We start from the raw sequence: 144,179 nt of genomic DNA, 5'->3' as shown, positions 1-144,179 counted from the left end.
AAAACACGAAAAAATATCATTCTCATTTTTTCTCATAGCCTTCTCAAAGGTTGGGGAAAGAAATCTGCGAACTCAGAATTTTCGGCCAGACCTGCACGATGGCGCAATATTAATATTAGCATTTCTCAAAAACACGAAAAAATACCATTCTCATATTTTCACATAGCCTTCTCAAAGGTTGGGGAAAAAAGTCTGCGTCCTCAGAATTATCGGCTAGACCTGCACGATGGCGCAATATTAATATTAGCATTTTTCAAAAAACACGAAAAAATACCACTCTCATACTTTCACATAGCCTTCTCAAAGGTTGGGGAAAAAATATCTGCGTACTCAGAATTTTCGGCTAGACCTGCACGATGGCGCAATATTAATATTAGCATTTTTCAAAAACACGAAAAAATACCATTCTCATATTTTCACATAGCCTTCTCAAAGGTTGGGGAAAAAAGTCTGCGTCCTCAGAATTATCGGCTAGACCTGCACGATGGCGCAATATTAATATAAGCATTTTTCAAAAACACGAAAAAATACCATTCTCATATTTTCACATAGCCTTCTCATAGGTTGGGGAAAGAAATTTGCGTACTCAGAATTTTCGGCTAGACCTGCACGATGGCGCAATATTAATATTACATTTTTCAAAAACACGAAAAAATACCATTCTCATATTTTCACATAGCCTTCTCATAGGTTGGGGAAAGAAATTTGCGTACTCAGAATTTTCGGCTAGACCTGCACGATGGCGCAATATTAATATTAGCATTTTTCAAAAACACGAAAAAATACCATTCTCATATTTTCACATAACTTTCTCAAAGGTTGGGGAAAGAAATCTGCGTACTCAGAATTTTCGGCTAGACCTGCACGATGGCGCAATATTAATATTAGTATTTTTCAAAAACACGAAAAAATGCCATTCTCATATTTTCACATAGCCTTCTCAAAGGTTGGGGAAAAAAATCTGCGTCCTCAGAATTTTCGGCTAGACCTGCACGATGGCGCAATATTAATATAAGCATTTTTCAAAAACACGAAAAAATACCATTCTCATATTTTCACATAGCCTTCTCATAGGTTGGGGAAAGAAATTTGCGTACTCAGAATTTTCGGCTAGACCTGCACGATGGCGCAATATTAATATTACATTTTTCAAAAACACGAAAAAATACCATTCTCATATTTTCACATAGCCTTCTCATAGGTTGGGGAAAGAAATTTGCGTACTCAGAATTTTCGGCTAGACCTGCACGATGGCGCAATATTAATATTAGCATTTTTCAAAAACACGAAAAAATACCATTCTCATATTTTCACAAAGCCTTCTCAAAGGTTGGGGAAAGAAATCTGCGTACTCAGAATTTTCGGCTAGACCTGCACGATGGCGCAATATTAATATTAGTATTTTTCAAAAACACGCAAAAATACCATTCTCATATTTTCACATAGCCTTCTCAAAGTTTGGGGAAAGAAATCTGCGTACTCAGAATTTTCGGCTAGACCTGCACGATGGCGCAATATTAATATTTGTATTTTTCAAAAACACGCATAAATGCCATTCTCATATTATCACATAGCCTTCTCAAAGGTTGGGGAAAGAAATCTGCGTACTCAGAATTTTCGGCTAGACCTGCACGATGGCGCAATATTAATATTAGTATTTTTCAAAAATACGCAAAAATACCATTCTCATATTTTCACATAGCCTTCTGAAAGGTTGGAAGAAGAAATCTGCGTACTCAAAATTTTCGGCTAGACCTGCACGATGGCGCAATATTAATATTAGCATTTTTCAAAAACACTAAAAAATACCATTCTCATATTTTCACTAGCCTTCTCAAAGGTTGTGGATAGAAATCTGCGTACTCAGAATTTTCGGCTAGACCTGCACGATGGCGCAATATTAAAATTAGCAGTTTTCAAAAACACGCAAAAATACCATTCTCATATTTTCACTAGCCTTCTCAAAGGTTGTGGATAGAAATCTGCGTACTCAGAATTTTCGGCTAGACCTGCAAGATGGCGGAATATTAATATTAGTATTTTTCAAAAACACGCAAAAATACCATTCTCATATTTTCACATAGCCTTCTCAAAGGTTGGGGAAAGAAATCTGCGTACTCAGAATTTTCGGCTAGACCTGCACGATGGCGCAATATTAATATTAGTATTTTTCAAAAACACGCAAAAATACCATTCTCATATTTTCACATAGCCTTCTCAAAGTTTGGGGAAAGAAATCTGCGTACTCAGAATTTTCGGCTAGACCTGCACGATGGCGGAATATTAATATTAGTATTTTTCAAAAACACGCAAAAATACCATTTCCATATTTTCACATAGCCTTCTCAAAGGTTGGGGAAAGAAATCTGCGTACTCAGAATTTTCGGCTAGACCTGCACGATGGCGCAATATTAATATTAGCATTTTTCAAAAACACGAAAAAATACCATTCTCAAATTTTCACATAGCCTTTCTCAAAGGTTGGGGAAAGAAATCTGCGTACTCAGAATTTTCGGCTAGAAATGCACGATGGCGCAATATTAATATTAGCATTTTTCAAAAACACGAAAAAATACCATTCTCAAATTTTCACATAGCCTTTCTCAAAGGTTGGGGAAAGAAATCTGCGTACTCAGAATTTTCGGCTAGACCTGCACGATGGCGCAATATTAATATTAGTATTTTTCAAAAACACGCAAAAATACCATTCTCATATTTTCACATAGCCTTCTCAAAGTTTGGGGAAAGAAATCTGCGTACTCAGAATTTTCGGCTAGACCTGCACGATGGCGCAATATTAATATTAGTATTTTTCAAAAACACGCAAAAATACCATTCTCATATTTTCACATAGCCTTCTCAAAGTTTGGGGAAAGAAATCTGCGTACTCAGAATTTTCGGCTAGACCTGCACGATGGCGCAATATTAATATTAGTATTTTTCAAAAACACGCAAAAATACCATTCTCATATTTTCACATAGCCTTCTCAAAGTTTGGGGAAAGAAATCTGCGTACTCAGAATTTTCGGCTAGACCTGCACGATGGCGCAATATTAATATTAGTATTTTTCAAAAACACGCAAAAATACCATTCTCATATTTTCACATAGCCTTCTCAAAGTTTGGGGAAAGAAATCTGCGTACTCAGAATTTTCGGCTAGACCTGCACGATGGCGCAATATTAATATTAGTATTTTTCAAAAACACGCAAAAATACCATTCTCATATTTTCACAAAGCCTTCTCAAAAGTTGGGGAAAGAAATCTGCGTACTCAGAATTTTCGGCTAGACCTGCACGATGGCGCAATATTAATATTAGTATTTTTCAAAAACACGCAAAAATACCATTCTCATATTTTCACATAGCCTTCTCAAAGTTTGGGGAAAGATGGCGCAATATTAATATAAGTATTTTTCAAAAACACGCAGAAATACTATTTTCATATTTTCACATAGCCTTCTCAAAGGTTGGGGAAAGAAATCTGCGTACTCAGAATTTTCGGCTAGACCTGCACGATGGCGCAATATTAATATTAGCATTTCTCAAAAACACGAAAAAATACCATTCTCATATTTTCACATAGCCTTCTCAAAGGTTGGGGAAAAAAAATCTGCGTCCTCAGAATTATCGGCTAGACCTGCACGATGGCGCAATATTAATATTAGCATTTTTCAAAAAACACGAAAAAATACCATTCTCATACTTTCACATAGCCTTCTCAAAGGTTGGGGAAAAAATATCTGCGTACTCAGAATTTTCGGCTAGACCTGCACGATGGCGCAATATTAATATAAGCATTTTTCAAAAACACGAAAAAATACCATTCTCATATTTTCACATAGCCTTCTCATAGGTTGGGGAAAGAAATCTGCGTACTCAGAATTTTCGGCTAGACCTGCACGATGGCGCAATATTAATATTAGCATTTTTCAAAAACACGAAAAAATTCCATTCTCATATTTTCACATAGCCTTCTGAAAGGTTGGAAGAAGAAATCTGCGTACTCAGAATTTTCGGCTAGACCTGCACGATGGCGCAATATTAATATTAGCATTTCTCAAAAACACGAAAAAATACCATTCTCATATTTTCACATAGCCTTCTCAAAGGTTGGGGAAAAAAAATCTGCGTCCTCAGAATTATCGGCTAGACCTGCACGATGGCGCAATATTAATATTAGCATTTTTCAAAAAACACGAAAAAATACCACTCTCATACTTTCACATAGCCTTCTCAAAGGTTGGGGAAAAAATATCTGCGTACTCAGAATTTTCGGCTAGACCTGCACGATGGCGCAATATTAATATTAGTATTTTTCAAAAACACGAAAAAATACCATTTCCATATTTTTACATAGGATTCTCAAAGGTTGGGGAAAGAAATCTGCGTACTTAGAAATTTCGGCTAGACCTGCACGATGGCGCAATATTAATATTAGCATTTTTCAAAAACACGAAAAAATATCATTCTCATTTTTTCTCATAGCCTTCTCAAAGGTTGGGGAAAGAAATCTGCGAACTCAGAATTTTCGGCCAGACCTGCACGATGGCGCAATATTAATATTAGCATTTCTCAAAAACACGAAAAAATACCATTCTCATATTTTCACATAGCCTTCTCAAAGGTTGGGGAAAAAAGTCTGCGTCCTCAGAATTATCGGCTAGACCTGCACGATGGCGCAATATTAATATTAGCATTTTTCAAAAAACACGAAAAAATACCACTCTCATACTTTCACATAGCCTTCTCATAGGTTGGGGAAAGAAATCTGCGTACTCAGAATTTTCGGCTAGACCTGCACGATGGCGCAATATTATTATTAGTATTTTTCAAAAACACGAAAAAATACCATTTCCATATTTTTACATAGGATTCTCAAAGGTTGGGGAAAGAAATCTGCGTACTTAGAAATTTCGGCTAGACCTGCACGATGGCGCAATATTAATATTAGCATTTTTCAAAAACACGAAAAAATATCATTCTCATTTTTTCTCATAGCCTTCTCAAAGGTTGGGGAAAGAAATCTGCGAACTCAGAATTTTCGGCCAGACCTGCACGATGGCGCAATATTAATATTAGCATTTCTCAAAAACACGAAAAAATACCATTCTCATATTTTCACATAGCCTTCTCAAAGGTTGGGGAAAAAAGTCTGCGTCCTCAGAATTATCGGCTAGACCTGCACGATGGCGCAATAATAATATTAGCATTTTTCAAAAAACACGAAAAAATACCACTCTCATACTTTCACATAGCCTTCTCAAAGGTTGGGGAAAAAATATCTGCGTACTCAGAATTTTCGGCTAGACCTGCACGATGGCGCAATATTAATATAAGCATTTTTCAAAAACACGAAAAAATACCATTCTCATATTTTCACATAGCCTTCTCATAGGTTGGGGAAAGAAATTTGCGTACTCAGAATTTTCGGCTAGACCTGCACGATGGCGCAATATTAATATTACATTTTTCAAAAACACGAAAAAATACCATTCTCATATTTTCACATAGCCTTCTCATAGGTTGGGGAAAGAAATTTGCGTACTCAGAATTTTCGGCTAGACCTGCACGATGGCGCAATATTAATATTAGCATTTTTCAAAAACACGAAAAAATACCATTCTCATATTTTCACATAACTTTCTCAAAGGTTGGGGAAAGAAATCTGCGTACTCAGAATTTTCGGCTAGACCTGCACGATGGCGCAATATTAATATTAGCATTTTTCAAAAACACGAAAAAATGCCATTCTCATATTTTCACATAGCCTTCTCAAAGGTTGGGGAAAAAAATCTGCGTCCTCAGAATTATCGGCTAGACCTGCACGATGGCGCAATATTAATATTAGCATTTTTCAAAAAACACGATAAAATACCACTCTCATACTTTCACATAGCCTTCTGAAAGGTTGGAAGAAGAAATCTGCGTACTCAGAATCATCGGCTAGACCTGCACGATGGCGCAATATTAATATTAGTATTTTTCAAAAACACGAAAAAATACCATTTCCATATTTTTACATAGGATTCTCAAAGGTTGGGGAAAGAAATCTGCGTACTCAGAATTTTCGGCTAGACCTGCACGATGGCGCAATATTAATATTAGCATTTTTCAAAAACACGAAAAAATATCATTCTCATTTTTTCTCATAGCCTTCTCAAAGGTTGGGGAAAAAAATCTGCGTCCTCAGAATTATCGGCTAGACCTGCACGATGGCGCAATATTAATATTAGCATTTTTCAAAAAAACACGAAAAAATACCACTCTCATACTTTCACATAGCCTTCTCAAAGGTTGGGGAAAAAATATCTGCGTACTCAGAATTTTCGGCTAGACCTGCACGATGGCGCAATATTAATATAAGCATTTTTCAAAAACACGAAAAAATACCATTCTCATATTTTCACATAGCCTTCTCATAGGTTGGGGAAAGAAATCTGCGTACTCAGAATTTTCGGCTAGACCTGCACGATGGCGCAATATTAATATAAGCATTTTTCAAAAACACGAAAAAATACCATTCTCATATTTTCACATAGCCTTCTCAAAGGTTGGGGAAAAATATCTGCGTACTCAGAATTTTCGGCTAGACCTGCACGATGGCGCAATATTAATATAAGCATTTTTCAAAAACACGAAAAAATACCATTCTCATATTTTCACATAGCCTTCTCATAGGTTGGGGAAAGAAATCTGCGTACTCAGAATTTTCGGCTAGACCTGCACGATGGCGCAATATTAATATTAGCATTTTTCAAAAACACGAAAAAATACCATTCTCATATTTTCACATAACTTTCTCAAAGGTTGGGGAAAGAAATCTGCGTACTCAGAATTTTCGGCTAGACCTGCACGATGGCGCAATATTAATATAAGCATTTTTCAAAAACACGAAAAAATACCATTCTCATATTTTCACATAGCCTTCTCATAGGTTGGGGAAAGAAATCTGCGTACTCAGAATTTTCGGCTAGACCTGCACGATGGCGCAATATTAATATAAGCATTTTTCAAAAACACGAAAAAATACCATTCTCATATTTTCACATAGCCTTCTCAAAGGTTGTGGAAAAATATCTGCGTACTCAGAATTTTCGGCTAGACCTGCACGATGGCGCAATATTAATATAAGCATTTTTCAAAAACACGAAAAAATACCATTCTCATATTTTCACATAGCCTTCTCATAGGTTGGGGAAAGAAATCTGCGTACTCAGAATTTTCGGCTAGACCTGCACGATGGCGCAATATTAATATAAGCATTTTTCAAAAACACGAAAAAATACCATTCTCATATTTTCACATAGCCTTCTCAAAGGTTGGGGAAAAATATCTGCGTACTCAGAATTTTCGGCTAGACCTGCACGATGGCGCAATATTAATATAAGCATTTTTCAAAAACACGAAAAAATACCATTCTCATATTTTCACATAGCCTTCTCATAGGTTGGGGAAAGAAATCTGCGTACTCAGAATTTTCGGCTAGACCTGCACGATGGCGCAATATTAATATTAGCATTTTTCAAAAACACGAAAAAATACCATTCTCATATTTTCACATAACTTTCTCAAAGGTTGGGGAAAGAAATCTGCGTACTCAGAATTTTCGGCTAGACCTGCACGATGGCGCAATATTAATATTAGCATTTTTCAAAAAACACGAAAAAATACCACTCTCATACTTTCACATAGCCTTCTCAAAGGTTGGGGAAAAAATATCTGCGTACTCAGAATTTTCGGCTAGACCTGCACGATGGCGCAATATTAATATTAGCATTTTTCAAAAAACACGAAAAAATACCACTCTCATACTTTCACATAGCCTTCTCAAAGGTTGGGGAAAAAAAATCTGCGTACTCAGAATTTTCGGCTAGACCTGCACGATGGCGCAATATTAATATTAGCATTTCTCAAAAACACGAAAAAATACCATTCTCATATATTCACATAACTTTCTCTAAGGTTGGGGAAAGAAATCTGCGTACTCAGAATTTTCGGCTAGACCTGCACGATGGCGCAATATTAATATTAGCATTTTTCAAAAACACGAAAAAATACCATTCTCATATTTTCACATAGCCTTCTCAAAGGTTGGGGAAAAAAAATCTGCGTACTCAGAATTTTCGGCTAGACCTGCACGATGGCGCAATATTAATATTAGCATTTTTCAAAAAAACACGAAAAAATACCACTCTCATACTTTCACATAGCCTTCTCAAAGGTTGGGGAAAAAATATCTGCGTACTCAGAATTTTCGGCTAGACCTGCACGATGGCGCAATATTAATATTAGCATTTTTCAAAAAACACGAAAAAATACCACTCTCATACTTTCACATAGCCTTCTCAAAGGTTGGGGAAAAAAAATCTGCGTACTCAGAATTTTCGGCTAGACCTGCACGATGGCGCAATATTAATATTAGCATTTCTCAAAAACACGAAAAAATACCACTCTCATACTTTCACATAGCCTTCTCAAAGGTTGGGGAAAAAATATCTGCGTACTCAGAATTTTCGGCTAGACCTGCACGATGGCGCAATAATAATATTAGCATTTTTCAAAAAACACGAAAAAATACCACTCTCATACTTTCACATAGCCTTCTCAAAGGTTGGGGAAAAAAAATCTGCGTACTCAGAATTTTCGGCTAGACCTGCACGATGGCGCAATATTAATATTAGCATTTCTCAAAAACACGAAAAAATACCACTCTCATACTTTCACATAGCCTTCTCAAAGGTTGGGGAAAAAAAATCTGCGTACTCAGAATTATCGGCTAGACCTGCACGATGGCGCAATATTAATATTAGCATTTTTCAAAAAACACGAAAAAATACCACTCTCATACTTTCACATAGCCTTCTCAAAGGTTGGGGAAAAAAAATCTGCGTACTCAGAATTTTCGGCTAGACCTGCACGATGGCGCAATATTAATATTAGCATTTCTCAAAAACACGAAAAAATACCATTCTCATATATTCACATAACTTTCTCTAAGGTTGGGGAAAGAAATCTGCGTACTCAGAATTTTCGGCTAGACCTGCACGATGGCGCAATAATAATATTAGCATTTTTCAAAAACACGCAAAAATACCATTCTCATATTTTCACATAGCCTTCTCAAAGGTTGGGGAAAAAAATCTGCGTCCTCAGAATTATCGGCTAGACCTGCACGATGGCGCAATATTAATATTAGCATTTTTCAAAAAACACGAAAAAATACCACTCTCATACTTTCACATAGCCTTCTCATAGGTTGGGGAAAGAAATCTGCGTACTCAGAATTTTCGGCTAGACCTGCACGATGGCGCAATATTAATATAAGCATTTTTCAAAAACACGAAAAAATACCATTCTCATATTTTCACATAGCCTTCTCAAAGGTTGGGGAAAAATATCTGCGTACTCAGAATTTTCGGCTAGACCTGCACGATGGCGCAATATTAATATTAGCATTTCTCAAAAACACGAAAAAATACCATTCTCATATATTCACATAACTTTCTCTAAGGTTGGGGAAAGAAATCTGCGTACTCAGAATTTTCGGCTAGACCTGCACGATGGCGCAATAATAATATTAGCATTTTTCAAAAACACGCAAAAATACCATTCTCATATTTTCACATAGCCTTCTCAAAGGTTGGGGAAAAAAATCTGCGTCCTCAGAATTATCGGCTAGACCTGCACGATGGCGCAATATTAATATTAGCATTTTTCAAAAAACACGAAAAAATACCACTCTCATACTTTCACATAGCCTTCTCATAGGTTGGGAAAGAAATCTGCGTACTCAGAATTTTCGGCTAGACCTGCACGATGGCGCAATATTAATATAAGCATTTTTCAAAAACACGAAAAAATACCATTCTCAAATATTCACATAACTTTCTCTAAGGTTGGGGAAAGAAATCTGCGTACTCAGAATTTTCGGCTAGACCTGCACGATGGCGCAATAATAATATTAGCATTTTTCAAAAACACGCAAAAATACCATTCTCATATTTTCACATAGCCTTCTCAAAGGTTGGGGAAAAAAATCTGCGTCCTCAGAATTATCGGCTAGACCTGCACGATGGCGCAATATTAATATTAGCATTTTTCAAAAAACACGAAAAAATACCACTCTCATACTTTCACATAGCCTTCTCATAGGTTGGGGAAAGAAATCTGCGTACTCAGAATTTTCGGCTAGACCTGCACGATGGCGCAATATTAATATAAGCATTTTTCAAAAACACGAAAAAATACCATTCTCATATTTTCACATAGCCTTCTCATAGGTTGGGGAAAGAAATCTGCGTACTCAGAATTTTCGGCTAGACCTGCACGATGGCGCAATATTAATATAAGCATTTTTCAAAAACACGAAAAAATACCATTCTCATATTTTCACATAGCCTTCTCAAAGGTTGGGGAAAAATATCTGCGTACTCAGAATTTTCGGCTAGACCTGCACGATGGCGCAATATTAATATAAGCATTTTTCAAAAACACGAAAAAATACCATTCTCATATTTTCACATAGCCTTCTCATAGGTTGGGGAAAGAAATCTGCGTACTCAGAATTTTCGGCTAGACCTGCACGATGGCGCAATATTAATATAAGCATTTTTCAAAAACACGAAAAAATACCATTCTCATATTTTCACATAGCCTTCTCAAAGGTTGGGGAAAAATATCTGCGTACTCAGAATTTTCGGCTAGACCTGCACGATGGCGCAATATTAATATAAGCATTTTTCAAAAACACGAAAAAATACCATTCTCATATTTTCACATAGCCTTCTCATAGGTTGGGGAAAGAAATCTGCGTACTCAGAATTTTCGGCTAGACCTGCACGATGGCGCAATATTAATATTAGCATTTTTCAAAAACACGAAAAAATACCATTCTCATATTTTCACATAACTTTCTCAAAGGTTGGGGAAAGAAATCTGCGTACTCAGAATTTTCGGCTAGACCTGCACGATGGCGCAATATTAATATTAGCATTTTTCAAAAAACACGAAAAAATACCACTCTCATACTTTCACATAGCCTTCTCAAAGGTTGGGGAAAAAATATCTGCGTACTCAGAATTTTCGGCTAGACCTGCACGATGGCGCAATATTAATATTAGCATTTTTCAAAAAACACGAAAAAATACCACTCTTATACTTTCACATAGCCTTCTCAAAGGTTGGGGAAAAAAAATCTGCGTACTCAGAATTTTCGGCTAGACCTGCACGATGGCGCAATATTAATATTAGCATTTCTCAAAAACACGAAAAAATACCATTCTCATATATTCACATAACTTTCTCTAAGGTTGGGGAAAGAAATCTGCGTACTCAGAATTTTCGGCTAGACCTGCACGATGGCGCAATATTAATATTAGCATTTTTCAAAAACACGAAAAAATACCATTCTCATATTTTCACATAGCCTTCTCAAAGGTTGGGGAAAAAAAATCTGCGTACTCAGAATTTTCGGCTAGACCTGCACGATGGCGCAATATTAATATTAGCATTTTTCAAAAAAACACGAAAAAATACCACTCTCATACTTTCACATAGCCTTCTCAAAGGTTGGGGAAAAAATATCTGCGTACTCAGAATTTTCGGCTAGACCTGCACGATGGCGCAATATTAATATTAGCATTTTTCAAAAAACACGAAAAAATACCACTCTCATACTTTCACATAGCCTTCTCAAAGGTTGGGGAAAAAAAATCTGCGTACTCAGAATTTTCGGCTAGACCTGCACGATGGCGCAATATTAATATTAGCATTTCTCAAAAACACGAAAAAATACCACTCTCATACTTTCACATAGCCTTCTCAAAGGTTGGGGAAAAAATATCTGCGTACTCAGAATTTTCGGCTAGACCTGCACGATGGCGCAATAATAATATTAGCATTTTTCAAAAAACACGAAAAAATACCACTCTCATACTTTCACATAGCCTTCTCAAAGGTTGGGGAAAAAAAATCTGCGTACTCAGAATTTTCGGCTAGACCTGCACGATGGCGCAATATTAATATTAGCATTTCTCAAAAACACGAAAAAATACCACTCTCATACTTTCACATAGCCTTCTCAAAGGTTGGGGAAAAAAAATCTGCGTACTCAGAATTATCGGCTAGACCTGCACGATGGCGCAATATTAATATTAGCATTTTTCAAAAAACACGAAAAAATACCACTCTCATACTTTCACATAGCCTTCTCAAAGGTTGGGGAAAAAAAATCTGCGTACTCAGAATTTTCGGCTAGACCTGCACGATGGCGCAATATTAATATTAGCATTTCTCAAAAACACGAAAAAATACCATTCTCATATATTCACATAACTTTCTCTAAGGTTGGGGAAAGAAATCTGCGTACTCAGAATTTTCGGCTAGACCTGCACGATGGCGCAATAATAATATTAGCATTTTTCAAAAACACGCAAAAATACCATTCTCATATTTTCACATAGCCTTCTCAAAGGTTGGGGAAAAAAAATCTGCGTACTCAGAATTATCGGCTAGACCTGCACGATGGCGCAATATTAATATTAGCATTTTTCAAAAAACACGAAAAAATACCACTCTCATACTTTCACATAGCCTTCTCAAAGGTTGGGGAAAAAAAATCTGCGTACTCAGAATTTTCGGCTAGACCTGCACGATGGCGCAATATTAATATTAGCATTTCTCAAAAACACGAAAAAATACCATTCTCATATATTCACATAACTTTCTCTAAGGTTGGGGAAAGAAATCTGCGTACTCAGAATTTTCGGCTAGACCTGCACGATGGCGCAATAATAATATTAGCATTTTTCAAAAACACGAAAAAATACAATTCTCATATTTTCACATAGCCTTCTCAAAGGTTGGGGAAAAAAATCTGCGTCCTCAGAATTATCGGCTAGACCTGCTTGATGGCGCAATATTAATATTAGCATTTTTTAAAAAACACGAAAAAATACCACTCTCATACTTTCACATAGCCTTCTCAAAGGTTGGGGAAAAAATATCTGCGTACTCAGAATTTTCGGCTAGACCTGCACGATGGCGCAATATTAATATTAGCATTTTTCAAAAACACGAAAAAATACCATTCTCATATTTTCACATAGCCTTCTCAAAGGTTGGGGAAAAAAACTCTGCGTCCTCAGAATTATCGGCTAGACCTGCACGATGGCGCAATATTAATATTAGCATTTTTCAAAAAACACGAAAAAATACCACTCTCATACTTTCACATAGCCTTCTCAAAGGTTGGGGAAAAAATATCTGCGTACTCAGAATTTTCGGCTAGACCTGCACGATGGCGCAATATTAATATTAGCATTTTTCAAAAAACACGAAAAAATACCACTCTCATACTTTCACATAGCCTTCTCAAAGGTTGGGGAAAAAAAATCTGCGTACTCAGAATTTTCGGCTAGACCTGCACGATGGCGCAATATTAATATTAGCATTTCTCAAAAACACGAAAAAATACCATTCTCATATATTCACATAACTTTCTCTAAGGTTGGGGAAAGAAATCTGCGTACTCAGAATTTTCGGCTAGACCTGCACGATGGCGCAATAATAATATTAGCATTTTTCAAAAACACGCAAAAATACCATTCTCATATTTTCACATAGCCTTCTCAAAGGTTGGGGAAAAAAATCTGCGTCCTCAGAATTATCGGCTAGACCTGCACGATGGCGCAATATTAATATTAGCATTTTTCAAAAAACACGAAAAAATACCACTCTCATACTTTCACATAGCCTTCTCAAAGGTTGGGGAAAAAATATCTGCGTACTCAGAATTTTCGGCTAGACCTGCACGATGGCGCAATATTAATATTAGCATTTTTCAAAAACACGAAAAAATACCATTCTCATATTTTCACATAGCCTTCTCAAAGGTTGGGGAAAAAAAATCTGCGTCCTCAGAATTATCGGCTAGACCTGCACGATGGCGCAATATTAATATTAGCATTTTTCAAAAAACACGAAAAAATACCACTCTCATACTTTCACATAGCCTTCTCAAAGGTTGGGGAAAAAATATCTGCGTACTCAGAATTTTCGGCTAGACCTGCACGATGGCGCAATAATAATATTAGCATTTTTCAAAAAACACGAAAAAATACCACTCTCATACTTTCACATAGCCTTCTCAAAGGTTGGGGAAAAAAAATCTGCGTACTCAGAATTTTCGGCTAGACCTGCACGATGGCGCAATATTAATATTAGCATTTCTCAAAAACACGAAAAAATACCACTCTCATACTTTCACATAGCCTTCTCAAAGGTTGGGGAAAAAAAATCTGCGTCCTCAGAATTATCGGCTAGACCTGCACGATGGCGCAATATTAATATTAGCATTTTTCAAAAAACACGAAAAAATACCACTCTCATACTTTCACATAGCCTTCTCAAAGGTTGGGGAAAAAATATCTGCGTACTCAGAATTTTCGGCTAGACCTGCACGATGGCGCAATATTAATATTAGCATTTTTCAAAAACACGAAAAAATACCATTCTCATATTTTCACATAACTTTCTCAAAGGTTGGGGAAAGAAATCTGCGTACTCAGAATTTTCGGCTAGACCTGCACGATGGCGCAATATTAATATTAGCATTTTTCAAAAACACGAAAAAATACCATTCTCATATTTTCACATAGCCTTCTCAAAGTTTGGGGAAAGAAATCTGCGTACTCAGAATTTTCGGCTAGACCTGCACGATGGCGCAATATTAATATAAGCATTTTTCAGAAACACGAAAAAATACCATTCTCATATTTTCACATAGCCTTCTCAAAGGTTGGGGAAAAAAAATCTGCGTCCTCAGAATTATCGGCTAGACCTGCACGATGGCGCAATATTAATATTAGCATTTTTCAAAAAACACGAAAAAATACCACTCTCATACTTTCACATAGCCTTCTCAAAGGTTGGGGAAAGAAATCTGCGTACTCAGAATTTTCGGCTAGACCTGCACGATGGCGCAATATTAATATAAGCATTTTTCAAAAACACGAAAAAATACCATTCTCATATTTTCACATAGCCTTCTCAAAGGTTGGGGAAAAAAAATCTGCGTCCTCAGAATTATCGGCTAGACCTGCACGATGGCGCAATATTAATATTAGCATTTTTCAAAAAACACGAAAAAATACCACTCTCATACTTTCACATAGCCTTCTCAAAGGTTGGGGAAAAAATATCTGCGTACTCAGAATTTTCGGCTAGACCTGCACGATGGCGCAATATTAATATTAGCATTTTTCAAAAACACGAAAAAATACCATTCTCATATTTTCACATAGCCTTCTCAAAGGTTGGGGAAACAAAATCTGCGTCCTCAGAATTATCGGCTAGACCTGCACGATGGCGCAATATTAATATTAGCATTTTTCAAAAAACACGAAAAAATACCATTCTCATATTTTCACATAACTTTCTCAAAGGTTGGGGAAAGAAATCTGCGTACTCAGAATTTTCGGCTAGACCTGCACGATGGCGCAATATTAATATAAGCATTTTTCAAAAACACGAAAAAATACCATTCTCATATTTTCACATAGCCTTCTCAAAGGTTGGGAAAAAAAAATCTGCGTCCTCAGAATTATCGGCTAGACCTGCACGATGGCGCAATATTAATATTAGCATTTTTCAAAAACCACGAAAAAATACCACTCTCATACTTTCACATAGCCTTCTCAAAGGTTGGGGAAAGAAATCTGCGTACTCAGAATTTTCGGCTAGACCTGCACGATGGCGCAATATTAATATTAGCATTTTTCAAAAACACGAAAAAATACCATTCTCATATTTTCACATAGCCTTCTCAAAGGTTGGGGAAACAAAATCTGCGTCCTCAGAATTATCGGCTAGACCTGCACGATGGCGCAATATTAATATTAGCATTTTTCAAAAAACACGAAAAAATACCACTCTCATACTTTCACATAGCCTTCTCAAAGGTTGGGGAAAAAATATCTGCGTACTCAGAATTTTCGGCTAGACCTGCACGATGGCGCAATATTAATATTAGCATTTTTCAAAAAACACGAAAAAATACCACTCTCATACTTTCACATAGCCTTCTCAAAGGTTGGGGAAAAAATATCTGCGTACTCAGAATTTTCGGCTAGACCTGCACGATGGCGCAATATTAATATAAGCATTTCTCAAAAACACGAAAAAATACCATTCTCATATTTTCACATAACTTTCTCTAAGGTTGGGGAAAGAAATCTGCGTACTCAGAATTTTCGGCTAGACCTGCACGATGGCGCAATATTAATATTAGCATTTTTCAAAAACACGAAAAAATACCATTCTCATATTTTCACATAGCCTTCTCAAAGGTTGGGGAAAAAAATCTGCGTACTCAGAATTTTCGGCTAGACCTGCACGATGGCGCAATATTAATATTAGCATTTTTCAAAAACACGAAAAAATACCATTCTCATATTTTCACATAGCCTTCTCAAAGGTTGGGGAAAAAAAATCTGCGTCCTCAGAATTTTCGGCTAGACCTGCACGATGGCGCAATATTAATATAAGCATTTTCCAAAAACACGAAAAAATACCATTCTCATATTTTTACATTGCCTTCTCAAAGGTTGGGGAAAGAAATCTGAGACTCAGAATTTTCGGCTAGACCTGCACGATGGCGCAATATTAATATTAGCATTTTTCAAAAACACGAAAAATTATCATTCTCATATTTTCACATAGCCTTCTCAAAGGTTGAGGAAAGAAATCTGCGTGTTCAGAATTTTCGGCTAGACCTGCACGATGGCGCAATATTAATATTAGCATTTTTCAAAAAACACGAAAAAATACCACTCTCATACTTTCACATAGCCTTCTCAAAGGTTGGGGAAAAAATATCTGCGTACTCAGAATTTTCGGCTAGACCTGCACGATGGCGCAATATTAATATAAGCATTTCTCAAAAACACGAAAAAATACCATTCTCATATTTTCACATAACTTTCTCTAAGGTTGGGGAAAGAAATCTGCGTACTCAGAATTTTCGGCTAGACCTGCACGATGGCGCAATATTAATATTAGCATTTTTCAAAAACACGAAAAAATACCATTCTCATATTTTCACATAGCCTTCTCAAAGGTTGGGGAAAAAAAATCTGCGTCCTCAGAATTTTCGGCTAGACCTGCACGATGGCGCAATATTAATATAAGCATTTTCCAAAAACACGAAAAAATACCATTCTCATATTTTTACATTGCCTTCTCAAAGGTTGGGGAAAGAAATCTGAGACTCAGAATTTTCGGCTAGACCTGCACGATGGCGCAATATTAATATTAGCATTTTTCAAAAACACGAAAAATTATCATTCTCATATTTTCACATAGCCTTCTCAAAGGTTGGTGAAAGAAATCTGTGACTCAGAATTTTCGGCTAGACCTGCACGATGGCGCAATATTAATATAAGCATTTTCCAAAAACACGAAAAATACCATTCTCATATTTTCACATAGCCTTCTCAAAGGTTGGGGAAAGAAATCTGTGACTCAGAATTTTCGGCTAGACCTGCACGATGGCGCAACATTAATATTAGCATTTTTCAAAAACACGAAAAAATACCATTCTCATATTTTCACATTGCCTTCTCAAAGGTTGGGGAAAGAAATATGAGACTCAGAATTTTCGGCAAGACCTGCACGATGGAGCAATATTAATATTAGCATTTTCCAAAAACACGAAAAAATACCATTCTCATATTTTCACATAGCCTTTTAAAAGGTTGGGGAAAGAAATCTGCGTACTCAAAATTTTCGGCTAGACCTGCACGATGGCGCAATATTAATATTAGCATTTTTCCAAAACACGAAAAAATACCATTCTCATATTTTCACATAGCCTTCTCAAAGGTTGGGGAAAGAAATCTGCGTACTGAGAATTTTCGGCTAGACCTGCACGATGGCGCAATATTAATATTAGCATTTTCCAAAAACACGAAAAAATACCATTCTCATATTTTCACATAGCCTTCTCAAAGGTTGGGGAAAGAAATCTGCGTACTCAAAATTTTCGGCTAGACCTGCACGATGGCGCAATATTAATATTAGCATTTTTCCAAAACACGAAAAAATACCATTCTCATATTTTCACATAGCCTTCTTAAATTTGCCGGAAATATGTGAAAAGCCAAAAAATTATTTTGTATGGACAATGGAATTTTGCGTTGAAAAAGTCACCAATGCTTGCTAGATCTACGATTGATATTTGGCGCGCAACGAGTTGCATAAGTGTTTGACCGTCGAAGAGAAGAATACTAGATCGTTGAAAAAATCGTTTGGCGCGCTACGAGTTATTCGTCATTTCGAGCCCACGTGCTTAATTGGGTGTCAAAATTATTGTTTATCATATGACTCAATGACGGAATGACTGTTCTAGAAGGTGTATCAACATAATTGAACAAATGACATAATTGCGTAATACTAACCAAATAAATGTTGTATTGTAATACCCATTGTCGGTAGGAGAAAAAAATCTAATATCGTATACCAGTCAACAAATCAGCAAATTGTGAAACGAATTGATTAATGGACTGCTGTACTGTGCAAGGTTTAACGTAAAAATAAACAATTTATCTTTCACGTGAATTAATTTATTAAGGCGCGTATTATGAGTGCTAATTAGATACTACTGTCAAATACGATTCCTGTAATGGAATAAGATTTGGTTGGTGTTTGTGAAGAACATCGAAAACTTGACAGATCAGGAGGAAACTGATATCAATGCGGGCCTCCAGTTTCATTGCCATGAGTGCAGAGATGCAGAGTCTCATAACCATACCATAAGTGTATGCACACATCGTAAATATATTCCTCTTAAACATTGTCTTAATGTTCCAATAAGAAACTCGTGCTTATATTTTCAATAGCCGGAGGAGCAGGTAGTGAATATCAGTAACAGCTACCAATTCCACGTCAATTCGGTCACATGCAATGTGTTAAAAAAAATTGGATTTTTTAACGCAATTACTGAACACATTCAAAAGAAGACAGTCAGAATTGTTTTTTAATTTTAACTTAAGATTCGTTCTATGACTTAAACTTTTTTCCGCATTGCTACGAATCTATCGAGAAGAGTCTGTATACTGATACCTTAAATACCCATTGTTTATGAGATCTGCTATTCCTGTTCACAATACATTGGCACAAATAATAATACGAGTACTACAGTACACACTGACTGCTTATTTTCGCTTCACTGTAACAGAAGTATTGCACTCTTTGCACATTGATTCTCTGGTCTCTGGATCGTTTGGATTCCTTTGGATGTAGGGTGAGTATTCGGTCCAAATGATGTTGTTGCTTGACTAATTTTGATGCGAATGCCTTACACACTTCGAAAAAAACCTTGTGATTTTACATCTTATAAGATGTACATAATAAATGGAGCGTCGCATTTCACGTAAATATACGTTCGTTCAAGAACATGTATATGGAATTCAATGAAATAAAAGAAAACTACTAAATGGTGAGAGCGGCGACTTGATCCGAGAATCATTGGATCGCATTGGTACGTCCATTAATCGACTGAGCCATGACTGAGCACGCATCAGCTTTTCTTACACATAAATTTTTACACATAAAGGCTCATCCAGCATTAAGTCATTACTAATGGAATTTTCCGTCATTTGACAAAATAAGTCTTAATGAATTACATCATATGTGGGATTGTTCATTGTCAAGGTAATGAACAGTATATTGTATGCCACTGTCATTTGAACCTTTTAACGTCCAGCAATTTATCATTCTATTGCTATATTTTTTAAAATATAACATTGATCCGACACGCTGCGTAACATCGATTCACTACGACTACGAGTGTTATGGTATTAAACTAGCGGTGAGTCCTATTGCGTCTGCAAATGCAATGACGACCCAGTCACGAGGGCAGTCATTGATAATTCGCGAAATCAATTTGAATAAGAGAAACCATTATTTCGATCCTGTAAACTTATGAATGGCTTCGTATTCAACAGAAGAGAAGATAAACAAAGTTACGACCATTTGAAAAGTTCACAGAGAATTCAAGAAAACTATTTTGGTCGAGACGAAGTTCGACGGGTCAGCTAGTTTGATTATAAAATAGTAAAATAATTCTATTATCTACATCTCGGAAGTCGAAATCCATTAGTATTTAATTCGTTTGTGGGAATTATATATAAATCAAGTAATCTAAATGATTAAAATTTAGCCCATTCACACAGCAATAGAAACCTAAAAACTGTTCTAAAAAGCGTTGAAAAAATTGTTCCAATACCGCCCTAAAATCTACTCTACAAACTTCTCCAAAAATTGCTCTAAGATCTGCTCAAATCCGCTCTTTAAATTTGCCCTAAAAACTACTCCAGAAAACTACACTGCGTTACCTGAAATTACCCTGAAATTTCTCGAAATCTGCTCTAAAAATTGTTTGAAACTGCTAAAAACTGCTCAAATCCGCTCTTTAAATTTGCCCTAAAAACTACTCCAGAAAACTACACTGCGTTACCTGAAATTACCCTGAAATTTCTCGAAATCTGCTCTAAAAATTGTTTGAAACTGCTAAAAACCGTTCCAAAAACTACTCGAGGAAAAAATTTAAAAAATATTTTACCAACTTAAATATTGACAGTTGGTGTCATTTGAACCTTTTAACGTCCAGCAATTTATCATTCTATTGCTATATTTTTAATATAACATTGATCTGACACTACCACTCTATGCGGGCCTATTGGAACCGTGCCATCGGCGCCAGGTGGTAGAAGCACTAGGGATGCGACGCATCAGTGAACGACGATCTTACGGCAAGCTTGCGTATTAATCATCTACAATCAAGTAGCAACTTTTCCTATATATATAGTTCGTATGTGACGTTTTGGTTCTATCGATGGATAATGTGTATTATAATTTTCACCAGATGGCAGTTCAGCTCTTTAATGAAAGCTATTTCAGTAATAGATGGCAGCAGTCGCGGTCTACAAATCAATCTGCCAAAAATTCACCACCAGATAGCCGTGGTGAGTGTTATCCAACTGAGGGCAGCTATTCGCAAATAGATGGCTCTTATCGAGCTTCACGCAGATCTTTTGATTAGTTTACAATCTTCACAAAACCAATCATTTTTATCGATTAAGTGCGAATAATTTAATCAATTTCTGGTGATAAGTGATTATTAAGTCCAAAAGACGCCCCTATCATGGTTACTTTCAATCTACTAAGTGAAATTAAATGATCTAATAGGAAGCAAAATTTCTGTACATAGAAGAATCGGACTATAGCGGCCTCTATAGTAACATAACAAAATTATTGTAAAGTATATTATATACTGTGATATAATATATGCACTACTTCACAAACTATAACTGATTTTGTTAGTAAACATCTTTTTCTTTTAGCCAGTTGTGAATTCATAATGCAGGGAAATGCAGGCACCTGAGTTAAATGCGCTAGCAAATACAAGCAAAAATAACTTGTATGCAAGTTACTCGCGCAAGGAAACGCGACAAAAATAAGATTGTTAATGCTTTTCAACAGAACAAAGTAATGAAATAAAATAAATACTTTTATAAGAAATATTCGTGGTAACAATATTTAGCAATATGACAACTATTTCACAAAAGGGGAAGAAATCTGCGAACTTAAAATTTTCGGCTAGACCTGCACGATGGCGCAATAGCCGGCGAACGACCAAAATTATGTTAAAGCCGGGTATAAATAAACGATATATGGCGCAATATTAAAATTAGCATTTTTCAAAAACAAAACTCGGTTAAGTAATTTCCGCGAAGAGTGAGTGCCCGAAAATGTTACATACATACACACACCTACCAACACATACATACACTCACACATACCGACAGGTTGAGTTTGTTACGAACTGATACGAATAATGTATGACACTCCGTCCTCCAGGTCTCGTTTTAAAAACTAAAACTATTACACCAACTATTGTGATTAACAACAGCAAAATGACACGTTTTCTCGTGCTTCAATCAACAATGAACTATTCAGCAGTTTATACGTTGACACATTCGTAATATAATATCTACACTATGATAAGATTCTTTTCTAAAAATTTTGTTTCGATCGTTCACTCCTGCATATGTTGGGTCTTTACACTGTGTTCGATGTGACTTCAGAACAAGAAAGTCGATGCAGTTTGTGGGTGTTGCTAAATAAACTAACCAGCATTGTATTTTAAGGTACTCTAGTGGTAGTAGTTATAATACTTTTATTGTAGAGCTAATAAACAGAGATGCTGCTTATCCGTATCAGTGGAGATTTACATTTTGGTGAGAGCAGATGCTTCATCGTGATCAGTATACACAAAGAGTCAATTTAAAATGCTATAATTTTTTTCTTTATCGTATTATCCGTTGGAAGAATAACCATAGAAGACAAAGTGTTCAGCTGATATGAATAAAGCAGGCCAAAGTCGTAGATTAGTGTATAGTTATAATGATCATTCCGAATATCACACTTCTGGCATTCAAAAATTTTCTTTTGCATCGCCAGAAGATAATAATATTGAATATTCGAGGAAAGGAGGATGTTTTGTATCTATCTGTCGTGGCATCAGTATAGCAGTGGTGATTTTTATATTTATTTTTTTCATATCTTTCACTAATTTTTTAGTACCAAGTATGCATACGAGGTAAGTGATTGAAACTCATATTTAAAAAGTCATTCGAATATATTGTTATTCTAGCATAAACCAAATATAACGTTGGAAGATTTTCTTAATCATCGTGCCTATCTGATAGACAAACGATCGCGAATCCCAAAGCATGTTATTCCGAAACATTATAGGCTTTTTATTCAACCTATTTTTAATGAAACAAGTAAACCCTTCTCGTATAATGGAATTGTTTGGATTACAGTAACATCAAAAAAGCATAATAATAAAAGAATAGAGCTTAACGTTAAAAATTTGTACATTAAATTAGATGATGTAACCGTTTTAAAAAGTATACGATTAACAAACTTAGATTTTGACGAGGATCTAGATTGGGATCTAAGCGAAGAGGATATATTACCGCGTATCAGGAACAAACGAGACACGATCAACAATGACAAAATTGAAAGAATGAACAATTCAATGGATTTTTCAACCATGTCTAGCGATGGGAATAACGGTGATAAAAATGTAAATACTTTCACTAATGATGGTGCAGGAAGGAGAAAATATTTTCATCCAATTTTCCCCTCGGATGACTTTGTCACAATAAAGATACTAGATTTAGAATTCGACGAATCAAATGAAAAAATGATTATCTATCTTGGGACCGAAATGAAAAAAGATATTTATTACATAGTAAAAGTGAATTTTACAGGCAATATGACTAACGAAAAAGGTTTATATTATACTCATTACAAAGATGGAAATGGGATTCATAAGTATGTGCATTGATGTAATAAATACGGTATAGTTCTATTGATTTTGTTATCATTTTAGATATTTAGCGGCCACCATATTGGAACCTAACAGTGCAAGAAAGTTATACCCATGCATGGATGATCATAATTTTCGGTATGTTAGCCAAATCCCGATTTCTTCCAAACGATGAATAATGAATGATAATATGACAAACTATAACTATAGGTCGCCATTTGAAATTAATATAGCAAGGAAAGTTCATATGAATACTGCATCTGGCATGAATTTAGAAATGTCGGAGCTAATGTATGAGTATCTATGTGTATAAAATTGACGGTTGATAATTGAAACATTATTTTATTTCAGGGAAAGAGATGAGTTTGTGGTTGATACGTATAATACTACAGGAATGATTCGAGCATCCGAGATAGGTTTCATTATAACCGATATGTCACCAGAACGGTACGAACTAACACCAGAAGTTCACCTCATTGCATACACAAGGAATATATATGACAACTATATGAAAGGCATAGTTTCCAAATTCGCAGAAGTTATAAACATATACGAAGGATATATGGGCATGAAATTTCCCTATCGAATTATTAAATATGTTACAATTCCTAATACAGACAACATCGTCAGTGAAATAAAAGAAGGAATGATTTTGTCTAGGTACGTAGAAAATAATCAATCAAAAAATCATGTCAATCAACCCCATACTGAATCCCATACAAACTTTAATTCTTAGACGCGAAAATAAACATTTAGATTTTTTTTGGTTTGTTCAATAAGTACAATATTTAGTTTCAATTTCTTAGCCATATCCGCTTAACAGTTTAATTTAAACCGCTTACACTTTACACTATATATGTACTACTCTATGGATATTGCACTTCGGTTTAAACCACTAAGCACGCGCAAAGTTTACTATATTTATTTAATAGCCGGTCATCACTCGCTTAAGCTCGATCCGTCAGAAATGTGTTTGATTTGTGTTACTTTGTTGTTTTGACTATAAGTAGGCTGCTACTTTTATTTCGGGAACCCATACAATTGACATGATATGTTGAATGTGATGCCGTGCGATGGCGTTGTTGAACTGAAGATTGATTTCGCTCCAAGCTGACATGGTCTGCCTACAATCAATAGAACTCGACACACATTCGTTCGCTAACCATTCTGGTTTGTTTTGATAAACTTAACACACTGTTGAAAAGCTTCTCTGCCAGAGTTGTGTTCATTCGGTAGAGTAGGATAAATTTCCGATTTGTATTTTGTCCAAGTAACCAAAAGTTCGTGAAAAATAGATTTGGCTTAAGTAGCATACAAAGCATTTTGAACAGTAAGGAATTATCCATGCTTGAATGTTCGCCTGACACAACAAAACAAACTTTGGAGCAGTTGATTTCTCAGCTTTAAAGCAGAGAAAAAGTTTTCTCAGAACTTGTTCTGTACGTACAAGTTGCCAAAAAGTGCCACACGTACTTCAGAGCTCTAATGAAGTGGATATTTTTCTGATATAGTGGAAGCGGTTTCTTGAAGAGACGACGCTTAAATTTCAATTTGTTGTTTATCTTACCAATTTGAACTTTATTTGCAGAATATGAACTATGGCAGTTTAAATCCATTATGGTAATCATCTTGAAGATTGATATCTTATTGCCACTTATTATTTGCGCTTAGTATAATCTAAATTATTCAAAAGCAAAATGCAAGGAAAATCTGTTTGGTTCGTTAGTGCTTCTACAGCATAATCTTTTCATTGATTCATTAAAACATGTTCTGATAAGTTAAACTCACACCCAAGATGGCTAATATTATTCATCTAACTCCATCACACATAACTTATTATCAACTGGTAAACGATATCAAAACTTTTCCTTCTATCAACAGCGGTAATTCTAGAACAGTCATATGCATTCCGTCATTGAGTCATTTGGCAAACAATGATTTTGATACACCATTATCCATACAAAACAACTTTATGGATTTTTCCCCCTTTTGCGGCCAGTTTTCCTCATTTTTTTATGTACGAACCCGGTGGGAGTAAAAACAATGCGATTACAAAGAATGAGCTCTGCATTTTTATATAAATATAGATATATAGATTTCATTTCCTTTTTAGCGAAAAAGATTAATTACTGATTTAAATTACTTTCCCACAACGGATGGAATATTATTACGAGTTGTTTCTAATGAATTGGCAAAACTATGGATTCATACCCTTGCAGACTACAAGAACAAAGAGTTGTACTGGTTACACGAATCGATTCCATTATATTGAGAGACAATCGCCCTAAAATATGTAAGATTCAAGCTTTATAAGTTACACATTCCATATAGATTATTTTTCCCGCAGATAAACAATACTACTTACTCCGTAGATGATTTTTTATTAGAAGGCAAACTGCGAGCTATGCAAGAAGAAATAAATACAAGAACCACTGCGTTAAATGTTATTACAACTCATTGGCAAGATGAGGCACATTTTGAACTAAATAGATTTAAAGGTCTCAGTCTTTTGCGTATGATGAATTATACATTGGGTGAAACAACTTTTGATGCATTTATAAGAAATTATATCATTCAACGAATGAATAATGAAACTGTCGATATTAAAGGTATTCTAAATATTATCAAACGTCATACGGATGCAACGTTCAACAATTTCCTACTCAGTTGGACTACAATGGAGAAATACCCAATTATTGAAATAAAACGAAATAATAATAGTGGTTTTAATTTGCATCAAAAAATGATTCCGTTCGAAGAGGATATAGGAGAACAAATTTGGACAATTCCAGTAACATTCACCAACGACATTAACCAACAGACATTTTTTGAGAAGATACTATGGTTGAAGGATTCAAGTGCCTCACTTACCATCGAAGTAAGTTGTGAATTGAATACAAACAGCACATGGGTGATAGTGAATCCAAGTGGAATTGGTAAGCTGTATAAAGATAACAATTTTGAACTAATTGTATTTTAAATGTTTGTTCTAGGGTATTATAGAGTAAACTACGAACGAGTTCATTGGGTGAAATTGGCTAGAATTCTAAATGATAATTTCAAATCATTTCATTACGGCACCTTAACCGTTATAGTTGACGACGCTCTAAATTTAGCTAGACTTGGTTTATTAGACTATTCTATTGCATTCAACGTAATTTCTTTTCTCCGAAAAAATAATGATCACTATCAACCTTGGAAGAGTGCATTAGACAATCTTAAATTTTTATATAACGCCTTGGAAGATCATCAAAACTACGGTCATCTCGAGGTGAGTAAATAACTTACCACTATTTTAAATTATTAATCTTTTATTTATTTCAGAAATTCTTAGAATACCTGATAGTTGAAACGTATAAAAATATTTCGATATCTCCTGAACAATCCCATAATCCTATGATTACGTCTCTTTTGATAGAGTGGGCGTGTCGATTAGGGGTGTCAACGTGCATTGAAGATCAGACGTATTTTCAACGCTATATTTGTAGAGAAAAAACATCACCCTTTGATGTTCCGGAAAATAAGCTTTCTTTCTCAATATGTACTGTTATCAGATACAGTGGGATTGAGGAGTGGCAGCTGACTAGGCAAACGTATTTGACATCTGAGGATATAAATCTTCGAATAATTCTTGTCAGAGCTTTAGGTTGTACTCGTGAAATCAGTTTGATTAAAAAAAATCTTGAATTACTTGACAATCATCAATTTAAAATGTACAAGCATCACATTCTTTCCTTCTGTATCGTTGCGACCGATCTACAAATTTGGCCATATCCGTTATACAAATACAAGCACAAACAGCACGCTGTCAAAGTCGAAGAGAAAAGAACGTGCCTGATGGGCTTCCCCGGCCGAGTGCGGAAAGGTCTTAAGGTGCAATTAATGCGAGAGTCGCGTTTTGTTTGAGAAATACACGGAGGGTTCATTCTCATGTATAGGGACCCGTAATGTTGCAATTCCTCTGGGGCCGAATTTTCGCCCTGCACACAATCATAGTATGTATAGGGTATAGTAAAGTGCATACAACCAGAGTGACATGTCATCCGTAATGTTGGCAGTCGCGTTAGTTTCGCATTATATTTGACAGGTCGTTTGCTCGTTTGGAACAAATCTGTCATTCCAAACAAACAGCTGTCGTCACTCTGGTTATAGGCACTCTAGGGTATAGTACACTCATCCGTCAATATAGCACTGATTATGTCATCGCTGCTAACAACAAATAAAAGGGAGTAGGTAGACGTCCCGGGTTGGCGGTTAATGTATAGGGCACTGGTCTTACAAACCAGTTGTCGTATGTTCGAGCCCCGACCTGGAAGGATTCGCAGTGTCAGTAGAATCGTAGCACCAACCATGCATGGGTTCTGTACACTCTGAATCGGCTACGAAGTCTGTTGAAACAGAAGGTCAAATTCCGCTACAGGAATGTAATACCAAGGCTTTGCTTTTAGGTAGACAAGTGAAACCTGGTAATTTAAACACATGACGAAAGAAAAATCATTTCTGTTTTTGAGAACTGACTCTCAGCGAGTGCAGTCATCCGGAATTCGTGTTTATAGTGAATGTTGGAAAATTAAAAAACGAAATATAAGGTTCTCACATTTACTACAGTTTAGTTTAGCTTCTCGCTTTTTCTGTAAGCGGCCGTTGTGTATTCTGTACGTATATGTTGATTTATGGAAAACTTGATTTATATTGTTTCGTAAATACAAGCTTAAAGATGATCCCGATCAACCTAAAAATCGATTTTTATGTTCATTGTAGTATTTTTCGGTAAACTTGCAATCGAAGGATATTTTCAATTTTTCTTGTATCGCATACTGAATAATGGCCTTAAATGAGAATGAAGCTGAACATAGAATTAGTATACAAACTGACTTAGACTTTCTGAAAGTTTATTTACAACTGCAAATGTTACGTCGCCATTCTGAAATATACTTATTTTCATCACGAAACATCTATCCAGGGTTGCCACAACAAGTATAAATAATCGATACATCAGCTGAATAATGTAATATATTATGATGTTCGTTTTCACCACAAAATAGTCACTAGGGTTTTGAGTTCTAGGCTTTAATTATTTGCCACAGTTGTCGTTGCCAAGTTGTCAGATTTATCTGGCAAATGCCAGATTTTTCTTGCTTCGCCAGACACTCTAACGAACCAGATCTTTTGCCAGATTTTACAAATTTTCCCAGATTTTACAAATTTTCCAAGATTTTGTCAGATCTTACCAGTTCTTAACGGTTTTGTCCTCTATACGATAGTTGGTGAGACCTTTTTTTTTGCTCACTGAAAATGAAGCCCGGTCAAAATTTCCTTGTATATAGTTGGACCCAGACAAATAAAGATAAATTTTTGAGACAGAAACAGATTTTTTTAAAATGACTTGGCATCCCTGGCCACAGTTCTATATAGGTTCAATGATTTGCCACAAGGGTATTGTTGTTGAGTTTTCTTGATTTTGGCTTGAGGCAGAGATGCCAGATATTTTCATAAAAAATCTTTATTAGCCCGTATTCAAAATCTGTATTGATAATCAAGGCGAACTTTTCACAATGTACTAATGTTATTGCCACACATTATGGTTTTAGAATGAGAAATTCAATGAACCGTCACTCTGAATATCCTCATATCTCGCTGCAGAAAATGCAGCGATGAGTTCTGGTATTTGTAATTTTTATCAACGATCGAAAATCAATAAAATTGAATTGAATTTTATAATATACAATTATAATTTTATCTTTATAAGTTGACATGAGATGTCAGCGCTTAATATGAACCTCAAATTAGGTCATACAACTATTAATCTCAAAAAGTTTCATAACGCAATGAGTAATGAATATCGGTTCAAATTTCGCTATGTTCCAAATATTTATATAAGTATAACTCAGTTCTAATCTTCAAATTTCTGTACAATCATAAAAAGATATTTATGAGTTGTCATTGATTAGAAGACTTTTATCTCGTCTCGTCCACAATTCTTCTGCTATGCTCAGGTGACAAAACTTGAATTGTTCGTTTTTATTTTTTGTGGAAACTGCTGAAATCTGCATAAAAGTTAAAAAATCTGTATTACGGATTAAATTTGTATGGGCATTGAAATGATCGGGTAAGAATTTATATAACCCGAACCTTTTACCCGTACCCGACTCGAACCCGAGATTTTTTTTTCTGTACCCGAACCCGACAAATATTCAACGGGCTCGGGTTCGGGTATAAATACCCTAAACCCAATCATCTCTAATGGGCATGTTGAAATCTGTATGACACAGATAAATCTGTATAAATGGCATCTTTGTTCCAAGGCTGTAATATTGAATATCGATATATTTTGTCAACGCTGTAAATTATCGATGTCAACGATTTCAATTTCATATCGATATTATCGATAAATATCGATAAGTTTCCCATCCCTAATAGCAACATAAACCATAAACAAACAGCGAGAATAGTGTTTTCTGATGTTTACGGTTCAGATCATATGTCGTTTTCGTTTTTAAATTGCACTACACCGGTGTAGCGAAAGGTGCACTGAATCCGTTCGTTTTTGCCAATTGCACTACACCAGTGCTACACTTTTTCTGCACCGATACCACTGGTGTAGCACTCATCAAAAGTTTGGTGTAGCTCTGTGCAATGGAATCGTTTATTGTAGTCAATGGTTACTGTTTATGTTTTCGTCAGTTTTGTTCGTTTATTCATGCCTCAGTGTAGCACTGCACCGGTGTAGTGCAAATTAAAAACGAAAACGCCAATAGTTTCCACTTTTTTAAAGTTTGTTAAGATCTACAGTTTGGATTTAGTGCTTAGAAATGGATGAAAACGATTATAAAAGTGTAATATTATATTACGGCCGAGCGAAATTGTTTCGAATAATGCATCGTGTAGTAATAGAAGCGATAACAAAGTACCCAAATGATACTAGTTTTAGATTCTTCAACGGTGTCGCGTTGATTATTGAGGGCATTAAGCTACAAGAGGGTATCCGTGAATTGAATCCATTGCTGGCCGATAAAGATTTTTGTTTGGCTGTCGTCCTAAGTCTACTGTATGCACACAAACGATGCGGTGTGGTTGATAAAGAAGAACTTATTAATTTAGACAATACTTTAAAACATGAAAGAAAGCGTTTAACACCATTATCAGCTTATTACGCGTCCATATTCTTATTCCTAACGGGAAAAATTGATAAAGCACGGGAATATCTAGAGAAGGCTCAACGTATCAACACAAATATTCCTGAAATATCTGCTTTAATAGGATGGTGTGAATTGTACTTGAACAAAAATAGAGCGTCAGTCATCCTTGTTTTGTTCAATGAAGCAGTCGAACATGGAATGTATATTGATGCAAGTATTGGCCAGGTCCGGTGTCATCAGCGAAACAATGATTTCGAAAAAGCTATCTCTGTTTTGAACTGTCTTTCAGTACGTTACCCTAATTTGAACATACCACTCGTTGAAAAAATGAAATGTCATCTTTCTAGTTGGAATTATTATGATACGATGGAAACAGCGACAATGGTTCTCACTTTTGAACCAAGTAATTTAGAAGCACTTCAAGTGAAAATATTGATGTTAATAGTCAAGGATGGAAACTATGCAGGTAGTGTTACTGCTTTGCAGTACCTATTTAAGACAATAGAAAAAGTAGAGCCCGCTAATGGTTTAATTTTTATGCGCATGGGTCAACTGTTTTCGAGGATTTGTGGAAGAAAGCAATCAATTTTATCTGAAACTTACCATTTTGTAGAAAAAGCACACAAAATTGCCCCAACTAACCCTGATTATATAACGGAGCTAGGATATCAATGCATTTTGATGCAGAAATACAAAGAAGCCACAAAATGGTTTAAAACTACATCTAAAATAGACAATACCTCTTTATATGCTTTATGCGGATTGACTTTATGTCAAGTAATGGATACTGGAGTATCAGAACAAGTCTTACAACAAATCGAATTTCTCTCTGAAATTCAAGGAGAAAACAAAATGCCTTTACTTTTATCAATATCATCTAAAATTCATCAAGACGATCCAGAAAAAGCGATGCAGTTCCTGATAGAAGCAAGTGAATATCATTTTAGAAATTTGAGTACACTGCCTTACGGACTAGATTATCTTAGGGAACTGAACCCCGATTTTTTACTTGAACTAGTGAAGGAATGGTTGAAATACTCTCCAGCAGATCGAGATGCTGAAATGATATCTACTGATACATTCCACCCTGCTCTTCGTCATAGTGCAAATATATTAGATGCCGTTATAAAAGCTTGTCCAGGATTTGTGGAAGGTTTATACTTACTTGCGAAGGTTCAATTTCTTACGGGAGACTTGCTAGCAGCCATGGAAACGCTTCATAGAATCGTCAATGAGCTGGATGCAACATATACTGATGCCCATTTACTTATTGCTCAAATACATATAGAGCAGAAACACTACACCAAGGCAGCACAATGTTTGGAAATTTGCCTAAGTATAGATTTCAAAGTTCGTGACCATGCGATATTTCATTCACTACAGGGTATTATTTTGAAGAATCAACAACTATATGAAGACAGCTTGAAAAGCTTCCTTACAGCAATGAGTATATGCGGTAGGGTAAAGTGTTATAATATGCCCCCCTTAAGAAAACATTGAGATATTTCCAAGTGTATTGATATATTTTCCTCGAGAATGTAAGTATTTCATCGCAATACGGATAAGGATCATAATTATCAATGACTCCAATAGAAAAGATGAGAATTGATTGATATAAACACATTTTCCAAAACGGCCACATTCTTAGTTTTTTTCGCTCGCCTCAGACATAATGCCCCAGCAGCCGTAAAATATGTCTCACAACAAATCAGTGGCATGACACACAACAAAAGACATTTTATCCCACAACAATGATGCATTATGCTTCTTGAAATGTCCATAAAGTTACTGTTTTGAGATAATCAGTATGTCAACGAAATGGCGGATAAAACATCTATTTAGTCGAAGCAAAACCTTACATCGAAAAGCAGCCAAATGAAATTTTTAGTTTTTTCATACTTTCCTGTAAACGACAACCACCAAACTTGCATAGCAGAAAGATCCTACGAAAAGATAGTGTTAGTGATAAAACTTTGGTTCAGAAAAGTCTTCAATGCTTAAGAAAGGAAAGGGGGCATTTTGGCTAGCAGGGGCGCTTTATAAGACTTTCCCCTATAAATCACAATGGCAACAATCCAATGAATACCTTCAATAGTGAATCGAATAGAAATTCTCTCAACATTACGGATCTACTGACACTGTATTTAGAAGTAATTAACATGCATGTTTTATTAAATCAACAATCCGAGGCTTTGAAACTCATGCAAATAGTATCCGCCGAGTTTTCTTCAACATTCGTAAAAGGCAGGGTGGCAATAGCATTAGCTGATTTCTATATGCAGCTAGGTAATTTCAAAAAAGCTGTTGATTTACTTGAAACTGTTTCTCCAAATGAGCCGTATTATATTAGAGCAAAAACTAAAACGGCTCGCTTTTATTTGGAACACAAAAAAGATCGTTTAGCGTACGCGCAATGTTTCAAGGAGCTAGTGTCCTCTAATCCCGTTCCGTCGAGTTACTTGATGTTAGGGGACGCATATATGTACATACAGGAGCCTGATGATGCAATTGAAGCCTACAAGCAAGCTCATAAGTTTAATTCAAGAGATATTTTATTGATTAGCAAACTGGGCAGAGCTTATGTTAAGACACACCAATACAAAAAAGCGATTTCTTACTATCAGGAAGTAATCGAAACTCCTGGAAATTCTTCATTAAAACTAGATCTAGCAGAACTGTTTCTAAAACTAAAACAATATTCCAATGCTGAACAAATTCTGGTAGATGAAATTGAATTATCTAAAAGGTAATAGTGTCAAAATGGAACAAAACATTTTATCATATTTATTTTCCTTTACAGTGAAGCTGATGATATAACAAGATTACAAAATAGAACAAAGCAATTATTGCTCCTGGCTAGGATACGTGACAAAGCGGGCTATTTGCCATCTTCTCTGAACACTCTTAAAGAGGCCAGAGATAATCAATACAAGTTATTGAAACGGATGCTGATGGAATCGAACTTCGTACAGCATGAGCAAAATAAAATTTTGGTTATGTGTGTATCAATAATCGCATTCTTTAACACTAGATATTACATGATTTGTTTTATTCTTGTTAAGATGTATAGTCGCCTTGAGCTAGTTTTAAATTTGGGTAGTTTAATTGGCAAAACAAACAACCCGAAAAGTAGCCAGCTACGGATTTGTGTCCAGTCTCTGTGGTAGCTTCTTCGTGATTTTTATTGCATATCAAATTGAAAACTTGATATTAGTAATTATAGTCAAATAACGTAAAAATATGTCAAAATCAATAAAAAAATTTTTACGCATTAGTTATTCTTTCACTATGCATTATGACTCCTTTGGACCAGATAGATATACACTAAACTCTAGTCTTTTTGATGTTAATGTTAAGGAAACATTTTTGTTCTTGTAGGATTTGTGTTTTGATGGCAGAGCAGGCAATTGCACTAAGGGATAATGAGCAAGCTATTCACCACTACAAAGAAGCATTGAAGCTAACACCTACTGATACGAATTTATTAGCTGCATTAGCTCGTTCATACATGCAGACGAACAACATGGATCAATGTCAATTTATGTGCAATGAAATTTTACAGTATGACCCGAATAATGAAACAGCTTCTATAATGATGGCTGATTTATCATTTAGACGGGTAAGTAATGATACAAACATACATAGTTAAAATGACATTGAACCTAATTTTTAGATGGACTTCGAGAATGCAACCTATCATTTTTCACAACTTTTAGTAGCTCAACCAAACTATTGGACTGCGCTAGCAAGATTGATAGAAGTGATGCGACGGTCGGGAACACTTCAAGACATTCAACCATTTATCCATAGAGCACAGAATGTATGTCTACGACCAGATGGAGAAGCTGGTTTGAATTATTGCAAAGGTCTTAATGATTGGTATAGTGGAAATCCAAATAGTGCCCTAAGATATTTTAACAATTGTCGTAAAGATCCTGAATGGGGTCAACAAGCTATATATAATATGATAGAAATTTGTTTTAACCCTGACGGTGATTTGCCCACTGAAGGAGTAATCGATATAGGGCCAGATGATTTAGAAATTAAAAATTCACGTGGGATGGCATTAAAAACAGCTGAAAGATTGCTGAAAGAATTGAAACCTCGGCCAGGTGTGATCGATAATGAAGCGCTGAATCATCGTTTGTTACAAAATTTCCTTTTACTTGCCTCCCGTCAGAAGAGCAATATAGATCGGGCGTTACAAGATTTTACAGCCATCGCTTCACAGGTAGAATACAAGGAACATGTGGGAGCTGTGTATGGCATGGCATCAGCTCATGTGATGCTGAAACAATCGCAACGAGCTAAAAATCAACTGAAAAGAATAACAAAAACTTGTTGGACTTTTGAAGAAGCAGGTTACCTTGAGAAATCTTGGTTGCTATTGGCTGATTTATACTTACAAGTCAGTAAATTTGAATTATCGTCAGAACTATTAACACGTGTGTTAGAACACAATAAATCTTGTACTAAAGCGTACGAACTAAAGGGAATAATATCGGAAAAAGAACAGAATTACCGATCTGCAATTACACATTATGACAGTGCCTGGAAATGCAGTGGTGGATCAAAACCAAACATAGCATACAAACTGGAGCTCAATTACATGAAACTAAAACGGTTCGTAGATGCAATTGATGTTTGTCAACAGGTGTTGAAAATTCACACGGATTATCCATCAATGAAGAAAAATATTCTCGATAAATGCAGAAATAACTTAAAACATTGAATATTCACTCATTGTAAACCACGATTTAAAAATAAAGGAGTGATACAATTGTAGTCCTGTTTGTATTTATAATGTAACTTTATTCATATTGATATATATTATATTTATTAATGATAGTAGCTTTCTACGATTGTATTTATTGTTTCATCCGAAATAACTTTTCATTACAAATCAAGATATATAACTTGAGTGGCAGAAATTGCCCCACAGAAACTTAAAAATGCTGCCACACTACAAACGGCAGTAGTTGTCCCACTCCATGACACAATGGAACCCATACATATCGAAAGTATAAACTGAGCTAAGAATACCATGCTACTAACAATAGCTATATCAGTTCCAAGTCCTCGAACACACTTGGCCTGTTTATCATCCTCGGACGTGTTGACCGTAAACTGAATAATAAACTATGATTATTTAACTTGTTAAATGTTATTTGTCAAATCTTATAACTTACGATACCCTCCGAATGATAATGGGCTACCAACAAATAGGGCATGGTAAAGAGAGTTGAGTACATTACACCAGCAGTCCAACTAAAAATAATGACTCCAACTCGATGTTTCGTCAAAGACATCAACGTCATTCCGGCGCAGTAGAAAAGTAAGCCGCCTACATAAACTTTACGAGCTTTGAACCTTTTTATGAGTTTTTCGATGATCAAGGAGTAACACGCACACGACAGAGAGTACATGGCCATACCCCAGCATCCAAATCTCACGCCTGCTTCATAACGCAAATATTCCTCGGAACCCTCAAGTGCCTTGAACGAAATTTAAAGTGTAAGTTAAAAAAAGCGTTTCAGTTTCAGTAACCAAATACCTTTGGATTGCCAATAAAAACAGATTCTCCAACAAAATCGGTAAAGTACAGTGAGTAACAGACATGTGCCATCCAACAGAACAGATTAGTAAGACATACCATACGCAAAGAATGAGGCATGAAAACTATTGATCTTAGATATGTTTCGAGAGTTATCGTGTCGTCCTTGGCTTCTTCATTGTTTGTTCCATTATCCAATGCAGTACCAATGTTTGTGAAAGACGTTTCAGCGCAATTTTCTCCAGGTAGTGATACGTAATCTTGATTCAGGGAAATGTTTGTAGATAATTTGGTATTGTTGAGATTTAGATCATCTCGTTTTTCTCCCACTGAACCATAGTTCATTGTTTCTGTGTTATCCAGTGAATCTTCTTCGCGACTTGACTTTTTTAGGTGCAATAAATTCTGTTTTTCATTTTCTTCTTCTAATAAATCTAACGGTATCTCACTGAAACTAGTAATGGTGCAACCTACACAGACAATAAATATGATTGTAATCAACGAAAATACTGCTCTCACGTGTCCTCCAAAAGCTTTTCCCAACACTGTAGCATCCCAGTTTATTCCTCCTAATGAGTAGCCCATAAATCCACCTAACCCGGCCATTACTGTGAAGGTTGATAATCCACGAGCATGATCCTCAGGGATGGTGACATCCAGTAAATATGCTCTTGAAGGACTTTGACAAGCATCTGCATCAAAATCTAGTAATACTGTACCAAGAATCGTAAAAAATATTCCCCATGGATGGCTTGGTTGGGTATTTGTTCCAGCTGAATTAATGGTGCTTTGATAAACCGTTGCTTGAGCAGTTGACCGATGGGGTAAGACGTTTTGAATTGTCTGAAGTGTTTGATTTACAGTATGTTCCATGTCTCCAAATGCATACCCAAGATCTTCTCCATTTGGAACAAGCAGCAATCCCAACAGTACTCCTAATGATAAGAACCATATGAAAGGTCTGCGTCTTCCAAAGTTACTCTTGCATCGATCACTCAATGAGCCAAGTACTGGCGTTAGGAAGAACCCTACTAATGGTGATAAACACCATACTAAGGTCATATGGCGATGTTGTACTCCAATTTTTAACAGTGTTGGTGAAACAAATGCAGTTTCAGCAGCGTATGAAAATTCTATGCCCATAACAGCTGCTGAAACTCGAATAAGCTCCAAGCGGGTTTTTTTACTGAAATTATAAGAAAGCAATCGGTATTATTTTCCTTTTGAAGTAAACTGTGTTACTTTTGTTTGATATTTAACAACAGAAATTCGTACAATTACATCAATAGTTTTCATGCCTTAGCAGTGAATTGTAGAGCACATGCTATTAAATTTCAATTATCTTGTGCATATCATCACATTCCTTCGCAATATTATCTAACGTGAATTGAAAAATTGTCTGTTTTCTAGCATACCGTGAATATACTGAGTTTGCATCTCCGCATATGTAACGAAATCCTTTTATACGAGTTTCATATATTCAATCAAATTGAATCCTACATACCGATATATATGCGAAAAATCCACGATCCCCTCATTCCATTGGGCGTCTGGGTTTAAATTTGCCTGTTGTTGATTCGGTGGCTTAATGATGTTTCGTATATACTGAGCAAGACCAGCAGACCGCTCTTCTCTCCATTCAGCATGTTTCGCGCGTATCGTATCCTTCCATTCATGAAATCTTCCCGTCAATCCTTGATAATCGTGCAACTTTTCCATTTTTCAGTTTAAAAGTATTGCACGATAACTCCTTGGCTTTTCTATTCGTAGCTTGGATATTTATCACATACCGATAGACTTATCAAAGACTTGCTCGTTATGAAGAGTATTTCGTGAACCTCTACGATTCTAATTCTGTTGGTGTGTTTCTTATAAACTTTCATTTCTTGTGCGATTGAACCTAGTCAATTAACCATAGCAAGATTTTTATGCAATATCGCTATTGCAAGTACAATTTTAAATAATGTTATCAGGTTTAATTTTGTATTATTTTTAGCATTATCAAATTTATATTTGAATAAGACAACTTCTATGTTCACTAATTAAATTAGGGACACTATTCTTTTTTCTTGAACATTAACATTAAACGCATTAACGGTAGTTTTTCATCAATAATTTTATGTATGTTTTCGATTGCTATTAAGTGCATATGGAGTTTTTTCAGTTATGTCTCCCTACTTACTGAAATCACTGAATAACCTAAACTAAATTCTACAAACGCTCGACGACTTCACCGGGCACGAGCTGAAATTCAAATGTTTTTTCTCTGCTTTGAAACAGAACTTGTACATATAAGCACCGAAACCTGCTCTTCTCTCTATTTCAACACAATGTGCTGAGTCTCTTTTAGTACTGTTACTTATAGGGTTGTGCATTTTGTTATCACCAATAGTATTGTTATCGAAATTTTTAGTTGGTTCTATTACTTTTTTGATATACAAATGCAAAATTAATAAAAGAATCAAAGACAATTTGTTTCATAATGGGACCGATAAGTTTAGCTTGTTTATTTTTTTTTTGCGCAGCCATATTCGTAGTTTTGACTAGACTCAAAGACAATTTGTTTCATAATGGGACCGATAAGTTTAGCTTGTTTATTTTTTTTTTTGCGCAGCCATATTCGTAGTTTTGACTAGACTTTGATTCGCAATATTACATTTGTTTTTCGATCATAAATATCGATTTTCAATCGTTTTCAATTCATCTACAGAACCGCATAGGAGTTGTGCCGTAACTGTTACAATATCAAACATAGTTTGATTGATCGCCAGCTGAAATTCCATATTGAATCGCATGTACAATACTTAGGAGTAGTAGATCATACTCAATGTGCATTCTAAGCTGGCTTAAAGCATGAAATGATCTATATCATTAATGGTCACGCCCATGCAAGATAACTGTAAGAAGTGCAGAAATGTTAGAAGGGTGATTTTTAAGAGGTATAGGATTTGATATGAAAAACAAAAAAATGAAAATTGATGATTGTTTGCTTGAAAATCTTTATTGAAATCGATAAAACGAATAATATAATTTAATGTTTGAAGAAATTTTGGCCGTGACTCCGCTTTATATGGCCCATGCGCGAGATTCAATTTTGACACACTATCTCCAACATATCGATCGGTATTTCACGAATAAACGCTTCAATATTGGCTTCCAGTGCGTCAATCGTTGCTGGTTTATCCTTGTAGACATGAGCCTTGGGAATCAAACAATGCAAAACTTGAATTATTACGAAAAATATTACTCAAAACCGAATTTTTTTCCTCGCAAATGTTTTATGTTATGTTATAGGAAAAAGTGTGTTAAAAATTTCATACCGTCACTCAAAACGGCAACGTAAATCTATTTCTAGTCTGGCCTCGAAACTACTCCAATTGGTAGTTATTATCAGTAGACAACCATCCTGGTTCCAGTTTTTCGATTCCGGAAGTACCGGAAATAGTGATTATATATATTCAAAAATGGATTTTACTTATACTTTTCTCAGCGATGGTTTGACCGATTTGCTCGAACTCAGGTTAAAGTGAAAGGTCTTATAGTTCCATATTGAATTCCTGAATTTCATCAGAATCCGACTTCCGCTTCCGAAATTACAGAGTAAAGATTATTAGTTGCGGGTTCTCCGTGTAGGTGTTACTCGTATTCCAAACTATTACACTTATCAACATGTTTCACTCCATGGTCCTTGCTAAAAACCAAACATATGCAATGATATTTTAATAAGTTATAAATAATGAAGAGTGCAAAAATATAGGTCGGAAATTAGAAAGGTATAGTTTCATTGTAGTGCCGGCCAGAGCCAATTCGATACAAAATATGAAACTATTTTGTTCTTTGCTTTCAGATGATTCTTTTCCAAGAATTGATGACATCTACCAATAAATCGGACGCCAATTTTTCAAAAGCCGCCAGATTGAAAAAAATTTATCCATTTAATTTTGAATTGTTTTTGTAACGGAACTAGTTTTGTACAATGTACAGTTTCCGAGTTATCACGATTTGAAGAAAGTGCATATAAAAATATATATGCGCCTTTTTTAATAATCCATCGTGATTTGAAGCGGTCTCTCCATCCGTGCAAAACAAATCGTTTGCCTTTCTAATAATGTGTGCTAAGTTTCGATAAAATTGAAAAAACTCGATTTTGATCTTGCCACTTTTCCTACTGCTAATTTCTGGAATTGCTCTATTGTTCGCAGAAAACATTTTATTTTGACTAGCAGGAATTTTTTTATCACACCCTGTGATTTGAATCCGTAATTATTTTCTTAAACTACTTGTATAAATATTTTTATCTACTCGTTTTTGTGTGAAAAACTCTATTGCATCAAATTTAAGAAAACTGTTATATCAGTAGTAAATTAAGCTGTACAAAACAATGTCGTGCTACAAACAACGTATACAAATGTTCTATAGCTTTACAACCTAAATATACTGTTCTCTAGTGGTAAGTTATACTGATACAAAAAGATAACATGTCCGAAGCTCGACCACCAGAATCATCATTGGCAAAGTCTGACAAAATATAATTGATTTCGTTCCGCTACAGTTACGTATAGTGGGATCATTTGGTTTTTCAGGACTTTGCTCTGAGGCTAAGTGTTAACAATGTATCTTCTCAACACGGTAAAAAAGGGTGCTTACTACTGCCGCAGTAACAATGTCAATACAGGCTCAAAAATCTGTTCGTTAAAATTTAGAAGCATCGGGCTAATGGTTAGCATTTTGAAGTACGTTAAACGTAATTTGATTTTGTAAAATTGAGTGTTTAAAGTAAAATTGTGTGTGTATTACGAGTCAAGTATGACATAGTTGGTATCGGAACCTAATGTTCTTATTAAATTGTGATCCTCATATTGATTGAGATGCTACGTCGCCCACAATTTACTGTTGCTACGGTAGGGACGATATTATAGTACGTAGGTCTCAAGGGAATTAATTAACTCGCTGATTCTGCAGCATTTACGCTTAACAAGGAAAGAGCCTACACTTGTATTTGGTATATGTTTTGTAGATAATTTTGTTCATAATGCAGAAACAGTGACGTGGTACGCATTAAACGCAATTTTGTTGCCTTTAAATGATGTTTTATCAATGTTGTTATAACTAGGGTATTAATACTAGAACAAGATAAAAATTATCACTGTTGTGCCGTTGAATATTTCAAGCAAAATACCATCACTTTTACTTTACCGGATCTTTTTGACAGTACGTTAAATTCACAATAATACCTAACGTTCAATATTGATGCTCCCTTGCATTAATAATTCTATATTTAAAGTTCTAATTTGTTATGCTGGTTTGTTTTTGGTGATATGATTTCAGCAGCAGCAATGTAATGCACGCGCTATTTTCAAGTGCAAGTTTAAGGACTTTCGAAATCCGTGCGAATCGTGTGTGTAGGTATGTATCACACAAAACAATTGAAACAAACGTAATGACGATATCGTATGCACGAGATGAAGACAAAAAATCTTTGCGTTCTACACATTTTATTGGCAATGATTCTGCGGTAGTTGTTTAAGCAACTAAATAGACGTTACTTAATCTTGAACGACTACCACCAGACTCTTGTACACAACTTATAATAAATGGTATATTAGGATGGTAAACAATACACAAATTAAATCGGATACTAGGATACCTGTATAGCAACAAGCACATTCGTAGGAATAGTTTCTAATTATAAAAAAGTATTCTACTATATGCTTCAGTTTCGAAGGAGCGCTCTGTGAAGGTGGCTGCAATTGCAGATACATCATTTCGAGGCATTCAGCTAAAAGCTGCTTTCACTACAATTTAGTAATCTTAGTGAATTTTATTTATACACAACGTGAAAGTCAAGTGCGCAGTTTGCATCCGTGATTGATAATCAAACAGAGAAGTGCTAAGAGTCTAGTTATGTTTCCTTTAATATGAAAAGCATGAAATATGCTATATTATAAGTTGATATCCTAACCAATAATAGCTTATTAGCTTTATTTTGTGCTCGAACTTTTGAGTTCTTCTATCAGGTGTTAGAATTACATGTATTCCTTATATAACAATTTTACTAAGGTTGAAAAAATAGTTTGCTCAAGTTTCGTGTACTGTGCCAAAATGTTTAAGAAAAAATAAATGTTTGAAGGTAAGGTTTAGTAGTTAGCAACAAATGTTAGATCCAGAAAATGACATGATTGTGAATAGTCTCGTTTCTAATTCTTTTTTAAAATCAAATATGGTTGAATTCCCTTCAATTTTAGACATAGCGACGTCTTTGGAAGCTGCTATTATTGTGTGGTCTCCGCAGTCACTCATGATTTAAATATTATACCACTAAAAAGTCATTGGCAAATTTTTCAGATTTATGGAAAAAAGCCACTGCAAAGCGAAGGATTGACGTGAATTTCATCGATAGTCGTAGGTTCACGTCGTTATAGTACACCACATACTACAATATACATGCAAGAGAAAGAGTGAGAGCATCGAATAGATTAGAAAGATACAAAAGTTTATGTAAATACTGAATAACGACAACAATAAAACTGCTTTGTTGGTATTCTTCAAGCACGGATAACGAAATAACATTATTTTGTACTGAAAATGGGTAAGAATTTCAACTCTATCTGTGCTTCGACTATACTGTTTTTTTTTCTCTTTAGGTTTGGATTTTATAGAAGGAGGCAATGCCGATTACGAAAATGCACTTGTTCTTGCCGGTTTTGGAAAATTTCATTACTATCTGTTGACAATATGTGGATTAATTTACGCAAATACAGCGGTCGGCATAACAATTATTTCTTTCGTCCTACCGTCGGCGACGTGTGATTTTAGGATGACTTCTGAAGACAAAGGGTGGTTAACAGCAGCTCCAATGCTAGGTAAGTGGTGATACTTATCTTTTTGGCTTAATCAAATCCGCCCCAAACTATGAGAGAGAAAAAAATATATACATGTTATTTTACACTCGTGTGTCTATTGATCAATAAAGCAAAGCTATATTTTGAATCAATTTGAATTTGTTCTGAACCTCTGAAGAATAGAGATGATTCTTGTTGGGTTTCCAATTGATCTTTCACCGAATTATGATGTTAATATTTCAGGTATGGTCATCGGATCATATTTTTGGGGCTGTTTGGCTGATACCAAAGGAAGACGAGTTGTTCTGATAACTGCTTTGATACTGGATGGAATTGCAGGTCTTTTATCTTCGCTCACTCCTTTTTTTGGATTGTTTATGATATTGAGATTTATCAACGGGTTTGCGTAGGTGTTGTAGGATCTTGTTTACGCAATTATTCATTCAAGATGTCTTTTTCAAATGTTCTTTTGCAGTATTACTGGAGCAATGGGTATATGCTTTCCATATTTAGGAGAATTTCAACCCACTAAATATCGGGAAAAGGTAAATTATTAATTAACACCAAGTCGTTTTCGTATTACTTCATTTCTTTAATCGCTCAGGTTCTTTGTTGGATGGAAATGTTTTGGACGGCTGGTAATGTATAGTTTTGTTCACCGCCAAATTAATAACTATGCTTCTGAATTCTAGGAATCATATTACTCCCGCTCATTGCTTGGGCGCTTATCCCACTTACGTTTCAAATTAAATATGAATGGACAATCAACGATAAAATTTTCAAGTGGACATTTGGAAGTTGGAATTTGTTTGTTGCAGTGTGCTCCTTACCTGGGTAGATAAAGTTACAAATATTTGTACCAAACTCTTATATTCGGTTGTCCTTAGTGATTTTTTTTCTTTAAAACATTCTTTTTAGTTTAATTCTTGGTTCAAGCTTATGTATGTTTCCAGAAAGTCCCAAATTTTTAATTGAGTGTGGGGAAATCGACTTAGCATTAGAAGTTATAAAAGATATATATGAAAAAAATTCTGGTCGGGATCGACTGGAATATCCTGTAAGGATTTACGTGTTATTTACCTAAACGTAACTGATTACTGTTTTATTTTACAGATAAAAAGTTTAAAAGGAAATGAGAAAGCAAACAACGTCATGGAAATACATAACAGATCCAAACGTACATTGAGTATGAGAAAACCAAATCATCTAAAAATTTTGTTAAGCGAGATTTGGGACCAAACGAAAGCATTGTGTAAATTTCCTTACTTGAAAAACACGATTCTTACTTGTATAATTCAATTCGGTATTACTAGTAGTTACTACACGTTGATGATTTGGTTTCCCGAGTTATTTGATCGGTTCGAACAATATGAAACTCGATTTCCGGGCACATCTGCCTCTGTATGCGATGTCTCATCAATTGTACTAGGTGATGCCAATGGTATACTTGTTGATGATTTCTGTGGAGGGTCCATAGACACTAGTGTATTCTTACATACTTTAATTATTGGAATTGCGTGTATCCCGACCAGTTTCTGGCTGCCATTATGTGTTCCTCGTTTGGGTGCAAAATTTTTTCTAGGTGATGAAATCATTTATATCGCAAGTTATTTTTTCCTTGATGACATTATTTTTGTTTCAGTGTCTAGTCTTTTGCTGGCAGGGACTGTCACTATTGGACTTTACTTCGTAGTGAACTCCAGACAAAATTTGTTTCTATCATGTGCTTTTGAAGCGCTAACTTCGATGGCCATTAGTACTGTGTATTGTGTTATGGTTGATTTATTTCCAACTAACTTGAGGTACAAACATTATTATAAAACTCAATAATAACTATAACATTAATAATAATTAGAAAATAGTAATAAAACAATAAATAATAATAATAATAAGATTTTCTATTTCAGGGTTATGGCGGCTGCTTTATCATTAACTTTTGGTCGGGGAGGCGCTCTTATTGGCAATCTACTTTTCGGGTACCTCATAGATCTAAACTGTATCGTACCGATTATAATTTTTTCTGTTATGCTCTTAGGTAAGAATATTTTGATTGCTTTTATCTGGTTTTTGCAAGTTATCGATATCGTTTTATTACAGTCAGTGGTATATTATGTTTACTTTTACCAAGCACGGGTACCGAAGCGTTGGATTGATAAACACAGATAAACATAGCCGATTAGAATAGGAATTAATTCATAATAACAGAGACTTTTTTCGATGATCTATATTTAAAAAATAAGAGAATTGGAGGACATATTTCTTATAGTTCTGTAGATAAGGAATTAATATACTTTAAAGTATTCAAATATGTTTTATTGATCATTATCTATTGTGAATAAAGCCTCTAATAAATTTTATCTGTTAATTCAGCCACATTGAATTTTAAAAGAGATGTTTGAACTAATGTCGAAGACATAAAAGGAAAGTTTGTGTTGAAGCATTTTTTAGTATATAAGCTTTGTCGGTGAGCTATCTTTAATCTGGATGTTAGTTGTTTTTTCCACTTCGTCCGACGGTTTTGGAACCAAGTTTTGATCTGTACTTCGGTAAGGTTTAAGCACTTTGACAATTCAAGTCGCTTACTGACGGACAGATATTTATCCTGCTTGAATTCGTTTTCTAACCTTTTTGAAAAAAAAAATAGGGTTGGATATTTTTGACATGGAAAATGATATCAAACCTTTCTAACTGTTTGGCACTGTACGCTTGTCGAGGTTTACGATCGTTGCTTTGCTTCCGACGTTTTACACTGACCTTACAATCTAAAAATAGAAACAAAATAATACAAAGAACTCCATTTAATATAATCATTATTGTTTTTCGTTGAGTGTTTTTTTTTTCTAATGTCGAATATTGTTCACTTTATTCAAAACCACCCGCTTATCTACACAATGAATCTTTGATTATATAGGTGGAGATGGGATCAATTCGTCCGCGTTCCTGATCAACATTTTTATATGGCGATTCGTAAGCAATGCTCACATTGTGTGGTTAACTTCATTCGCTACAATTCACTTTCCCTGTTAATTTCATAGCAATACGGAAAACGTAAATATAAAATCTGTCATAATCTTAGCGTTTTTGGATCGTAGCTTTTTATCGTTTACTTCCTAAAGAATCGCGATTTTCTTGGTTTAGTAACAATTTTTAGTCCAAACGAAGTTACCATAGTTTTTTTCAAATTCCATTTATAATCGTAATTAGAAATCATAATGTTAATTTTTCTGATAGTGTTTGGGCCGTGTTCGATAATAATGCTCGTCGCGGAGCCATATTGCTTTATTTTCTTCTCCTACACGGCCAGTTAAAAAATATGTTGTTTTGTTGTTTCAAGAATCAATATTAACAGTATCGAATAAGGACGGTACAAATACCCGAAACCCAACCGAATTCGAACCCGTGGGATATTGGTCGGGCTCAGATACTGAACAAGATATATTTGTTCGCGTCGGGTTGGGTACGGTTGCCGATTTTTTTCATTTTCAACGAATACGGGTCGGGTTTGGGTTAAAAATTTTGGACGGATTTCGGGACTTTTTTCGGGTTCGGGCCGAGTACGGGTAAAGATTTTAATTTTTATTGGGTATTGGTAGGTTTTGGAAAAAAAATTATTATGTTGTTGCCATGACCTCGTGTTTTGTTTCGAGCAGCTTCAAGTGAATTTGCGAATCGGTGCCACCGGTTCCTTATACAAAAAACCCTTCTTAATCCATCTAGTGGTGTGTTCTCTTTCTTCAAAGCAGTCTCATGAAAATAATTTCTGACACTAATTTGGGCTCCTTTTAGACACTATTTTATAGTAGTTCACAAAAATATGCTTCAGCGTTTTTATCACATACTCGGTATCATTTCTCAAACCAAGCGATTGACATTTCCGTTGCCTGAAGAGTGATGGTAATCTAAAAAAAAATCCTTCCTAATCCACTTAGTAGAATTTTCATAGATCTTGAAAAATCACCATAGGGAACATGACATGAAATTTCAGAAATCGAAACAGTATTTTTTTATGCAAAAAGTTTTAAAATTTCATAAAACGTCAAAATTTAGTGTCATCTCGAAAAAAAAAACTTTTTTCGAAATAATCGATTTTCTTTTTCATAAGATTTTTTTTTCAGATGACACTTAATCTCGACGTTTCATGCAATTTCGGAAATCTCGTACTCCCTATAGTAATTTCTCAAGATCGAAAATTTTCAACCTTAACCGCCGGGCAGCACCACTTACCCTTATCCGATTTAGCTCAAATTTTGCATTAAGCTTTTATGCACTACCGCTTTACGAAATTGGAGATCATCTCAAAATATTGTCACCTTTATATATAATAGTAAAAAATAGGTAGAAAACCAACGCGTTTTTTTCGGTCACGTCCCTTATACCATCATATCTCATATATCTCAAAGGCGTAGATCTCCAAATAACTATATCCAAAATAGTTCTGATATACCATCATATCGCCGGAACCAAAGTCACAGCCATTTGATCTTCGAACTTTATCATTGACCTAATAATAGCTTTCGAACGGGCCTAAGCTTGTTAAGATCCATTCCGTCATCTCCAAGAAACTCGCGCGGCAAAAAAAAACAACGTGTTTTGTCTGTTACGTCACTTACGCCATCATATCTCCGGAACGACAAATCATAGCCGTTTCATCTTCGAACTAGATCAATAACCTAACAGTAGCTTTCAAAATGCCTAAGTTTGTTAAAATCAGTTCCACCATCACTCAAATTGAGCGGTAATAATATCTTTGAAAAGTGCACACACAGACATTTACCGATCTCGTCGAACGGGGTCGAACAGGCGCGTACCCAGAAATTTTTTTCGGGGGGTGTTTAAAAACATGTTGATCAATACGAATAGAAATATGTAATATGTATCATATGAAAAATTTTGGGGTAAAAAGTCGTTTGTTGAATATTAGTCATTTTATAATTGACTTAAATATTTAAAGAGAAAAGTATTCATAATATAATAATTTTTTGAGTTTCGGAGGGGGTTTCAACCCCTAAAACACCCGTCTGTATACGCGCCTGGGGTCGAATGATATATAACACTATGAATCTCCAAGGCTCCATTCAAAAGTCGGTTTATCCAGCAATTCTAATACCTTTATAATTTGGCCATATAAATTGAGCCGCCATCGCTTGAACTTTTGATTTTTAAGAGTAAACATTCGCATGAAAAGTAATTTTATCTAACAAGAATATGGCTCAATCGGCAACGTAAATCTTGTGCACCTGAATAAAAAATTTTATTAAAAACAATTATTTTTTGAGCAACGGTTGTCGATGCAAGACATACGAGAGCAATACCGATGACCTAACGACCTGGAATACAGCGAGCAACAGAATTATGCGAAGTCCAAAGGAACTTCATTGGGAGAACTTTTTTTAACAGCGGTTTACGTTTCCAGTGTGGTAGAACGGCGTCGACTGGGTGCTATCGCCTTCTGTGTTAGTAGCAGAATGCGAGGGTGCGAAATGGCTTGTAGGTTGAAGCCCATCCTAAAGTGCAATATTTATCATAGTATATTGCAACATGTGATTCTGATGTTGAACTGATGGTGGCTTCATACATACATACATACATACATACATACATACATAAACGAAAATTTGAGACTACCCTGCTATCTTCGAATTTTAATTTATGAAATGCTGATGAATCCACTAACATCCACCAAGTGATAATCCTAATCATAATGGACTATTAATAAAAATTACAGAGTTGTGTACAATACAAGACCAATTGCAATGATATTAAACATTGCGGAAATTATATTAATGATAGAGGTAACTATTCTAGGTTCTAGATACAAAGAATAATATTCACAGAATCTTTCTACTGATTCGTAGAACAGCTCTTGTTTTAATCCGTAAAAACTTGAAATCTTGTTTTAATGTTTATTATATTGGATAGCGCATGCGTTATTATAAAGAACTACTTATATTTTTTTCTTATACTTTCGTAGTGTGTTAGCATATTGGGTATTGAACTTATTATTATTATATACACGCAGGGAAATTAATTTTAAATTTAATCATATTGCGCTTTGAATTCAAAGATATTTTATTTTGAAACAGCACCTATTTTCATTTCCCTTTGATTCAAATACATTTGATATTTGCTTCGAAGCAAATAAATGTTGTTTCTACATGTTCAGAAATAAATAAAATAAACATTAAATTCAAATACATTGTGCTTTGAACTAAAATTATTTTTTTTTAGAATATGAATCTTACTTCGTTTCACTTGGAATTAAATACAATTGCTATTTGATTCAAAACCAATAGGTTTTGTTTTTACAATCAAGCTTTCGTGTGATTGTATGTAAATTCAATGATAGATTGTTTTAAATTCATTGAATTGTTATTTAAAACGAATTTTCAACTGATTATTGTCGATATAATGTTCGTTGTTCTGAAAAAATAAGCCTTTTGAATTCAATTTATATTTATTATTGTATGCATTTAGTGCGCTCAGCTAAGTATGGATGCTGTATTAACTCCTCTACTATATTTCGCTTACCCGGTGAACGACCGCAACTAGGTTAAAACCGGGTATAAATAAACGATATAATAATAATATTTCGCTTAAAAATTTTAAATAACTCTACGGTGAAACCGTTCCCTGAAATGACTACAAATATAAGTTCCCTGTACTTACATAATTCATAATATAATATAATATTTCAATAGTGGAGATTATTTCGAAATCGTCAACTGCTTCAAAAGTTATTTCCTCGAACGCGCTCATTCCTCCAATTGAATGATGTAGCAAAATAGCCGCTACAAACAACATCATATGTTAACAAAAGTAGTGTTAAATTTCTCAAACTAAACTAGTAGCAATGTTCGATTTAATGGGAATATTTTAGAATCAATATTCTTTGGCATTTGATTCAAGGACGGAACATTCTATTCAACATTTATTAATTTGAAGCTAAGACTCACCAATTTGATTCCGCTGATTTTAAGTGTCAAATATTTAATTCCAATATATCATATTACTGCATATTTTTTAATTTGAATCTATACCACGACAGTTTTGATTCAAATACATTAATGTACTGTAACAAGCGTTTGAATCAGATAATTTTTTAATTTGATTCTATGAAACTTTCGAATTAGAGTCCATATCTTAATATATTTCAATCTAAAACGCATTGCCACACTATGTTTAATTCAAAGAGAGTTTTATTTCATTCTAATTTTAGATCAAAACCAATTTTATTTGTTTCATACAAATGTTTAAAGTTGACCTAAAACTCAATATATTAGAATCTAATGTGTTCTATTTTTCTGTGTGTTATCTGTATTCGTCGTTTGCCGGAATTTTAATTTTTGTAATACCAATTTTAATCTATATTGCCCGGTGAACGACCGCAACTAGGTTAAAGCCGGGTATAAATAAACGATATAAAAAAAAATAATAATCTGTATTCGTCGTTTACCGGAATTGGTAACTGTTTACAATTTCTATCCATATTTGTATCATAAACTAACACAATGAACACAATATCATAATAAAACTCATTCAATGGCAAAAGAAATGCAGTAGCAAACCACTAGGCGTATTGAAAAATGGGTTTGATTTTGATTTTCATAAATCACGTAGGTCTAACAGTATCCAGGGAATAACATAAAGATTATATTCAATTATTTTCGTGACATTTGATCAATTTTTAGTCTTCTATTAGTGGGAGCGCGATTGATTCAAAGACGCTTCGTTCTTTCTAATTTCATAAATAGTTCATATGGCTCAAATACAATTGATGTGTACAATAACAACATAAACGAGGGTCCAAATTCGGGAAGAGTGCTCAATTGGATAGATTCTTGAACTTTTTGTAAACTTCTTAATACTGTATAATCAATGAGGCGTGTATTGGTAAAACACCAGTTTGAGGTTTCTAATTGCTTGCGTTCCAATGTATCGTGTATTATAAACAAATTTCGTTTCACCTAAATTTCACAGGTAGGCGCTAAATATCATTGTCTACATACTCTTTGCTTTGTTATGTGTACTGAGCATTGTATGTTTCGTTAAACGAGCAGAAAATGAAGATATTGGTGATTATATTTTGTTGACTTTAGCTGCGATACAGCTTGTGATCCCATATTTTTATTAACTCGATGGTCGATTATTTACTCGAGCGCTAACAATTGATACACCAGAAATTCTAACACATTACACATTATTTATTCATTTTAGCACCTCATTTTTCACGAAAAAAAAGTTATGAACAAAAGACTTGGTAAAGCATACAAATCAATTTTTTTACTTACATGAATCGTTTCGTACAGTAATATCGTAGAAATGATGTTCAGAGCCGCATTGTTCGTTTGCCGAGCCTGGTTGTACAAAATTTGGCACTACTTTCGATCTAATGCAACATCTTCTCATATTTGACGAACACATTGCCATGAGTTCCTTTTCAGAAGCATTAGTGTGACTTATGTTGCATATTTCACAACAACGATTTGTTTTCAAACTTAAGTCGGTCGAAATACCTAAGATATCATCTATGGAAAAGGTTTTGCGTTTAGGTAAGTGACACATGTCAGTAGTTTTTTGTGTTTCAGTTTCAATATGGGAATATATCCTTGCTTTATCGCACATCATATTAAACAATCAACTGATCAGGTATATTCAGCACTTCATTTACGGTTTCTCAAGGTGTTAGAAGTAATCCGCATAGAACGAAGCCTAAAAAATAACTGAAACCATAAACTCACCACTTTTCCCATATTTTTGCTGACTCTCATCACACCTTTCATAATAACATCTCATATGCTTATTTCTATCTCTTTCCATAATTCATCCAACCATAAGCGTCGTAACGCGATAAAAGGTTAACGCCTATTTTTCATACTCACTGCAGCTTCTCCCATTATACCGGAGCGCGAATGAGACGAGTGTAATGATTTCAATTTTCATCTGCTTCATCTGCCAAGATTATTTTCTATAAAACTGCCGAAATGTGATTTCTAAAAAACGTAATTTATATCTTGATTGTTAGGCGATTGACTGTTTTACACCTTATTCTAAAATATAGTTTTAACTGCGTTATTGATTTAATCTACGGATCTTGGGAATTAAGAATATCATTTTTAAATTGTTGCAATTATTATAAATGTACACCTATTTACAAGTAAGATTATGTTCGTATTATTAGATTTTTGGTATTAGAAGAGATTAAATTTATGATATAGTGTCAACAGTATCTAAATCCATACGCTTAGAACGAGCTGTTCATGCAAAAGAACGGATATGAAGAATCAAAGACATAATTTAACTAATGAGGTTTATACTTACGTTAGGTCAAAAACAAAACAGTAGCTAAGATAGAAATATTTTTAGAAATGTATTCTAGGAATCATTACCAAGTCATCGACATCACATACTCCGATTCGGATAAAACTTTGCATACGATTGCAGTATGCAATTCGACTCAAGACTGATTTTTAAAAAAAAAGGACAGATGTATTTTTGCATGCAGTTTCTTAAGATCGTGGTTACACGAAAACGGTAAATTCTAGAGATATTTAGATATGAAAAAAACAAAAACTCGGGTTTTTGTTGATTTGAGCCGTTTAGACTAGTCAATAGTGGTTCTAAACATTCGAAAACAGTTATTCTAAATGAATTATACAATTTCATATACCTTATTATCATTAAAAATTATTTGTTTGTATTATAAGTGGTTGCAGGATAGTACCTAGCCATATAATGGTTCTGTACGCTCAGAATCAGTCGCAGAGTCTGTTGAAACAGAAAACCAATTACTGCATCGAAATGTAACGCCATGACTTTTTTTATGGATATTTTGCAGTTTTCAGTCTTTTAAGTACTAAGTACGACGCCATTATTATATTTTAGAAAGAATTTATTAGCTTGCTATACCTATAACTTTTATATTTACACAGTTTATTTTTTTTATATCATATTTTAATATTTCTGAAGATCTTATGAGTACAAAGTGCATCGTCATTAGAAAACAGTCTGGTGTCGATTATGGTTTCTGAAATTGCAACAAAAGAATGATAAGCGTGTGTGCCTGGAATCACTTTAGTATTGTGAAAAATGCTACTCGTCTAGGTCGCTCTTGGTTCATATTCTTCATGTGACACGTAACAATAATGCACAGTCGTGAATAAATCTCGACGTCTCTGCTCATTCCATTCATATAATTGTTTGGCAGTTGTTCATGTTATATGTTATGTCATATTAATTCTCGCGCCGTTCCAAAAATGCCACTCAGCATCCATGTTATATATTAATTTAAATTTTCAAAGACTAGTGATTTTGTTCTATTTTTGTACTAAGAGGCACTTCCATTAGACTTAAATACTGCTTCATGAATTTGAATTCTGTCTTCTAAAACTGACAGTAAGTGTGAAATCAAATAGTAACGTTGATTCCTATTTCATGGTGTAACTCGTCGAACTGAGCCGAATGATATTTAACACAATGGGTCTCCGAGGCTATATTCGAAAGTCGGATTTTCAGCAAATATAATACCTTTCTATAGAGAAAGGCAAAACGTACCAGAATTAAAGTTTCTTTTAAGATTTTTTTATCTATATTTTCAGTACTTCCGGGATCCGGTAAAACTGAAGTCGCTATTTTCAACCAGCAACTAATGTAACCTTTGAATCAAAATAGTTTTGAGTTCAGTTTAGATTTTCTTTCACGTTTTTGCAGTGTCACTTATAATGACTTGAATGGTTTGAAATTTGTACCTTATCATTTTGCATTATCGGTAACAAGAATTGGATTGGAAATTTAACAATTTTCTATATTATAATGAAATAGATATAATTTTGAGAGCATCTGTTGATCAGGAAAACGTATGATTCAGTTTAGTGTTATCGGCTCTACGAAAGTCAAGCGAGTACGAAATTAACGGTCCTTTATACTACATTGGTATGGGATCCAGGCCCGTGCGCAGGAATCATTCAAGGGGTCTAAATGATGAAAAAATCATAATCTTTGCAATTTTTTTTTCAGAACTATCGTTCAACAAAATAAATTCGAATATTTTGTATAATAAAAAGCATCTTTCGAACAACATTTTATAATCTTTCCGTGGAAAAATATTGACAAATAAGTCGGCGAAGAGGCATTTTTGAGAACGCTTCTTAAAAATTATGATTTGCGGTGTCCACTGTATATCAGCGCAGACTAATCAGAAGTGAACAAATCAAAGCAGCATAGTTAGAGCAGAAGTTTTTGTAGACTCCAACGTTTCTGTTTGATTTTTTTTTTAATTTTTTGAATTTTTGGTGGTTGTTTAAGTTCAAAAGTACGATTTTCCACGAAAATATCGACCATTTTGTAGCTGTAAAACCTTTTCATAGTAACAAACAACGAAAAGGAAAACGTTGGGGTCTGGTTTTTTATATGTAGAAAGTGTGTGCAAAATTTCCACTTTATTAGAGCCCTAAAGTACGCGTGGCACATTATGGCAACTTGAATATACAGAACAAGTTCTGAGAAAACTTTCTCGCTGCTTAAAAACTGTGCAAGGAACTGCTTCAAAGTTTATTCTGTTGCGGCGGGTGAACATTCAAGTAATTTCTTAAAACGAACTGTTCAAAATGGTTTATATGCTTTGTATGTATGTTTATGTATTAAATTTATCAATACAAAATTCTGGTTAGTGAGCTTTTTTATCCATTACCGAAAGCAAGAATCACATCTGGAAGAGAAAGCGTGGCACCTTATATCCGTTATGTCGAAACCATTAGTGAGAGATTCTTTATTGACTCAAAGGATGGGATGACAATCTGTGCATTTGCTCAATTCATTCTTAACAGAAGTATTTCAATGTGTGTCGAATTCCTTTGATTGTGCGATAAGTATTCAGAAAAATAATGGAGATAAACGTTCGTTTGACAATTCTGCTGTCCGAAAACATAAATTCGAACCAATAATTTTTGAAAGAGACGAAGTTCGACGGGTCAGCTAGTTGTCTATAAAATCGAACGAAACAAACAAATCAGGGGAGCTCGTAGGGTCTAACATTCTGAAAAAAGCCATATTTTTTTATTTGTATTTTGTTATAATGAAACATTTCGAGAATATTTTGTCAAGTTTTTAAGTCAATCGAAGCAGATCTGTGGGCCTGTGTGTGCAGCTCTTATTTCTTCATAGTATGAGATCGGCAAATATAAAGGCCCATAACTTGCTGAGTTTTGTTCCGATAGGCTTCAAAATTTCTCAGAATATTCTTGAAATGTTTTACTATCAGAAAATAGAAAGAAAATAATAAATGATTTTTCAAAAGTGTTAGACCCTACCCGCCCCTTAAACCATTATGCATTATTTCAATTTCGTATATAAACTCTCATTCAACTAATTTCATAAGCGATAATTACGAGAGATTACAAACTATAAGAATGATATCAGATTACTCTCAAATACTTTTTCCATCGATAGACGCATTTTGGAAGGGTGTGAAATATGAGCGGTTATAGAAATTTTGCTGCACACCATGCTTACAAACAACGACTTACACCCAAGCTTGTTGGATCGAGTTAGCGTGAACTGTTTGTTATTTAACCCTCATCGTACAATGTAGTTTGGCTAATCTCGTGACTTTTTTTAGTGTCGTGCCGTTTCATAATGGAGCACAAAAAATGGGTGTGTGTATGTGTGTGTGTATGTGTATATATATATATATATATATATATATATATATATATATATATATATATATATATATATATATATATATATATATATATATATATATATATATATGTGTGTGTGTGTGTGTGTGTCAGATAATTGTTTTCACACGTGTTGAAACGTCAAATTGAGAATTATTCACATTACTGCTTGTGAAACCAACTTAACAACCTGGAGGGATCAAGTTCCTTATAGGTTTATTAACTGGTTATACAATAAATTCATTTCACTGCTGTGAAACATATCAAACCAAAAACTTGTTGCATATCACGTAATTTGAATCGGAAAAAATCTAAAAATGCTCGGCTTGTAATGTATCTGTGTGTAAGGATAATGTCGCGAAGATTTGTTACGACTATTCTAGTGATATAATTCCATAGTATTTAGAAACTTCAAAAATTCGTTTGGAAAGCAGGTATGATGATTTTCACTTTCCTAATAAAATATCCTACAACATTAATAAATAAAAATTCAACATTCGACACAGAAAAACAAAAGTTATATGCCAATCGTACTCAACGTGAGTTTTAGGAGGATTGTATGCTGAGGGTTAAAAATAGAGATAAGATTCTCAATGATGACGGTACCGTTAAATCAGGCAACTTTTCTCAGCTGCTAGTTGGTCTCATTGAAACGTACTTGGATCAATACCACAACCATGTACAGTCCACTGTGCCGGGACATACAAATATCAACAAAATAAGCAACGAAAAATTTCATCCCAATACGGGAAAGGTACGATGATTAATAGAATTATGTACCTGCTTAAATACGCTAAGAGCGTTGGGAATTTCATCAGCTGTGCTGACGTGTGTACAATTCAGCTTCATTTTAATGGGTGGTTTATTATGACGATCCATTACATTGACCACTTTAACACCTCCTTCATTTTTATTGCAATGACTAATGCTGTAGTAAGCACCATATGCCATATTTTTATGTTTAATTATAACCAATTCTCTTCTTAACCCGGATCCGTTTCTCAAAATTTGTAACAAAAACGAGCATCCACCTAACAGTGAAACGATACCTTTTATTATCAATCAGCATGTGTTTTTCGCGTGAATATTCTTCGTTGTGTTTAATTTTCATGAAATTATTTTAATGATTATGTTAAAAATTTTTTTGAACTGCAAGACGAATAGAAAATAGAAATTGTATGAAACCCTAAAATTATTCATTTCAAGCTAAACATGTGACAATCGACTAAGCATTCCATGAGATGTAGAAGTGAGTTTCACTTAAAAGTTGTTGTCACTATTTGTGGTACTTCCAGAAACAATTTCCAGTGACCATCACAACCATAAATAGTTCGTATGTGCATGAATTAGTATGACGAATAAATTGAAATAGTTTTGAGCTCAACTTTGAAGATTTTTTGGTGTCGTTATCTTCTATGACGGTTTGAATTTGAAAAACTCATCACCCTGTTTTCGAAATTGGAAGTCGGAGTTATTCGATTTCGACTTCCAATTTCGAAATTACAGGGTGATAATTTTTAAAATTCACCGATTTTGTATGGAACCATAAATTTATTTTAATTTAAAGTTTTGGCCTTCTTTTAGCTTCTCGATTCCCGACACTTTCGAAAACGAAATTCGGAAATCAGTGTAGCCGGGTCAGTTAAATTCGCCTAATGGATTGTTAACCATTTCTTTAGATTTGAAATTTTTGGAAATCAGTGTAGCAAGCAGTTTTTATGGGACCTTAGGACCTGTTATTTGAATGTTAAATGGACGAAATACGTTCAGCCTTCTACTAGCAAAATAAGTGACATTATTTTAATTTTATTACATATATCGTCCTGTTGTTTCGGAACCAGAAGTCGGATCCAAATGAAATTTATACTGTTCATATGAGTCTAAAATTGTAGAAATCAGTTGAACCATCTCCGAAAAAAAATAATGAAACTATTTTTCAATCACAAATTTGCTTATCTCGATGAACTTCTTCGAATGGTATAAGGGTGTAAAAAGTTGTGTTCTTCCAGCAATTATTGTTGCAAGCAGTATAAATCAATATAAATATGAAATTGTACTGAATTTGAAAATACTGCCATCATTCTAATACATTTGTCATGTTCGAACGATTATGTTGCCAAAACGAACTGTGCTAAAGTCGAAACGTCATGAAAAAGGGTGCTGTTCAAAGTATTTTAGATCTAAGTCTAAAAACAAATTCTTTTTTCAAGGTCAATTGTGACAGATATTGTCAAAAAACTGAAAATTTTAACATAAAACTTCGTATAACCCATTTAGGGGTTATTTAGAACTTCGTGTAACTCAAAAAGTAAACCTCTGATCTCAAAATCGTTTAATAGCGTTCAGGGTGACGGAGAAACCCTTTAATTTGCGATTAATTTGATCAAAATCTCTAAGACCTCTTTGTTGACAATACACATACAGATACATACAGAATCGATTGGTATATGACACTCGGCCCTTTTGGCCTCGGAAATTTTTTCTATAGTTTTCATTCTATACCTAATTTTTATATTTATAAAAAAGGTAATACAAAAATAATGTAAACTATTGATCATTTCATGTGCACGCGGAATATACAGAAAACTGTTCTAATCCACCTAGTGGTGTGATGATGCCTTTCTCTTTTTTTATTTTCATAAGTGTTACTATTAGTTGTAATTGAGGAACTGGAAGCCGGGTTTGGACAAATTTTACATCAACTTATGTGATCACATCGATTTATAATAAAACACTCAAAACTCCTTTTACTGGGATAGAGAGGAAAAGTTAATTTCACAAAAATGTCAACATCTCTTTCAAAAACAGACGGTTTTTAACAAACTGTAGCTTCTTTGAAAGGTATTACAACGAGGTTATTTGAATTTTGGAATCTGTTTTGTTTTTGTGGTCAATTGTGTTTTTGAGGTCAAAAGACATTTTGACATAAAACTTGTTATAACTCAAAAAGTAAATAACGGATCAAAGAAAGAAAACAATAACGTTCTGGCTGATAAAAAGACCTTTCATTTGCAACTATTGGGATCAAAACTGCATCTACCTGCAACTGCTTGGAATTTGCGATTTGTTTCGCAAATATTTTAGTAGTGTTTTCTCTGAAGAACATCTAACTGAGGAATATCTCTTGTGGCGAATAATGTGTCTCTCCGTTCTCCAATTGGATGTCTTCTCATTATCTCAACTGCTACTGTGTGCTCATTATCTCACCTGCTACAGCATGTGCCAACTTAAAACGTTCATCTAGTGCTGAACCGATGGAATCCCATCTGAGGTAATAAAAAACTGCTCTGACAGTCTATTGGTTCCACTATCGATTATATTCAACTGCTCCTTATGTTCATGAGCTTTCCCTGAAATATGGAAGAAATCGTATGTGTTTCCAGTTTAAAAAAAAAAGGAAACAAGTGTACAGTATCCAACTACCGCGGAATAGAAGCTTTGTGCGCCGCGTCTAAGCTGTTTGAAATTATAGCTCTGGATTTTGTAACACATAATTGGTCTAACTATATATCTGAGAATCAACATGGTTTCATGTCCAATCGTTCGACGTCTACAAATTTAGTATCCTATACTTCCTTTATCATACGTTTGTAACAATCGCGACTACAAGTAGATTCTACACCGATTTCTCCGCTGTGTTCGACAAGATTAATCATCACATAACAATCTCAAACTTAAATAGGCTAGGATTTACCGGATTATTTCTGGATTGGCTTTACTCATATCTTACTGGTCGCGAAATGGTGTCTTCCTGGACTCTAAGTTAAATTTTACGGAGCACATTGAGTTTACTATCTTCAAAGACTCCAACTACTCATTTTCCGCGTTACTAAAGAGTTTGTTGATGCTCATTGCATGAAAGTATTGTATTGTGCCTTAGTTCGTTCTACGCTCGATTACGCCCCGGTTGCCTGGTCACCGTACTACCAATACGATATCCAACGCATTGAAGCAATCCAACGAAAATTTATGTATCTGCTTAGCGACGGTTTAGAAGAAACCATTGGAACCTTCCAAGTTCACATGCCAGATGCAAGCTGGTTGATCTCGATTTGTTATCTGTCCGTCGCGATGTCAGCATGACTGCTTCGAGCTCTAACAGCTTTTATAAATAAATATCCATCGCCGTAATCTTTGAAACTATTCTTTTCTTAGGATGCCCTACGCTAGAACTAATTATGGATATAACAAGACTTTGCCAGCATGTGCCGAATATTCAACCACTGTTCCCATTCATTCGACTTTAATCTATCACCGAACGTAGTCAAGAAATTAATCCTAGAGTTACTGTCTAATTAGTTTTAGTTTTAGTTAGTTTAGAAATACTATGTTGAAGTGAAATGTATCATTTAGATGATTGTAATCTTTTGATGCAAAAGAAGAGGAGTTTTATGCTTGTTAGAGAGCAAGTTTAACAGAAACTAACTCCACCGGGTTTTTCCCTGCTACAAATCAACAAATAAACTGAATCGGTCCAGCCATCTCTGAGATCTCCGCCTATTCATTTTGTACACAAACACACACACACACATACACAAACATTTGCTCAGTTCATCGAGCTGAATCGATTGGTATATCACACTCGGCCCTCCGGCCTTCGGAAAAAAATTCCAAAGTTTGAGCGAATCCTATACCTATTTTTTTAAATCTATAAAAAAAGGTAAAAAGTGCTTATGTTTTGAATCTTTTTCTGTTCCAAAAACAGCAGGAAAATATTTATTTTTATTTTTGTCAAAATATTCATATTATGTTTTCTTATTATGTAGGATTTGATACAGGTGGATATATTGTTTCCATGATAGACTGACCGCAGAAAATGAAATTTTCTTTGCGATAAAAACATCGATAATTGCGGACTCGCCCGTTCAAAACTTCGACAATTTTTGTGTTGTAATGGTAATGGATTTTACCGGTATCAAGGATTTTTTTCTTTCTAGTAATGTTTTCACAGGTGTAACAAATCGGTTATAACGGTCACAGATTTCATTATCTACCTGAGATTCTATCTGAATGATAATCGCAACTTAAGTAAAATTGAATTTTCGACCACTACAAATTTACAACGAAAAATAAAAACCAATTTGAATTGTTAAATTCCGGGTCCCTTGAATTCCCACTTTCCCCCCTGCTTCTCTATGGCCCTGCCTGTAGGTTTCATACCAGGAATTCACTTTATAATTAAGGAAAAAAATCAGTTATTGTAAAAAATTACAAACTACATCCAGTAATAAATATTGTAAAAATAATTAAATTCCGGGCAATTCTGACGAATTGTTTTGTTGATATAGTCACAAAAACAACAGAAGTTTGATTTAATTAATGAATCGAAACATAACGCAATCTCTTCTAAGCTGCCCACATAACTATTGAAGAAAGAATCTCTTTTCATCATAATATGCTGATTTTATTTTTATTAGCTATCTACCAGAAAAAAATTTTACTAGGAGTACAGTCACTTCTATTATAATATAATCAAGATAAATCAAACAAATTTCATGAAAAAATCATGATAAACAAATTATTTTTTAAGTGTGTACAGTTACGTTAATCGTATACACTGAAAACACAATTTGGACGCTAGCGTCATATGCAAAGAATTTGAACTATCCCTACTTGTAGAACTCATGAAATTCATGAAAATATACACTTACCTCATAAAATGCGTGTAAAAATTGTTGATATTTAGTTGAAATCATGATACATTTATCTGAAATACACACCAAAGCTTAGTGAAAAATAATCTAATCTAGCATGTTAGTGAATTTGCACATGGAATCTTGAAACAAATCGCTTTGGTTATGTATTGAAATGAAAAAGCATATTAAATTGAAGTGCTATTTACATATGAATCGATCATGCAAATTTTTATCAGTGTAGTCAACTATACGTTGCTAACTTCAATTCAACCAATTGTATGACAGCAATGTAGTATCGCCAGTCTATATTGTTGTGACTTTCAGAATCTCGTGTCATTTTTCTCTCCTCGTTGTACGTACGTATTTTTTTCTCGTTGCCACCATCTTGAATCGGGTTGGCTTCTTTAAAAAAGTCTGCTCAGTTTGTTCTTACTGACGACGGTTTTTTGTTAAGTTTGAACGTTCCCGGTACGGTATTAAAAAGTGTATCGAAATAGTGTTTATTTCACGGAAAATATTTTTCGGTTCGGCACCTTTGCAGGCATATGTCCGTCATCGATTTCCGCATTTGAAATTTGCTCTTTTCCTTCATTCTGCGAGTCTTTTCACGACTACAGCAAAGAAGAAGAAGAGCGAAGAATTCCGTCAGCAGAGGAAGTACGCCGGAATATTAGGAAGTGACAACGACGGGATGACATTACCCAGCAGTGCTCGAGTTTATGCGGACGTTAATTCGCACAAGCCCCGCGAGTATTGGGATTATGAGAATTATGTTGTTGATTGGGCTAACCAAGACGACTATCAACTGGTTCGAAAGCTTGGCCGTGGCAAATATAGTGAAGTGTTTGAAGCTATTAAAATTACCAACAACGAAAAGTGTGTGGTGAAAATTTTAAAACCAGTCAAAAAGAAGAAAATCAAACGAGAAATCAAGATTCTGGAGAATCTGCGCGGTGGCACGAATATCATTACGCTATTGGCTGTAGTGAAAGATCCCGTTTCGCGCACACCTGCTTTAATTTTTGAGCATGTGAATAATACTGATTTTAAGCAGCTATATCAGACACTTACCGATTATGACATCCGGTACTATCTGTACGAGCTCTTGAAAGCGTTGGATTATTGTCACAGTATGGGAATTATGCACCGTGATGTTAAGCCGCATAATGTAATGATTGATCATGAAAATCGCAAACTGCGGTTGATCGATTGGGGTTTGGCTGAGTTCTACCATCCAGGACAGGAGTACAACGTTCGTGTTGCTAGTCGCTATTTTAAAGGACCCGAATTACTAGTCGATTATCAAATGTATGATTATTCACTGGATATGTGGTCACTTGGATGTATGCTTGCTTCGATGATCTTTCGAAAGGAACCATTTTTTCATGGTCATGATAATTACGACCAATTGGTGCGTATCGCTAAAGTCTTGGGCACCGAGGATTTGTTTACGTATCTCGACAAATACAATATTGAATTGGATCCTCGCTTCAACGACATCCTCTCGAGACACTCCCGTAAGCGATGGGAACGTTTTGTGCATTCTGAAAATCAACATCTTGTATCACCAGAAGCATTGGATTTCTTGGATAAGCTGCTTCGTTATGACCATTATGAGCGTCTTACTGCAAGGGAAGCTATGGAACATCCTTATTTTGCGATCATCGTTAACGGTCAAATGCCTCCACCGTCGTCCTCTGCAAAAGGAAGCAACCAATAAAAATTGTACTGTAATCACATCTAATACCTACAATAAACGATGAAGAAGTATAAAACTAATTACAATGGTAAATAGAATTGATTTATTTATTTTTAACTAGTTACTGAAAAAAGTTAAGCAGGTGAAAAGTAAAGAAATTCCATAGCTGGTGTTTTCAGCTTAACTCCCCAAGAAAAGTTTTATCATTAGAATGTATCAGCCGGTTCAAATAAAATAAAATGGCTCGAGCATATCGTTCAGGGTGAAGTAGAATTAGCATCGTATTGACAAATAAACATTCGGATCATAAGTTTTCTGTATTACGAAATAAATCATCCTAATATGAATAAACGTGAATTTTAGATGGCTACCGCTATTCCACTTAAATTTTATTATCTTTATGTCAAACTGCTCGGAACTCATAAAAAGGCAATAAACAAATAATGATTTTTAATTTTGTCTTACGAAACCAAATGCATAATTAGTGCAGTGCATAGCACGAAATGTGTCTATATTAAACTTTAAAATGTTCTGTAAACACACAGATTATAACATATTCACTTACTTAGAGAATATTCTAATTCATAGCTTTTTCTATCTGGAATGTTTTATTCGTCTTCTTGTTCGTGAACCTCTCAATTCATACCTATTTTATGGCGGTTTTGCACTCAAATATTAGATATTTTATGAGTTGTTCTCAACCTGCCGATTCTGTATTTCGATCGATTGTGAATGTTTTTGTTTGGAAAATTCGATCTCGACTTAGATACAGAATACACATTTCAACTGCGATAGGAATATTCCAATTCGATCGAAAACAAGAATTTGGGTGAACGACTTTCTCTTATGATATTTGCACGACTTCGTACTTTTTATGATGCTCAAGTTAATGCATAACATATTCACATTCTTTTTTTCATTCCTATTTCAGCGAAATGGGCGCACATTTCTTGTATGTAAAAGCACTGGTTTGTCACTTCAAAACGTACCATGAAGGGAATCGGATTTACATTTAACATGTATCGTGAATAAGCTTCAATCGCTATAATAACAGCAACTATAGTAAAACTACGGTTTGTCGAAATGGTCACCTTATGTTACTCTGGCATGTTGAAAGAATGCACATAGAAATGCATAATGTCTACTTGACATGTCCTTCCACGAATCTAAATAAGTGTATAGGATGTTATGATTTGTGACGAATTACCGATACACGGTTGAATGTCGCCAATAAATTATAAAAAATATGGTTGGAAATTCGTTAGTGTAAGAAAACATAGAATGTTGAACATATACATTAAGGGCGCCTTATTCTACTCGCATAGTAGTTCCAATTAATAATCACAGGACAATGTAAATGCATAGTGAAGAATTATACATTTTGAATTACATATATAAAATTAAATTCCACATGCAAAATATTCACAATATTAGTTCGCATACAGTACATATTGCATTTTGGTAAAGAAGATAGAAATGCAAGAACTTCATGTATTCCGTGCCTCATCACGTAGATTTGACGTTCCTTGTGAAAAATAAGAAACTGAATAAACATCGAACTTTTTTTTCTAAATAGGCTGATTTTTCATATTGGGCTATTATTCAAGTATGGGAAATATAACAGAGCCGCAATAATTGTGAAGTATACATATCAGTTCAATTCATTAGTTCATTATTCGATTCATCATCATCACTCCTTTTTATATTTGGCCGAAAAATTGAGAATCTCTCCATCACATGCTCCCACCATTTATTCTTCATTCATAAATAAAATACTCGGCTATTTTGAGTCTATTGACTACTGTCAAATAGATTGCATTAGTTTTTTTTCAAATCAGCAGTTTTTTTTCTCTTGTGACAGTGGCTCAGACCTATTGATCCATAAAGCACGATCAGCAAAGTTATGAAGATACTTTGTTCAATTGGTGTGTTATTTTCGTAGGTAGAATTTGAATGATGGGTCATTGTTAGTACTAAAGCCTACCGAAGAAAAATCAAAAACTGCATTGAAAGATGTTTAATTATTCTCCTAAAAAGTGGTACAATGCATTAAACTGGTAAAATATGACTAAGCTAGGGGTAGACGACGAACAACGTTCGCCCAAAATGATCGTCTACCCAGCGAACGACTCGAAGAGGTTGAAGCCGGGTTTAAATAAACGATATAAATAAAAAACTGGTCGTCTCATAGTTCAAACAGAATGATATCATTCTTATATTACTACTATGATAAAAACTAAGATCAAAATAGTATTATTTGACTTAGATGGCAAGCATCGGTTTGACAGACGGCCAATCATCCGAAGTATTTTAATGGACGAGCGAATGTTGAATTGGTAATATTGTGATGGGTTTGAACTAAACTAATGCGTGGGACAATATCTGTTGGGTGGATAACATAAGCTCATTGAATTCTTAATCACGCGAAACCACGTACTCCCCAAACATCTCACGTATTCAAACATTTTTGTGTAGAATGACAACTGCAGATGTTGGAAAAATGGTAGAGCTCCAGTATCAAACTTTATGCACAAACGGTGCGGAAATGAATGTTTAAGTAAAATGGCATTCAGTTACCCACTGGTGGGCGTGGTCTTACAGATTTACACTAAACTGATTAGTTTTACTTCGGATTTGCATATTTCAGCAGACATGAAACGGTCAATGTGTCTCCGTTCATGGAATATCATAGACTTAAGCTAACAAACGTGCAACAGGGTATATTTACATATTCGGTTGATTTTTGTGTTCGAACCTTTTCCTTCACAAATTGAACAAACGTGATGAAAAGTTGCAACATTCACACTATCACCAAATTGGAACGATTATCGGTATTCCAAACGAAACAAGTCAGTTTTATTCGTATTTACGTTCTCTAGTTATGTCTGTGACATTACCCACTCGTCTTTTTTGTTTCGTTTTTATACCCCGGTTCTTCTAATCATTATGTCTACCAATTCTGTACGGAGTTTTTATTCTAGTGACATTTATCGTCCATGCGCATGCCAATTGTGTTACTCACTCATTCATACTGTGGAGGCGGTAGTGGTGGTCACGATGATTAAAAATCATGAGATCATGAAACATATCTCAACATGAAATTTCATGAGCAATATAATTTATATCTTGAAAATTTTTATGGGACAAGACATTGTTCAAGATATTCGTTTTGTTCATGAAATCATGCATAATAAGGCATAATTGACATGTTTTATGATCATGTCACCGGCAATGTATTTTAATCCGAGTACCGATGAGCTATCAAAATTGTGACCGAAATACTAACGAGATGACGACCAAAAACCTTTTAAGATGGTGGCTGTTACACGACAAGAAATGGAACTTGTTTAAAATAACAAAACAGCAGATTTATAAATTTGTTTTTATTTAATGTCAAGCTAGAATATAATTTCTCCCTCAAATATCTACAATGTTCTGTATGATCATTGTATCCGGTTTTATTCCTTGTAAAACGAAGCAATTTTTTTGCCCGTGAATGAACATGAAAGTTCGTATGCGTTTAATATGTGAAACCTTATCTGTTAATTTTTTTCGGGGTTTTTTAGCAATCAATGCGTAAGTATTGCTAAATCATATTTTAGACTGCATAACATTACATAACACGTTTTCCGAACAAAACTATTTGATGCGAATAGGGCACCAAATCAACATTGCATGCGATAAAAAGTATACACCAGGGTTTGAATTATTAAAACATATATAATAAATAAAAATTGTTTCAAATTATTTTGAAAGAAATCATTTATTCTTAAAAACAAAAATAGGTATGAATTTAACAAACAAATCCCAAGTAACAATTCGAATGCCTTATGGTTTTGATTATAATTTATAGGAGTTTCGTAATTGATTTTTCAATCACTACCTGTTTTATGACAACTATAATAAGTGTCTCTTTTAACCAGTAATATCATAGTTTTCAAAGCTTCTATAAAACCCTTTACCTACACTAAAAATAAAATTAAAATAAATAATTTGCACTGGAATAAAACCATGCAAACACTCTTAATATTGCTTTCAAACAGTTTCTTTAAAACATGATTGTCAGTTAAATTCTTTCATAAATCTAGTTTTGTGTGTGTGTGTGTTCATTTTATGACAATTACACTCAGAGTAAATTTGAGGGTTCTAAAGTAACATTTATGACACATTAGTTGTAGGCTATTTGATTTATTGCTTCTTAGGTTAAGTGTAATTTGCATTAAAAGAAATTTCATGGCCGCCATTATGATGTTCTATACCGTAGCATTTATTGACATCAAATAAACTTCGAAATGCAAAAACGAGGAAATATGTTGGACTTTCATGATTCATTTTCAGATCGTATGCACAAGTTTTATCGCCACATAATAGTTTTATACAAAAATGACGATGAATCACAAAAAAATAATTTTCATAAATCATGGAGACTTTTGCAAAAACCGCATTTATTTCAAGGCGATTAGTTATAATACTTATTTTTATCCTTACATTCACGATAAAAATAAAAGCGCATGAAGTTTTTACGTTCGGAAAAGGTCTCAAACTCGTAATTAAAATATAATATATTCTTACTGATTGCATTCAAAGTAGACATGACACACATACTCAAGAAAAATATCATCAAAACGACAGTTTATTCATAGCGGAATTCATTCCATCCAAAGAAATTTAATGTTGATCGTAAAGCTGGTTTCAAAATTTTCTTGAATTTGGAGTTTTAAAGCAGGTTTATGCTGATTCTTCATTTTGATTTATAAACCTTATGAAGAATGGTCCACTTTGCAGGAACATGCTCTTATAGAGGTTTTCAGTAGGCTTACGTGGAGTTTAAAGTTTTATTGCAAGATTTATTATGTAGCATTGAAGACAGCTAGAAGTATTTATTAATATTAAAAATGTTACTTGGGAAGGCATAAGTTGGAATAACTACTTATTTTAAGATAATATCTTATCAATCACTGACAAGTTTATAAATTCAAAGAAATGTGAATATTACCTTTATCTAAAAATAGTTAGCATTTCAAATTCACTATACAATTTTTTATCAAGAATTTGACAGACATATTTGTTATTCATTCAGGGGTTAACCTAATTTTTTGCCTAGGTCACATAACCGTTTTATGTTTTCTTTACCTTTCGTCTTTGACTCATCAGCGCATAAAAGTTTATGTTGAACTGTTGTGCCAACTAGAACTCCAACATAAACCGCTAAGAAGATGTAAAGTTTTTGCTGTTTACAGAACACTTTTTGTTCTGCACCGAAGTCTTTACTGACGTACTGAGCGGAGGCGCGTTTTGAATTTTATTCGTTTTTGTTATTAAAATATTCACTATTCACGCAGTGTGCAAAGGAGATTAATGTCTAATCCCAAATCGTTCTGGAAGCACATTAACGAGCAAAGGAGTTATATCGTTTATTTATACCCGGCTTTAACCTTGTTACAGTCGTTCGCCGGGGGAGCAAAAGAAGGAGTCAGATATTTCTTCACCAATGTTTTACAATGAACAGACAAGTTCTAGTATGCAGGAAATCTTTCATGAACAAATTCTCTGAGATATTTTCTAGAGAAATCTTAGCATCTTACCAAATCACTCAGGCGGCACTTAACGTTCCCGATTTGGAACAGTTAAAAAAATCAATCAACATAAGCGCAAGTTCCGTAAAAACAGCAGTCGCAAAAATGAAGTCTTCACACTCTGCTGGACCCGACGGTATACCGGCAGTTATTTTAAAGCGATGCTCTAGTGGTATTATAGTACCTCTAGTTCTTCTGTTCCGACTGTCACTTATGACTGGAGTATTTCCTGATATCTGGAAATCTGCTTATATGTTTCCTGGGTACAAAACAGGAGACAAGAAAAACATCGACAACTACCGTGGTAACACTTCTCGTAGCGCCGTTTCTAAATCGCTAGATCTTCTCCTTCTTGAGCCTATTTTTAATCACTGCAAGCAGTACATCGTAAAAACTCAACACGAGTTCATGCCAAAACACTTAACTGCCACTAACCAACTAACTTTCACGGCGCTTATAACGGGTGCGATGTCTAAAGGTCATCCAACGGACATTGTTTACACGGATCTCTCTGCTGCTTTTGATAAAATTAATCATGCTATCACAATTGCCAAATTAAACAGACTGGCTTCGGTTCCTACATTCTTCAGTGGATTCAATGGTATATCTGCAATCGACGACTGGCTGTCAAGATCAATGAAAATGTTTCTAAGGAGTTTTTTTGCTTGTTCTGATATTCCACAAAACAGTCATCTCGGACCACTGATATTTAAACTGTACTTCAACGACTTGAACTTTTCACTGAAAGGTCCACGATTATCTTTTGCTTTTTGTGTCAAAGATCTTGGTGTTCTTCTCGACGAACAACTGAATTACAAACAGCATATTACGTACATCGTTCCAAAGGCTTGTCGTTGTTTAGGATTTGTCATGAGAACCGCTAAGCACTCCACAAATATATATATTCTGTTTGAAGGCTCTCTACTGCTCGCTCGAAGACTTGAATCAATACAACGCAGATTTGTTCGTTTCGCTCTTGGCGTTTCCCCTGGAATAACCCTTATCAGCTGCCTACTTACGAAAACCGTGGGATTCTTATCGGTCTCTGCAATTGCGCCAGACCTGTACCATGCAATGCCAATTGCCAATATTTCGACGAACAATATTGATTGCCCTGCACTACTTAGTCGAATCAGTATCAATGTTCTTTCTATAGTACTTCGCAACAACAACCTCCTCAGAATACCTCTACGTCGTACTATCTACGGAATCAACAGTGCCGTTATTGGATTGCATCAAACCTTCAATGGAGTATCTATGGGATTCGATTTCCATTTCGACCCTACTGTGTTAAGCAAAGTTTTTGGAATCCATCCCCTGGTGCAACTCAGTCGATATAGAAACCGCTGTTGGCCGGAACGACGGAAACAAAGAAGTATATAGTGCGTTGAACAATGAGCCGATTTCGAAATGAGGAAAACCTTTAACAAAAGGGACCGTTATTAGTTCGATAAAATGCAATCGCTGTTGAATTCAAACAGTGTGAAATTCGATGTTCAATACAGGAACTTGAAACTTATCAAACAGTATCAATACCAAAAAGGTGTATTTGCTTCAGCTCACCAAGACGAATAGCATAGTCTGTATCCAGTTCATTAATGTGTTAAATGCAATAGAACTCACTAAAACAACAAGAGTGTTAATTATGTGGTACACAATAACATAAAGTAAAATATAATAGTGTTTATGGATGAAACCACTATCGAATTGTATGTGCATGACCTAACCTCAGTTGCTTGAGAGGATATTATTTGAACAACCATGTCTCAATACGGAGAAATGCTTTCCATAGAAACGAAAGTATGGAAAAATTTATTCCTCGGTATCCTGCATGGCTTACGTTTTCTAAGCACGTGCTTAATGAGGCCCATTACTTCTTATTTGATGTTTGGTCAACAAACAGATTTGCCAGTTAAATCACTGATTACCTACAACAATCAGCTGACCATAGTCAATATTGTCAGTAAGCTGTTCATTGTGGTAAGCCCTATAAAACCCTAGACAAAATGAAATTTACACCTAAAGACAATCAAGTTACTACTACATCAAGTAATTCTTGCTTCTGTTTGCATTAGTGCAGTCGAGTTCTTATAATCAATTGTGACCTAATATTGCTAATTAAGAGGCAGTGTCTGTGGTGCAGGTTACCAGCAGCGAGTACTACTGCCCACTTGTTAGCGGCGGGCAGATTTCTCCCCTGACGACGGGCTATGTCTGCCAGAGTTTTTTGCCTGAGTTCTGGCAGCGATTTATGACTAAATTTTCAACAGTGTTAGATAAACATAAATAACTCAAAAAGTAGATTTTCTCAAAATTTCGAAAACAAATACGTTTGTAGATCACCAAATGCTTCAACTAATGGATCTACTGAATTAACCAAATCGATTTATTTTTCTTCTGATTTTATAAAATTACCACTACCTTTATTTTTAAATGTGATCGTGTATAGCAAATTGTTGGTCCTTTTGCTTACATAAGATGAGTGGTAAAAGAGAGAAACGAGGAGGAAGAAATGCATGCGGCAGCGTTTTCATAATTTTATGGATCGCTATTATGATGTTCTTTATACAATGCATAAAATGATCAATATATCGATAATGAACCCTGATAATATTTAGAGACTTGACGAATTGAACATGAATAAAATTATCTTTAAAATCATTAACCAAGGTATTTAATTGCGTTTGGTAATTTCAACAAAGTTATTTTTTTCTTCTCTCTTTTTGTTTCTTTCTCGTCTGCAAAATTACCAACCGTGGCTCACCGAGGACCGCCCTTGCTGATGACCAACATGCGGGCCAGCCGTCGGGTCTTCGTAACCCGAGGGTTTTTCTCGTGGACCCACACGAACAGTAGGATGCGGCCACCATCGATATGCGCCAGCTTCACCGAGATAAGTTCCAAACCACCAACCATTGCCTTCTGGAGGCAGTATTCCCCAGAGTAGATCACCGTTACCCCAATGCGACATCACCACAATCGCTGAAATTATAAGAGTTTTAAGTAAAAAGTTATTGAAAAAAAGATCATGAACCTTTTGTTTCAAGTTTAATTCTTCATGCAAATTAATATTCATTGTGGAGTTGATCGTTGTACTAATCAAAAGCATGAGCGCCGTCCAAATTTTTGAGAATTTTATTCTAAAGTCAATATTAAAATTTAAATTACATTAATATTAAGAAGCATCATATCAAAAGATTTTCTTGACAAAGAAGAGTAATTTATTTAAATTTCATATTTCAATATCTAAACAAATTGTATTTATAGTTTTTGTTTTATTATAATATAAAAAACACATTTGTTGTTAATACTGTAAGCAAATTACATAGAATTCGTTAAATATATCAAAAGCAGATGCACTCAACAGATGACAAAAACTTATTGTATGTTATGTTTATATTGCTGGAATCTCAGGAAATCTATATTGCATTCATAATGGAAAGCAACGGAATGATAAATTCACATTATGATGCTGTCGATGAGACAAGCTCACTCATAATTCTATTTGTGCGAGCTACTAGAGGACTCGTTGGTGGTATGCTGAGCTTGTTAAACTAAAGAAACTATGCAGAAGACCTTGGAATCGTCGAAGCAGAGATGGGTCGTTCGTATCAGCTCGATGCGTTTACTAAAAAGATCTTCGATCATCTGAGTGAAGTGGTTGGAAAAGCCTTTTCTCGACGCGTCAAGTAGATTTATTAAGTTACGACGACGGTGATGTACTTAACTATATTTTTAACAATCACTTTTCAACATGTAAGCATCCATCACCGATAGCTGTTCTTAAGATTTTTCAGGTAATTATGCAGAATAGAGACGTTTGAATCGGTTAAATGGACAGTTGAGAGTTTTGCTCCATAGTCTTCTGGAAGGGAATGAATTCTCCCCGTATTACTCCAAAAAAAGTATGAACATTAAAAATACTAAATTTTAATTTGTGTGAATGAGATTACGGTACTTCATATAAATTGATATGTAATTGTCGTTTCTCAATTCGTTTGATAAGGAGCTATATTAAAACAGATTCATAGTTCTTCCTGTAGTGAATAGATCCTTCTAGTAATGACCTCAAAAGATTTTAACAGATTGTTTGTCATTCGTTATGGAGTTCCGAATATACTTTTTTTTGTTTCAATTATAGAGGCTTTAACATCTTAGGTCATTCGCTTCTTCGGACCAGAAAATCTTTCTGACCCTATCTGCGGGGTTGGGAATCGAACCCAGGCAGGCTGCGTGAAAGGCATCGACTATCCCATCACACTATACCCGTCCCCTTCCGAATATACTTCGGCTCATAAATATTGTAAAACATCTTTCATTACTTTGGGAATGCAGAATGGTGTCGCTTATGAAATCTCTAAATCCTGTCGGGGGTTAGAGGTTCCTTTCCATGTTCCTTTTATTCTTCCCTTCCCATCAGACAAATGATGACAGACTCATGCAACACTCCATTCATCGACCACTGCCGATCGCCTGCTGAAAGCTGGATTTACAAGAACCCGAGATGACATAGTCTAAAGATACTATTCTAGTTTTAAGTTAGTCGCGTTTCCTTCGATTGATCAAAATGACAATTGAAATTGCATATTCAACCAAATACGTGATGCTTGAGAGCAGAATTGCAATTTGTCACGTCGAGTAACCTTGACAGACTGACTTAAAACATCGTCGACTGTAATCTGTACTGTGAAAGTGATTATCAAATGAGATACTCCTTAGTTCTATGACCAAGTAGAAGTATACTCGAAGACAGGCGACTCTATTGTTTTTTCTTTCATTCTTCTATTCCCTATCGAAGTGAAAAAGTAAAAGAAAGTACTAACATGAACCTAAATTGAAAAAGCTCATTATTCTTTGCAAAAAGTCATCGGACTTTAAGTTTATTGGAGTAAATGAATAAATTTCAATTTTTATGCTTTTGGATCGTAATCAAGCAGTGGAAGCAGAAATGAAGATAATGTCAATTGCTTCTGTAATCCATGAGCGTTCTGACAAGTGAAATGTCCAGAGAATTTTAGAAATCGGTAAAGGACCGATGTTAGTAGTGTGACAGAATGATCAAAATCTATCACTCATCTATAGCCGATCACAAATAAAAAAGCAATTAATTATGAAAAAAGCAATTAATTAAAAAGGAGGGGGGGAGAGATAATTGGAAAGTCTACGAATGTCTACGAGGGGGGAGGGGGGTTAAAAAATACCAGATTTTGGTCTACGTGGTTTATGAACGGTCCCCAGACGGCCGCGTGTCATATACCATTCAACTCAGTTCGCGAATGTATCTAATTAGAGTTTTCTGCATTACCCTTCTCGGAGATGGCTCAACCGATTTTCACAAACTTAGATTTAAACTAAAATTTCACAAAATTGGATTCAAAAGAATCAGCAAGTTTTTACAAACTTAGGTTCAAATGAAAGGTCTTATGATTCCATACACATCTCCTGATTTTCATCCAGATCTGATCTCTGGTTCCGGAGTTACAAAGTGATGAGTCTATCGGCACCGAGCACACATGAGCCCAAGTTTTCAACCGTTTTGAAGAAAACGTGATTCTGCGTATGCACGAATGATAGGTAGAGGCAAATCATAACCATCTTACGAGATGTGCGCACGAAAAGATTAAAAAAATCGATGGATTTAAGTTTCTTGGAAAAGATATTTGCGATATATATGAAATGTTTACAGTCGGTAGTACAGTAATATCGTGCCGGTGGTGTAGTTCTGTCAATGAAAACAGTAAATTACATTTACATACATACTGTGACCAGAATTAGTTAAAAATCCAATCACAAACCAGGTTTTTGAATTCCATATACAAAAAAATGCAGGACTTCGCTTGGTTCGTTTGTTTTCTAATAATTGGTTCAATAGAAATAGAGCATGAGAGGTACACCAAACAACTGTAATGAAAACGAAGACTTTGTCTGTATTATAAATATTCAGAATGAAAAATATTTTTTTATTGAAAAATAGGAACATTTTGCGATCTACGAACTGATTCAAATGATATATTAAACTCGGTTAAAAAGTCGATTTTAACAATGATTCCATAACCTCTCTTTAAATAAATATATAAACAAAACCGAACTACCTGTATTCAATTTTTGGGAACTTCTGAGCAGTAAGAAGTAAGTCAGTTTTTCCACATTAAATTGTGACACCATGTCAATTTACCCTATGTGCAAACCAAAAGCATAACAGAGAGTATTTATTGAGATGTAACAAAATGCTAAGATACATATTTTCTCTGTTTTGGTTTGTCGACCACGTTTTCATCCATAGCACTTGCGCAATGTGTATCATAACTTCAAAACTGCTCTGGATGCTGAATTTTAATATGACTAAAATCTGCACACGAGATGAACTTTTGTTGGGGTTGATTCACTCACTGGAGCTCATTTCTACAAAAAAAAACACTATTTGGTAAGTTAGCAATCCAGAATCAGACTCAAACATTCAGTGAGAATTTGAGTACCAATACGATAGGGCGTAAATCCTTCTTTGTGACAAACGTGCATTATTGAAATTCAAAGTTAGTTTTAGGTAAACCAGGATAGTATCCATAACTTCACGTTGAACTATTTCAAATCAGTTTTATTGAGAGATAGTAATTTTTTTATTGGTTCGAGCAATATGTGAAATTATTTTGAACATATTATTTTAGGTTAGAAAAAAAAACATCTTTCCAATAGTTATGCAATATAATTTTTTAAAGAATTCAGGAAGACTTGACAATATACTTATCTGGTGATAGCTTTATTCATTCTCCGTGCGGGGATATATGATTTATTTCCAGTTTTTCATTAACATTAGTTTGTTCGATACTAGAAAGTGAAAGTGAATCAATACTCAGTCATATTTATGTAACATATTAAAGAGCTTTATCCTACGTATATTTTTTCTCTTGTGCTCAGACCAAGCCCAAATACATACATGTATAGATAATAGCACAATAATACACGTGGACATAGAGCTATTATTATATTCATTCATAAGTTGCAGGAAGCTAAAAGTATTTAGACATTACTCTTGTATAGTGCAAAAATACAATGAATTATGCTCATTGGCAGCTAATACTAGATACAGATACCATTTTCCTGCTACGTGTATGAAATTGTGTTATATTATAAATTTTATTGCCCATTTAATTTGATTGGTTGTTCCTGTTATAATTAATGTTCGAGTGAGATAAATCAACTAGAAATTTTATTATATCCTGAAATAAATATTTGTATGTTGTGCGTGTGTGTGTTTTGTGTGTGTGTTTGTGTGTGTAATGCGATGAATTTGTTTATTTATTTATGTGGAAGCGTGTGTGCGTAACTGGGAAGAACTGTCTATTTGCAGAAATTTTCGCGTTCACTTGCACGTGAGTAAACTAATGAGTCTTTAAATGAAATGAACATAAGGAATCACGATGAATGGACATAAATGTAGTTTATTAATTAGATTTATGTATCTCAAGCCTACAACAAGAGCCAATCCTTTGCTTGTTTCAGGAGTTTTAAAAAATTACTGTTTCGCTAGTTTATATATATATAAAGCTTGCAAAAAAATTTGTGAACAAATTTCACGATTGGTGAAACTCGATTAATTTATAGAACCCAATTGTCGGATTGTAGATTTCAATATATGTTTGACAGATGAAACATAAAATATCAAATGCTGATGAAACTAAGTCATGGTTATGCAAATCCTGGTATTCTAACTTACTCCGATTTTTCAGTTCTACTCCGAAAGGCTTGAGTTATATCGATGTCTCAGAATTGGCAAGATCGATTTTTACAATGTTTAAATTCTGTTCATGTGTACCATTCAGTTGTTTTAGGTATATCTGCAGCACCGGTTGTTGAATGCGGATAGTTTCAAAATTTCTATTGTATATGGCCACCATGTTTTCATTTTACAGTTTCGAAAGCCCCGGAAATAGTAACCAAAATATTTCTAAATAGGAATCGCATGAAGTAGATTATAGTAAAAGGCATCATTATACAAAACGGTGGACTATTATACTATTTCATTCAGATTTCAAGCAAATTTAAATCACAATGCACTTACCAGAATTGGTTATTAAATATATTAGATCAAACATTGAAATCATGATACATTTCGATCTTACAATTCATAGATACTGTTTGGCTCTTTTTCCGAGAAATAACTAGTTCTTCAATAACAAATAAAATTATTTATATTGTAGTTCTTTCCGCAGATGCAGATTTTTAATAGCACCCACAAATAGCACAAAGCAAACTGTTGAACTAGATTACATGTGGAAAAGACTGATCGAGAAATGATAAAAATGCCGCTAACAGCAAGTGAAACATTGAGGGCTTGGTTACTTTCTGCTTTAGTTGTACACAGTGCAGTGGCCGGAAATCCAGATGCCAAAAGATTATACGATGATCTACTCAGTAATTACAACAAGTTAGTACGTCCTGTAGTAAACACTTCAGACGTTTTACGAGTATGCATTAAACTGAAATTATCACAACTTATCGACGTGGTAGGTAACAACTTAATTATTATGTATAAGAAAGACTTTTTTCAAATGTTATATTTCCAGTATGAATATATAAAGTTTTGCGCCGAAAGTTAATTTTCCTCAATTATCCATTATTAAAAAAATTAAAACAGCATCATTTTTTCCAGAACCTCAAAAACCAAATAATGACCACTAATCTTTGGGTAGAACAAGTAAGTGTTTCTTTTATTTATCTTTTATTCAAGACAAAACTGTTTAATTTGTATTCCTATGTTTCGGCCATTCTATTATAGAACGGCTATGCAATCTGCATAGTGATTCATAGTGATCGATATCTGAATGTAAACCCTGAAGGTCAATTATCACATACCAATAAACTCGGTTCGTCGAGATCGCGAAATGTTTGTGTGTGTATGAATGTATGTGACAAACATGTGAACTTTTTAACTTTCTCGAAGATGGCTGAACTGATTTTCACAAGCTTATATTTATATGAAATCTATAGCACTCAATTGATTTTCATCCGGATCCATTTTCTGATTTCTAGATTACAAAGTGAAATGTGCTAAACAGTGATGCACTTAACTTATTCGAGGAAGACTGAACCGATTTTCATTTGAATTAAAGGTTTGACGATCCCAAAGTAAGCTTTTTTTTGTAGCAGCTATTTTAGCAGCTAGCCTTTCAAGCAGCCCGTCTGGGTTCGATCCCCAACCCCGCACATAAAATCAGAAAGTTTTTCTGACTTGAAGAGGCGAATGACCTCAAGGTTTAAACCTCTATAATTGAAAAAAAAAGATCACACGGTCTTAATGACAAACTAAGTGCGTCAGTGGCCCCATCATGACACATGTGAGAATTTTCCCAACTGGTTGTATGTTCCAAATAAACTTAAAAATGATAATAGAATCCAATTTGAGTTACCTGTCTGTTCTCACGTTAAATGATATTGTAATATTTGCACTATTGGGATTTTCTTCGATATGGTGTACTTCATACACGGCTGCTGAGTTGCTGTTTTCTGGCTCTTACTTTTCGTATTTGCTAAAATGTGGTATCAGATGATGGGTTTCATGAAAATGATCAGTTTGGCTCGAGATCAAATTGATGTTATTTTTACAATTCTCTTCTTGTTGTTGTTGTTCTTCTCTTCGTGCGTAACCCAATCACAATCGACAACATATATGCAATGATAAATGACGCGTGTGCTTCGTTAGGTAGTTGTTGAGCTTGAATCGGAATCCATCTAGGAATCGTATTGAACTTTATCTCAAATTTCGGACGATTTAAATGAGTTCAATTAGGTTTCGACTCATATTTCCGGAAAACTGAACGTGAATTGGGACCTTACGACATTACGTTGGATTGATATTAAATTGACCGAGTGTTGAAAATAGCATCATTTTGAACGTTCTTATTTAGTATCAAACAATCGCGTCATTTTTATGGTTACACTACTCATACCTGGCTCAAATTCTAAATGAAGATATTTCAAGGGAATACACACTAAGAAAAAATCGTGTAAATTTACGTCTTTATAAATGCACATAAAGGAGCGTCATTTACTTAAATTTACTATTTAAAGCATGTATAAATAAGTCATATCTATTACTTCACGATTAATTAAGCTGAAGTTTACATCGATACAGACACAAACATTATTTTCACATGTTAATAGATATAATACTAAATCATCATCGAGGAAATTCCGGCATGTTTGAATTTACGTCAAGGGTAAATTTCATTTTTTCTAAGAGTGTACCTAAAGGTAATCAAAACAATTTTTCCTCGCCGGGGACGGGTATAGCGTGATGGGTAAGTCGATGCCCTTTCACGCAGCCCACTTGGGTTCGATTCCCATCCCCGCACATAGGGTCAGAAAATTTATCTGGCCCGAAGAGGCGAATGACCTTAAGGTTAAAACCTCTATAATCGAAACAAAAAAAAAAATTTTTTCCTCGCCCCTCATACTTCTACGGATACAGATCAAAAATATGAACTACCATATCTTGTAAACAATCTAAAAATATACTATATCAATTTATTATTTATTTATTATTATTTATTACAGTGTATCAATTTTTAACTACTATACTTTCAGTCCTGGTACGACTACAAACTGCGTTGGGAACCGAAAGAGTATGGAGGTGTACAAATGTTACATGTGCCATCAGATCATATTTGGCGTCCGGATATAGTGTTGTACAATAAGTGAGTTTATTAAATTTAGCATTTTTTGCCATGTTTTATAAATCATGCAACAAACAATATCTAATAATATGCCTTGTACTGTATCAACATATAGTCTCTACGACTTGGGGATATTTTATTCTAATATCATTCCTCGTAGTTTCATTCTATGTCTTCATTGAAGCTGTAAACATTGAAATTTTGTTATCAATAATTTTAACTCTATTCGATATTCGATATGTTTTATTGGATTACGAATTAGATCACATAAAACACGGTTTGATTTATACAAACATTCAGTTTTAATCTGATGTACTATTTTTTCGATGTTCGACACCAAAAAGGAATATGTTGAGGAAAAAGGTTTGTTCAAAATCATTCATTGAATTAAAATTCAACTGGAATTTACACGGCAACTTTAATTATGGACAATTTATTTTTCGATTTCATCTATCAGTTAAATGTTTTAGTTTATAGTTTCACTTTAAGTAGTTCTGTTTGTCATGTCGCTAAAATAATAATTAAAATGCATTCTAAACATGATTCTAAAAATCAATTTAATTCCATGCTTAAACTCTTGCGCCAAATCTCCCCTTTCTATGCATTAAATTGTTTAATGGTAATCACCAGTGCGGACGGTAATTTCGAAGTGACACTAGCTACAAAAGCCACAATATATTCGGAAGGTTTAGTTGAGTGGAAACCTCCTGCCATATACAAATCATCATGTGAAATTGACGTAGAGTATTTTCCATTTGATGAACAAACATGCGTATTGAAATTTGGAAGTTGGACATATGATGGTTTTAAGGTAGGTTTTTGGAGATTTGCAGCCCTTCTTCACTTGGATTCTTTATGAAAAGAATTTTGCTTTGCAGAGCATATTTTAGTCCAAAAATTTGTGTTATATTTTCTATTCCATTCGTAAAACATACCAACTTTATCGATTTTTTTTTTTGTATCCAGAAACTCAGACATGCCACGAAGTGGTTACCCATGTAAATAGTAGTCCACATAGTCATTTTGTATAGTCAAGTAAATAATGTTCATAATCAATCGAAAAGCTTTAGCATAACGCACAACTACAAAAATAGATCTGCATTATATTTCTAATATACCCCTAATGTATTGTTGGGCCACTCGTTACTATTCCAGCATAATTATTTTAGTTCCTGAAAAATTAAGTTTTAGTTCCGATCGTCTGTAAAATCGAGCAATCAAAAAAAATCATTAAGTCCCACTGTGGTCTTAGTGGGAGGTAGATGTTCTCTTTCATACATTCAACTACATTTCGATTGCAAATAAAACACAAAACAATGGAATAGTATAAAGTATCGTTTTCTAACAAAAGTTTTCTTTGCTTAGGTATTGTTAACTGAAACATGTACATAATGGGTAGGGGGAGATTTTTGCCAAACATCTAATACTAATTTATTTAACATAAATCTGCACGTAATTTCTTATTTAAAATAATAACAATCATAAATGTATATAGTAAAACAAAATATTTACAACTGTTTTCATTTTCTTTATTCATGTGCTTCTGATAGTATGATTTATTCATTTGGAATTAACCATAAAACGCAGCTGATTACTGATATTCAAATTGAACTTTGTCGAGTTGTTTCGATATTACCAATATCGTACGAGCTGTAACATTTATAATCGCCATATAAAAGTACTTTCAATGTACCCAAGAAACAAATTCTATAGAAAAAGAAATACATTAATCTGTGAAATGCTCTTTAGATCTTATGAATGCGTCAGGCTTCAATTTTCATTGATATAACTTTTCAAAAAAGCGAGAGCAACATCTGTGATCAATGGCAGGCCTTCTATACTATAGACAGTCATATATGATATATATATATATATATATATATATATATATATATATATATATATATATATATATATATATATATATATATATATATATATATATATATATATATATATAACTAATTTAGTAGAAGGATGTAAAAATGCGAATTAACAGCAACACGCGTTTTCTTAGGGGAACTTCTATTTTTCAGGCCGCAACTGCAAATCGCTCGCCAAATAATGGCCTTCTTCACGAGCTTGTCCAAAAAATACGAGCTTGAATCTTCCCGGAACATGCCCACGTTCAGTCGCAGTGTAAAACTTTTGACCAGGGAAGCTGCTTAAAACCGTCTTTGACGTATGTTCTGTCATCAATAAAAGTGCTACCCTTTTATTTCGTCAAACCATGATCGTACAAGAGCTTTATGCACTTTTTGGCCACGGAATTCTGCTTCATGTGTCGGTTCGGATGTATTTTAGCCAATCGGGCCACTCCGGATATTCCAGGTGTTTGAGTACAATATTTTTTATTTTTTAAATGCAAATGCAAATGTCGTCGACAATTTATTCCCACCAATCTAGATTTACAGATCTAGATTTACAGATAAATGCGTTGATTTTATATTGGTCTCATATATTGTCTATGTTATGAATTTTTAGACTGTAGCGCTAGAAATTTTAACAGGAACTTTTTGCGTATACACTAATATTAGTATAAATGGCATTTGCCGTGCACATCAGGGATGCCAGGTTAAATTTTCAAGCAGGTTTTAAAAAGTTTGTGCAATCAAGTTGATGCAGTGGCAGTGGAAAAATTATCGCATTTTATCGAGCATAAAGTAAAAGTTGAATGCTTTAAATAAGTACAATTCAGGTATAAATCTGCATAATTTGCATCACTAGTTTTCATATACTGGACTTATTTGTATGTGTGTACCGCAAGAGTCTAATCTCAAATATAATATTTGGATCAATTTTATCACTTTTCGTTAGGAACACTTACTACCCTTTTATTTTGTGAGTATGGCTATTATCATATCTCTTTTTTTGCAAGGTGAAATGCATTTACGCACGGAGTGTGGCACTCAACACGGCACTACTAAACTACTACTGGAAGCCACTGAAACACTTTGTACCAATGTTAGGTATTACTTCGGGGTTATGATCATCTCTGAGCTCCTAGAAATGTGCTATTGATTTTTTCGGAAAAAAACATCACCAATCATGCAGACAATTTTTTTTTTCTCAAAACGCTTCTTTCACGAGCTAGGTCTAGCAATTATGAGAAACCCCTAAAATATTAGAATTAAAAGATTCATTGGTTTTTAGAGTTATTGTGCACACTCCAAAAACACGTTTGCATTAGAGGCCGCACGATCTTCAGTCTTCCTCATATAACGATAAATTTTTTTCATAAACATAACAAAACAGGTACTATTCGATGCTTTTTAATTCATTGATATGAACTCACTTTCACACTTCCTAGGGTAATCAAAAAATTAGGCATCTTTTCTCGAGACGGAAGGTGTGTAATTCCTTTAGTAGTATTCTAATGCTTGATATCAGTCAGACTAATATCTTCATCTCGTACTGTTCCAGAAATATGGGACATTCATATCACAAACAATTTGAGATCATATTACCATATTCGGATGCCAGTGGTTAAACTAGCCAAAAACACGAGAAATATTCAATTTTTCTGCGAAAAATGTATACTTCATCCACTGGTGGAACGGAATAGAAATTTAGGGTAGAAAAGATAGAAACGATTGAAAACTAATTGCATACAAGAAGCCCTAGAAAAGTAGCATTACATACATTTTACAAAATCTCTCGTAAATTGATAAGTCGAGAAATTACGCAACATTTTGAGTAGTGAAGAGAGTAAATTTTTATTATTTGGCGCAAATGACTTGTGACAATTCATATCACAATACACCATGAAAACGTATTTCAATTTTTTTTCTGGAAGACCCACTTTTTTCTTTCTTCTGTGAGAAACACTTCTAAAATTGCTCTGATCTTTATTGATCAGTGCCACATTTGTGATGAACTGGTTACTCATACACACTTTAACTCATGTCATATTTAAATAACATTCAGAATTTCAAATAGGCTTTTATAAATCAAATGAGTCATAGAGTGAAATGGATCTCACATATGATGCAATGAAAATGTTTTGGAAAATCAGCGGACATCGATGCAGCAAAAGATAATTTGAATCATTACGTAATTGAAGCTACGAATATATCAGTCCCCAAAGCTCCATTGACAACAAGTTACAATTTTCGAGTGAAGCTTAAATGTTTTCAATGACAAATTAGCAGGGCTTGGAAATTGAAGCAACGAATATTAACAAAAGAGTTTCACCCTCTGTGCTATTCACACACATTCGTATGTCGGATAAAATTCACAGCGCAACCCAAGCAAGGAGAGATGCTTTGTTCGTTCATCAGTTCATGAAAATGTGCGCTAGCTGATGACTATGTTTCATGAGGTTAGCATTTGATGAATGGTTCTCACATTAAAGATTCCTATGAGAAAACTAGATTTATAAATTTTAGTTCCGATGAATATTATTTTAAAGAACATATTTTCCAGTGTTTCTAGGATATATACACAGTGTAAACTCCCAAGAAACAAATTGATCGTTTTGAAAATGGACTTAAATGCAAAATTTATGTTATACAATATTTGAAGTATTTCTGAAGTGTGATCAAATTTGGTCTTGAGGTGCAAACATTATGTTCAAAAATGATTTATGTAAACTTACACTGAAAAAACACCGTAAACATTACCTGTGTGACATTGTTTCGCGTCTTGTAGCACGCCGTGAAGCAAAGTTCTTCATTCTCGTATAGTTCTAACGAGAGCAAACCCTTCATTTCATTGCATTGCCATGGATTGCTTAGTGTGCTAACTAAGACTGAGAGCACAGGCAATTAACCAAGCAAGGTAACTGGTCTGCTCAGTAGCACATATTCTCATGCATCCAATTTCTCTCTAATATATGTCTCTTATTTAGTAATATAAATAAAAGTGTTCACAGCGGATTATTTTTTTTTCTTGCTTCGTTCATTTGAGGATTCACAATACAAGCACTGCAAAATAGAGAATTTCATGAAATGAGTCAAAATATTAAATTATTTATCTTTCCCCACAATTCCACACCCTCTATTCCTTAAGCAATTTGTAATTTAAATTTCCGAGAATGGTTGGTGTAATCTTCTATTGCAGTGTATACGATGGTTTGAGGAACACCTAACGCGAAACATTTAAAAATGTGTAAAGGTACGAAAAACTAAAGATATACGATAGAAATGATATAATTTATTGGCGTTTTATACCAGCTTCCATTAAGACTTATAAAGACATTTTCTACATTCGACATTGCCACCAGTAGATTTGGAACATCAATGTAATGGAGCAAGCATTTTATGGTAACATGATGAACACAAAGATGCATTATTCCATTATTTCTTAATACACTCGTTCCACCCTAAAAATATTCCTTCAAACTGATAGGTTGATACATATTATTATAGAGTTATGAACATGGCTCGTACTTGTTTTGTTTACTTCTAGTGAACAAAATCTATGCTGAAATAACGTTTCGTTCTATTTGGGCGGTATTTCGTGCTTTTCGCGAAACCTATTTGTCATTGGTCTCGTTGTGTTCTTCGCTGTATCTAGGAAACGTCTCCACAACCGCTCTTCGTTAGCCACTCTAGGCACGAATCCTTTGTAAATCACTCTCCACTTAATCGATCCACCTTGCTCGCTGTGCTTCTCTTTCTATTGTACCTACCGGATCAGATTCAAGAACCATTTCCACTGTGGTGTCGTCCGGCATCCTAATGACATGTCCAGCCCATCGCAGTAGTCCAACTTTTGCTACATGTATGACTTGTCATTTATGAACTACATATTATAACAAATTAACATTGAACACATTTTTTTGTTTTATCTTTCAGTAAATTTAAAATATCGTTTTATTTGCATTCATCTAAATATAACCGGCCTCGTTATCCTATTTTCATTATTTAGATGCGTAATTCCGCAGATTGCACCATGGTCAAAGTTCAAGGTGCCTCACTTTATTGATAAGAAATTTAATCAAAATAATTGTTCAAAAACAAAAAGTAAATATGACAAAAAACATAAAATCTTCCACGTTGACGAATAAGCAAGTAGTAGTTTTTGAAAAATTATTAAATTTCAGACACTTCATAGACTACCCTTATCCACACTAAGGTTTGTTGCTTTCGTTAGATATTCCAGTGTTTCGGTGGTTAGCTCAATCAATTAGACAAGACTCAATACATGTATTATGAAATGAATAAAAATATTTCAATATAAAAAAATACTCTTTTAAATATTAGAATTTATTATTCCCCTGGTGAACGAACGAAAATGTTAAAGCCAGGGTAAAACAAACGATAGAAACAAAGAATTTATTTTTCTTCACGCTAAAGCGACAAATTAGTCATATAAAATACTGCCTACAGATAGTGCCACAGTGTAATGATTTACTGTAATTTTGTTTGAATTCGTTTCTAAACTGTTTCCAATCGTTTATAATACGATTGAAAAGACTTTGTTCTGAAGTCTTGATGTATTTCATGTCATATACGATTGCGTCATTCAGCCAATTTTGAATGGTTGACTATTTGTTTTCTGAGTTTTGTATCTTTCAAATCAAATATTTATATTATCTGTGAACATTACACAGTATTTTATCAATCTTGAATTATGACTTACAATTTACTTTTAGTTCTGCTTTTTGTGGATTTTCATTATTTTCTGCGTTCTTTCTTTTCACAGTGCTGATGGTCATTATGAAGTAACATTAATGACTAAAGCAACAGTATATAATACTGGTCTGGTAATTTGGCAACCACCCGCAGTGTACAAATCGTCGTGTTCAATCGATGTTGAATATTTTCCATATGATGTACAAACGTGTGTCTTAAAGCTAGGAAGCTGGACCTATGACGGGTTTAAGGTGCAAGAATTGTTATTATATACTAAGCCAGCATATTTGTTATGATTTAAATGAACCTGCAACTTAGATGATACGTAATAAATTTGTTATTTGAATGGCGTGCATAACGACAATGTTCATAAAACGATATTAAAATTTAACTATCGTTATGGTTCGTGACATGTTAGAAAAGTATTAGCCCACTATTCATCTACTGAGAGTATTGCAAAGCATTCTTTATTTCTTTTTAGGTTATTTTGAGTTATCAGTGGTATTTTTGGAATAGTAATGGCATTGCTGTTTGTGTCAGTATAAACATAAAACCATTGCTACATGAATAATAAGCGCATCTTTCCCGTTTCTGAAAACCAAAGTGTACGTCGTTTTCGAATAGATGATTGATTGAATATCTATATTTTTGTTCTCTTTTTGTTGTTGGCATTTTCATATGAAGTAGTTGTACGTTGTAAGTGAAAAATCAAAATGCATCCAAAATATAGTCAATAGGGTCATACACTGCAGTATCATTGCATTTTAAAATAAGCTTTTTATAATATGTTTCGGTATATCGTTATTGAACGATTAGAGCTTATGCAATGCAAATTATATATCAATTTTCAAACTGTAAGTTCGCTTTATATCGCCTTTCCATCGACTTTTATTAGTATTTATCTTAGTATATGAAGTCATCCGAGAATTATCATTAGTGAAATACACGTTCGAAAATGGTCGTGCACAAATAATATAATGTTAAGCCCACTATAGTCATGTTCCTTACATTACCCTACAAAATTTAAACTATTAAACAAGGTTCTGCTAGCTCTTTCTTAACCATTGGATCAAATGATAAAGTGACAATCGGAGCATAAAAATATCCTTCACTTGTATTCTAAATTCTGTATGTCAAGTTGTAGTACTTCTTAAAAACAAAGCTACAATAACATAATAATAATTGTAATGGTAATAATAATATTTACAATAACAACAAAAGAGAACGACATATTAATATTATAATAATAACCATTCGTAGACCATCGAGCCAGCATCAAAATAATTCGATTATAGCTAGACCAATATCGCTACACCATGTACGCTATTCTTTATATTGATTTAAGAGTAATCAGTAGTTGAGTAGTTCAAGCTTCAATACTGATTTTATAATGAAAGCAAATGTTTAGTATGTACAATAGAGTGGGACATGGTTATATGGGAAAAAGACGAAAAGGTTTATTTTCTCGCTCCACCAAACGTTTCCTGTTCCTTTTGGGCCCCATAAGCATCATGCAAAATTTTAGCTCGATCGCAGAAACTATATTTTCGCGCCCGAGGTTTAAAGTTTGTATGGGATTTAGTATGGTGAAATTCACTTTTTACAAAAAAAAAATCGGCTAAAGATCGACCTTTGAACTATAAAAATCAGTGCATATGTTATTTTCGTAGGAAATTTAACGAGGAAGAAAACTTTAGAAAACCGCAAAACAATCCGACGTTTGTAGAAAATGTTATTGAAGGAAAACCAGCACAAAGTATAAACAATGGCTCATTCCGTAATATATCTAGCACCACTGGTCCTAGTGAAAGTAATATGATGTGACTTCCTTTTAATGTGCTATAACGGTTGGTCTGAGTTGTTTGGTTTCTTCACAATACTTACTCAGCAGAGAATGAAGATTATTTTTAAGTGACAAACCATGCTCCAAACTTTACTGTAAAGACACAAAAAAGTCATGTAAATTATGTTTTCGTTTGCATAAAATAGTACCGTTTATATGTTCTAAACTTTAAGAGATAGAGAGTTTATATCTTCCGCAAAGTTATTGGATTTAAGTTTATCTAAAATATTGTAGAAGATTCCAAAAACCTATTTATTCAAATTAAAAAGTTAGAATTTTTTGTGTCTTTACAGTGAGTTTTGGAACCTAGCTTGTCATTCAAAAAAAATTATCATAATAAGATGAGAAACTTTTGTGAAGACATCAAACAACTCAAATCAATCATTATGGAATAATAAAAGAAAGCAAAATCATATTACCACCACTAGCAGCAGTGGTGCTAGATGTATTAAAGAATGAGCCACTGTTCGGACCTTGTGCCGGTTTTTCTTTAATAACATTTTCTACAAACGTCGGATTGTTTTGCGGTTTTCTAAAGTTTTCTTCCTCGTTAAATTTCCTACGAAAATAATACATGCACTGATTTTTAGAGTGCATAGGTTGATCTCCAGCCGATTTTTTTGTAAAAAGTGGATTTCCCCAACAGGAACAGGAAAAGTTTGGTGGAGCTGAAATCAATATTTTCTCCCACCCTAATGTACAACTACAAATCAAGATAATAAAAGAAAGAATCATGAAGGGATTCGATCAAATTTTAGGTTTAGTTGCAGAATCATTACCTGAATAATTTTGAAGTTTGAATTAATTATAAGATGTATAAGAAATACACTGTGTGTTTGTGCATAGAAATGTAATACATTTCGGGCACAACATGAAAAGTTTAGATCAGACAGTCGATCTATTATTTTTATTCGATCTAGTGAACTATCTGTGAAAGAATTTTCTTCAACGGATTAAGCTATTCGTTTAAAAAAATCGTCAACACTTTGCCAATATGTAGAAAATGAAACATTTCAAACACCTTTTCTCTATAGAGGTTTCAATGCACGGTGAAAAATGAACGGGGACCCTTGTAAAAAATTGGTGGCCAATATATTTCCTGATAAAAAACAAATGCAAGAGCGATTCACACGTGGCATCAGGCGACTATCACCGGCATGGAACGGTTACGGAAAAACAACATTAATTGTAAGCAATTCATATGAAGGGACACAACGTCAAGTTCACGGAAGATTTTGACGTCGGTTACGTGAGCAATGTTCGATTAAAAAATTATTAAATTAATCTTGATGTCGACCGAAATTGATTGATTGTCTGAATCACGTTTAATGCAGGTGTTTCCTGATTAAATCGAACCAATCTCATTTGCATTTGTGGTTGTAAGTGAGCTGTCAATATCAATATATATATATATAGGGTGTATGTGTGTGTTTGCTGTAGTGATATTCCTTCTGTATGAAAAATTGAAAGTATTGAACTTAAATGTTATACTTCAGGGGTGTGGATCTCCCAATTTGGGTAAATTATTGTTCAAAAATTTTACGACATTTCTACAATATACTTTGTACGGATTGTGAACAAAGTATTAAATAAAAGATAGTGCATAGCGCATAAGCGACAATGCAACTTTTCGTAATTTTGAATTAAATTCTTTGTTCTAATTATGTGCATGAAAATAAATGCAAAATTACAATAGATTCTTGTGCTCTCATTTCCTGAGGATTGTAGCATTTTATGCATATGTACTCATTGATAACTTATAAGAACAATACACAAAAACAGTATTCTAACAAAAACAACATAGTAATCCATCGTACGACTGTGATAGTTTGTTTTACTTTGTTTGCTATGACATAAGTCACCATGAAACAGTTTAGTAGTTCATAATACGTTGGTTAGTTAGAAAAACCAGACTGGAAAATAACCGATGAAACGAAACATGCAAAATACTAAAGATAAATAATAGTATCACGATTGAACTAAGTACAATGGAATGGCTATATGACTAATAGCGGGGGAAGACGGGACATCAGGGAGACAACAACATCGTTGCAACAAGTCGTTACATCAAATGTTCAACAAAAAATAATAGTGCAATAATGAATGCGATCTAATTGACTTATGCAACATATCTAGAAATGAAAAATTTTTCATGTGAAACCACATAATTTTTATTGTGAACCAAGATCACTGGTTTGAAATAAAAAAAAGTATGGGTATTTTTGTTACAAACTGGTGGAGCCGCTACAACAAAATTGATTTACTTGAAGAGATACCGCACTCTCAAGGTAGCTTTTAGAAAGAAGAGAAACTCTTTTTTATTTTGATATGCTCATGATATTCAGAAATATGACATCGGATGACAGAAGAAGTTATTTAAGCGAGAAACTTTTTGTAGATTTATTTCGCCACGAGGACGAATGAAAGTCTACGAAAAGTAATACATGCCTGTTTGAATAGTGTTGACTATAAAAAATTCTTATGGTTTGTCGTATTTTAATAATACGTTTATTCATTATTATTTTTGGTCTTGTAGTTAATAAGACAGAGGCCTCGTTGCATGTATGGAAATATCTGCAGAGAATGAAAAAATAGTACATGCGTTAAATTTTTACTTAAGTTATATCGCTTCTACATGAGTAAGCATACTCTCGCTAATTTATGTATTGTTCACTTTGAGAAAAAAATTATGTATGAGTTTGCAAATGTCTTTGTAGTTTGAATGAAATAATAATACTGGTTTTCTGCATCAATACGTTTATCTGCTGGTGCTTACAATTTCGTGATTTTTTTAGTATTCCAGTCTCTATTGCATGAATTTTCTGAACTGTCACTTTATATAATCAATTTACCGCAATTTCTTAGAAAATTGAAAACAAACCTAAACATGTTATTTTAATTTTCTTCTACATAGGTTGAATTGAATGTCGATTTTCTCATCGATTTATTTTGATTCTTTCACAAAGATTACACCACCATTAAATTTCAGAATTATTTTTATATACACTGGTACATTATCATAATATCAATATATTACATCTAATTTACAATGAGTTTTAATTACGCTTATTACACTGTTTGCTGTGTACGTAAAATAAAATCGCTATGACGAAATGCAACGGGACTTCTTTTTATACGTATTCCTTCGGCAAATAAATATACTATCAGTTACGCCTAAGTAATAATTGATAATGTCCATGGAAGATATAATGTTATATTATAATTATTACTATTCGAAAATCTTGTATTGTCATTATTCTGCAATTTTGTATTATAATCAATTTCATTATGTTTTTCTCATTGTTCTATCAAAAGATCAAATATTTTGATCCCGTGATGATGAGACACGAGTTAACCATAGATAGTGGATAAGTTCACACAGAGCTCGATTCCGCACATCTTTAAATATGATCGAAAGTTTCTCAGAAGCTAAATACAAATCACTTGAATACTTGAATAGTGGAATTAAATGAAATCATAATGATAATAATATTAAACAATATGAATTAAAACTGAAACATAATAAGAAAACCAAAAGTGTATTCACACCTAATCTGCAACTCCCCTATTACGACAAACATTGCTGTAAATCCAGTGCCATACTTACCGAACTAACTCCTCAATCCGAATGTAATAAAAATGTAAATGTTTGAATAAGTGATATCTAGATATGTAACATGAGACAATTAAGTTGTGCCGCAAAAAAAACTACAATGAACAAGAAAATTGAATTGAAGTATTGATAATATTTATACGATAATAGCCTTACGATTTTGGAAAAAAATTTTAGGTTTATTTAAGCCTATTATTTAAAAGTACTTCAGCAACGTGATTTTAATCAGGTAATTTTTGCATTGACAATAATGATGTTGGGGCCCAACGAAGCGCGACCATCATGAGTTGAAGTCGGGGCTGAATAAACGACACGGGGACAGGTATAGCATGAAAATATCATTGCATTTAGCATAATTTTACATAACTTGCTTTCTCAAATATAATTTGTAATTAATTGTGCAATCACATAATTGGTTTTTGGATGTCGTTCGTTGAATAATATGCTGGTTAATGCTGACCCAATAGCACAGTGTAGATGGATGCAAGAATGTTGTACAAAATCGAATCAGTTGTTCTCCATATAAAGTATTTTCGAAAAATGTATGGCCATTCTCTATGTTATCATTTATTATTTTTTTTTAGTTTCTAAAGTTAGACTTAAATGTAGTTTTCCAAGACACTTTAACTAAGGTTTTTGTTGTTGTCCCATACGCATCCTTTTCAATTATCCGCACTCAGCAAATGCGACTGCCCACAAATTAATCTTTACGTTAACATCAACTATACGTTTAAGTAAATTTCAACAACGAAATGCTCATCACTAATATCCACTATTAGTCCAGTTTAATGTTAAATTACTAGATCTTTTTTAAATCAAGATGCATTTCAACTATGTAGGACATGCAAATTTTCTTGTAATAATAAATGTTCTATTAAAGCTATTCGAATTACGGAAAACAATTTTTATTTTCTAAGTGATACTTGCTTATCATGGACATTATCTATTATTAATATGGGTGTTACATACTATAAAAATAATTTAAATGCTATTTATAGTACATCCTCATAACTACCTCCCACTTCGATAACATAATTCTGTATTTAAATTTTTTTCAACAAACATTTAATTTTGTTCGTTTTCTAAAATATTACATAATTGATGTTATATGCATTGAATTTTTGGCTCATTCTATTGGCAACTCTTTTTCACATTACTAAATTTTGCACATAATAAATCTTTTTTTTTTGTTATGTTTTCGCGAATATTGCATGCTCTCTCACATAATAAAACATAGTTCAATTTTGTGCAGCCAAGTACTACGAATTTAATTTTGTATTTAAATAGGTTGATTTAAGGCATATGGATGAGCAATCTGGGAGTAACATTGTAGATGTTGGTGTTGATTTGTCGGAGTTCTATATGTCGGTGGAATGGGACATTCTTGAAGTACCGGCAGTACGGTGAGTATAATTAAAAAAAATCCTGGTTACCATACCTTAAAAGCCACGAACATCATGCGTGCCCGGAAAATCTATCTATTTTTTTTATTTAAATTTCGATTGTTTGAAGTAGGTTACATGTGCGTCGACATCTTATAATAAATTGTTTTGTTTCAGAAATGAAAAATTTTACACGTGTTGCGATGAACCATATCTAGATATTACATTCAACATAACAATGAGACGGAAAACACTCTTCTATACAGTGAACATTATTATACCGTGTATGGGTATATCGTTTCTGACAGTGTTGACGTTTTACTTACCATCTGATAGTGGAGAGAAGGTCCTACCATGCTTCACGTGTTGTAAATTTGTCTTAACATGTTACTTTTTCGTTACAGGTCACTTTATCAATTTCAATATTGATTAGTCTTCATGTGTTCTTCCTTTTGGTAGTTGAAATCATCCCTCCAACATCTTTGGTGGTACCTTTATTAGGAAAATATTTGATTTTTGCCATGATTCTTGTTTCTATTAGGTAAGTTACTAATAATTCAATTAAAATTATCAAGTGTGTAATTTGATAACTAATCCTCTTAAGGGCATATTCAGTAGTGTTCTAGTTCTAGATGCATAATTTATGTCAGTTTTAAAATTTAAATATTGATTTTATAACAAAATAAACTGGCAGCCCCAGCAGCGTTTCATCTGTGTTTCAAATATAGAATATAGAACGGCAGCGTATGCTAGTTTTAAATTTGACAGTAGAACTGTTCGAATAAATAAAACTAAAACGGCTTGCTGGGGATATGTTTGTTTCAGTTTCAGTTATGTTATAAACCATCAATATGCACTTCCGGTGGAGCTCTCAACATGTAAGCATTTTGCTTCGCACTAGTGCGATGAAATTTTGTGTATTTCTCGCGATTTTTTGCGTTACTATCGTCGGGAGTCACTGTAAAACCATTCATAATCGAACACATAACCTAACGGGTGAGATAGATTTCTATAGGTCCCAGCCCTGTCAAGTTGACACACCAGCAAACAAAAAAAAAACATCAATATGAATCTGGCAGCTGCTGAATTTGCTCTTAGCTGCTGAATTTGCTCTAACGCTCAAGGGAAATAGTTTTTCCTTCTATTAAAATCGTTATCGATTGTTCAATTATTATTAAATGGATGTTAAAACTGAATGTTAAAACAAACTTGTTTCCAAGGCGGCAATTTTTTTAACGGTTACGCGTCGGGTTCGAGTTTGGAAGAAAATTTATTCTCTGGTTCAAGTCCAGTCGGGTACGGTTTCCAGAAATTGTTTACTCTACTGCATAGCAATGAGAGCGACTCTAATCCAAGGAAGATGATAACAACGACACTCAGCTTCAACCTATGTTAAAATGGCACATTAAGCTTAAGGTCCTACTTTCAATTTCAGGCAAACATCAATTGTTGAAAACACGCATAAGCAGTTTCCTCCGCTACTGCTTGATAAATCTTCAAGAAAAAAAACATCATTTCGTTTAGAAAATTGTTCCAAATAAACTAATACTTCTCTTTTGAATTTCCGCTCAACGACTGCGAAGAAAACTGCTTTTGCGTTTTGTAACAATGGTCGTTTTTCTTTTATTGTAAATGGCCCCTATAGGACAAATGAGCCTGAATAAAAATTAAGAAAACAAAAAAACTTTTATATTTCAGCTTATAAACCGTGTGTATAGGGTCAATATAGCAAATACACTTAATCAGCGCCAAATACACTAACTATTTATGAGCAACTAAAATGACGCAATATTTAAACTACTTTAAATTTCGCATACACATCAATTCGCCTCAATAATAGCGTATATTTCCTCGGTTTCAGTATATGTGTCACCGTAGTTGTATTGAACGTTCATTTTCGATCTCCTCAAACTCATCGTATGGCGCCTTGGGTGAAAACATTCTTTATAGGTAAGCTATACATTTATATTAAATCAGTATAAATTTTTTCCTTGATATATTTGAAATATTCGAATTTAATGTAGCGTTTACACTTCTGCTGGCTGCCAGCATGCTGGTGTCAGTGTACTGCCCTCTTAGGAAAAAAACGTTCAACGGTGGTCCTTCGTTGGTCCAATACGTTCAATCATTGGACCACCGTTGAACGTTTTTTCCTAATAGGGCAGTACACTGACACCAGCATGCTGGTAGCCAGCAGAAGTGTAAACTGGCCATAAAAGACCTACATTGCGCTGTCAATATGACGACACTGATTCAAAAAAGTTGTTTCAAAGAAACTCATAGCTCAATATGAAATCATTCCATTACCTGATACTCATGAATAACACTAGAAGTATGCAATTCGTATGTTCATCTTCATTTTCAGACTTTCTTCCACGCTTCCTCTTCATGAAACGCCCAACCTACATTGAGAATCATAGGTATACGATATGACTCATATCAATAGTAGCACTATTAGTTGTTCAGAAGCATTGCGTTTATTTTATTTCTTACTTACTAAATTGAATGAATTTTGATCATCACATTTTAAATTTAACGGCTTTTTCTATCTTTACATGGCTTTTGTAGAAAGTTGTTATCCAAAGATCCACATGCTTGCTTTTATCCTTATTATTCAACAAGCACATTAAACCGCATAGCTCGTTTTGACAATAGGACATCATCAAAAGATGATCTATCTCCATCAAGGTATTTATACACTGGATTAATCATTGTTTTGTTTTTCTCTTTTCTCGATTAATCTTTTCTCACTTGTTCTTGTTCATTATTTAAATACTTTCCGATTAATTCTATCAAATATATCATCGCTTCAAATGGTACTATTGATAGAAGTAATTTTCAATTACATAGTCTGTCAGGCACGGGACCATTCGGAGGAAGTTGTCAGATACACGGACCATTGCAAGTAGCGCATTCTGAATCAGAAGATATGTCTCTGTCGACAGCAGCTGACACAGCAGTTCCGTCCGGGATCAAAAGTCCAGTGTTTAAGCAACCTCCATTTTCACACTCTAGCTGTCCTATCGAGGTTCACAGGAGCTGTTTTTGTGTACGATTCATTGCAGAACATACAAAAATGTTGGAGGATTCAACAAAGGTACATAATAATTAAAACTTACGAAAACCTCAACCCAGAAGCAATACAATATATTTTTATTAAGCGTTTGTTATATTTTAGTTAGCAAGGACTATGACATTATGGTGAAACGAGCATGAACATAAAATCTTATTCGAATGCAATTGAAATAATAAAATATATAAACTAGTTACTAGAAGATTCGCATACGGTTTGAATTGGAGTAATAAAATGGGGAATGTGAATTTGTGTACACCAATTCTGTAGAATTCTGAGTACAGTGAAAATTTCAACTGTTGATATTGGACATGGACACATGTTGGATAAACGAAAAAACAGATTTATCGAAAATGTTGGAGAGTGAAACGGATTTTCAAATAGTGCTTGATGAATCATTAAAAAAATTATTGGGGGACGGGTATAGCATGATTGGTCAGTCGATGCCTTTCACCACCCTGTCAGCTTGGAGCGAAATCAATCTTCAGTTCAGCAACGCCATCGCACGGCAACACATTCAACATATCATGTCAATTGTATGGGTGCGCAGCCCTTCTATTTTGGCGCGCACGAATTTGACATTTCTTTCCCCTACTTATATGTATGAGATTCGATGCGGACTCACCTGAGGGCGACATGCTCGCAAAAAAGGATGTTGCCAATGATTTGTTCGGGAAATGTGAGAGCTGGGTATCTTGTTAATATGATGTCTTTGCTTTCACGCAACTCATCTGAGCTCGATACTTAACCCCCGGTCAGAAAATTTTTCTGGTCCCGAAGAGGCGAATGACCTTAAGGTTAAAACCTCCACAACCCAAACAAAAAAAATATCATCGAATCACAGTTGCTACCGATGATTCTATAACGATCACCTATTGATCAGATCGTTTTGTGTTCAATTGATAAATGATCACCACACCATAGGGACCGTGTTCGGAAGACAAAGTATCGATACAAAGTTATGTGCGTGTTTTGGTGATGGTTTTCTCTCATTGCACTCTCTTTCAGTGTGATTATCGAGAACGAATTTCAAAAACGGATAGTCCACGTCGTACCAATCCATGGCGAGCTTGGCGCTTCGTCCATACCGAAGAAATAAAAATGTTCCATTGGGGACGGGCATAGCGTGATGCCTTTCACGCAGCCCACTTGGGTTCTTTTTTATAATTTATTTATACCCGGTTTTAACCTAATTATGGTCGTTCGCCGGGTTGGACCTGGGTTCTATTCCCAGCTCCGCACATAGGGAGAGAAAGTTTTTCTGGCACGAAGAGGCAAATGATCCTAAGGTTAAAGCCTCTATAATTGAAACAAAAAAATGGTTCCGTCGTGATGGGAATTGACTCCAATCTGTCCAAGTATCGATACTAACGATGATGCGATATCGATACCAAAAATACCCCATTCTTGAAAAAAAGTACCGATACCTCAAATTATCGACTCGGTATCGAACATTCCTACTTGACAGAATAGTTTAGTTCCAAATGCATATTTTCTAGCATGATATAATAAGTAACGATGCCTAAAATGCATACTTCAACATTCTTGTATATTCCATACAGAGAACACCTACTACACAATACCGAGACCAGAATAAGTTCGCAAGTTTAAATCTACAGTTAACTTTTGATAATGTTGCTTTCTATTTTCTTTTCTGTTAGGTCAAAGAGGACTGGAAATACGTTGCCATGGTGCTGGATCGTCTGTTTCTATGGATATTCACTTTAGCTGTTTTAGCTGGCACTGCTGGAATAATTCTACAGGCTCCAACATTATACGATGATCGGATACCGATTGACAAAACGTTCGACGAACTAGCAACAACGACAATTGTTCGTTGCCCTCCACAGTAGCAATATAAGTTTTGATAAAAAGTGTTTATCTATTGTTTACACGCATTGTTAAATTAATTAATTATAATTTAAGAAAAATGAGAATCCATTCCATTTTTACATACGTTACTGATTGGGAATAATATGGCTGTATAGGTATTTATCATTGAGTTAACAATTTGCAATATAGGGTAACGGTACCACCATTCATCTCAGACGCAGTAGTTATTTCATATACTCAAACTATAAGTGAGACCTGCTGTCTCTGGTTGATCCGTTTGACTCTAAGGGTAAGATGAAAATAAGTGCATTAGTCATAGTCGAGTATCCAACAAAATAACATGGTGACTACTAATGTGGTGACTATTGGTACAATAACCCCATTTATTGCTACTAAATTCCTTTTTTGGTTTGTCGTGCTCAGCGGTTTTTATTACGAAACTAATTTACCCCTGAAATTTTACTTTCTTGAGCTATACAAGTAACTCGGTGTTATAAATTTCTGAATTTTCAAGTATGGATTGTAGGTCTGATTTGTAAAAATATAAAAATGAGCTCGATATGTTCGCCATATTGAATAGTTTTAATATGTAAAAATGTCAATGTTTCTGGAAGCATTGGAAACCAACATTGGTCACAAACTTATTATTATTATTTGTCGATTATTTAACCTTGGTTTTAACAGTCACAAACTATAAAGTGGAGCTTATTCATTTCTAGCAGAAATGACAGAACCGCTTTTTTACAAAATTAGGTTTAAATGATAGTTCCTGTGGCCCCACAGGTTGCTGGTAAATTTCCAGATCTGATCTCCGGCCCCGGAATAACAAGGCGTTAGAATTGCGGTTTCGATTTTACAGTGTTGAAGTTCTAAAACGTTATTTAGAGCGTAGACGCAATAAAAATGGAAAAATTGTCCTGAATTTAGTTCAAAACTATGGGCTGTTCTTAGTTTACATGCAAGAATCAAAGATACGTAATATGAGGATATGAGAAAGGCTTCATAAAACCCTGTTGTTTCTTATCCAGCATTTACTCATTTTTTGTTCAAAAACCACGTCTACCCAAGAATTGAGCAGTTGTATAAAGAAAAGGCTGGCCGATGATCGACGGATGTCAATTAAAAGTCAGTGACTCTTTCATAAGAAATCGTATCAATAAAATTAACCCGGCTCTACTCAATTTAGGTTAAAACACCATTTCGTTGTCACAAGTAAGAGTGTATTTACTAAGTTTGAGGTAATCCGGATAAAAAGAAGATCAATTACAAAAAATATCGAGCTTTGGAAATGATTTATTAACACAAGAACATATTTTTAGTACCAATCACGTATGAGTGAGATTTGAAATCCCAATTTAAGTTGATTGGAGTATTGTATTCAAGTACATTGCCGCCATATTAAAACTCTCGGTATTCTAATTAGATCTGCAATTTAAACTAGATCACACGAAACATGCTTGATTTCTATAACGCCTCGATATTTGTACTACAGCAGAGCTCAAAAAGACTTAAAATACTCAATATTTTATACAATCCATCTGTTCCTCACAATAAATTTGGTGAAGCAGGTAGCGTAGCCTTAAAAAAAGGAGATGAATTCTATTGTCAAAACTGCCTACAACCCTAACAAATTTGTATGGAAAATAAATAATAATAATAGGAAAAAATAAAAGAACACTCCTTACAAAATAAAAACCTTGGCTACGCCATCGGTGGAGCGCGTACGTGCATCATGTATTAGCGATATCTTTCAAGAGGAGTTAGAATTGTTTTCGTTGATTTATTAGACATATGTGTTATAACAAGTACTAATAACAATGATAGTTAACATTTGATGTAAGATTTCGAGTAATGCATGTATCTAGGCCTAGATATTATTATCATATTATTCATAAAAAAGAAAACACTTTACAAGCGCGTATAACGTTTCGTAAATTATTATTTAAGTATGTAATTTATTTTGTCATAATGACTTTAATCAACATTTTGGAAGTAACAAACATATGAAATGCATAATATATACTGAGAAACGTAAACTACAATAATTTTATTAGTATGCATCGAAAGTCCATCTTCATTATAATATCACACAAGCAAAGAATTTAAAAAATCAAGAAATGATTGTGAAGAAACGTGAAATATGAAACTTGTCCATCGATTTAAACAGGCTGGGCAACGTACGGGATAATTGCATAGCTACAGTAACAATCATACACCTCGGCGAACGACCAAGTAGTAAAAACCGGGGTAAAATATATGATATTACAAGTAGCCTACTAAATCTGTATGTGGGACATCTACACAAAATCAGCTATCAATTTGTTTCATCTATTTTTTCGGTTAGAAACTCGAAAATATATGATAGATATTTTATTTATTTCAATGTGATACGAGAAATGATTTTTTGAATTTCCGCGTCCACAAAAAAGAGCCTTTTTCAACAGCCTATACTGAAAAATCTAATGCAGATGCAAAAATTCGTCCAAAACATCAAATGTGCGTCTTTTTCTTAGCTTCCAAATAAGCAATTACAAAAAAAAAACAATCTTATTTATTTAATGAAAAAAGTTAAACGTTCATAAACAAACAAAAAAAATTTCAATCTTTTTCTTCTTATTTTGGTTGAAAAAATGAGCCTTAGGCATTTGACTATATTATATTCTGGCAAAGTTTGAGAGTGAAAAGATTAATACTTTCGGAACAGTGAATTTTCCAATCACGACCCGCACGCGCTGAGCGTACCGCAGCGCGACTCGCTCGGACTTGAGCAGTTTTTCATTCCTTAACATTCCGACTACCAAGCCTCAAAAAAACAGTCGCAACGGTATTTTCCAATGGGTGTATCTTCGTTGGTACTGAACCCATTTAGATATCTTTAGTATCAATGAATTTTTTGAAGTGTTTAGATTAATTTAGACAAATACTGACTTGGATTTGAGCTTTGATCTATTTTGAAAATTGAAAATGTCGGTGCTAGTACTGTAACTATGTGTCGCAACAATTGTTAGAATCCCAAGAATACCACCCTCGGACCCACGGTTCTTCGTTCATTGAAACTTCGCCATCCTTTGAGACACCCCCACTGTCACAAATATTCTTAGTAATGACACTTTTAATGATCGTGTAAGGGCCGCTATTGATAAGTTATAATCAAAAGTTGTATTACTAGTCTAATGTTTATCATCTAAATTAAATCTGTATGTGAACTGAGAATTTCAAATTTCATCCTAGATTTTCAAGTGTATAAAATAATTTTAAATCATATGTTTGATGACAACATGTGAATAATGATTTTTACCCATATTTGTAAGGTTCTGCCATCTGCTTTCGTACAAACTTAAATAAATTGAAAAATTCGTCCAAAATTATTCAAAATATATGTCAAAAGAATCACCATAACGAAACCCGGTGAACGACCGCAACTAGGTTAAAGCCGGGTATAAATAAAAAAATCACCATAACGCTATCTCGTATTGATCACTCTGATTTGATTCTTCACTAGGTTTTAATATGCTTCGATACAAATAAGATTTGATGTGATTTACACTTCCAATTTGAGTAATACTTAAGTGTAATGTTCCGATTTTTATCAGTGTAAAATCACTTTACCTATAAATTAGGTTATGGAAATTAACTAGAAAGTACTAAAAATTAGGTAGTTTTGCGATTCCGTGCAAGCAGATTTCTGTTTAGTGTAGCACAAGAGATGGAATAACATTTCTTCATCTTCATAATAGACTTTATCGAGAACTTAATTTGAACCTGGAAACGGAACTGATTTTTCTTTGAAATAGTAAACGATTCTTCGTGCTGCGAACATTTGAAATTTGTGAATAATCAATTCTACTTCTGGAAAATGGCCAAACTAACATTTTTGTATCGTTCTGATGAAGTGAACTGTGTGAAAGTGTCAAAAAGACAACTTCCGCTGATTGGTGGTGATAATTTAATGGTGAAGTGATGTATACACATTTGAATTTTATAATAATGGATTCTTATTACCAGATGCTGATGGATTTAAATTCAAAAGGCCTAATTTTCGACCAACCCGCTATTGATGGAATGGAATTGGAAGAATTTACCAAAAAATATCAGCTGCTTTCTCCTGCTGAGCTACGTGCCTCGTTACAAGTTTCCACGGCTGATTTGATGTCAATTTTAAGCCAAAATGTGCCTTGTGTAGGATGTAGAAGAAGTGTCGAAAGATTGTTCTATCAATTGATGCTTTCTGGACATCCCACACTCGACCCAGTCGTGATTACCAGTAAAGGCATCTTAACTATAAATGAAGATAAAATCAGGTGTCCGCAAGCAATTTGCACGTTACTTTACAACCATAAAACGCTATTAGATGGAGTAGTGGACAATCAATTGCGGAATCGAAAAAAAAATCGATGTAATCTACATTCTTTGGAATCTTTTCGTTCACGCCCGTTTTCAGAAACATGGAAAGATTTGTGGGACTGCATGAAACAGCAATGCAAAGACGAAGTTGCTGTAGTAGAAGCTTCCGAATTACAAACTACGTTGAACACATATCTCAAAAAGCATAGATTTTGTCAAGAGTGTCGCTCGAAGGTATCTAAATAATATTCAATTTTTGTTGTAACAAATCGAACGAATCATTTTTAGGTCGAGAAAGCTTATTGCCTGTTAGTAAATGAAAGTGATCCTGTGAATGAAAAAGGATATGCAGCCCATTTATACTCAGATATCAAGCGTTGTTTAGCCGACAAGCATATTCATTTGGAAACAAAGTATGAATACATAGACAGTTTGATCAAAAGAGCCGAACCAGAATTAAATGGCAGGTGAGTTCTTTCACATATTGAAAAGGAAAATTATCGACCTATCTGAACATTTCAGAATTGCTAAAAATCGCGAACGTCACGCTAAAACTCTTGAAATCGCTCAAGAAGAAGTTCTTACATGCATAGGAATGTGTCTTTATGAAAAACTAAGACGAATAAGTGTTTGTCTTCATGAAGAAGAGAACGCGTGTGACGTGTTGTCAGCTGTTGCAGTACACGCATTGAATCGAAGTTTCGATATGGCTGTTGAACAAAAACAAGGAATAAGCAACTTAGAATTACTTTATCAAGAAATTAGCCGCGAAGAAAAATGTAAGGAACTCAAGAAGGAACAGAAAAGGTTAAAAAAACGACGGAAGCGAAATGAAAAAAGACACTTAGGCAATATATCACACAATCTTCAATGTTGTGAAACGGAACCGGTAGCTAAAGAATTTATTTGTAAGACTGAACAACATAGTCACGAAAAGAATGAAAACTTATCTCTTTATAAAGTTTCCGTTATGAAAACTAACGGGTCGCGTGTGAGCTTTAATTACAATAAGGACTGTGATTTCACCGAACCTGATTTAGCTTCCACTATATACAACTCATGTGACGAAATGGACTCGAACAACTCGTCCACACCCTATACACTGACCGACGCAGGATACTCATCTGAACCCCAAAATACAGAGTTCTATCATCCTCAATCAAGAACATCAAGTCTTGTTAGCACTCCCGAGGGCTCAGAAGTAGCATGTTCAGAGGGTTTTTGTAATCACGACAGTTCAATACAATCAAATAAGTCAACAACGTCAAAGACGATGTCATCATTGGCCGTGAGATCAAATCTAATAGCACGACCTACTATGACTCTTCAGGAAATGTTGGTATGTTTATATTATCGTTGATCATCTTTCCTTCAATTCATTGCTATTATTTTTACTAGGATAAATCTTCAACTGAAGACGACGATACTGAAATTGACTTTATTCCACAAGAACACATTTTGCAATTCAAGCTACGCAGCAATACTATCAGACAGCAAAGAGAGGCCCTTCGTCGACAGCTTTTGAATAACTTTGAAAGATTATGCATCAACCATTGTAAAGGAGAACATCATGGCCAATGATGATTTCTCAAATAATTCGGAATGGGAGAATTTACCTGCTATGCAGTCAATCTGGTTCATTTCTTTGGAATCATGTTTTTCTTTCCGGAAGAAGAGGCAAACGACTACAAAGTGAAACCCTCTATAATAAAGCAAAATGATTTGTTAGGTTATGTCTGCTCGACCACGAATAAATTTATATTGATTCAAAATGAGTTTTTTCTCGAAATAAAAAATATACAATTCACAGTTTTATGGAATCAGTTACAGAAACAGTGATTGATTAAAATTTAGATGCGTTATTGGGAACAATTTATTGCACATACCGAAACTAATTCTAAGCCAATAGAGTAGGTTTTAAAATATAACAAGCATGGCGATTGAAAAAACCTTTTCCGTATAATGAGCATTTTGTTCATGACACTATTCATCCTTGTAATATCACACTGGTATAATTATGAATCAAAAGTTAGTAAACGTTCAACATGCTTTTTACACGTTTGGGGAAAACGATTGATGCGGGCGGTCAATATCCTCATAACTCGTTGGCCTTTCACCGGATCCTTGTGTAATAAGCATCAAGCTGCCGCCACGATCAATCAGTTCTCTGTGAAGTACTAATAATGTAAACGGTCGAAGGGCCAAGTTGAACATAGCAAATACAACTGAGAAAATTCCTCCATTGTCTGGAAAGTATCCAATTATTCCTATTAAATCAAATACAAAACTCGATGCATTGATAAGACACGCCTGTAAATAAAAAAAAATCAACTAATCATGCGCTAATACCAAATTGACTTGCTAACCAGATGAACGGCGTCAATCGATTCCCTGCAGTGGATTGACCAAAACAGCGAAAGAATATAAATTTGATTGTAAAATGAATATGCTGACGGCAACCAATAACTTTGAAGCGCAAAGACAATAAAGATAAAGTGTACTATAGCTACAATCTGAAAAAGATTGATACATGCAGGCATTAGAATTAAAACAATATTTTTACCATAATGTGTTTACTTTAACGCGTAAATGGGGAGCATTTAATGCTCCTTGCACATCCATCTCAATCAGACGATAACGAAAAATAAATCAAAATATCGAAAATAATACTTTAACCCACCGACAGAAAACCTACAAGTACGTAAAAATGACAGACTCTCTTTGTTTACTTACTCTTTTGATTATTACAGTACTCTTCACGCTCGTTCAATGTTACTCTAAAGTGAGTACAATTTCACTCACTTTCGTTAAAAGTAGAACTACTCTATAGTGAGTAAAACCTGTTTACTCACTTTTGAGTGAATATGGTATTTGTCAAATTCTGAGTAACAATTACTCAGTGCTACAAATGGTAAAGTTAGCTCGAGTGAGTAAATATGACTCAATAGCATGCGAATTGAATAAGGGATTCGAAAAGGGAATTCTTTACGTTAAACAAATACTGACTTACTTATATCCAACGAATTCGCTACCTGTTCATCGGCCATTGGAAAGGATCCGTCTGCCTTCCTACGTTGCCCACGTACGGCATTTTGTACAGCATTGGTAGAAATGCTCTGATGTATTCTTATATAGAAAAAAAATATAGAAAATACTTGCTATATGACTGAACGCTTACTTATCGTCTTCAACCTGCGCGAATTGCAGCATTTTGTTAATGTGTACCGCTTCCGACAAAGGGAAAGTTCCGCCTTCGACAAAGGGAAAAGTTCAGTGAACGTAAATTTTTACACAACGTTTTCAAACCTCTGTGAGTAAAACTTGTTGTCGATTTAGAAACTGAGTCGAAGTTACTCATTCTTCTAAATCAATATTACTCACTTTTTGACATTTGAACTAAATAAGCAAAAGTGAGTACAAATTGCTCACTTGAGAGTAACATTGAATGAGCGTGTTAGCATTTCTCGGTTGATTTTTCATTAGGGCGTATAAGCAAGTGACAGTTTCTCTTTAATCACTCCCTCTTTCGATTATTGTGATGTGATCGAAAAGATTTTCTTTGATATCTAGGGTAACAGAGGTATTTTGGCCACTTCATATGTTTTGGCCCACCTACAAACTTTATCGATTTCATCGGATTTTATCGATGTTAAGTAACTTATTTTGCATCAATTTAAAGCTAATCACATTAAGTTACCTATTGCGGAAAGGGTTTTTAAAGATATTACAATATTTGGTGGATATTTTTACAAAGTGGGCCAAAATAAAATCAATCCTAAAGTGGGCCAAAATACCTCTGTTACCCTATATTCTGCTTGAAAGTCAAAAGTTTCGGGTATCATTTCATGCAAAGAGCTGAGTGATAAACGTGGAAACAGCTTGGTAATTAATAGAAGAGAAAGTAAACAAAAAGAAAATGTCACTTGCTTATACGCCCTAATGAAAAATCAACCGAGATTTCTTCTCTCTAACTACACTGAGCAAATATCTTCTATTGGTTTTACGGTAACATCAGATATTTATATCTTTTCGTTTAATGCCAAACCTAACCCAGTTTTTACGATACTGGTGTCAAACCGTTTGTTTGAAACCAGTTTCGAACCTAGTTTCAACGTTGTTAAACTGAAAATTGAGTTAGTTTCGAACCTGGTTTTTATATTAGATTAACTAGAACCCTCGTTGCTAAGTACGAACCCAACACTGTTTCGTGAAAAGTGTTTGTTTGATGGAACTACCCTGGGTTAGTTTAAGTTTTCTTAAGTGAAAACGACATTGTTTAAAAGAGCCTATCTTATTATATTCATATGCATCGTGTAACATTTATATTTTCATTTATTATTTTTATTTGGAATGTCGTTAACTACACATTATTGAAGTTTCTATTCCCGTTCAAAAATGAACGACAACCCCAATGGAAAATTGGTAGCTAGTATAATTCGTGATGGAAACAAAACAATATGTAAGAGCGATTCACATGTGGCATTAGTTAACTATCACCGGCTTGGAATGGTTACGGAACGACAACATAAATACATTATAAAAATAAAAAAAACTCATTTAAAATACTTGTCTCACATGAAAGAGAGATAAAATAATTTTCATTTATTAATGTTACCCCAGTTTTAACTACTTAGTCGTTCACCGGGGAGCAGTTAATTTCATTTATTAAATACCAGGCACTGGACCGGAAATATTGTAACATTTGTCGTTACATTTTGAGCGTCAACAGATGTCTAACAGATATTTTTCTACCTTCGGGCTGACCATACCCCTACACATTCACGTGTATTCCTATGTATTTTAGTGTACAATAGAGAATTTCATACGCACAAATCTGTTTTCACGCGCAATTTATGTACGGTTTCTTTCGCACAGTTCTTCAAGAAAACATTATAAGTTAAATAGCAAAACTTAAATCAATAATCGTACTCGTTGATTCGTGAAAAATTTAATGCTATTTTAAGAATACATTTATTTTTTCGGAATCTGCACGAATTTGTTTTCCAAGGTTTCTCAAAATAACACGGATTATGCTTCAAAAACGTCGTCACCCACGTCGTCGGTAATTTCGTATTTGTTCTAATCGATTACACCCGAGATTTGGGGATTTTTGGACTATCTTGTTGCTATGTACTCAAAAATTGTGTCAAGCCAAAAAAAACAGCAAATTTCTGTAAAAAACAACAATAAATTCAGGACTCAAACCGAGTCTAGTGGTCATTTTTGTCATATCAAAAAGTGACGCTTCTTCCCGATTTTGCGAAGTCATACAACAAACAAAAAATGTGTACTATAAAAACCAATATAGTTCTGGTGTCCTTCGTGTATCTAGCATACGTCTCCACAAAACTCGGTAAATGGCTGCTCCTCGCCAACCACTCAAGGCACGATTACTTTATTGATCGTCCTCCACTTGATCGATTCAGCTTGCTCATTGCGTTCCTCTTTATGTCCTAGCTGGATTAGATTCAAGAACCATTTTCACTGTACTGTCGTCCAATTTTCTAATGACCCATGCCCAGCCCAACGTACCCACTTAGAAAAAAAACGTTCAACGGTGGTCCTTCATTAGCGGCCCTTACACGATCATTAAAAGTGTCATTACTAAGTAATGACACTTCTGCTCAAACGCTCGTCATTACTGCATTACTGTACATCATTACTTTTTAGCATTACACGTTCATTATTAATGATGAGTATCTGTAACTACTCCAGCAATAGCAATAGCAATATTTTTATTTTCGTTTAGCTGAAAATAAATTTGATTTGCCATTGAAACGTTAAGGTTAATGAAATATTAACAATTTAAATCTACACTTTGTCATTTTTTCGCGTATAGCTCTAAAGATATTCAGCACTTCCACAAAAAAAATAAGAAGAAGAAATACTGTTGGTAATGATGGAAAATCCGGAATTCCATCATTACTGAACTCGTAGACCTTACACGATCATTAAAAGTGCCATTACTTTTTAGTAATGACACTTTTAATGATCGTGTAAGGGCCGCTATTGGTCCAATACGTTGGATCATTGGTCCAATGAAAGTCCAATCAATCGTTCAACGGGAGGCCAACACGGCCACGGCGATTTTGCCGATTTTGAAACAGACCGTTGAACCGAATGCCATTTTTTTCGTTCAACAAACCCGGCAGACAGAGGTCCATTGTTGAGCCATTTTTAACATGAGGAGTTGGAGCCCCGTTGGAATAGTTTTACTGCAGAATTTCTGAAGTTTTTTCCACTTATTTGTTTAAACTAACAATACATACCTGCACAATACTTCTACTTCACGTATAATAACAGCAAATTTTTTTTCTATGTAAAGGTAACACTTAATTTTCACACCATTTTTGCAAGAGAAAAAAACAACAACAAACCGTTCCAGCAAATTAAACGAATATTTCAACAAATAGGGTAACAGAGGTATTTTGGCCACTTCATATATTTTGGCCCGCCTAACAAACTTTATCGATTTTATCGGATTTTATCCATGTTAAGTAACCCATGTTGCATCAATTTGATGCATATCATATTAAATTACCTATTGCGGAAGGGTTTTTCAAAGATATCACAACATTTGGTTTATATTTGTGCAAAGTGGGCCAAAATAAAATCAATCCTAAAGTGGGCCAAAATACCTCTGTTACCCTATGTCGTTCAACAAGCGCTCAAAGACCAACAAAATTGAATGGCCTGCTGAGAGGGTAAGGTTCAACCGATGGAATGACATTTATTGTTCGAATTATTGCCATTTTCGTCCCGCTCTTCTTTTCCGGACCAAAGAAATTTTTCTTAAGTTTGATTAATAATTAATAGTAAAATATGATTAATTTGATTTCAAGATGATTTTCGACATCATTAGTTACAGTTTGGCAATATGTTCTAGTGAAAATCGGTACATGACTGATAATCATGAGAATGATCATTTATAATAGTGCGTGAATGTATGGAATATCACTATAGAGATATGGAACGGGATGCACTTTTTCTCATACTACCCCAATATCATTTTCAATCTCGTGACAATTTTCATCAAAATAGCTGATTTTTTTAGAATGATAATGCCAACAGTGTTGGCCCAACACTGACTGCCACAAGAAATTAGGTTTACAACCGTTAGTTCTTCACAACGCATTTGGTAGTTTTATTTCCACAAAACAAATACACATCATCTCGGCATGTGAAATGCACAACTATTCTCTAAATATACATTAAAGCTCTTCTAATTGATATTGGTTTTATATTCGTTTAACATTAATATGCGCTTTTTTATAAATAACTTCTAATTTTAGAGAGCATATATATATTTCACGGCTATAAATTAGGTACTTTTGAAGAGAAGAAAAAAAAAGAAACTCTCTCTGTCAACATAACATAAGTTATTCAATAATACCACAAACCTTTGAAACTGCTACAAATTTATACCTAGTAATGAATAACTGATGAAATAATTACGTAATGTAGCAACTTTGTGAAATATAGCTAAATCGGTTTTACTGAATATTCTGCAAAAAAAACGTTTATGATCATTTTATCCGGAATGAAATTATACTAGCGCGGGAACGAGCATAGCGTGATGGGCAAGACCCTTCTCGCAGTCTAGCTGGGTTCGATTTCCAACCCAACACATGCCCATAGGATGTAACGATTATAATTGAAATAAAAAATATACTTGAGTCTAGCGATAACTCTGGCTATTAATAGGATTATAACAGACACATTTTTATATACTTATTGATAACAATTAACAGCCGCTATTTCATTTGTGACTAGTTACATTAGAGTTTATTTTCCTGTACGAATGCTTTGATATTCGAAAATTTATCAAATATATTTGTGGGTTTATCATTTGTCTTACAATTTCAAGAAATCTTTAAATTTTTCGATGTTTCGGTATGCAATCAACCCACCAGTATTACGAATAATTTTTGTATCATGATACGATATTTTCTTCAATGATTTGTTGATTAAGGTGTCTTGTAAATTAAATAATTCCCCATCCAATGATTTTAGAATAGCTTGAGGAGCACACGTATCCCATTTGTACGTTGTACCTTTACTGAGTAAGAATAATTCAGCTTCACCTGTGATAACTTTCAATATTTTATGACCAGCTCCTGACGAATATACAATTTCGTACTTAAGTTGATTTTTTAAAAACTCCACATACTTCGACTGTTCTGAAGGTGATAAAACGGCAATTCTTTCTTCATTTTCGACCGCCATTACATTATTATATTTCAAATCACCTATGGTTAGTCCCCAATAAATTCTGCTTTCGTAGGTATCCGTCTCATTTTTACTCGCAAAGGGTTGATTCACAACACCAATAATAGGATCTCCTCGCACTGTTTCATAGACACCAATGAGAACAGTTACACATTCTAGACCTGATGCCTTAATATTGGGAAACTTAGTTGTTTTATCTTGGGCACGTATATACTCTGCTGTAGCATCTATTGGATCAATCCAAATGCCCAATTCATTTATATCGTTATCTAAAGAAATTGATTCCTGTGGAATTTGCCATTGCTCCGAATCAATTTCAATTTCTCTGAACACCTCTTCGACGAGCTGAATGGCTGCTACTCTATCTCCATTTAGTATCTGGAATATGTTTACGTAACAAGTACAATAAGAATCAGACCTTGTATGTAATATGGAACCTTTTGAATATTATCAATTGTTTCATTTTTGTCTTCGCTCACAGTCACAACAATCGATTCACCTTCAGCGTTTGTGAAGCTGGGATTTTCTTCTCCACGAATATTTTCTCGTAATCCTGGAAACTATACAAAACGTGAACGTACGTAGCATTATATTGTATTATAGCTTCAAACTAAAGGTACCTTTTTACCAATATCATGTTTCACTACTTCTTGAATCAAACAGTCCGCCAAAGTTTTAAAATCATGTTCAAATCTTGAATTCGACTCTTCTTTGGATTTTTCTTGCACCAATAAACTAAAAAGATGATCATCTTTTCGACAAATTCTAGCAATATTCGCCGCCTTTTCCGTAGCTTTGATTAGCTCCTTTAACAAGTCAATGGCTGACATGTTTAATCGAATTATACTACACAAAAACTTTTTCTGACTATTTTGGAATTCGTTTTCTAATAACTTTTATACAAATTCAACTCAACTCCAATAAAAAAAAGGGAAGCTATGGGTAATGTAAAAGGGAGTTGAAGGATAAGCTGTTTATACGAAAACTACTTTAGAGCAAATTTCTCACAACGAATCACTTATGCGCTGAATGTATGTTCTACCACTAATGCTTCACAGTGACCTTGAAGGAAAACTTTACCGTTGGTTTTCTTTTTAGACATCGGGCTATGAATATCATCAATATCCTTAGGAATTCTCTATGCAATCTCATTGGTCTATAAATTTTTCTCACTTGTTGACTTATGCGTGGTGTTGCTGAACTGAGTGAGAAAGCTTTTTATGGCAATATGGCAAAGCTCTTCGAAGAAGCTTTATATACGTTACTTCCAATGATAATCTATTCATTCCGACACTGATAAAAATCGACACATCAGACGGAATTGTTTCGTCTAAGCGCAAGTGTAAAGCAGTTCAAAATTAAAGCAAATCACAACGAATCCTATAGATATTACTCTTGAATTCAATCAACCAAATAGCTGATTTATTCCGAAGGTGGTACACTTAATATACAATTGAATTGAGACTTACAATCCAATTTTCAGACAAATACATATGAACTAAATAAAATACTTCGATTTCAAAAAAATTAACGATATTTTTCATTATCAGGGCGCAGGAAATGCTAAGCCTAACACAGTTGGGTTTGGCTCGTGTGCTTCCCAAATCTAGCTTCCATTGGTTTCTAACTAATGTAAATATACCTTACTAGGGTGAATATACCTATCGAAGGTAAATGATTTTGCATCACCTCTGTTGATTTACGCCTCCCAGGTTACTTTGTTCTCATTATGAAATTGAAGGTTTTGATAGAAAATATTGCGGGTTCCCTACTGGGTTTCTGAAAGAACTAAGGTACAGAAACTAGCTCTGTGTAGACCGGCAAACGAGTGAATTACAGGTTTGCTTGTGAGAACCCGCCGAATCTGACGACGTTTTTCATGTGTAAAAAAATAACATGTCCACACTTTAGATTCAAATGTGATGTCACTCGTATAGACCATATAACAACACACTTTAAACATTTATGCGTTAAACGTTTGAATCTAATCATTATGCAATATAACAACTCATTTCACGTAGGAGGCGCAGTTAGTGTTCTTTAATACACAAAGTTTAAAACAACCAACTCCACTGAAATCGCTGTGCAGCTTAAGTGACGAGCTTTTTACTAAACAATTATAGATTTTCTTGGAAATTTCTGAAAATTGCTGGTTTTTCATATTTTTCATGTAATAAAATAATGTATGCGGATAACTTTTACACTAACACATTCATAATGTGAGCGATAATTCAATGTCATTTATAATGTCACTGTCAATCCAGTTCATCGAGCACTCAGACACAAATAGTCGAGTATTCTCGGCCGAAAAGGTCAAAGCCGGCAATAAATATACGACATTATTAATAACAATATTAATAATAAAAATAATAATAATAATAATAATAATAATAATAATATAAATAATAATAGTCGAGTAAAAAAGTATTACCAAAGATAAATAATAAAGACATGTACGTGCTCATAAGTATTTTTAAAAAATGTGGTTCGTTCCCGGTACCTTCTGAAATGACCGCACTCACCGCTTGGTGGAGCGCGAGATTAATTGCATTGTTATCATTTCAACCAAAGTGTGCCATGAAATCTCAATATATACAAATGAGCTACCGAATCGAAAGGGTTCTCACGGTTTGACATTTGCATTATGAATGTATGATGGGAACTCAGCAGTGCAACCAATTTATCACCATTGGTGCCAGTTTCACGGAGGACCATAGATGTGCGCCAAAAAAAGATCGTGACTGTCATGTCTGGAAATTCGTTTGTGGTATTACTCAGTTCGTCATTAAGACAAAGTGAGTCGAACTGTTATAACAGAAACATAATTTGCTTGTTTCAAGATAAAATAGGGTTGTTCCGAACAAGTGCTGGTTACTTAGAAACAATTTTAGTTGAATCAAACCAGAATTATTATTGTCACAATATTAACAAAAAAAATATCAACTTCGGAATTTATTTATTTTAACAATAATTTTTTTGCACGTGTAGTAATAAAAAACATAATTTGGCCACACTGCTTTCAATCAGTTTTTTTTTCTATACTTTTAATTTATAGCTACACTTTTATTGTGTCCATTTTTAAATGAAAGTTGTGACGAACTCACCTCTAGATGAACAAAAATAACCTTTGTTCAATTTTTTGATGATAAAAACAATACTGAGTTTAAAACACTTGGGATCTTAGTTACATACAAGTAGAAGTCAAATAGTGCCTAGGTTTGCAATAATAATTTCTTATACTTTACATGTAGCAAGAGGAAAATGGACGATTTGATCACTCTTATTCGTACCGAAATTCCGGAAGGAAGACAGAATCTGCAAGAAAGCTACACGAACCTGGAACGTGTAGCGGAATATTGTGAAGATACCTATTACCGGTAAATGTGTTATTTGTTGAGGCGAATAATTCATGCTCAAACATGTATTGGGCGGGGCAATGATTGCTTTACACTAATGCATGTTAAATATGTCCTTATGTTATTCGAAAGGGATAAACGATTTATCTATTTTAGGTCTGACAACAAAAAAGTATCTTTAGAGGAAACAAAGAACTATACCACGCAGTCCTTAGCTAGTGTGGCCTATCAAATCAACACACTAGCATATAATTTTCTGCAGTTAATGGATCTTCAAGCTACTCAGATGGCCGAAATGGAGTCACAGATGAATCATATATCTCAAACCGTAATGATTCATAAAGAGAAGGTAGCTCGACGAGAAATAGGTGTTTTGACTGCAAATAAAGTAAGCACAAGACAATATAAGATTGTGGCACCATTGAATCCAGAGAAGCCTATCAAGTATGTACGCAAGCCTATCGATTATAGTCTATTGGACGATATTGGCCATGGGATCACACTAACCAATAACAACCAGAAAAAACATCGCGTTTCAAGTCAAGGATCGATACAATCACTATCTGCAAATATTTCGGTAGGTCCTCCACCTACCACAAAACCTCCAACCCCGCCACAAATGACACGTAGTGCTGGACACACTGGGACTCTTGGAAAAAGTGCTAGTAACACGGGAACATTGGGAAAAACCTCACGAGAATATCGAACCCCACCTGTGGTAGTACCACCTCAAGTTCCCTCACACTATGCTCCGAATTTTCCAGTAGGACATCCAAGAAGATCTGGCTCCGAACGTGGTCCCGGTTATAGTGCCCTTCCAATGCCAATGCCACCAAGTCAAATTGCAATGCACCATCCGCCTCAAGTCGGTATGGTGCATCCGATGCCTCCTTCTACTATTCAACATCAGTCCACATTTGATGAACGTAACAGCATGCCACGTAAATATATTTTTAGGGTAAATTGTATAACAATAACTGATTTTTTTTGCATGCAGCTCCTCCATCTCCATTGACAGTAACCCATGAATTACCTGATCATAGCCACATTGGAATGCATACCCTCAGTCGAAATATGCCTCGTCCAGGCTCACAATCTCCACCTTTACCCCCTCCACCGCCTCCAGAGGAATCCGACCATGCCGATTTTGGAAGACCAAGAAATACTCAGAATTTAGTTGCACCAATTGTTCCGGAAGATCAAAACTTACCAGGATGGGTCCCAAAAAATTACATAGAAAAGGTAGTGGCAATTTATGATTATTACGCAGACAAGGACGATGAGTTAAGTTTCCAAGAAAGTTCCGTATTGTACGTGCTGAAAAAGAACGATGATGGCTGGTGGGAAGGTGTCATGGATGGAGTTACTGGTTTGTTTCCAGGGAATTATGTAGAACCATGCGTTTAATGTTATAATTAAAATGTCGTAAAATCAATATTATTAGTTAATATCAAATGTATACATACATCAAACATATTTCCACTCTAGTGTTACGTGTGGTATATATTGTTCAAAAAATGGAGAACACCCGCGAAAAACACATTTGAGTGTCAATATGTGTACAATTGTATTCCAGCAATAGGAATCTTTTTTCTACTAACTGCTATTATCTATTATTGCTAATGAATATATTATAACAGAATAAACTCGTTCATTTGTCATAAAGGATTAAATAGTCGATATTTATTGTTGGTTTTAGAATAAAGTGATACATTTTGCGAGATTCGATAGTTCGGCAGCCTTTATTTAGTCGTCACTAGGAGTGCTTTGAGCGCTTCCATCGCTGCTTCTCAGTTTGTCAATAGACGGAAGCTTAGGGCCCACTAGCGGACCCATCACACGGTCCGGATTAATAACATTGCCTTCGGCATCGATCGGTGGTAGCGGTGACGGAGACCATTCAGAACTGGAACTTGAGCTGCCAGACGATGTAATACTGAAAAAGTATACAAGATTAAATAACGTGATGAATGCAAAGTTAGGAACGATGCTAACTAATAACATATTTCAATTTTGATGTTCTGACAATGATTATGTATAACGAAATGCGAACACTCCACACTGTTTCAATGTGTTTGCACTAGAGATCCTTAGACGAAAAGGATGTTATACGTCTTGTAATGAGTATCATCCCTATTCTGTACTGTACTCGAAATGAGGATTAGAAATTTTTATGTTCGATCGATAGATCCAAGGTTTTATGGCCAAAGTTAAGAAATCTCATCATTGATAACTTTTTAGTTCAAGAGATATTCAGCCAGCCTACGAAACCACTGAATGCGTACAAAAACATTGTGCAGGGACAAATTTTCAAAGCATCTCAATATTACACTAGTGGGCTCGTGCGTGCTTTCGCAACATTAATGTAGGTGTATGAGATAGTACGGGAGAATGTGAGAGAACGAAGTTTTGAATATTGAAGTATTTGGAGGATAATACAATATATTCCACAAAATTTACGATAAATAATAATAATGAGTTCTTGCTCAAGTAGCAAATGATACATATTGATATTTTAAAATGTTCAACAATTGTTTTAAAATTGTTATCTATGTTAGATATGTTCAGAAAGATTTTTAAACGTATTTAAAACGGTTGTGCTACCTATGATTTTGACATTTCGCGAAACTACCGAAAAAATCATTATAGAACAAGTTGGCGTATATCTAAAACAATTGTGCAACATGTCACCGACTTGATCATGTTGCACAGTATTGCAAAAATTTTCCCATCGTTACGTTAGAAGAAAGTAAGTCGTGCATTTTCCCAAAAGGCTGTCATAATTGTATCGGACAAAATATATGCAGAAATAGCTATACTCCACTTAACTCATAAAATGAGTGTAAAAACTACAGATTTCTAGTTAAAATTATGCTCCATTTATGTGAAATGAATATCAAAATGATTAGATATATCGCTGCCGCCAAATTCTGTATCAATTTCATATGAACGTCACATAGTTTCCCGTATTGATTGTTTGACCGAATCAAATGTTTTTCGCATACATTCGTGCTTCGCTCACGTCCAATTGAAAGTGAAACGTTTAATACATATACCTAGTTCGATTCAAAATACACCAAATTCAAAACGAAAACACATCTCGACTAAGTGAAAAAGAAACTAAGCTTGAATCTTTGTGAATTTTCACTTGAAATCTTAAAACAAATCGCTTTGTTTTTGGATTGAAATGAAAATGCACATTAAATTGAAGTGCTATTTACATATGAATCGATCGTACCCATTTTTATCAGTGTAGGCATTTATAGAGGAAGTGAATGCGTTTCCTGCACACATGAGATTATGCGGAACCTGTACTGTACATACCCCATATGTGGAGGCTGGTGTTTACAAGACCTTAGTTTTGGTACAAAACCTGAATGGGACCTTAGCAATAGTAATTAGCAATATATACAGAGATGACACAAACACGCACCCGCGATCCTTGTGATAAATCGGAGGTAATTTATTCTCACTATATTCACAACCGGCCGTTTGACGTCCATTGGTGTATGTACTGGCATGTATCTCCTGTTGATACAGTGAATATAACTCCCTCAGATCATCTGGAAGTTCAACTTGTCCTTCTAAAATAAGTTTATGTTATTTGAAAATCATTGAGTAACACTTCCACTTGCCCTCGATTATTCTTCTTTGGGTACTTATTATATCCTCACATAGCCTTCTTTGACGCTCAGCACGTAACAGCTGAAGGTCGCGACGTCTGAGTTCTGCTTGTCTAGCTAATCGTTCTGCTTGCAAAGAAACCTTAAAAAGTTACAAAATAGCTAAATTTTTAAAACCACTAGTTGTTCAATGCACTCAAGAGCAAACCTTATCCGCTTCTAACTCGTGAACTCTACATAGTAATGATAATAGTTCCCGTTCTTCGTCACTACTGATTCTTTCCGGCAACTCCTAAAAGCAAAAATAATTATAGTGAATGTATTTGCTAACAATAAATTTGAGCTGAAAATATCGGAAACAGGTTGAGGTGAGTTCAATTTGTATTCGATCATAATTTGTGTTTCAAATCAGCCATGAAATCACACATCGGGTGGGTGGGCCACGTATAACAATGTTCTTATCGGCCTGGGCTCAATCATGTTCAATTGCCACGTTACGAGAATCGCTGCCCTCTTACCGTCGATTTAAAAAAAGACGAGTACCTCTTCAACTCTAATCGGAGACTATGAAGAAACATGAACGTATATAACTGTTTCAGATTTTGAGCACTACAAATTATGTACTCCTGAAAACCAGAAGCCGGATTCGGGTGAGACCAAGTTTGTATAAAAACCAGAACCGGTAATCGGTGAGACCAAGTTTGTATAAAAACCAACTAATAAGACCTTGAAAATGAAACAGTTTTAAGGCAAGTGAAAAGATTTTTCAGTTTTTGTTGCATCGTAATTACTACTGTCGGTTTAAAATTCTAAAACTCTTCACCCTGTTCTTCCGGACCTGGAAGTTGGATCTCTAATACCTTTCATTTGAATATAAATCTATAATACCTTTCATTTGAATATAAATTCGTGAGAAATTTGAGAAATCGGTGTAAGTTCCATTTCGATGGTTTTGGCCACTTTTTCCGGTGCTTCTGGAACCGGTCAAGTCAAAATGAGTTTATTGGACAAATATCTAACAAAATGGGCGAACTAATGATTAACTAAATAGTTTCAAGGTATTTGTTTCTTTCTACATCGTCACATTCTTGAAATTGATGGTTTTAACACTCATTACTATTAAATTCCGGAGCTGACAATTGAAGACGAAAACTTAATTGTAATCTTTGGGATTATATTATACGAGAAAACGAAAAATTGTCACTTAGAACAATTCGCACCAAAGCCCTAATATTTACGAGTATTTTCTTAAATTGCTACTTGGATTTAGGAAATTCCTAAAAATGGGTATATGTTGCAAAATCTGCGCATACGCTTTCAAGAAAATAAGATACAAAAGGCATACCGAGAATTAGGTAGGTAAGTTATAATCAATAACATTGATTTTTTTATCTGGGAACGAAATCCTTGCTACGGACCTGTTGACAATTGATTATTTATGATATGAGAAATGTCATTCATCAACTATATTCCGTAGATATATGCAAGTTGAGCTGATAGATGATAACGATGATGTACCCCATAAGTAGTAAAAGAGACAAAAACAAAAATCTCAAATCAGCGTCTGACGGCAAAGCAGCAAGTAAAGATAGACTTGTGATGCGGTATGTGTTATTTTCTGTTGGATGGGTGTCCATAGAGATAGGGCTATAATTAAATGCCAAATGGTGGCCAAGTGAAGCAAAGCATACTTGGTTCTTTTAGTCGGTTAGGTTGTCTTTTCATGTGTTTTCATATGCGGGGTAGTTTAAATGGCAAAACTTCCCCGGTTAGAATCTAGCTACGGGTTCGAGTCCCGTCTCTGTGTTAACATTTTCGCGTTTTTCATTACATGTCATTTTTTAATTTGTTTTTCTCGTTAGATACTGATCAAATTTAAGATAAACAAATAATATAGTGCTTAACAATATTAGACCCGAATGAAAAGTTGCAATAAATTGTAACCAATCGAGTATTTCAGTGGTACATATCAAATCAACGACGACTCTATCTTGAGTTTATCTTTGATCACGAGATAGTGTGTGGAGTTGACGCTCTCCTTCACACTTCCGATGGAGCTAACGAGAGCAAAAATACAACAGACTGAATTTCATCATTAATGAATCTGGTTTAGATTCATTTATTTTATTTTAAGAAAATGTCAACATTTATTTTGAAGATCGGTTGATGGTCCTTAAAAAGGACCACGTTGTTTAAGTTAATTGCGAAAGGTTTTCAAATACTACTGAAAATATATGAACAAAAATGAAGAAACTTGAAATAAAAAGCAAAATTGTTTCCACCTACATCTTCCAATGCAACTCCCTTTTTCCGGCATTTCTCTAAATCATGCTCAGTTGCGAGTCTAATTTCACGATATCGCTTCACTTCTTTTTCTATGGCGGACAATTCACTCCAAGCTGATCGTAAAGCGGAGTTTCCTTCAGAGTCGGAATCTAAAAATATCGTTTTGAGACATTGTAGACTTGTTTCGTAATGAAAATATGTACCATCATCCATATCCATTCGATCGTACAACTTTCCCTGCCGACTCTGCCAATGGGATATGACCATATGTTGCCTTTCCGCGTCTAATTCCAATCCAAGTAAATGACTATCGGCTTCTAGCAACCTACGCCTCAGTCTCATTTGTAGCTTAAAAGTATGCACGATTTGTTCCCTCAGATACTTTAGCTCCGCTTTTTTCATTTGGTCATAGGGCGAGCCATCATCGGTAACTGGGGCGTGTTGCTGGGTAACTCCACTACGGGGTCGATCTGATAACATTTTATCCCTCAATCGACTAACTTCTTCTCGCAACTCAGAAACCAATGTCTGATAATGTGACATAGGAAATTCTCGGCTTTCCTCCAAAATAGTAGGATTTTGTATTCGAGTGGTTATGTGATTAGCCCGATCAGCATAAACCAATGTATTCTTGGTTTCATCGCGATGTTTTGCATCCGGAGCTACATGAGCTATCATGACAGTTTTACAGCGTCCACTAAGGGCCTCCTTAAGTAATCGTGTCAATTTAGAATCTCTATAATTGACGTATCTTGCTCCACCAGCCAACGCATTTATGCAATTTCCAAGTGCCAGTAAGCTTCGATTAATATGAGCACCCTCTTGAAGGCGTTTCCCTCTGTTTTTGGTTTTCCTAGCACGTTCCGAGCCAGCTAGATCTGTTAGAAATAACCGACCTTGTTTGGTTCCAACGGTAGTATGGTTTAGAACTGTAATGCTGAGCAGAGCATGGCTTCGAGACGAAGTTTGATTGGCTGCAGTCGGTTCCACACTTCGAGCCTTGTTTCCTTTCACCAGCAATTGTATGACTTCCTTCTTAGAGGACGTTGATATTTCCGACAAACCCGTAACGGACTGATTACCTTTGTTATCCTGTGTATGGCGTGAAATTTATTACTTTCTTACCGTGCGATAATAGATTGTACTACTTTATTGTGTTTTGAATACAAAAGTCTTTTTGAATTGAAAATTACAATTGGCTATCTCGAAACTTCCATAACATAATAAATCAATTGAATTACCTCGCGCAATTCTAGAGGACCTCCAGGATTCAGAAGATCTCGTATAAGTTCGTTATAAATTTCCAAATATGACAACGATATCTACACAGAATAAAAAAGAGAAAACACTTTTATTATATTTTGTATTCTTATTTCTTTTATTGGAAACAATTGTAGCATACTTTACATGTGAATACATCTGATACATTATAATTATTGATTGGCATATTTCACAAATCTAGTGATATTGCATTGGCTCGTTATTGTTTTAGTCAACGAGCATTTAAAATTTTTGGTCTTTGCCAATAATTCCATTTCGATTTCGGAAATCTCAAAAAATCTGTCCCAGAGTCGATCTCGACGTTTCATGCAATTCTAAGACATTTGGCATTAAAAAAAATGTTCGATCTAGGAAGACAGATCCGGATGAAATTCAAACCTATTTATCATTATTTCCGGTACTTGCGGTACCGGAAAGTGGAGATCTATATAACTGAATCGAGATTATTTGGTAATCTGCTAACCATATCTGCAAACTAGAAAAAATTATGTACACTTTTTAACGAAATCGCTAGTTTTAAAGTGTCAGTTCTGAAAAACAGCCCAACATTTTTTTCGGAACCGGAAGTGTTATCTGTCGCATCCTTCACGCATCTCGTTTGATAGAAGAGATGCGTGAAGGATGCGACATTATCTAAATGATATCCACCATTATTCTACTATCAATCAACAAAATGTGATTAAATCGGATACAATAATTTCACTTCAGCTCTATTCAGCCAAATCGTAGAAAATTTTATTCGACAAATAAATTCAATCAACTATTATAAATGTTACACCATACTTGACGAAAAATATTTGTAGTCGTTGTGAGTACATTTTGTAAAATTATTGTATTTTGTGGAAAAAATTTTTGTGACTAAATAATACATAAAATTACAGTTGCCCTGAAGATGAAGGTATAACCTTCGAAACGTTGGCCTTTAACGAAAAATAAATGTTTTGACGAGAAACCAATTGACCAAAAAGCCATCTCTTTATTTAAAACAACATTAACTGGTCGCACCCGCATCAAACAAATTCAACAACAATGGCGCTAAGTGAAACACAGAAAAAATTCGAAGTAAATGCATAAATTAGATAGCAGCACAGTTCGAAAAATTCTTGGGATTTTACATCATATAAGATGCACATAAATGGAGCGTCGTATTTTACACAAACGTTCATTCAAGAACATGTAAAATTATGTGATTTGAAAATTACATGGCTTGATTCGAACGAAATAAAAAACAAAAGATCGTTAGGCAGCAGCGCGACTTGAACCATTAAACATTAGGTCACAAGCACATCGGTTACTCAACGGAACCACAGAGCTCATATCTGTTCATGGAATAATTGATGCATATAAATCCATACAGTGGCACTTGGTAGCCGAGTGCAAATTTCACTCGGAGTGTGTAAAATTCTGTGCGAGTGGAATATTGCGTCATTTGAAAAATTTAGTAGTTGTGAATTGTATCGTTTGTGAAATTCTGTCACCTGTAAAATTCATAATTTTTTTCTGTGAGATCTCACTCTAACCAACGGTTTTAGTTTATGAGATTAATGTCCTGGATTGTATAACTATTTTTGTCTGCGGTATTACTCCTTAGAGCCGAAGCGAAGGTATTGCATTCGGTGATTAAAAGTCAAATAATTCGTAACATAACATGATGACCCTACTAATAAAGTGACTAATGGTACAATTACCCTACAATCCCGCGCCATATTTCATGTAGGGTTATACTACCAATAGTCATCTCATTTGTTTGAGTCTCCACGTGACTTGGCGGTTTACTCGTCTTCCAATCAACGTACTGCTATAAAATCAGATACAACATTTTTGCATCGACTCTAAGAAGCAATACCAACGACAAAATAATTGCACAAATACGCAATACTGCTGCTATGGCGACGGAAAATCCGAAGCTACTGCACCTATTTTCATTATACCCATCGAATGAATACATCGAGCAGAGATAGCAGAGCTCACTCTAACCAATGGTTTTAGTATATGGTATAAATGGAATTAAACATCAGTCATATCAAATAAATAGTATCTACGCACTTAACCAGGTTTGGTTACAATTAGACAAGCAAAGAATTAGATTTGTCTTAGCAAAAGGATTGCGTGTTGTTTAATGGAGCAATCGATTTTTATTATATATATAGCAGCCTAAGCACAAACATGCCACTGAACCTCAACCTTCAAAAGGCTTCGTGATGACATTTTAGTGTACGCAGCTGGATAGTGAAGTTAATTCGATGTATCCATAATTATTAAATAATCATTGCGAGCACTATTTACGTCGGAGTGATGCTTTTACTCAAAGCGTCACATTTGCTATTGACAATCTCGTTCTCTTTTCGTTTCGTTATGGATTGGAATAATGTCATTCGGAAATTTGACGAAAGCAACAAATAAAAGAATGCTATATATGTAGATCCGATATTTTAGAATAAGGGTCTAGAAACCACCCTACATATTTAATTATCACTGTCAATCATGCCGGCGGCCAACGAGCAGGTATTAATTATGCATTCCGTTTTTCATGTCCATAGTTTTATGGAACGAGCTAAAAGTAATTTTTAGTAAAGATTTTATCTAATTGTTTTTTTTTTCTGGAGGAATTGAAGCCAGAGATAGTGTAAATCCGAATGTTCTCACTAATAGTAATATTTTTAAATCTTTCGATGAATAGATATTCTATTTGTGCTGTGTGATGTTTTTCTATTTTCTTTGGGTTGTTTTTCCTGTAATCCAAAACACGTTGCTTTCCGCATCATGAAGCTAAAAACTAAAAATTAATTTGTTTTACTTTTTTTGAATTCAACAAAATAAAAAAATAAACAGACAAAACTTTAAAATTGAAATTTTCAATTTTTTTTAATTAGATTGATGGAATTTGCAGTACTAGTATCAGGGGTAATTTTTGTTCACATTAAGGAAAATATTCACACATTCAAATTACCTTAAAATTATCTGTGTTTTCAGAATTTTCGATGAACTTAAATATATCATCTACTGCCTTTATCATTAGTCCATCTTCCTGTGATTCATCGGATGACGAGTTTAGCTTTTTCTGGCTTTGTCCAAGCATAGTGTGAGTTTTTCCGGACCCAGTGGCCCCGTAAGCAAACACTGCTGCATTGTATCCATTCAATACATCTTGCACAAGTGGTGCTGTTGTCGTTTTATACACTTTTTCCTGAATATGAGAAAGAAAAACAACCCAAAATATCGATTTCTTGGTCAGTGTCTGTCAGCATTGAAACAGTCCTTAAAGACGCGTCATCGTATATATCCAAAGTAGACATTCGTGCTTCGAGGTTATTCCAGATCAGAAAATCTGATCAGAAACTTTCATACCTGACTGGATTTTTCACCAAATACGTAATCATAGTTATATTTTTTTGGTTTATTCCGATTGCCTTCATCGAAAAGCAGCGACCGATGCGAAAGGACCTGTATACAGTTAGACTCGTTACCATCACTCAAAGGACGTATTCGTACAGCGACCTAGTTCAAGGAGGAAACATAAAAACCAGATAGGTATAAAATTAGCATAAACGGTTCTCGCAACCTACTTCGTTATAGGTCTACAGAGATGTTCAAAATAAAAATGGAAAACATTTTCTTAACAAAAACAAAAAATATCTGCTGTACTACACTATAAATTTTACTAAAAAGTTGTAAATTAGTTGAAAAAATAATATTATCATTGACTGTCGTCGGAAAAACTGGTTTACTTACCATCAAGCGCTCATCAATGTGTGTATTTGTGAAAGAAGAAGTACTACCGGAACTGCTAGGCGTATTATTAGTTTGAGATGCCATTTTTTCAATTGATTCCTATTATTTAAAACACGTTATTTCACTTCTATATTTACACTGCATTAAACGTAACTAATACCCATAGATATAAACAATAGTAAGCGCATTATTTTTTATTAGATTCGATCCAACGGTGTTTCCATCAGTATTATAAGTACTTCTGAATGTTTGTTAAAAATTTCAACGAAAAACATGAAAACGATCAACTATACCGATGGCGATGGAAAATTGACAAAACCATTTCCTCCAACACAGTATTGAGCCCACAGACCTCCAACTCCGAACACTTCTCACCATTGACTAAACAAGGAATTAAACTTTCCCAGTGTTCATTTCCATCGTCGGTGCTTTCCATTTTATTACCTTTCCATGCATACTTCAAATATTATCATGCGCCATTAGAACAGCACAAAAACGAAGACCTCGGAAAAGTTGTTTGAGAACGTGACCGATTGTGAATAGTTCCAGTCAACGATTGGTCTTTCGCCAGATATAGGGTATCCGTATTTCTACTCATCTTATATATCTTATATATACAAATATATTAAAATTCAAAAGTTATCTCTGTTCAACACATTCTCTCGAAGGATAAAACGAAAATTCGAAACAGTAAAATAGAAGTATTGCCAGGGTTTCAGACTAATTATACTGTGATTTTGCTTAGAAAATATTAGCTTCGATTGCATCGCAATGCTTGGATCGTAGACTGAGTAGTCAGCAAAATAATAATATGGCTCGGCTAAAGAGACTATAGTAGCCATGTGCCCTAGATATTCAAATTTTACTTTCCAAGCTTAGTGACGCTTTCATTCAGCGAGTATCAAAACAGTTAAACGATATCAGGCTACTGTGTACTGACGTGTTTATCAAAAGTACATCTGTATACTTGCTATACTTTTCTATGTTAGAGCCGCTAATTGTAGTGAGAAATAATACATGAATTGTTGGCTCTAGTTTCAATAATTTACATCCAGTCATCGATTAACAGATCGAATGATAAAGGAGTACCCATGTGAGCTTTCGATAGAGGGGGATACAATATATTTCACAAGAGTTTCACATTGATTGATTGTTTTCCTTTTGATACGTTTTTTGTTTTCCGTCGGGCCGGTCCATGTTGTGCGCTCTGGCCCGCGCGAAATATACTCGGGAGAGAGTTCCCGGATTCCTGCGATGACGCGGTGAGATCGGATTCCTATAGTTGGTGCGGTATGTGTTTTGGTTCATTCCAGGTCGGGTGTAGCTTTTGGTGAATTGAGTCAGCGGGCAACATCCCCGGTGAACCTATCGGCGGATGGACCACGGTCGATTCCTATCATGAGAACTTCGCTGGTTGAGTCCTTATCGGTCTAGGCAAACATGGCACGTTGTTTTTGTATGCTGAAAGCTCCGTCCGGCTCAACTGAAGTAATGTTTCAATTTGGTATTATTGCTTGTTTTGCTATTATTCTGCAATTTATAGATAGTATAATTTTTATAGGTATAAGACCTGCGCTCGGCATCTTAAACCTTAAGCAGTGTGCCTAAAAAAATATATTATTAAATAAAAAAGGTATATAAGACCAACGTCTTTAATAAATAGTTAGAAAATTTTGATAATTTTTAGAGAAATTTTAGAAATGTTTTGCAAATTTTGTAAAAATTAAAAAAAATCAAATTTTGTGTGATATTTAATGAAATTTTGAATTATAAAATAATTCAATATTATTAAATATTCAGATTTGGGCTTGAAACATACAGCAGCATTATAAACTTTTTCTACAAATATCGGATTGTTTTGCGATCTTCAAATTTCCTACGAATATAACACACGCTGTGATTTTTTAAATCTATAAAGTGATCTCCAGTCGATTATTATTTTTTTTTTTTGTAAAAAGTCAATTTCCCCATACAAACTTAAACATCGGACACGAAAATATAGTTTCACCGATTAACCTTTTCATTTTTTCCCATTCAACTTTGACCCACCCTACTGTAAATATCCTATTTTTGGAGATTGGTGTTTTAGTTTTTTTGGTTTTAGTACAAAACTGGAATAGGATCTTAGCCAAATAATATATACAGAGATATTTACTTTCCATTTTATTATTCGAGTTCATATAATTCAATCTTGAGCGTTTGATAATAACGAATTATAAATGCTATAACGTAAATTACAGATATAAGTGATGCCCCAAAAAATAGTCCAGCCAAGCCACCCAAAGAGACTGTAAGGAAGAGAGAATTGCACAGAACATTGAACTTTTTTTATTATTTTTAAATTATACTTACTGAATATGTCAACATACGTTTTTGCAGCATTTCTTACAAATTTAGTTTCTGGTAGCGTTAACATCTGAATTGTGACTTCGTCGTTTCCATTTCCTACCTCACTGGAATGATGAAATACATTGTCAGTAGGTATGCAAAGTTTTATTTATCGACCATTTTAGCAACCTCTCGGAGCTATACACCACAAGATATTCTGGTTCATGGCAGGACGAAGAACACTGACATTGTTTTCGCTGATTCGAGATGTTTACTAAAAAAATATTACATCTATTATAAACTGATTAACACTTTTTGAGAAAAAGAATACTTGAATTTTCCGTTAAGCATATGAGTCCTTGATAACTGCATACTTCAGTGGGAATGTTAGCTATAGTTTAGCAAAATATCAAAAGGAATCATTCAAGAATGTATAATTATCCAGAAGCTTACTACGTTTCGAGGTTGGCATCAAATGATGAGAGCAGTTGCAAAATTTCATTTGTGCTGTCACGAAACATTCCACAGCACACGACGAATAACTATAACTATTGTAAAGCTGTGTAGCTATAAATATTTCAACATATTATTTGAATAAGAATGCTTCCAATATAGAAAATTACATAACTTACATTCATCTAAGATCTCCCACGGAAACCTGCAATCCCGGCGACTGATTGGTATGTGTAGCACATTATCGGTATTTTCCATTTCAATTACTTTGAATACAATTTCTTTATTGGTTCCCCAGAGCACTGTTTCCCTCAGGGTTTGGTCTGTGTATGCGTAAGGAACCGCATGTTCATCGTGCAAAAATATTTGTAAATCTTCTTTCACCTTAAATCTTAATACACCTGGTCCTGTTTGGCGGTTATTGACAAGACGTGTCATTCTAACCGTGCGGCTATTTTGAGAATTAATACTGAAACATTCACCGAATTCGGTTTGCAATGGGAGAAAAAACTGACAACAATCAAAGGGTTCGTTCAGCCAGAAGCAATCTGAGATCAACTTGGAACAGTCTAGTCTATATTTTTCCACAATAGGAGCAAAAAGCTCAGGGCACTTTAAGCGATTTTCTATGCAATCCTCACATGAAAAACAAGTTCCCCCATAGAACGCGATATCACTTATGATATTATCGAGCTTGTAGTCACGATTAGATCCGATTTCTCTGTTTAAAATCATACACAAAAATAAAAACAACACCATTAGGCATAAGTACTTATGTTATGCTGAACACATGGTTGAATCTGACAAAGCATAGGTTTTGCTGTTGACATAAGCTGACTCACCGTTCAAGTACATCTGCCACTGTCTCGTCGTTCAAAAGCTGGCAAAGACTAACTGCTGGGAATGTTGTATTCCAATGTAAACTGAAAGAGTCATTATTATTGCTTTTACTGCAATTATTATAAATCTGACATACTAAGAAGTGTCAATGGAAAATGTAAGCGGATTATTCAGATAGGATGTTAGTATGATACTCGAAGAACTGATTGTCATATAAAACAACCCTCCATTTACTATAACCCAGTAAAACCTGGAACAAACGCAGATAAAAATTATAGTAATGTCCGAACTTGTAATACCAAATTGATTACCGTTGCATATAAATAGTATAAACATTGAGAGACGACATACTAACGATTGGATCGATGTGTACCACGCGAATGAAGGGCACTAATGTTTTTATGCAAGCTATGTTGGTTTGACCAATTGTGAAACCATCGGTTGTTATTGAACAATACACAAAAAGGGTGCTTTATCCATCATATCGGAACAATGCCGTCTATAAAGAGAGAAACAAAAGTTTTACCTAATGTATCCGTTAATGTGATGAAGAGATAAAATGCGATAGAGAAATGGATGGTTCATTCGTTATTTAATTTTGTCAGCATCATTTCAAAATCCATTATAATTAGAAACATTGGCTAAATTTTATAAATGTTTCCGTATTAATAATAATTCGGAACCATTGATTATATCGTTTCAATGATACTTACAAACTTCGAATTAATTTTGTTAAGACGCTGAGATACCGTTGATGGCAGATTACTGTTAGTATGAAGTATTTTTGAGAGCTGAATTTTGTTTATCCAATTTGTTCAAATCAATTCGAAAGTTCAAAAACCTAATTGATTTACATTCATATAATTTTTATTTGTCGTATGTAAGTTTTTGACTACCAAGTGTACACAACAATATATAAAAATCTATTTTTTCGTAACAACGAATCTTTGTTTTATGTATAATGACCAGAAATTATTTAAAACAGATGACCCTTGAAGCCCAGATTTTCCTGGTTGACTCCTCGTGATTTCAAATTGAATCTGAATATGAAATGAACGAAAACGCAGATGGTTTTGCCAACACACCTACATTGTGTGAATTTACTTCTTCAAAGACCGTTGTGTAAAATTACTTCTTCCTAGACCGTCATATTTAAGCGTCAAAAATGACACAGCACTATTTCATCTGATGTGTTCTAGAGCGCGGTCTACACATGCTTCAGGGTGGTAAAGTTGGTAGAGCATCTTCACGGTAAGAAGAAGAATTTCATCTTTTCTCTCGGTCTCTAGCTCGTTAGTAGTGATGAGTATAAAATTGAGTTCAAGACTGACTTGTGTCTTAACATCAACCCAAATAGACAGACCGCAGAATCTAGTTAGCAGTTCAATACAAACTGTTGAAGCACTGATGAGTCGAAGACGAAACGTAATAACAAATCAAAACAATGATGTGTGTTTGGCATAAATTTAGAAACGTTTTTCCAACCTCTCAAATTACCAGATTGGATATGTTTGACATATACTCAAATCATTTTTGTAAAATTTAATAATTTTTCGAACGACTTTCTTATGAATTGTTTCATATGCGGATTTGTGTCAAGAGTAAATTTCATAATTTTTTGCTGTGCATTCAAGTGGTTTAAGGTATGGAGAGAACCTCAGTTCAACACTTTTTACTACTTATTTTAACCAAGATATTCTCTGCATTATCATTAGGACTGGTATTGGTAGGTCGGAATCAGTGTAATTTATAATTTGAAATTTAAGGAAACCCAGTGCATCGTGTCAAGTTCGTGGGATATCCAATACAGTTCCAGTGCCTGAGAAACGAACGTTAGAGAATGTTAATCCTTGAATGCGCAATGTTGTTTTAAAACACCAAAGCGGAAATTTCCTAGCCGAAGAGGTGTTTCCTGATGGAAGCAATACTCGGAGATTCTTTGAAGAACCGGAAATTAGTGCTGAGATAGCAGATAAGGATTTTAATCTGATCTATCGTTTCAAGGTAATAATTGAGCCTTTACTGCCCATACCTGCATATCAGTCCCATATGGAAAATCGGCAAGTCGAGATTAAAATTTTATTTCCGAATTTTTTGATTTATTGTACTACCTAATGCTAAATCATGATATTATTACATACAATATCGGTAATACACTTTTGCTATTCCAATATTGCAACAAATGAAATTATTGAAATTTGCACTGAATGCGACTGATATGCGGGTACTTTGCATATGGGACAGGCATGAATTGATATTTTTTTTTCACATTTTACTGAACAAACCCTAAACTTTTATTACAATTTCTGAGAGGATATTGAGGATAGATTTCATTCCTCAAGCTAACTCAAAATTGGCTAAAATCGATATGGGACAGATATGCGAGTATGCGCAGTTTAGCTAAGGGTGATAAAAATAATACAGACATGTTCAGAAAATTCATTGAACAGCCAAATTATACTTTATCCCTGGTATTCGATAACTCCAGTCCTGCACAAAATTTTAATCCACAGAGTTGTTGCTATCGAACATGCTCTTCTTCCAATAGGACAATTGTCTGAAGAAGCGGTCGGTTGAAGAAACAAACATCTCCGGCTTTGTAGGCAGAGCTTTTCGATAAATTTTTCTAGGCATGCTTGCAACATGGACATGCTACATAGGTGTAAATAAAATTAAATCAATAACATGAAAAACAGAAACATTAGTTTAGGTCTACGTAAAGTTTCACGCAAAAAAAAAGAATCCTGTTTTTAACCGAAACACACGAAACACCATTGAAAATGAAGATAGCTGTAAAATTAGGAACGATTTATTCACCACAGATTTTTTTTTGAGTGCATTACTTGTTCGCTAAGCATAAATCCGATATCGTTTTTACCGCTTCAACCGGAAGCGAAAATTTCAATGTATTCGTCAATAGTGGAAGATTTGGTAAAACGAGCCCCGGAGACAAAAACCACCTCTGACTTTGCTCAGAAATTACCAATTTTCATTTTGTAAAAAGTTCGACGAAACTGTGTGTTCATCATGGTTCAATCGCATCTCGAAAAACATACAAAATAATTAACAATTATATCGTTATTTTATGTAACAGTGAACTTCTGTGCCAATCCTTCGTTTTATTAGAATTCTTTTCTATTACAGATGAATAAAATAATCTTCAGAGTTGTCGTCTCATCTTTATAGGACAAAATGATCAAAATGTAGGGTGAAATGCTTAGGAATTCGCTTCCATTTGGTCGCTAGGGCACTAAGATCAAAGGGACTCAGAAATTTAGAATTTTTTTTTTGTTTTTTAACGTGGAAAGTGAAATTTGCGATTGTTGTGTTAAGTATTGTAACCATAAAGAATCGCCATTTCAGGAGGAAAATTCACCCGATCTCCATGGAATTCGTCGAGTCAATCCTGTCATTTTATTCTTTCTGCTTTCAGATTACTTAGATTGAAGTTTGTCTGTCTCACAATAATTACCTTTGTTTAATAGAAAACCACATCGTGTCATTTAGTAAAACAATATAATTATTGTTTACCCGGATTCAGTGTTATTATGTGAAGACTGTGGTAAAAAAAAACATTATTCTATCAACTCATTGGAAAAAAGCTCTATTACTATCCAACGAAGGAAAGCTCAACATAAAAAGCTCTTTTTGTACCAAGTTGATATATCTAGACAACTGGCTGTGGGAATTCTGGTAAGATAAATCAAATCATTCGTTTATGTTGTCGCAATATGAAGTGCCCTCATATTGAAACATATTAGAATTATTGTTTCAGGAGTTCGTTCAGTTCGAGAGAAAAGCACATCTTATTGATCATTATTTCTTTTACTACTATACAATAGAAAGCAAAACATGTACAACAGGATAACTATGTACAGTGACACACAATGAATAAAATTTTGGAAAATTTTGAAGATACAATAAACTGCTTATCTTAATAATATGTGTTATGTATACAATATAGAAATGAAAAATTTAATCTGAACACTGCCATGTCAAATACTTTAAGACAATGCATAAGGGAGGCGATCTAAAAAGCATACAAAAATTCAACAACTTCAATATGAAGCAAACTGGAGTTTGTATTAACAAACGATGAGACATCAGTGTGCTGGACTTTTGTTTTAAGAATAATTGGTACATATAAGGTCTATCTTTTAGATTATTGAAAATAAGTGGTTGAAGTTGTACAACACTTAAACTATTCATTATTTATAACTATGTTATGGGTTTTAAACCAAGCCTGGTAGTAATTTTTGGAACTTTAACAAGGTTTTCTCTTAATTTTATCTCTTCCATATACGTCTCCAAATCATACTCCCGTTGTTTATCCTCCTGCATCTTGAAATGACATTTATCTTCCTCAATCGATATACCAGAATTTCTTTCACTATTTGTAGTCTGATGTGGGCCACATGCAACAGGGCTATAAAAATGGACGGTTCCTCGATGATGCTGGTGGCGTTTGTTTTTCATCCATGACACAATTTGAAAATATTTCCTGAAATCTCGATGGGAACCTTTATGCTCATTAGTACACGAAATCGATAGTTCCACTGGATTGCTGTAAATTACTTCCAGCTTGGTCACACCAAAGTTGACACTATTGTACAGATGATTAGGATTGTCCTCAACAGATATGCGTACGACAGGATTTTGGGGCGGAGATGGGTCCGTACCACGGTAGGCAATTTCCTGCATTTCATCAAAGGATGAACGATTCAGATTCACGAGAGGTACAGAAAACTGTGTAGATGAGTCGTTTGTAGAAAAGACGCTCAAATAGACATCCTTTTCATCCTTGTACAAATCCAGATGTGCTGATAATATCACACCTTTTGTTGGATGCGTTAGGGAACCAGCCGTTCCCTGTTCGATTTGTCTTCCGCGGCAATAATTTTTTGAAGAAAATTCCCTGGAGAGCGTTATGGTATCAACTGACTGTTTTCGTGTAGAGGAAGAGTACAAACTGTCATCCTGGACGGAGCCTAAAACGAGCATATTTTATAATAACTATTGTTGAAAACGTAGAAAGCTATTATATTCATGGGAATATTCAACTACGATAAACTTCATATATATCAAAAGATTATAATGTCAGAAACACTGTTTGAAGCTGATGTTCTTCTTATGCTGAAGCATATTATTGTCCTTTAACATTTTTGAAAATATTTCTCTAACTTTGCACTTTTGCAACCTTATGTTGTATCATTTGTTATAACCCCAAAAAAAACGAAGATGCCGATTTGAGAGAAATTTCTGGTTATGCTGGCTTTTCAAGATGAGTAGAATTTTAATTTATTTGTGAAAAGGAAAAACTATACAATTAAAATTAAACATATTAAAGTGTTTTTTTTTGTTTCAATTATAGAGGCTTTAACATCTTAGGTCATTCGCCTCTTCGGACCAGAAAAACTTTCTGACTCTATGTGTGGGGTTGGGAATCGAACCCAGGCGGGCTGCGTGAAAGGCATCGACTATCCCATCACGCTATACCCGTCCCCTAAAGTGTTTTTCTTTCTAGCATTGACCGTTGTACGCGATCACTTTTCTGTAACTAAGTTTTCGAAAGCAGAAGTCTAATTCTGAAGGGCTAGCCTATTGAATATTAATTTTCGAAACAATGATTCACATAATTAATTATGTTTTAGATGTTTGTGCAGCTATTAAAAATACGCTCTCGTGTGTGACTTTATTTCTAAGCTCAGAAAACACCAACACGAACCTGAAAATTCAAAAGATCCTTCGTTTGCAGGTGGATGTCGCTCCCTTCGACATAGTGTTCGGTATGATCGCTCCTTGCAGTGTGATTTCCGCGTAAAGTAACAGCCATGGGCCAGCGTCTCCTAAACAATACAGACTGTAAATGAATCTGATATAACAATCTTTCACATGAGGTAATGATCAATTTGACTAAAACAATTAAAAAAAAAAACATTTACCTAATTACATTCAGAATAGTAATTTTATTGTATCAATGTAGCAAAATCATTTATAAGTGCTATTTATGCCGTCTACTGGTTAACTCACTCTAGTTTATCTAATTTATTTCAAGCAAACTGACTTGCTAAAGGCTAATGGGGAATATCATAATAACATGTTATCCGTGGCAACGACACCGGAAAGTAGTTGTGCAGTGAGGACAATTAAATAATATGATTACGTGCAAATGACAAAATACTCCGTGATAAAAAATGTAGAACATGAAACAAGTAAAATATGAAGTAAGCCCCCAATTTACAAATAAACCAACAAAAACTTATTTTAATCTACCGATTTTCTACCGCTTTTGTTGAACTGAGCTGAAGTAGACCGCCAGTAGTTGCACTTCGTGATTGGCCGGATGAATGAAAATGCACAATGAACCATCAAAATAATGCTTGGCAGAAGCAAATCATTATCACTGTGCATACAAACTCACTCAAACCTTTTCATTGCATGGTCAATAACGACGCCGGCCACGACCAAAGACTGTGCTACTGAGGAAGGGAAGGAATGTTAGTCCGATACTAGTTGTTTCTAGAGACCGCGGTTACCACTGCATCCCCACGAAAATCACAGGATAGGAGATGTATTAGTAGGGCTTGGAGAAGATCTGGGTTATGAAACAATACGATGTCAATATAAAATGCGGTGCACGAAAAGATAAACTTTCAGAATTCAAAAAAAAAACTACAGGCAGCCGGTTGTCAGGAGATATGGCACATCATTCATTTGTCAATTTTTCCACTTTTGTCTAAACGATGAATAAATAATTCATACTATAGCGACTGATTGAACTATTATCGAACAAACAAGAACATAAAACGTGATGAAAAACTATTTATCAAAACCTGCTCTCAAACCAATATATTCAAATAAGTTTACCAAGTAAGCTTACTACGGAAAAAAATCATTGATTTTTCTTGTAATAATTTACATTATAAATATAGTAATCTTAAAAGATTTTCGCGATAGATGACTATTTATGATAAAAATTAGAAATAATATGAAAATAGAAAACTTCGATAGATAAAATTATTCTTAGATGCTGATAGAAATTTACAAGAAAGAGTTCCATCGAAAAATCAAGAATAACGTTTTTTTAATATGTACGCCGAATGAAGGGATGGTTTAGTAAAAAAAAATCAACGAAGAAAAACTCAAAAAATCTAGTAATCGAAATCACGAAAAGAGAAACTCCTGCAATTGTGGCAGAACAAAGTATGAAACTGTGTTAAATTTTCTTATATATTTCTCTAAATGTCGAAAAACTCGTTCAAGCGAAACCATCTTTTAATTATTGAAAAATGTATGTGATTTATTACCGTTTCATACTCGACACGCAGACTAACCAATTCGTTTTCTCTTTTCACATTTGCATTCCATTGAAAAGATCCCGAGATTGACGGGCTCAAATCGTGAGACAAAGCGCTCATCGACGGCGGTCAATTTGGTCATTGTTTCGCGTGTCGTATGGGATGTGGCACCGTCTTGTTGAAAACATATGTCAGTCAATGATCGTATCACGGTATCGCTCGCCATTCACAGTAACGTTCCACTTATCGTCGCCTTTGGAGAATTACGGCCCAATGATGCCACCAGCCCATAATCCACACCAAACAGTGACATTTTTAGGATGCATTGGTAGCTCTTGAAATGCTTCTAGCTAATCTTCATTCCAGATGCGACAATTTTGCTTCGTTGCTGAACACAATTTTTCGATAAAATAGTGGATCTTCCTCCAACTTTTCCAGCGCCCATCAACCAAATGTGTGGCGTTTGTCTATAAACAGTGATTTAAATATGATAAATCGAAGTAACTACACCCCAGAACCTCTTTGGAAACCAAAACTACTACAGATTCGAGCAGCAACAGGTAAAAGTCATTGTGAAACCTTTTTCTGTCAAATTGAATCGATTGATCGAAACGAAAATATCAATCAGGGTGATGCTGGAAAGCATGTAGATGTTTCAACTATCTAAAAGATATAAATTTGCTCTGTACTTTTAATAGTGTGTCATAAAATGATGAATTTCGCCTCATCGTATTGCTGTTTATTCAATAATATTTTCCTGAAAGGACGATATATTCCCAGAACTCTATCAAAACACATTTGCTTTCGCTTGTCGCTAAATCGAACCTGTAGAGGTTTGATTGATCTTTGGACCATTCGTGCGTAACATCTTTATTTGCGAAAAGTAAAATCAATGTTGATGAACCAAAGCTATTGCCTACAAAGTTTATATATGCGGTAATGATGTTGATGAGGAAAGTTAAAGCGGGTGCTAAGTGTGAATAATATGCTGTTATTGGAAGCGTTCTCATCGCCAGTGTGCGACATTCAGAAATGTGATGACGGATTATATTACGGAGGCAAATGCGTTTATGATTATCCACCAAAACGAGTAACGAAAGTCATGCAACGTAGAGAAAATTTTTCAGCCAAGCATCAGGTGTTTTAGATAAACTAACTTACCTTGAAAGCTTGACGAAATTTGTTGCTCATGATATTATAAAGCAACGGATTGATGCACGTGGACAAATAGTACAGTATTCCAGATATATAGGTAGTAGCTACGAAAAACTTTAGTATTAGTGGGTCAGTTGGCTGGTGATCCTTGTCTACTCCATATATGTACACCAGACGTTGTGCATGAAATGGGGCCCAGCAGACGAAAAAGGCCACCACAACGGCAACTGTAACGGTTTTGGTATCTTTTCAATTAGGAAGAATATTCAAAAAGAAATCAAATAGTTATGTAGTAACACTTATAGTATAAGAATTATTAATCATTAAAGGTTTATTATTCAAGTTTTTCTTTTTATTTTAAATTTTCAGAAAAATTAAAATGAAATTAAAAATTCGGAATACATATGAAAGCGTACTATTTCTAAAACTGATAATTACTGAGCATCTTAGAATTGAATTATGGCTATAAAAGTCGTACATAGTACTTATTTGTTCTGTTTGTAATTGAATAATTTTGATTCACATGCATGAATTGCAGTTTAAGACGCAGTTAGAATAATGAAACTTCAAGTATACAACATTACCTAACATTTTCAAGACCCGCCGCGTTCCTTGGCTGGTGGTTCCTTGCTGTCGATTATTAGGGCAGGCATTGTTTCGTCTTTGTAGCGTCCCATCGCGCTGTATTAGTGCGGAAGACCGCAATTTCAGCCCAATCAATGCATATAGCACTGTTATAAGCGTCATTGGAGCGAAAAAGAAAACAAATGTCGACAGCTCGAAAGAGTGATGAATAATTATTCGCTTCACAACGCACTGATCTACACCCGACTGATTTGTCACACCAAATTGCAAAGCCTGCGGGATAGCGGATATTATTGCCACAATCCATATGGCAAAAACAAATCGGACAGCTCGAGATAATTTGGACATGGTATGAGACAAAAATGGATGACATATGGCGACATATCGCTCGACAGTAAATGCAGTTATTGTAAGCACCGTCGCATTTGCCGATGTTTCCGCCGCTATTCCACGTACTATACAAAACACTTCTCCGAAAATGTAAGGATATTTACTCCAGATGAAATAAATTTCTTGTGGTACTCCGGAAATCAACAGTAAAAAATCCGATACTGCTAAACTATAGAGGTAGTAGTTGGTCGCTGTATGCATAGACTTGTTCTTAGATATCACGATACACGTGCTTATATTACCAATCACGCCCGTAAGAAAAATGAGTACGTATATTATGGTGACAGGTAAAACAACGTACAGCGGATCTCGTTTTGGGCCATAAATTTCTGTTAAGTTCTCATCTATGTTGTCGTAGGTAAACCGCGTCGCGTCGAACAGCATTGATCCGTCCGTACTCGCAATGTCTGCTGTACTAGTGCTATTCATTATCACAGATGTAAGGTCTACGATTACTGTATGAATTGCTGTAATAATTGATGTGTTGACATCCGTTATACTTGCACTACGATTCATTAATTACATCTTGAAATGCTACAAAGTTTTAATCGTAACATCGGTTATCTCTCGTCGGATTAAGTCTGCAATACAAAAAATAACTTTTATGTTTTATATTCGCCCATCATTAAAGCCATCGGACTTCATGTTGTATACTTCACATTTGCACTAAAACGAAATAAACAGAAAGTGGCTATACACTCAAATAGGACAATGAAACTAACAAAACGACACGAAAAATCTCTCAATGGGGGAAAGATAGGCAGTAAATAATCTTCCGGTGCTTCGCTGTCCAATCATGACAATAATCATTACGATTAATTGGCTTCTACCAAACAGATGTCCGTTTATGTTTTCAATTTCCCCATTTTTTTTGTATGCCACATCCTTCCCTATCCCCACGTTGGAAATGAACTAAAAAGAGTAAAATATTGAACTTAAACGGCCTCAATGGGAAAATTGTGCCCCTTACAAGATGGGGAATTCATGTGAAAAACTTTTATGAACAACACATACCTAATCAATCTTTACAATAGTATGACTCAGCTCCAGAAATGTCTATTCAATAATGTCGATTATTTCCATCTAATCACTCAAATTTATCTCAATTCGACGGAACTGCAATTGTTTAGTTTGGTAACACATACATCAAGCATCGAATTTTAATCGCGTAAACGAAAACTGAACAAAACTCGAGGTTCATGTGACATTTTTTCAATCCGTTGTATTATGTAATAGAACTATTAACAGAAACGCGATTGGAACAAACATATTCAAGCTAAATATAGCAAATTTTATACTTATTATCTCTCTTCCGTTCTAAAATCGAATTTCGATACCATTTAAAGATATAGGCCGCAATGTACCTTTCATAAGCGGTAGTCATTTTTTAATCAACATTTGAATGTATTTAAAGCGCCGCTAAATGGTAGAGTAATAAAAGCCAATTCCAAAAAAAAGGCACAGCGGGTTCAAAGCATTATTTCTATCTACACATTGAGGAGTGTTCCCGCACAAATTAAAAATGCTAAATGGTACAGTTTGAATTATATCAAAATCTTGAGTGTTGTTGTTTTTAATTCAACGATGAATACGGTTTTTGTTCAACTGAATACTTGGAAGTGTAAATGAAGCTTGAAATTTCACAGCAATAACGCGACACGACGCGCTCACTCGTTGAGAGTTCAATTCACCGGAGATGTTTTCGAAGTCTAAACTTCTTTTCAAACTACCTGTACAAATCAAATCAGCTGATCGCAAATTCGTATCCAGTGCAGGAAGAACGGCGAGTAAATCAAAACGTACATTTTAGAAAAATATAATATCAAATCGAATTGTTGGCATTTTTATACCAAATTATTCGATTAAGAGCATTTAAACTCAAACGATATCTCTGATAGAAATCCAAACATCAAACGAATCTTATCTGTAATATGAACAAAATCAAATGAAATAACCAGAAATCACTGTTTCGTCTTCAACCACACCACACAACACCAACTGTAGTGAAATGTGCTTGAATATGCTACGTCGACACTGTTTACACAAATGTTTAAAGCGATGTGATTTTTTATTGATAAATTAAAGCTTGGCGTTGTAAATAAGCTTTTCAAATGTATCGTGAAAAACACCATACAGTGCCTTTATGGTGAAGTGCTGGTGTGCTTAAAGCGTCGAAGAAATTTATGAACTTCGGAGAATCTAAACCAGTTGTATCTTTAAAACAGTAATTTTTTATGATTAACGGTTGAATTTGAAAAAAATGGACAAAAATCACAAATTCACCTGCCATAACAAAACTACCCCTAACAAAACTATCAATCACAGTAACTCATTAATCATCATAATTTGACAGCTCTATTAGTCAAACTCTAACCTTGATGGCAAAAACAGTGAATCAACTCCGTTCACAGAACGGCACCCCACCGCGTCGAAAACGGACATCGTGTGGCACTTTGGGGACGACGCATCTGCCCGTTCCGGCATCGACAACATCTTGGCACTATTAGGCAACAATCAGAGCATCGAAAGAAAAAAAAGCGCAACTGGATATGAACGGGGAAATTTCTAGTACAAAATGCCTGCAGGAAGTTTTATCGCTCATCAAGAAATACCATATAGGCGAAGATGCGGTGTTCTGGCTCAATCTGACGTCGAAGCAATCGTTGGAGCGGCTGAATATCGATGTGCGTTCTATCGAGAATTTCTGGGTCAGCCTGAAGCGTAAGCACTACTCCAACAATTTTGTCGCGAAAGCCGAGGAGAAAATAATAAATAGAACGAAATGAGAACTCAAATACATGCCTACACGCATATTTTCGTCCGCCATTGCGAATGTTTTGGTTAACTGCCGGAAGGCCGCTCGCAAGGGCGTGCAATTTTTTTTGCCAGCAAGCTTAAATAATTACCTTCCATGGTAAATTTATCGAAAGTAACTATCTGTTTTAGCTTTTTTTTATCACCATTCAAACAAAGCTCATTTTTTAAATGTAAACGTTAATCAAAAATAAATTTTTAAATCTGTCATGTTTTACGTGGACTTTGAGCGAATAGTTGTAACAAAAATGGATATGGAAGGAATACATAAACAAATGCTTAAAATGATCGAACACATTACAATGTGGCGAGCATAGGGTTTAAATGTCTAAAAACAAAATATGCGAAATAGAAAGAAGATTTTAAATATGTATAGGGAATAATGAGAAGTTAGGGAGTACGGAATAAAAAAAATTGTGGTAAATCCCTGAAAGCTTCAAACATATTCGTCTTAAGGTTGACCCGCATTAGGCCGATCAGACCAACCTGACCTCGACATTTTTCTTCTTGGGTTATGGCTGAGCTGCACATGCACACAACTGCATGTAAAGCTCAGCCATAGCCGAGGCAGAAAATAAATCGAAGTCGGGTCGGTCTGGTCGGCCTGAAGGTCTTTTTTTTATACATTAAGCAAATTTTAAAGGCACACTGCTTAAGCTCTAAGATGCCTAAGGTCTATTTGCACTTGGCCGATTAGATCGACCAGACATTCGTTATTTTCCTCTTCGGCTTCGACAGAACTGCCGATGTGTGCATGTATTGGTAGGTCAGAACCGACAAAGATGTTTCCTTTCCAACTTTTTTGCATCAACACCTTCTTTTTGAGCGACCGCCAATTTTTTTTTGTAAACATCGAGCGTCGAATCACGTCTAGTTACTACAGGGTGCGCCATCTAACATTTTTTTAATTTGACAGAAACTTAGTTTTATCCTTCCGCTGAATGAAAATGGTTGTGTATACGCTTGAGGAACGCGTGAAAATAGTGCAGTTTTACTTTGAAAATCATGGTAATGTTACGGAATGTGTGCCAAAAAAACATCTTCTCGGATGAGGCACATTTTCATCTCGGCGGGTATTGTGATAAGCAAAATTGTCGCATCTGGGGACGGAAAACCCGCACGTTATCATGGAGAAGCTGATGCATCCTCAGAGAGTGACGGTTTGGTGCGGATTTTGGTCTGGCGGCATCATAAGGCCATTTTTTTTCGAAAATGAGGCAGGAGCGGCCGCCACGGGTAATGGCGAGCACCACAGCGCCATGATTAGCGATTGGTTCTTCCCGTTACTTGAAGAGGAAGACTTGGACACCATTTGGTTCCATCAAGACGGCGCTCCGTGCCACACAGCCAACGCTACGATCGATCTTCTGCGCACAGTCTTCGAAGATCGAATTATCAGTCGAAATTCGGATGTCGTTTGGCCGCCTCGGAGCTATTATCTTTAAGGGGCTTTCAAAGATAAGTGTTATGTGGACAAGACAGAGACAATTCAAACCCTTGAAGGACAACATTCGTGCAGTCATAGCTGAAATAAAGCTGCATACAATCGAAAATGTACTAAAAAACTGGACCGACCGTATGGCGTACTGCAAGGCCAACCGAGGCAGCCATTTGAATGAAATTATATTCCACAATTAACCGGAAGGATTGTACTTTAATATGAAAAATTAAAATTTTAAATCGGATGAACCGTTTGTGTTTTATTGCATGTTTAAAAAAAAGTTACAAAGCGGACCTTGTATAACCGAGAACAAAGTTTTATTTCATATTTACCAAGACGGAAATACTTGATAACTTGGACAATTAAATTACATACCCGAAAACACTACACATTCACCGTTATTGTGAATAACGACGTATTGATTTTTCGATTGTATTTCATTTGTTTTTCCAAAAACTTTAGCAAAATCAAAGGTAACTAAGATTCAATCGAACCACATTCGATCGAAAAATCAATACGTTGTTATACAGAATAAGAGTGAATAGAATTTTGAGCCAACATTTTGAGAATTTTTGTTCCGAGCAAGAGAATGAAGAAGAAAGCAAATCAAGGAGCACGATGCTCTATAGCTTGATATCGATAAGGACGTCACGCGGTTGATGCAAATGGTGCAGAGTTGTCCGATGATAGTCCGATCGCAGTTCAAAGATTGGACCGATATCGTACTCAAACGGGCCGGTGATCGGATCGATGGGATTCAACAAAATTCACTGAGATGCAACTATCCTTGAAATTTATTCTAGAACCTGTTTAAAGAATGTAGTAATTACGTTACTCACCGAATCATATGCACTTCTCACAAAACAAATCCAAACACTTAAACACTGGAATCACCATAAATTATAGAGCTTCAAGTGGTTTTAAATACAGAAATCCATTAAATGTTTTCGTAAGTGGTACAATCGATCCAGTATACCCGACTGCAGATGTTTGGCCATTCAGTCAATGTTACCCGTTGGTAAGCAGATCGCGTATCTTCCATGTATTTACAATGACATTGCCTCTGTTCATAAAATCAACCGGATACTACTTTTACACACTTAAGTGTATATCGCTATCGATATCCAAGAACGCATAGAAAAAAAACCCGATCAAATAAACGACGCGATAATGAATAAGCACATTATCCCCTTGTATAATCTTTATAGTACTGTAACTTGTTACTTGAAATTATGCGAGCTCAACTCGTTTTCCAAGCTAGCAACAACTTTTAGAAATCATTACCCTCGAGTAATAGCGATCCCGGCAAGTCTTTGTTAGATAATAAACTTCACGGTGATTGATTCTCTACCAATTAATTCGTTGCAACGTTTAAAAAAAAACGCGACTCGAGCTACAAACGGCAAAAGCAGTACCTGAATTAATAGTACCTTGCTACAAAGGCTAAATAATTCAAATGATAATTAGGACTCTATTCCAGTGTCCCAAAATTAGAAAATCTAACACAACACAAAAAACTTTTTGGTAGAATTTGCTGTTTTATTTTTTTCTTCGAGTTCAAGTGGTTTTGCTCATCAAGTAGCCCGAAATGAACAGCACTTGCCGAATTAATGTACTCATTGCTACGGCCGACTCGTTTCCAGGAAGTATGTGGAGTACCCGTCGTTTGCCAGGTTCGAGATGCTAATTACGTCTTATAAATGAACTGAAGAGACTCACTCCAACAAAGACATAATTTGAAATTCAGAACCATAATATATATTTATTTATTTATTTATTTTTTATTTATATATGTGCAAGTAAGCATGAGATTGGTTATTTTTATTGTATCGAGGATGGTACAAGAAAACTCTATAATGCTTCTGGATTGGTCCAATGAGTCTTCATACATATGATTGAGTACAGCAAATCCCACACAAAAACACACCGAAATTGATTAGGACTCACTATTGTGATGAACACTACGAATTGTAATTTCAACAGTCAGACTACCATATTCGTACAAAAATTTATCATTTTAGCTAGGATCGTTATGATCGGTGTTAGACACTACATTTTGAACTTCTCTATCGGCCACACCTTAGATTATTTACTATCGAAATTTAAATATCTTCATTATCCTTTTTTTTTATTCGAAAAACTCTACATTATTGAACTTACGATAACGAAATTTGAATAGAAGGAGTAATCAAACGTTGAAGCACCTTATTTTTTTGCTAGCATTTACTTCGTTTTCTAACACTTGCGAAATGTACGACGGTCCGCGCTGTACTGAACACTAACTTCAGCACACTGAATTCTGTTGGGCATCTGCTAGCAAGTTCATCTCACGAAGCACCAATATGAGACAATCGGCATATTAAGGCGCGCAATATTTCGAACGTTGCATGAATTTCGCATGAACATGACTGCTCCTCGTCTAAAGATGCTGCTAAAGAAATGTTCGGCAGAATAAGTTACATATTCTCACAATATACAATCGAATCACATAACATTTTACTAATGGA

General features: G+C 34.7%; 13 protein-coding genes and 1 pseudogene across 38 annotated transcripts; 7 read left to right on the top strand and 7 right to left on the bottom strand.

The window, feature by feature from the left end:
• The first annotated feature begins 22,220 nt into the window (after positions 1-22,220).
• Positions 22,221-27,305, top strand: LOC131428710 (aminopeptidase N-like; annotated as a pseudogene).
• Positions 27,306-28,819: 1,514 nt separating this feature from the next.
• LOC131426702 (tetratricopeptide repeat protein 21B-like) lies at positions 28,820-35,320 on the top strand. Its single transcript, XM_058589626.1, has 5 exons — positions 28,820-32,004; positions 32,583-33,284; positions 33,339-33,536; positions 33,917-34,157; positions 34,212-35,320. Exons 1-5 carry the CDS (start codon positions 30,212-30,214, stop codon positions 35,268-35,270), a joined length of 3,993 nt encoding a protein of 1,330 aa, XP_058445609.1. The 5' UTR covers positions 28,820-30,211; the 3' UTR covers positions 35,271-35,320.
• Positions 35,321-35,329: 9 nt separating this feature from the next.
• LOC131426701 (proton-associated sugar transporter A-like) lies at positions 35,330-38,361 on the bottom strand. Its single transcript, XM_058589625.1, has 4 exons — positions 37,597-38,361; positions 36,093-37,278; positions 35,728-36,033; positions 35,330-35,665 (listed from the first exon to the last, which is right to left on the bottom strand). The coding sequence occupies exons 1-4, from the start codon at positions 37,809-37,811 to the stop codon at positions 35,435-35,437; spliced, it is 1,938 nt and encodes a 645-aa protein (XP_058445608.1). The 5' UTR covers positions 37,812-38,361; the 3' UTR covers positions 35,330-35,434.
• A 3,120-nt stretch (positions 38,362-41,481) lies between these two features.
• On the top strand, positions 41,482-45,240 carry LOC131426697 (synaptic vesicle glycoprotein 2C-like). Of its 4 annotated transcripts, none has more exons than XM_058589621.1 (12): positions 41,482-41,498; positions 42,438-42,681; positions 42,737-42,955; positions 43,178-43,340; positions 43,410-43,479; positions 43,539-43,572; positions 43,627-43,768; positions 43,853-43,991; positions 44,048-44,516; positions 44,577-44,736; positions 44,842-44,969; positions 45,032-45,240. In XM_058589621.1, exons 2-12 carry the CDS (start codon positions 42,678-42,680, stop codon positions 45,085-45,087), a joined length of 1,584 nt encoding a protein of 527 aa, XP_058445604.1. In that variant the 5' UTR covers positions 41,482-41,498; positions 42,438-42,677; the 3' UTR covers positions 45,088-45,240. The 4 variants fall into 4 exon arrangements, 3 of the variants coding, with proteins under 3 accessions (XP_058445604.1, XP_058445603.1, XP_058445602.1); XM_058589620.1 differs by lacking the exon at positions 41,482-41,498 and adding an exon at positions 41,803-42,222; XM_058589619.1 differs by lacking the exon at positions 41,482-41,498 and adding an exon at positions 41,803-42,222 and having other exon boundaries at positions 42,338-42,681.
• A 19-nt stretch (positions 45,241-45,259) lies between these two features.
• LOC131426700 (homeobox protein ceh-30) lies at positions 45,260-51,617 on the bottom strand. The gene is made up of 3 exons (XM_058589624.1): positions 51,223-51,617; positions 45,615-45,696; positions 45,260-45,558 (listed from the first exon to the last, which is right to left on the bottom strand). The coding sequence occupies exons 1-3, from the start codon at positions 51,557-51,559 to the stop codon at positions 45,279-45,281; spliced, it is 699 nt and encodes a 232-aa protein (XP_058445607.1). The 5' UTR covers positions 51,560-51,617; the 3' UTR covers positions 45,260-45,278.
• A 9,952-nt stretch (positions 51,618-61,569) lies between these two features.
• On the top strand, positions 61,570-63,026 carry LOC131426699 (casein kinase II subunit alpha). The gene is made up of 2 exons (XM_058589623.1): positions 61,570-61,715; positions 61,789-63,026. The coding sequence occupies exon 2, from the start codon at positions 61,939-61,941 to the stop codon at positions 62,965-62,967; it is 1,029 nt and encodes a 342-aa protein (XP_058445606.1). The 5' UTR covers positions 61,570-61,715; positions 61,789-61,938; the 3' UTR covers positions 62,968-63,026.
• Positions 63,027-74,940: 11,914 nt separating this feature from the next.
• LOC131426695 (acetylcholine receptor subunit alpha-like) lies at positions 74,941-97,731 on the top strand. Of its 11 annotated transcripts, none has more exons than XM_058589615.1 (13): positions 74,941-75,066; positions 76,721-77,026; positions 77,173-77,217; positions 79,107-79,216; positions 85,844-86,024; positions 92,517-92,632; positions 92,789-92,957; positions 93,016-93,152; positions 94,473-94,561; positions 94,977-95,031; positions 95,180-95,299; positions 95,462-95,708; positions 97,346-97,731. In XM_058589615.1, exons 2-13 carry the CDS (start codon positions 76,814-76,816, stop codon positions 97,535-97,537), a joined length of 1,674 nt encoding a protein of 557 aa, XP_058445598.1. In that variant the 5' UTR covers positions 74,941-75,066; positions 76,721-76,813; the 3' UTR covers positions 97,538-97,731. The 11 variants fall into 11 exon arrangements, with proteins under 11 accessions (XP_058445598.1, XP_058445592.1, XP_058445597.1 ...); XM_058589609.1 differs by having other exon boundaries at positions 95,441-95,708; XM_058589614.1 differs by lacking the exon at positions 85,844-86,024 and adding an exon at positions 79,826-80,006.
• Positions 97,732-101,200: 3,469 nt separating this feature from the next.
• Positions 101,201-103,633, top strand: LOC131426693 (gametogenetin-binding protein 2-like). Its single transcript, XM_058589605.1, has 5 exons — positions 101,201-101,469; positions 101,523-102,095; positions 102,150-102,328; positions 102,384-103,200; positions 103,260-103,633. Exons 1-5 carry the CDS (start codon positions 101,374-101,376, stop codon positions 103,440-103,442), a joined length of 1,848 nt encoding a protein of 615 aa, XP_058445588.1. The 5' UTR covers positions 101,201-101,373; the 3' UTR covers positions 103,443-103,633.
• Positions 103,634-103,704: 71 nt separating this feature from the next.
• LOC131426694 (type-1 angiotensin II receptor-associated protein-like) lies at positions 103,705-104,597 on the bottom strand. The gene is made up of 3 exons (XM_058589606.1): positions 104,439-104,597; positions 104,228-104,374; positions 103,705-104,171 (listed from the first exon to the last, which is right to left on the bottom strand). Exons 1-3 carry the CDS (start codon positions 104,481-104,483, stop codon positions 103,914-103,916), a joined length of 450 nt encoding a protein of 149 aa, XP_058445589.1. The 5' UTR covers positions 104,484-104,597; the 3' UTR covers positions 103,705-103,913.
• A 4,380-nt stretch (positions 104,598-108,977) lies between these two features.
• Positions 108,978-111,171, bottom strand: LOC131426692 (inositol polyphosphate 1-phosphatase). The gene is made up of 3 exons (XM_058589604.1): positions 110,711-111,171; positions 110,528-110,650; positions 108,978-110,468 (listed from the first exon to the last, which is right to left on the bottom strand). The coding sequence occupies exons 1-3, from the start codon at positions 110,918-110,920 to the stop codon at positions 109,716-109,718; spliced, it is 1,086 nt and encodes a 361-aa protein (XP_058445587.1). The 5' UTR covers positions 110,921-111,171; the 3' UTR covers positions 108,978-109,715.
• A 1,954-nt stretch (positions 111,172-113,125) lies between these two features.
• Positions 113,126-115,119, top strand: LOC131426690 (abl interactor 2). 2 transcript variants are annotated; one of them, XM_058589602.1, is made up of 4 exons: positions 113,126-113,284; positions 113,342-113,467; positions 113,603-114,387; positions 114,444-115,119. In XM_058589602.1, the coding sequence occupies exons 2-4, from the start codon at positions 113,352-113,354 to the stop codon at positions 114,851-114,853; spliced, it is 1,311 nt and encodes a 436-aa protein (XP_058445585.1). In that variant the 5' UTR covers positions 113,126-113,284; positions 113,342-113,351; the 3' UTR covers positions 114,854-115,119. The 2 variants fall into 2 exon arrangements, with proteins under 2 accessions (XP_058445585.1, XP_058445586.1); XM_058589603.1 differs by having other exon boundaries at positions 113,134-113,467.
• LOC131426689 (kinesin-like protein KIF19) lies at positions 115,097-124,943 on the bottom strand. Of its 3 annotated transcripts, none has more exons than XM_058589600.1 (10): positions 124,523-124,943; positions 124,369-124,467; positions 123,985-124,134; positions 123,587-123,823; positions 120,597-120,677; positions 119,356-120,447; positions 117,278-117,361; positions 117,082-117,211; positions 116,880-117,030; positions 115,097-115,382 (listed from the first exon to the last, which is right to left on the bottom strand). In XM_058589600.1, the coding sequence occupies exons 2-10, from the start codon at positions 124,450-124,452 to the stop codon at positions 115,193-115,195; spliced, it is 2,199 nt and encodes a 732-aa protein (XP_058445583.1). In that variant the 5' UTR covers positions 124,453-124,467; positions 124,523-124,943; the 3' UTR covers positions 115,097-115,192. The 3 variants fall into 3 exon arrangements, with proteins under 3 accessions (XP_058445583.1, XP_058445582.1, XP_058445584.1); XM_058589599.1 differs by having other exon boundaries at positions 124,529-124,943; XM_058589601.1 differs by having other exon boundaries at positions 119,356-119,504; positions 119,559-120,447; positions 124,369-124,940.
• Positions 124,944-126,528: 1,585 nt separating this feature from the next.
• LOC131428750 (sodium channel protein Nach-like) lies at positions 126,529-127,929 on the bottom strand. 4 transcript variants are annotated; one of them, XM_058592808.1, is made up of 6 exons: positions 127,329-127,929; positions 127,150-127,263; positions 127,028-127,087; positions 126,886-126,970; positions 126,721-126,821; positions 126,529-126,656 (listed from the first exon to the last, which is right to left on the bottom strand). In XM_058592808.1, the coding sequence occupies exons 1-6, from the start codon at positions 127,906-127,908 to the stop codon at positions 126,535-126,537; spliced, it is 1,062 nt and encodes a 353-aa protein (XP_058448791.1). In that variant the 5' UTR covers positions 127,909-127,929; the 3' UTR covers positions 126,529-126,534. The 4 variants fall into 4 exon arrangements, with proteins under 4 accessions (XP_058448791.1, XP_058448797.1, XP_058448779.1 ...); XM_058592814.1 differs by having other exon boundaries at positions 126,738-126,821; XM_058592796.1 differs by having other exon boundaries at positions 126,535-126,821.
• Positions 127,930-132,037: 4,108 nt separating this feature from the next.
• On the bottom strand, positions 132,038-143,938 carry LOC131426688 (neuromedin-U receptor 2). Of its 7 annotated transcripts, none has more exons than XM_058589597.1 (6): positions 143,833-143,937; positions 142,512-142,735; positions 137,027-137,998; positions 136,449-136,687; positions 133,715-133,835; positions 132,038-132,977 (listed from the first exon to the last, which is right to left on the bottom strand). In XM_058589597.1, the coding sequence occupies exons 3-6, from the start codon at positions 137,931-137,933 to the stop codon at positions 132,208-132,210; spliced, it is 2,037 nt and encodes a 678-aa protein (XP_058445580.1). In that variant the 5' UTR covers positions 137,934-137,998; positions 142,512-142,735; positions 143,833-143,937; the 3' UTR covers positions 132,038-132,207. The 7 variants fall into 7 exon arrangements, with proteins under 7 accessions (XP_058445580.1, XP_058445578.1, XP_058445577.1 ...); XM_058589595.1 differs by having other exon boundaries at positions 142,512-142,786; positions 143,833-143,933; XM_058589594.1 differs by lacking the exon at positions 142,512-142,735 and having other exon boundaries at positions 137,027-138,083; positions 143,833-143,938.
• Between the last annotated feature and the right edge of the window lie 241 nt (positions 143,939-144,179).

This window comes from Malaya genurostris, chromosome 1 (assembly GCF_030247185.1).
Source record: "Malaya genurostris strain Urasoe2022 chromosome 1, Malgen_1.1, whole genome shotgun sequence".
Classification (NCBI taxonomy): Eukaryota; Metazoa; Arthropoda; class Insecta; order Diptera; family Culicidae; genus Malaya; species Malaya genurostris.
The sequence above is the reverse complement of the archived record's forward strand: the minus strand, read 5'-3'. Positions and strand labels throughout refer to the sequence as shown.

Coding starts and splice junctions, on each gene's coding strand:
- LOC131426695 (XM_058589609.1), top strand. CDS start 76,814: ATGATAAAAATGCCGCTAACAGCAAGTGAAACATTGAGGGCTTGGTTA. Junction 95,032..95,179: donor ACCTACATTGAGAATCATAG/GTATACGATATG, acceptor TGGCTTTTGTAG/AAAGTTGTTATCCAAAGATC. Junction 95,300..95,440: donor GATGATCTATCTCCATCAAG/GTATTTATACAC, acceptor TACTATTGATAG/AAGTAATTTTCAATTACATA.
- LOC131426697 (XM_058589621.1), top strand. Junction 43,573..43,626: donor GGAAATGTTTTGGACGGCTG/GTAATGTATAGT, acceptor TCTGAATTCTAG/GAATCATATTACTCCCGCTC. Junction 44,970..45,031: donor TTTTTCTGTTATGCTCTTAG/GTAAGAATATTT, acceptor GTTTTATTACAG/TCAGTGGTATATTATGTTTA.
- LOC131426690 (XM_058589602.1), top strand. CDS start 113,352: ATGGACGATTTGATCACTCTTATTCGTACCGAAATTCCGGAAGGAAGA. Junction 113,468..113,602: donor TGTGAAGATACCTATTACCG/GTAAATGTGTTA, acceptor TATCTATTTTAG/GTCTGACAACAAAAAAGTAT. Junction 114,388..114,443: donor TGAACGTAACAGCATGCCAC/GTAAATATATTT, acceptor TTTTGCATGCAG/CTCCTCCATCTCCATTGACA.
- LOC131426702 (XM_058589626.1), top strand. CDS start 30,212: ATGGATGAAAACGATTATAAAAGTGTAATATTATATTACGGCCGAGCG. Junction 32,005..32,582: donor AGTATATGCGGTAGGGTAAA/GTGTTATAATAT, acceptor GCGCTTTATAAG/ACTTTCCCCTATAAATCACA. Junction 33,285..33,338: donor GAAATTGAATTATCTAAAAG/GTAATAGTGTCA, acceptor TTTCCTTTACAG/TGAAGCTGATGATATAACAA.
- LOC131426700 (XM_058589624.1), bottom strand. CDS start 51,559: ATGATGTGCGATAAAGCAAGGATATATTCCCATATTGAAACTGAAACA. Junction 45,697..51,222: donor TACTGTACGAAACGATTCAT/GTAAGTAAAAAA, acceptor TTCTATTTTTAG/ATTGTAAGGTCAGTGTAAAA. Junction 45,559..45,614: donor AGTGCCAAACAGTTAGAAAG/GTTTGATATCAT, acceptor TTTTTCAAAAAG/GTTAGAAAACGAATTCAAGC.
- LOC131426689 (XM_058589600.1), bottom strand. CDS start 124,452: ATGGCATCTCAAACTAATAATACGCCTAGCAGTTCCGGTAGTACTTCT. Junction 123,824..123,984: donor TTGGTGAAAAATCCAGTCAG/GTATGAAAGTTT, acceptor TCTCATATTCAG/GAAAAAGTGTATAAAACGAC. Junction 117,362..119,355: donor AGGGAGTTGCATTGGAAGAT/GTAGGTGGAAAC, acceptor TTTTGCTTTTAG/GAGTTGCCGGAAAGAATCAG.
- LOC131426693 (XM_058589605.1), top strand. CDS start 101,374: ATGGCCAAACTAACATTTTTGTATCGTTCTGATGAAGTGAACTGTGTG. Junction 102,096..102,149: donor GTCAAGAGTGTCGCTCGAAG/GTATCTAAATAA, acceptor AATCATTTTTAG/GTCGAGAAAGCTTATTGCCT. Junction 102,329..102,383: donor GAACCAGAATTAAATGGCAG/GTGAGTTCTTTC, acceptor TGAACATTTCAG/AATTGCTAAAAATCGCGAAC.
- LOC131426692 (XM_058589604.1), bottom strand. CDS start 110,920: ATGTCAGCCATTGACTTGTTAAAGGAGCTAATCAAAGCTACGGAAAAG. Junction 110,651..110,710: donor AACATGATATTGGTAAAAAG/GTACCTTTAGTT, acceptor CGTTTTGTATAG/TTTCCAGGATTACGAGAAAA. Junction 110,469..110,527: donor CAATTGATAATATTCAAAAG/GTTCCATATTAC, acceptor AACATATTCCAG/ATACTAAATGGAGATAGAGT.
- LOC131428750 (XM_058592796.1), bottom strand. CDS start 127,908: ATGGTGTTGTTTTTATTTTTGTGTATGATTTTAAACAGAGAAATCGGA. Junction 126,971..127,027: donor ATGCTTAACGGAAAATTCAA/GTATTCTTTTTC, acceptor ATATTTTTTTAG/TAAACATCTCGAATCAGCGA. Junction 126,822..126,885: donor GTGGTGTATAGCTCCGAGAG/GTTGCTAAAATG, acceptor TCATCATTCCAG/TGAGGTAGGAAATGGAAACG.
- LOC131426699 (XM_058589623.1), top strand. CDS start 61,939: ATGACATTACCCAGCAGTGCTCGAGTTTATGCGGACGTTAATTCGCAC.
- LOC131426694 (XM_058589606.1), bottom strand. CDS start 104,483: ATGGATGTGCAAGGAGCATTAAATGCTCCCCATTTACGCGTTAAA. Junction 104,375..104,438: donor CTCCCCATTTACGCGTTAAA/GTAAACACATTA, acceptor AATCTTTTTCAG/ATTGTAGCTATAGTACACTT. Junction 104,172..104,227: donor CGATTGACGCCGTTCATCTG/GTTAGCAAGTCA, acceptor TTTTATTTACAG/GCGTGTCTTATCAATGCATC.
- LOC131426688 (XM_058589594.1), bottom strand. CDS start 137,933: ATGAATCGTAGTGCAAGTATAACGGATGTCAACACATCAATTATTACA. Junction 133,836..136,448: donor AATTTCGTCAAGCTTTCAAG/GTAAGTTAGTTT, acceptor TGTATTGTTTAG/GAGACGCTGGCCCATGGCTG. Junction 132,978..133,714: donor AGGATCTTTTGAATTTTCAG/GTTCGTGTTGGT, acceptor TGCTCGTTTTAG/GCTCCGTCCAGGATGACAGT.
- LOC131426701 (XM_058589625.1), bottom strand. CDS start 37,811: ATGGAAAAGTTGCACGATTATCAAGGATTGACGGGAAGATTTCATGAA. Junction 36,034..36,092: donor TTTTTATTGGCAATCCAAAG/GTATTTGGTTAC, acceptor ATTTCGTTCAAG/GCACTTGAGGGTTCCGAGGA. Junction 35,666..35,727: donor ATTATCATTCGGAGGGTATC/GTAAGTTATAAG, acceptor TTTATTATTCAG/TTTACGGTCAACACGTCCGA.